Source organism: Oryctolagus cuniculus, chromosome X (genome assembly GCF_964237555.1).
Source record: "Oryctolagus cuniculus chromosome X, mOryCun1.1, whole genome shotgun sequence".
Classification (NCBI taxonomy): Eukaryota; Metazoa; Chordata; class Mammalia; order Lagomorpha; family Leporidae; genus Oryctolagus; species Oryctolagus cuniculus.
This window is the reverse complement of record NC_091453.1, coordinates 34,229,999-34,354,525: the sequence shown is the minus strand read 5'-3', so window position 1 is coordinate 34,354,525 and position 124,527 is coordinate 34,229,999. Positions and strand designations below refer to the sequence as shown.

The window sequence follows — 124,527 nt, the reverse complement described above, 5'->3', positions numbered from 1 at the left end:
CACCTGCCACCTACCTCTCCTGCTCTCTTGTCTCACTGTTCCCTACCTGTCTTCCCACCGGCTGCCCAGCACAGAGCCTGGAACACAGCTATGCTTAGTGATGGTGTGTTGAGTAGCCTTGCTTAGGACATTCACATTTTTCCAAGCGCAAGCATCAGTTCTGCCTTGCCCCGGTACCAGGAGGATTTGTGAGCTATCAGGTCATGGTGAATCTGTGCTGGCTTCATAGGAGAGGAGACCCCCTCCGGAAAGGCTAGGGGGAGGGGAAGGAGTTGCACTTTATGCCATTGTCATCCATGGCTTAACATCTGAGTCTTAACGACTGAATCTCACATCCAGGAAGAAAGCAGCAGGCTGCTCAGAGCTCACGTGAAGTCATTGCAGGCTTAGCCGAGGCTTGGGGTGCCGTAAGCACCTGCTAAGTGTTATAAGTGTTAGCTATTAGTATTTTTGTAACCAGATTCAAATCATGCTGCATATTGGGTATGCTCATGCTTTGCTTGATCAACAGTAACATTTTTGTAGCTCGCTGCACCTTGTTTCAACACCTGATCTTTCACAGCTGTTATTGTTTCAACACCTGATCTTTCACAGCTGTTATGACTATTGAGCCTGTCCTCACATCAGCATGAACTATGGTTGACTGGACAAAGTGCCAAGTGTGGGGCATTTGTGCTGTTCCCATTTTTCCCCGTAAACACATCAGATTGGTTCCTTGGGTTCCTGAAAATGGAGTTGCTGGGGCAAAAAAGGATGTGCATTTTTAACGGTTCTGACCCCTCTGCAAAAATGTCATCCTTTTGTTGTCCGCTCCCTCTACTTGAGCTCATTCTGGGTGGTTATTATCATTTTCTAGTCCTAACAGGTAAGAACAAACATTGCCATATTTTTGAAACTTGATTACTATTACTGTTTATCGGTCACTTGTGCTTTGGGGGTGGAGTGGGGGGGGGTCATCCGGTCATGTCCTTGGTTCTAATAGGGTGTTCATCTTTTTCTTATTGATTTGCCATAGCTCTTTATTTGAAAGACTACTCACCTTCCATTAGCCATATGTATATAGCGAATATTTTCCCCCAATCCATTGGTTGCTTTTTCTATTTGTTCATGGTGCTTTTTGTGATGCTTGTGATGTTTTTACATAGTCAAATGGGTTAGTCTTTTCTTCTGTGGTTTCTATCTCTGGTTTTGTGCTTAGAAAGTCCTTTCCCACTTGAAAATAAGATAAGTGTTCACCTGTGTTGGCTTTTGGTCTCCTTTATGGCTTCATTTTTTCCATTAACTGCAGAGGTTAAGAGTGTGGGTACTGGAGCCAGACTGTCTGGGACAAACCCAGCCTCACCCCAAACCATCTGTGTGATTTTTAGCCAAGCACTCAGTCTCTCCTTATCTCCATTTCCTCATATGTGCCATGTTGATTCTAATAGTACCTACCTCAAAGGGTCTTTGTGAGGATTAAATGTATTAACCACGCTAAGTGTGTAGTGCAGGGCCTGACACATGACAAGAGCCAAGATGAACCTTAGCTATTAAAATGTGCCTCTTTAACGGGTCTGGAATTCATTTTGGGATACGTGACGATGATGACATTTCCAACCGAGCAGTGAGGAATTGTTGAGAAAATGGACTGATTATTCAGTCACCGCCCTCTTCCCCTAATTATCTCAGAAACCTTGGTTAAACAACCCCATCCTCTCCCTTCCTCTCCCTCCAGTTACAAATGCCATATTCATCCCGCTAAACACACATCCATGTCCGAGCTTGCTAACTATTCCGGTCCCCAGTGCCTGTTCTTGTCCCCGGGCCATGCTGCCACGTTGCCTGTTGCTTCGCCGTACAATGCAATACCCAGTCGTGGGGGTTCCTTTGCATGGCGCCCTTCCTCATTATCCATTATGTCAGGAAGCTGCAGTTCCCCCAGGCAGAGACTGGCAACTGTTCTTATCTGGGGTGATTCATCCTCTCTCCCTCTCCCTCTCCCTCTCCCTCTCCCTCCTTCCTTCTCTTCCTCTCCCTCCCTCTTCTCTCCCTCTGTTTCTCCCAATACATCTCACTCACTCTCTCATTCTCCTTGTCTCTTGATCTCTATGCATCTCTCTGTCCCACTTCATGTCTCTCTCTCCATCTCTCACTATATCTCTTGTTCTCTCTATCTCTATCTCTATCTCTATCTCTATCTCTATCTCTATCTCTATCTCTATCTCTATCTTTGTAGATGTGTGTGTATATGTATCTCTGGCTCTCAGCCAGTCTCTGGATCTCTGGATAGAGGAGCAGTTGTCAACTCCAAGTGCCTCCTGACCCCTCCTCTTCCCTGCCCAGCACAGAAGGACAAATTGAGGCCCAAGGCCAGGCAGGAAAGCCTCTCTCAGGGACTCTCAGAGATCTAATGGCAGAGCTAAGGCCACACTGCGATCTCAGGACCCTCAGGGGGACCCTGGCTCTTTCCCCGACTGTGAACTTCAGTTTAGCCCTCAGCACCCTTGAGGGCCAAGGGGGCCTGGGCTGCCATTGCCCCTGCTGCCTTCTCCCAGGTTGGGCCCTGACATGAGCAGCATGCCCTCACGAGCCTAGTGTGGGGTCCGGCAGCACGGGAGCCAGAGGATGGTTTTGATGGAGAGATGGCAGCCAGTCAGTCCATCCATCCGTCTTTGCGTCTCCAGAGTTGACACTGGTCCCTGGGGACCTTGAGCCTGGGGCCCCGCCAGAGAGCCTGGCAAAGCTCAAGCTTTTCCTGCTGTCCCATGAGGCCCAGGTAGAAGGCACGCCAGCCTTAACCTTCTCCTTCCATCCCCATTGCTGGCAGATGGGACTGAGTTTGGGAACCTGGTCCCAGAATGGGCAGGGAGACCGAAGCCCTACAGGTGTCCATTTCCCAACCACTGATATTTCACTAAGCGGCTCACATGCATTTAACTTTGGAGGACAGTTACTGTCACTGGTTGTCCCAATTTACACCGGAGCCTGAAGACAGCAAAAGGCTGGGAGCCACACAGCCCGGCCCAGGCTCGGGGAAGGCAGAGGGACTCTGCCTCCTGTGGGGCTTGGCCCGGAGGCTTAGGCTTGCTGCCATCCCAGGCCTGTGGGCACTGGCCAGACGCTCTGTGAAGTCGGGAGCCTCCAGCCTACAGGCAGCCCCAGTGCATTGTACACCTTGGCCTATACGTACTGAGAAGTTGGACCCACGGACCCCACAGAGGCTATGAATGTGAGATTCGCAGGGGAAGAGGTTCTTTGAGTCTGAGAAATGACGTTCTATGATTTTGTGGTGCTGGGGTCCCAGGATCTATAGACCTGCATGGCATGCCTTGAACTTCCAACATGGGATCTCTCCACAGTCCAGTAAGAGCCAACTCTACAGAGCTCAGGGCTTGTCATGGTGGCCAGATGGACGTCACCCACCACATCCGCCAGCGCCCACGTCACCCCCACGTGGGCCAAGCCGGCTCCAGGATGGGCCAGCCAGTTCTCGGAACGAAACCCGTGGGGTGGGGTGTCTGCCCCCTTCTCTTCCTCCTTGGGGCCAGTGGAGCCCAGTGCATCCGGCCGCCATGACGTCAATGGCAGAAAAATCTGGGGAAGTTGGGGGCTGTGACAGCAGGGCCCAGATGCAGACCCCGATAGGAAAACATATTCTGGGTCCCAGAAACATCCTGCATGCCGCTTCTGAGAAACCCAGTCAGAAAGGGCCGCCCCAACAGACAGTGCAGGAAGCCGGCTGCCCAGCCCTCCAGGTCCCCCACCAGCAGGCAGACCATATCCAGGTCCCCTTTCTGAGAAAGCATCAGTGCTTCCCTGAGTCAGGCCATTCCGCACGTGTCTGGGGGTGGACATTTCTTATAAGCTCTGGCCACGTGTCCAGGCAGCTTCACAAGTGACCACAGGCCAGCCATAGGGGCCGGGCCATACGGAGTACATAGGAAACATCCACTCACTCACCAACACTGGTATTAGTTTGCTCGGGCTGATGTAACAAAGGATGGCTGAGTGGCTTACACAACAGAAACGCATCCCCTGACAGTACTGGGGGCCAAAAGTCCAAGGTGAAGGTGTTTGCAGGGCTGATCCCTTCTGGGGGCCATGTGAGAGAATCTGTCGCATGCCTGTGTCCTAGCTTCTAGTGGTGTGCTGGCCATGTTTGGTGCTCCTCGGCTTGTAGACGCATCACCCCACCTCTGCCTTCATACATTCACCCACCAGGGCTCCCCAGGCCCTAGCTCAGAGCCTGCATAGACCTGACCTCCTGGTTCTCCCACAGTAATACCTTAACCTCCCAAGAGACTAAGCCTTTTATACCTGAATTCTCACATCCATCTGCCTCAGCATCTCAGTCTGACGTCCCCCAGGAGGTGGTGGCAAAGAAAGGAATGAGAAGCTGCTCCCCCAGAACCCTCTTAGACCACCTCACCCCCCAGGGCTGTTCTCAGTAGCTATGTGCCCAACCTAGCGCTGTGGGGGTAGGATGAGGAGTCTGTCCCTCTCTCTCTGTCTCTCTCTCTCTGTCTCTCACACACACCCAGCAGGGGGGCCTGTGAAATGTGCCCATACATTTCCCCAAGAAAGAAGTGCAGGTCTCTGGTTGCCATGGGACTATGGAATTCTGCCCCTGAGCGTCCCCTTTGATAAAATGGGCATCAGATTGGGCACTCCTTTCCAGCTCTGGCTTCCTCTCTAACTGGAATCACAGGGTCCTGAGAAATCGAGGCCCTCCCCCTTGGAGAGTGGGGCTCAACAGAGGGACCTTGAGCCAATTATTGGAGGTGTTTGGGGGATGAGGAAAAGACTAGGCCTTGTCGGGTTTGGATAAGGGAAGAGGAGGACGGTGTTCCAAGCAGGGCAGACCACACAAGCAAAGGCTTGGGGAGCAGAGGTTGCGGTGACCGCTGATGGGGCTGGGTAGGGGAACTCTCACAGGACCTGGCTCAGAAGAGCCATCTCTCCTCCTCTCTGGCACCTGCCGCACCCGCTCCACGCGGGGCAGGAGCCCAGAGCTGGCCAGACTCTGGTGTCCAGCTGCCCACCCAGCATGCCCACTCACATATCTAATGCCAGACTGTCTGCATCCGTGCACCCCTGGATTGTCACTGCCAGCTCTGTCCCCTGTCCTGTGTTCCCTACCACAGGTAATGTCAGCTCCGTCCTTCCAACTGCTCAGGCTAAAATCTAGCCTTCACTTTGGCCTTCCATCTTTCAACCTGATGTCCAAGCTGCCAGCAACTTCTGCACCTTGAAAACAGATTCAGACTCTCCCCACTTCTCACCAGCTTCCCTGCCCCCTTCTCAGCCTGTGCCACCCTCATCACTTGCTCGGATTGCTCAGTAGCCTCCTTTCTAGCCCTGCTGTCAGCTACTTCGAGTCTGTCTCCTTCAGAGCAGTCCCATGAGTCTTTCCAGCACATGCCCAAGGCACAGGGGTTAAAGAATGCCTCCTTCCCTCCCCCCACCCCAGGAAGCCAGAGAGCAGCCCCAGCAGGATCCAGCAAAGGCTGTGTGGCCTTGTGCAGTGTGCAAGGGGACCAGGAGCTGAGGCTTGCAGCCAGGGTTCAAGTCTGGGGGAACTGACCAAGACCTACTGTGGCTGTGGCGCCACAAACCAATCACCCGTCACCTTGGCGGAAGACACATCCACACCACGGCTGTGGCGGCAGGTGCAGGCTGGCCTGGTGCTGGACCTGTGCTCATGGCAGAGGGACAGGGTGGGGTGTGTGTGGATATACATGTGTACCTGTGTTCCTGACGCCAATGTGTGTGTGCACGCGTGCATATGCACATTACCGGAGCTGGGTGCAGCTGTGGGGACATGCCCCAGCCAATGTCTCCTCTGACCAATGGGGATGTCCACGTGCTCCAGGGGTTGGGTATCTTGCCCCACCCCCAGCACATATGTAACTGCTTCCCCCTGTGTCCCTGCAGCCTACCCTCAGGCAAGAACCCAATGCCCAACCCCAGGCCCACCAAGCCTTCGGCCCCTTCTTTGGCCCTCGGCCCATCCCCAGGAGCTTCACCCAGCTGGAAGGCTGCACCCAAGGCCTCAGACCTGCTGGGGACGAGGGGCCCAGGGGGAACCTTCCAGGGCCGGGACCTCCGAGGCGGAGCCCATGCCACCACCACCTCCTCCTTGAACCCCATGCCACCGTCGCAACTGCAGGTGAGGCCCAGGGCTCAGGATGGGACAGGCAGGGTGGGGTACCTGGGCCCACAGGTGCCGACCTTTACTGCGGCACCGAGCGGGAGGCGGGGTGGGGGGGGCTGGCTGGGGCACAGGAAGTGGTTTCTGGGTCCCAGGCAAGTCTGTGACTTATGCAGATGTCTCAGGGCCAAGAAAGTCCCCACTTGTCAGGCCTCAGAGATTCAAGGCTCCCGCCGACTTCCCAATCCCTGTTTCAGCTGAGGAGGGGACCCTATCATGGTGCCTATAGGGCACAGCCAGGGGTGCTCATCCACATGTGACAAGCGGAGAAGGCTGGGGCCTAAGGAGATGAGGTGACAGAGTTGTAGCCAGCTCTGCCACTTATTAGCCATTTGATCTTCAAAAAGTCACTCAATCTCCACGCATGTACTATGGGGCTCCCATAGGGGTGCATGTGGGGCTGTGGTAAGGAGCATACAAATGAGGCACAGAACACAGAAGATGAGGATGGCATCCCACCCGCCTGCCTTCTCCCCTCAGCTGCCCACAGTGCCCCTAGTCATGGTGGCACCCTCTGGGGTGCGGCTGGGCCCTTCGCCCCACTTGCAGGCACTCCTCCAGGACAGGCCACACTTCATGCACCAGGTATGGACCCTGAATGAGCAGGGAGGAGGGAGTAGGTGGGGGCACTGTGGGGAGGGAGCCCGGAGCCAAGCTGAAGCGCCGACCATACGTGCCCCCCCCCCGGCCCCGCTCCATCCCAGCTCTCAGCAGTGGATGCCCACGCCCGGACCTCCGTGCTACAGGTGCGCCCGCTGGAGAGCCCAGCCATGATCAGCCTCCCGCCACCAACTGCCACCACCGGGGTCTTCTCCCTAAAGGCCCGGCCCGGCCTGCCACCTGGTAACACCTCAACCTGGCACCCCACGGCTTCACAGAACCCGACTCCTCAAATCCTTGAACGTGAGCAGTGCAGGCTGTTCTAAATCGCGGCCCCCCGGAGGTCAGAGGAATCAGGGCTCCGAGTCATGGAAACTCTAACCTCCAAAAAAAAAAATGTCAGCTTCAGAACCTTAAAAGTGCAGAATGTCAAAATTGCAGAACCACAGGTCTTGGCAAAGTCAGTCAAAATGTCAGCGCTTGCCAACGGCAGTCTTTGAGCCGCTCTGCCAGAAGCCTTGGATTTGGGGGATGGGGGGATGGGCAGGCAGCAGCACCTCTGGGTGTTGGGCTTTCCAGGTGAGGTAGGGTGAAAAGTTTGAAATGAGAGGCTTGCAGCAGTGTCCTGTCTCCATCCACAGCAATCAACGTGGCCAGCCTGGAGTGGGTGTCCAGGGAGCCAGCACTGCTCTGCACCTTCCCAAGCCCTGGCGTACCCAGGAAGGACAGGTTGGTGGGCAGGACTGGGAAGAACCCTCCCCCTGCCATCCCCGCCTCTGACATCCTCTGCCCACCCCCAGCACCCTTTCGGCCGCGCCGCAGGGCGCCTACCCGCTGCTGGCAAATGGCGTGTGCAAGTGGCCCGGATGCGAGAAGGTCTTTGAGGAGCCAGAGGACTTCCTCAAGTGAGTGGCCGCTCGGGGGTGGGGGTGGGGGCTGCTAGTGGGTAGAGGTCTGGAGTGTAGGTCTCAGCTCAGGCCTTACCCAGACAGGGAGCAAGAGGTGAGAGGTAGAGCCGAGACTGAGGGTTCGAATCCGCCTCCATTTCTCATGGCTGGGCGAACGCTACTTAGCTTCTCTGGGCCTCCGTCTCCTCGTACACATAACAGGGCATATTAACTGTCGGGAGGGGCACAGCTGGCCCCCTCCCGACAATTAACAAAGGTGTATACTGTTGCCTGCCTCCATCTTACAGGCAAGAAAACTGAGGCCGAAGAGTAAATGTCTTGATCAAGCTCCCCCAGTCCCTAAGTGACAAAGCCAGGATTTGAACCCAGTCAACCAAACTCCAGATTCTGTACACCTAACTGCTTTGCCTTGCTGCTTCTTATGTCAACACACCAACCTGATGCTACAGATTCCCGAAGCCCTGGCTCTCCTGTGACTGCTGCTACCTCCTCTCAGCCACATCTCTCTCTCTCTGTCTCTCCCCAACTACTAGCAGCAACTCAGCAAAGCTGCCCCCTCCCACTGAGTGCCTTTCCCGCTCTCACTTGCCCAGCCCACTCCCAACTCACCCTGCTCCCCTTCCAGCAATATCTCCAAAGCCATGGCGAAGTTCAAGTGGCAAGCTCAGGCCTGGCACAAGTGGCATGTGTAGAAGGAATGACAGGTGTGAGAGGGAAAGCGAGGCAGAGAGGGAAGGGGAGCTGAGGCTCTGAGAGACCGCACACAGAATCTGAGCTATCCCCACTTGAACACTGAGCCAGGAGGCCAGGCCTGCTGTGCTCACCCGCATGGCACCTTCCCCTACCCAGGCACTGCCAGGCAGACCATCTCCTGGACGAGAAGGGCAGGGCGCAGTGTCTCCTCCAGAGAGAGGTGGTACAGTCTCTGGAGCAGCAGGTATGCTGGGAGACATGGGGTGGGAGTGGGGGGACAAGGGGATGTCCACCTGTGCCAGGAACAGAGAGCTGGCATGAGGGACAGGGTAGGAGCTGGACGACCAGAGCCCGGGCAAAGATGTGGCAGAGAAAGTCAAGGTTGAGGCCTCACTTTTGTGCCTGTCATCACAGTTGGTGCTGGAGAAAGAGAAGCTGGACGCCATGCAGGCCCACCTGGCCCGGAAAATGTCACTGAGCAAGGATCCATCCGCGGTGAGCAAGCCCAACCTTAGACAGTCCCTGGACTCCACGTGCCCAGACCTAGGAACCTATCCCCCTCCACTCATATACCCTCCGACCCTACAATTCCAGAACACTGTGATCCTGAGTTTGCAAAGCAACAGCAGAGAGCCACTTCCTGGAGGGAGACTATGCCACCGAAGGACCGGCAACATCACTTGCAGGGGCCAGTGCAAAATGAAAGCACGTGGCTCTGTATTCCCACTTCAAGGTGGTGTCCCCAGAGCATTAAACAAAGCTTGGGGGACAGGGATCACACAGCCACGAAGCCACCCCCCTACCCCAGGTGTCAGGTGCTGTTTGGGGGCCTTGGCTGGCGTTAAGTTCTTCAAACCTCATAATGCCACTATGAGGTAGCTACCACTCTCACACCCGATGCATAGAGGAGGACAGCTAAGACCAGGAGGGTTTAGGTGATTTTCCCAAGGTTGTAGTTGAGTGGTAGCAGAGCATGATTCAACCCTGGCCAGACTGAAACTGAGAAGACGGTGCCCTTGCTTTTTTATTTTTTTAAGATTTATTTTTTTATTCGAAAGAGTTACACACAGAGAGAAGGAGAGGCGGCGGGGGCGGGGGGGGGGGTCTTCCCTCCGCTGGTTAACTCCCCGAATGGCTGCAACAGCTGGAGCTGCACCAATCCGAAGCCAGGAGCTTCTTCCAGGTCTCCCATGCAGGTGCAGGGACCCAAGGACTTGGGCCATCTTGTACTGCTTTCCCAGGCCATAGCAGAGAGCTTGATCGGAAGTGGAGCAGCTGGGACTCGAACCAGTGTCCAAATGGGATGCCAGCACTGCAGGCGGTGGCCTTATCTGCTATGCCACAGTGCCGGCCCCACCCTTGCTTTTTAGAAACACTGATTCGAAAATAAAATAGAAGGGAGGCACTGTGGCACAGCAGGTAAAGCTACTGCTTGGGACACCTGCATTCCCATATCTGAGCACCCGTTCAAAGAGCCACCTACTCTACTTCTGATCCAGCTGCCTGCTAATGCACAGTCTGAGAGGCAGCAGGAGATGGCCCAGGTGCGTGAGTCTGCCACCCTTGTGGGAGACCTGGATGGGGTTCCTGGCTCCTGGCTTCAGCCTAGTTCAGACCTGGCTACCATGGCCATTTGGGGAATGAAGCAGAAGATGAGAGATATTCATATTCTCTCTCTTTCTCTCTCCTCTCTCTGCCTTTCAAATAAATAAGTAAATCTTTTAAAAAATAAAGTGGAAGGGTAGGCACTTGCTATAGTGGTTAAGTATTCAGTTGGGACACCTGCATCCCATATTGGAGTCCTTGGGTTTGAGTCCAGGCTCCATTGCCAATTCCAGCTTCCTGCTAATGTGTGCAACCTGGGAAGCAGCAGGTGGGTCCCCCCCATGGCTGGGGGGAGGCATTTGGATGGAGTTCCTGGATTCTGGCTTCAGCCTGGCTTAGCTCCTGCTATGGCGGCCATGTGGGGAATAAACCAATGGATGAGAGATCTGTCTGTTGCTCTCTTAAATTGAAAAGTAAAATAAAAATAAAGTGGAGATGTGAAGCCCGTGAGTCACCAGCCTCTCGCCCTCCCCACAGGCCCCATCGGACAAGAGCTCCTGCTGCATTGTAGCTGCTGGCACCCAGGGCAGTGCTGTGCCGGCCTGGCCCAGCCCCCAGGAAGCCTCAGACAGCCTGTTCGCTGTACGGAGGCACCTGTGGGGCAGTCATGGCAACAGCACATTCCCAGGTAAGACGGGCTGTGCCCTACATGCTGACCTGAATCCTAATCCTGACTAGTACTGGGGCTGTGTGTGGAGGGGGTAGCGGGGGGGGGGGGATACAGTGGAGCTCCAGGCTGCCCCCACCCCCACCAGCCAGCCTTCAGGGATCTGCTTGCCAAAGCTTCCTCTCCACATGACAGGATTTCCCGACAGTCCCCATTCCAGTCTCAGGTGTCCAGCTGTAGCCCTGCCTCTGATGGGACATGGGTTTTGGCTGCTCTGTGCAGCACTTCCATCCCCCACCAAAGCAAATGAGGTAGATTTGCCCAAGCCCACCAACCCCCTGCTGTCTGCCAGGCCTGGGCTACGGGCTTCACAGGGACCAGAGCCCTTGAGTGTCATCCTGACTCTGCCACTTGACCACTTACATGCCTTGGTTCGCAAGTGACATCAACCTCGGCAAGAACCATTTTGGCAGGGGTGGTGCAAAAGGGAAGGCCGCGTCAAGTGCTCAGGAAACAGCACCTGCATGCGACCGTGGCCCTGGTGTTGACCGTGGGGGTAGAGGGAGGCTGGGACAGGGAACTAGGAGTCCCGGGCCGGGGCCTGATTCATCTCCACCCCACTCCCCACCCTCTGACAGAGTTCTTCCACAACATGGACTACTTCAAGTTCCACAACATGCGGCCCCCTTTCACCTACGCCACCCTCATCCGCTGGGTAAGCTGCGCAGCTCAGGCCTGAGCAAGAGGAAGCGATGGGGGGGGGGGGGTTCTGCCTCTCCTCCCTCGAGGAGGCTCCCTGCCTTAACAAGGCCTTGCCCTGAGGTAACCCCAAAGCGTGCGTCAGGTGCCATCCCCAGTGGTCGCTTCACCTCAGACTTGTCCCTAAATCACATCCCCAGGACAAATCATATTCTAACCCGAACCCCACCCCTTTCCAGAGGCCCACCTCAAGCCCAACCTAGCCCTTGCCCTTTCGTGGCCCTACAGTTTAGCTCCCAAACTGACCCCCTCCTCAGCCCCTTGCCCTAAATCCACCCCAGGTATTATTCTAACTCCTTCCCCAGCCATCTTAGCAACCTAACCCCAACCTCCCTCCACCCAGTTCTGATGCATTGCAGTATGTCAGTGCACCCCCACACTGGACCCCAGCCCTCAGCCTTCCTCGGGACATCCATTTTACCCATAACCTCGCCCAACTCTAGCCCCTTTGCCTCGCTCCCAAGTGCCCTCCCAGAACCTTTCCCCTTCAGCTGAGCCCAGCCTGAACCTTCACCTGACCTCCACACACACCATTCAGCCCTCGCTGGGCTCTGAACTGAACCCTGGGCCCAGCCCCCTCCTGACCCTGCACCTCACTGCAGTCACAATCCCATTCCTCAGTCCAAACACATCAGACTCCCTGACCCTCACCCTCACGTCACGCCGCGCCCCACACTGATCTCCCCCTGGACTCTGCACCTAACCACCCCCCTGACAAGGAAAAGACTCACTAACTAGGCCCACCTCTGACTCCTGACCTAATGTCATGTGATCCCAACCCTCATCCCCTGACCCCTAACCCTACCTGGCCCTTTATCCTTTCCAAATCCTTAATTTGACCCCACTCCTGACCCTTCTTCACCTTCCCAAACCCTGAGTCACCCCCACAGAGAACCCCAACTCCAGGTCCATTCCAGACCTGTAACCTCACTCCAGCTCTGACCCTGAACGCAACTTCTCTTCCAGCCTCAGCCCTGATCCCTCACCTAATCCCAAGATGACCACACCCACACCCCACCCCACTGCTAGCCCCACTCTTGATTCCCTGCCTCGCCCCACAGCTCATTCTATCCCTGGTCCTTTGCCCTGCGCCATCTCTCTCTCCCCCCTCTTGCTGCACCCTCCCATCAGGGTAGGCTACCACCCTTCTCAATCGCAACCTTGGGAGGGCTACTCCCCTTATCCCACCCTCCACCACCTCCAGGCCATCCTGGAGGCCCCAGAGAAGCAGCGGACACTCAACGAGATCTACCACTGGTTCACTCGCATGTTCGCCTTCTTCCGAAACCACCCTGCTACCTGGAAGGTGAGTGCTCTGCCCGGGCTGTGGCTGGGGTGGCCCGAGCACTGGGGCAGCTCAGAGTAGGTAGGCCTGGGGCTGGGCTCAGAGGCATGTGGGGAAGGGCAGGAGGCTGGGCGTTGGTGGGGGCTGCTGACCTCAGAGAGCGACGGCCACCTGTCCCTTACTGGCTGCCCCTCCTCCCACAGAACGCCATCCGCCACAACCTGAGCCTGCACAAGTGCTTCGTGAGAGTGGAGAGTGAGAAGGGGGCTGTGTGGACCGTGGATGAGTTTGAGTTCCGCAAGAAAAGGAGCCAGAGGACCAGCAGGTGCTCCAACCCCACACCTGGCCCCTGACCTCAAAGCAAGGAAAGAAGGATGGACAGACCAAAACAGGGAGGGGGGACAGAAGTGACAGGCCCTGGACATGCCTACAGGGACCAGAAAGTGAGGGGTCCACTCTTACTTGCCAGGGCCCCTGTTCCCATCCAGCTAACCTCCTGGATTCCCATCCTCTGCCCCAAGGCTGCATAGGGGGCCCCAGCCCAGCCCCCACCCCCACCCCACCCATGTGAGGGGCTCTCCAGCCCAAGGGTGCCTTCACAACCAGCCACATACAACAGCCTGCCTCAGCCACTTTTACAGACGACCTCAGGACTGGGAAAGTCACAGAGACGGGTCACCCTCCCGGGTCCTGGACTCAACACAACCGCGAAAACACAAAGCCTGCCTCGGTATACTCAGACAGGCTCAGAGCTGGACAGTCCCCCACAGAATCACACACGAGCCAACACCCTGTTGACTCCCATGGCCCATGGCACACAGCCGACAGCCAGTCTCTGGGCCCACACGTCAGTGCCACACTTGGTGTGCCCAGACCCCCTTACAGAGGCAGTGTCAGCACCCTCAGGACCTCACATTCCAGTCGCCTGCAGTTCCCAACACATGTGCTCATTCACAGACACAACCTGTGTATTGTGCATGCCTGTGCACATACATGCACATGCATACACACACACACACGCATGCACAGTGTGCTGACTGCCAATACCTACCCATGTCTCACTGCCACCCGCCCCACTTCCCAGCCCTGAGCCCCAATCCATGCCTCAGCCTAGACTGTACAAGAGCCCCTCATTTATTTTGGGGATCCAAGGCACCCAACCTCCCCACTGCCCCCCACCAATAAACTGCAGCCAAACTCCCACGTACTGGATGGTCGCCCCAGATAAAGGTTATGGTCAAATGGGCAGGGGTTTGGAGTCCAAGGCAGCAGCTGGAGGGACTGACTACGCAGCACACAGAAGAGGCAAGAGGCAAGTGCTGGGCTGTTGCCTCCAGTGCCCCAGATCTCTGCCTAAGGCTGGGGGGTGGGGGGACTTGTGCTGGGAGCTCTTCAGGCTTCCCGCACGCGGCCCAGCAGGCCAGCATTCTCCTGGCGAAGGGCTCGATAGTCCTCTCGGATCTTCTCCAGGTTGCTGAGGGTCTTCTTGCCCATCTCCGTCTCAATCTAAGGCAAGGTGAACACACCCCCTCAGCACACAGGGCCTCTTCTCAGCTCCTGCTGGCCACCCCGCTCCATTCTGACCACGCTGGGCCCCTTGCCCCACCCAACCCAGGCCCTGTTCCAGCACTACCAGGCCTTTGCACCTGCCGCTCCTTCCAGCTAAAGCAATTTTCACTCTGTGGTGGGATTCCCCACCAAGTTGTCAGGCCAAGGCCTCTGCCAATTGGCCTGGCCCGGCTCAATGCACAGTCATGAAGGGTGGGGCTGAACCTCTAGCTGTAGGCTCGGTCTGGCTCCACAGCCCCAGGCCATACTGACCCCACCCCCCAGGCCTCACCTGCTCCTCAAGGTCGCGCACTTCCCGCATGATAGTGCCTGTATCCTCGATGGTCTGGATGAGCTGGCTGCAGTTCTGGGGACAGCGAGAGCACGAAGCTTGCACCCAGGCCGGCCCCGCCCCAGCCAGCCCCCCGGGCACACTGCTCCCCTCACCTCGTGCAGGGCAGCCAGATACTTGTAGGCCTTCCGAGCAGCGTCATCCTTCTTGGCATCCTAACCAGAGGGAATCTCGAACATTTTGGCAGCTGCCCCCCCCACCATCACCTCCTGCATGCCCCGTACAAGGCTACCCTCTCCCCGCCACCTGACTTGACCCTCCACAGAGCAAAGCCAAGCCAGAGCATCAGTGTACCCGCAAGGCTCGGGCAGGGCCCCAGAGCAGTAGCTGGCCCCACCCCAACCCTCACAGCCGACCCTGGGGCCGCCCCACACCTTGAACACGAGCTCATCAGTCACCGCAAACGTGCGGTCCAGCTTCCCGGAGAGGGAGTTGATTTCTTTCTGAAGCTCCTTCGTGTCAGACAGGATCTGGCAGACACCAGAGGGGCCATGAGCCCGTGGGTGGGGCAGAGGGTACGCGTGTATATGCAACCACAGCCGGCCAGGGCCCGTGTCTGTGTCAGGGAGTGGGCTGTGTGTGGCTTTTCTGTGTCGGGGTGTGGCTGGACAGCTTTGCCTCTCCGAGTATGAGGTCCTCACGTGGCCATGCTGCACCTGTCTGCCTGCATAACCCACCCTCGGCCACCATGGTGGTGCACCTTCGTGATCTCTTCTTTCTGCTTCCGGATGTTGCCCACGATCTCCAGGATGCGCTGGGTGTAGGCCAGCCGGGACACATCTCTCGGCAGAGTCTCCAGCTCTGACACCTAGGCGGGGGACACAGCAGGCACTCCACCAGGGCCCCCCAGCCCTCCCCTTCCCCTGGCCCCCAGGGCCCCCGGGGCCCCCGGCACAGGCCTTACCAGCTGTTTGTAGACCTCCTCCTTCCTGCGGGCCTCCTCAGCAGCCGCCCGAACACTCTGGTGCAGCTCCTGGATCTCTGCCAGCCGTCGGGAAGATTCCAGCTGCCAGGAGCCCGTGGGCACAGGGCAGTGAGCACAGCCCAGGGTTGGCCCCCTAGGGAGGGACCCAACCCCCCTCAGCCACAGCCCAGGACACCCACCACCACCACCGCCACCACCACCACCTACCTCTCGGCAATCCTGGAGCTTTCGGAGGTGGCGGTACTCGGCGAGGAGTGGGACCCGGTGCTTCTCCCACTGACCCGCCAGGTGGATGACCCGCTGGGCACTACTCTCCACCACGAGCTGGAAGGGACACGACGTGTCACCCAGGCTGCGCCTTCCAGACCCTGCCCTCCCCCGCCCAGCGCCAGCCCCAGCCCACCTGCAGCTTGGCAAGGTTGGCAGCCCCGTCGGGCAGCAGCTCCACCGCGCGGCTCTTCAGGCGCAGGGCCTGCTCTCGCTCCGCCGTGCTGAGCTCCCTCTGCCGGCACTCGGTCTCCACCTGGCATGCCATCAGCCCGCCCCCGTAGGTGACTGCACGGCCCTCTAGCCCCCTACGCCTATTTGACCCCTCCAGCTGCATACTGGCACCCAAGAGCCCTGAGAAGCCCCTAAACCCCTGCCATACAGAACTGTCTTGCCCCACAGATATCCACAGACTCTTGTACCCCTCCTGCTTCTCCCAGCCACTTCCAAGGCCTGACTGATGCTTACAGGTACCTCTAACCCCTACAGGTCCACCAAGCTCCCCGCCTCTCCCCCACTCTCCCCCACCCATTCTCCTGAACCCTCAAGAGCCTCAAAGATCCCCAGTGTGCCCCCACAAAGCTTTCTGGTATCTGCAGACCTCTACAGAGCACCCCCAGCCCCCTCCAATCCCTTGAACCCCTTTAGGCCCTCACCTGCACCAGGCTGACGCCCAGCGTCTTCATGTCAGCTTCAACCTCTTCGATGTTGCGGTTCACTCCCTCCAGCTGCTCCTGAAGGGACTCTAACTCCTGTTCCTGAGCTGCCCTCGTGTCCTAGGAGGCACAGGCCAGCCAGGGTGGGAGTGTCAGGCCCAGCAGGCAGCCAAGGACCCAGGACATCTCCCACCACTCTGCTCACCTGTTCAGGCCGCCGCGAGGTGGCTGGCGTATCTGACACCTGCGCTGCTTGGACCTGGGGTTCCTAAGGGAGTAGGGAGGGGGGTCCTGGTGAGGGCCCTGACACCTGTCTGCACTGTGCCCATGCTCACTGAACCACTGATGGCTGTCACACAGTGCTGCTAAGAGGGGACCTCAGACTAGAACGTTCGCTCATGGGGAAGCCACTGTGACCCTGCCCAGCTGCTACACACCTGTCCCATCTCTCAAGCCCCAGATGCCCATGAGAAGGATGGGGCCCCTCTAGGTGAGCATCCAAGGACAGGGGATATACCAAGAAGAAACTGCCCAGGGAAGAGACGGGGTTTTGCACCAAGATCACCCCTGCATTCTCACCTGTACCCCCACATCCACCCCTTCTCCACTGAAGGCCCTGGGAAGTTGGGGTCTGACCCTTCTGGGGCTCCACCCCCAGATGGCAGAGGGCCCGCGGGGGAGAACACAGGAAGCCGTGTGGGTAAAAGTGCGGTGTTTATACCCAAAGCAACCCTCGCACCTGCCATGCCCTGTCAGCCAGCCCGTATCCACTAAGGCCCACCCACCAGGTGGAAGGTAAACTTCTCTGAATGTGTGAAGCGGGAGCCCTTGGCGGCACCAGTCTTGGCCCCAGCACCCCAGGCCTGCAGCAGCTCTCCCAGGTCTCGGGCTTGTGTGGGGGCCCCAAGAGGGGCCCAGCTTTGGCGCAGATTCTCAGCCAGTTGCTTCTGCAGCCGCTGCCGCTTGGCCCGGGTATCCTCCTGGGAAGAGAAGGCAGGAGGAAACAGGAGGCTATGGAGGCCTGTCTGCCCGCCCCCTCCCCACACACACACCCCAGACCCTGCCTCCTCCAAGAGGCTACCAACAAAGTGCTATAGACAGGTCATAGCCACCCTCCAACCTTCCTGTGAAGGTGGGCCCCTGCCCTCCTCCTCTACCTCCTACATCTGGGATCGCCCCAGGGTTGGGGGCTCCTCTTCCTCATGGCCACACTCCTCTCTACCCACTCACTCCGCACACTGCAGAAGGATGTGGGAAGGGAGTGAAGTAAGCCTGGAGCCCCCAGATCAGAGAGAGGTATGGAAAGGATGTGTGGGGCCAGAGCAGAGAGAATCAAAGGTACCAGGCAAAAAAGGGGGCAGAGACAAGTTCCCAGACAGCTGGGGAACTCTGACTGTGAACTCAGCATTAGATGCCCTTAAGAGACTGTTGTGGGCCGGCGCCGCGGCTCACTAGGCTAATCCTCCGCCTGCGGTGCCAGCACCCTGGGTTCTACTCCCAGTCAGGGTGCCGGATTCTGTCCCGGTTGCCCCTCTTCCAGGCCAGCTCTCTGCTGTGGCCTAGGAGTGCAGTGGAGGATGGACCAAGTCCTTGGGCCCTGCACCCCATGGGAGACCAGGAGAAGCACCTGGCTCCTGGCTTCAGATCAGCGCGGTGCGCTGGCCACAGCGGCCATTGGAGGGTGAACCAACGGTAAAAGGAAGACCTTTCTCCCTGTCTCTCTCTCTCACTGTCCACTCTGCCTGTCAAAAAAAAAGAGACTTGTGAATTTCATTAGTTGTGAAAATAGTCCAGTAGTTACATTAAAAAAAATAATAATAATAACGTGCTAGGGCTGGCAGTGTGGTACAATGGGTTAAGCCACCACTTATGACACCAGCATCCTATATCAGGGTGCCAGTTCAAGTCTCGACTGCTGCTCTGCATCCAATCCAGCTTCTTGCTAACGTGCACCCTAGAAGGCAGCAGGTGACAACAGCTCAAGAAGTTGGGTCCCTACCACCTACATAGGAGACCCAGATAGAGTTGCCAGCTCCTGGCTTCACCCTGACCCAGCTCCAGCTATTGCAGGCCCTGGGGCAGTAAACCAGCAAATGGGAGATTCTCTCTTTAAAGACAGACTGGCAAAATGGCATGTAGGATTCATTAGAATACTCTCTCTACTTTTATGTCTTGGAAGTCCTAAAAGTTTAAAAGAGAGAGAAAAAGACAAAACAAATGGCAGCCAGGGAGGTAGGGGGACACAGAGAAAGTACAGAGGTGGGCCAAGGAAGAGAGGACAGATAGAGAGATGGGGGGGGACGGAGGCAGATGGAGGGGAAGAAGGGACAGATAAGGAAGCGGACTGAGGGGGAGGAGGGACAGACACAGACACAGAGGAGGACAGGGGAGAAGGAGACCAGTGCAGAGGTGGGCAGAGGGTAAAGGGGACAGAGAGAGGTGGACAGAGGGCCAGAGGGGCAGCGCAGACAAGAGGAAACATTATGATGGGCAATTAGCCCGCAGACTGAGAGAGACAGGAAGAGACAGTGCAGAAACACACAGACAAATGGACATCCGTGACACCTGCAGCAACAGAGGGCACGTGAGGGACCTGGAGGCAGGAGGAGGGCCACAGAAACAGGGATGGAGGCAACGATTACTGACTGCTCCCTTCGTGCACGGCATTCAGTCTAACCTCAACCCTGAGGGGAGAGGCACATCACCGGCCCATTTTTCAGAAGAGAAAACTGAGTTCCTGGGGAGGGATACTGATTTGTCCCAGGTCAGTGCATGTAGATGGGAAACTGGGGACAAGAGGGACAAAGTAGAGAGAGGAGAGAAGCAGAGGGCCACCAGGAGACAAAATGGGAGCGGCAGGGAAGCCGGAGCCCGGGCAGCGCAGCACGGGGCCAAGCACCAGGCTGTACCTGCTGTTGGAGGCGGGGTGCACGGCGCCCCCAGTCCTCGTCCCCTGGGCGGTCTTGGCCTGCATGCTGGCAGAGCTGGATGGCATGGCGTTCGAGGAGTGAGGCCGCCCTCACGGCAGGCTGGGGCACCTGCGTGGGGGCTGGTGGCAGCAGAGGACTCGCCTGGAAGTCCCGCAGCTCTGGAGGCAGGAACAGAGTGGGCCAGGCCCCCACAGGGCCCCGTGGTCAGCTCAGGCTTGCCTCCACCCTACTCCCTAGCCTCCCCCACCCCCCACCCCCCCACACACACAGCCTCGAGCCTCGTCCTCACCACCTACGGAGGTCAGCTCAGGCATGACCAGCCTGCTGGCATGGAATGGTTTCTGGAGGGCTGAGCCCTGGAAGGAGAACAGAGCCATGGCCTCAGGACAGGGGACACAGCGGAAGGGAGCCAACATAGCGGGCAGACAAATGGGGACAGGGAAAGCAAAGCAGGGACAAGTGAAGATTGACAGGAGTCGTGGGGAGGGGGGTTCCCACCTGGAGGCGCTGCAGCTTGGGAGTGCGAAGAAGCGGTGGGACCCAGGGTAGGGCCAGCTGGTCCCGGATTTCACTCCCAATGGCCCGGAGGAGAATAGCTGAGTCACCTGTGGGGGTGGGGGGTGGGGAGGGAGTGTTCACCCGGTGATCATGTGGAAATCTAAAGGTACATACCCCAAGAAACCAGCCTTGGCTCCTGACCCCTCCCTCTGGAGATGCAGGTCTACCCAGCTATCGCTCTCACACTCAGTCATTCAACAGACACTGAGGACCTACCACATCCCAGGTGCTGTTCTAGACACTAAAGCCACCACAGGGAACAAAGTGCTAAAGGTCCCTGCTTTGGGGGCCATTGCTGTGGCACAGCAGATAAAGCCACCGCCTGTGGCACTGGCATCCCATATGGGTGCTGGTTAAATTCCCAGCTGCTCCACTTCCAATCCAGCTCCCTGCTAATGCACCTGGGAAAGCAATGGAAGATGGCCCAAATGCTTGGGCCCCTGCACCCATGTGGGAGCTCCAACAGGGGCTCCTGGCTTCAGTATGGCCAAGCTCCAGCTCTTGCAGCCATTTGGGGAGTGAACCAGGTAGGGGGGAAAAAGGTCCTTGCTCTCCTGGGGTAGGCAGGCAAGCCAGCGAGTAGAGGAGAGGGACCACCAATAGGATGGTGGATTCCACGCAGAGGCAGAGCACAGCCAGGCGGTTCACAGGAAGGCGGACTGTGGGAAGCGCCAGAGGAAGGCCTCCCATCGGTGAGAGCTGAAGGGAAACCTCAGGGGAAACCAGGAGGAGGTGTGGGAGGACTCCCCTACACAATTACCCTGCGGCTGGTGGGCGGAGCAGGCAGTGTGGCTCCACTGGGGTGGGCCCCTCTCCCAGGACCAACTCCCCCGACCTGTGACACCCCAGCCCTCAGCCTCAGATCCCCTCTCTAACCCCAATCCTCTCTTTCTCCTCAGTATCTCAAAGACCCATACCCCACCCCACGCATCTGCCTTTTCGCTTCCTGCAACTTTCTGTCTCTACCGCCCGAGGAAGGCCCACGTCTCCCTACCACCCCCTGCCACGCCCCAGGCCCTGGACCTGCAGGCTGGTCTGCATCGTCGGAGGCATCCGCAGGCAGGCGTTCTGCCAGGAAGAGCAGCAGGTCCCGGAGGTCAGGTTCACTGGGGTATAGGAAGTTCTGATAGCCAAGCTCCAAGGGATAGCCCAGGTCCTGGCGGTGATCAGGTGTGAAATCAGGTGACTAGGCCTCAGCTTGGCAGCCAGGGCCCTCCTGCCCTGGGAGCCCTGGGTTCAGGCTACAAACTTCCCACTGTCTCATCACCATCCACCACCCTCCAAGCCTCCGTCTGGCTCCTCATGGCCTCCAGCCCCCACCCCCACCCCCACCCCCCCAGAGCCACCGCTGAGGGACTAGTCAATGCTGCAGAGAGTAAGAAGTAAGATTGAAGTTCGGGCCTTTCGAAGTGTGACTCAAAATCCAGAGGGAACACTAAAAAGAGAAGGTTGAGTATTTCCGCATGCTTAAAAAGAAACTAAAACACCAAAGGAAAAATGCAATTAGCAATGCCAAGTTGGGAATTGTTGGAGTCCATATCATAGGCAGAGAATCAACGTATTATACAGAATGCCTAAAAAAAATAAACAGGGAAAAATAAAAGACCGGCAACACAAGAGCTCAGAATGAAAGGACTCCTAGGCCTGTGTCGTGGTCCAGTGAGCTAAGCTGTAGCTTGCGACACCAGCATCCCACATTGGGGTTCCGGTTCAAGTCCCGGCTGCTCCGCTTCTGCTCCAGCTCTCTGCTATGGCCTGGGAAAGCAGTGGAAGATGGCCTGGGTGCTTGGGCCCCTGTACCCACTTCGGAGACCCGGATGAAGTTCCTGACTCCTGGCGTCAGCCTGGCCCAACTTCGGCCATGGTACCCATTTTGGGGAGTGATCCAACAGATGGAAGACCTCTTTCTTTCTCTGTCTCTTCCTCTGCCACTCTGCCTTTCAAATAAATAAATCTGTAAAAAGGTGGGTGACAAGGCTGCTGAGAGTTCTGGTAGGGTCTGGGAAACAGGCCTGGAGAGATACAACTTTTTGGGGCCAGTGCTGTGGCACAGCAGATAAAGCCCACCTGCAGTGCCAGCATCCCAAATGGGCGCTGGTTTGAGTCTCAGCTGCTCCACTTCCCATCCAGCTCCCTGCTAATGCTCCTGGAAAGGCAGTGGAGGTCAGCCCAAGTCCTTGGGGCCCCTGCACCCACATGGGAGACCAGAAAGAAGCTCCTGGCTCCTGGCTTCAGATCAGTCCAGCCAGAGGCCTTGTGGCCATTTGGGGAGTGAACCAGCAGATGGAAGACCTCTTTCTCTGTCTCTTTTTCTCTCTCAAAATCCACCTTGCAAATAAATAAAATAAATCTTTGCAAGGAGGAAAGATAGGCTTTTTCTCCTGGACTTGCTGCTTATTTGGAGCAGTGGACTGAAAACAGACCTCCTAGATTCAAACCCAAGCTTTGCCTCCTACCCTCGTAAGCCCTCTGCACCTCACTGTCTTCCTGTGCAGGAAGTGATGGTACCCACCTCAGCAGCTTGTCATGAGGACTCCCTGAGGTTGCACCCTATTGCCCACAGTACCTGGCACACACTCAAAAGCCATCATGACTACATACTTGCCTATGTACGGGCCACACTACAAGATACACGTATTTCTGAGGGTCACGGTCAAAAAAAATGTGTGAAAACCACCAGCTTTTAAGCTACTTTGGGTTTTTTCCAACATCTCTGATCAAAGGCTTGTGACTGATACAGAAACACATTCCAGGAGTGGGTGTGCACAGTGATAGACACGGAAGCATGGAGGTGGCCGAGGCTCAGCAACGGGTAGCAGGGGCAGAGCACGGCACCAAGCCAGCAGAATGCAGCAATGCTGAGCTCAGCGGGGCTCCGGGCATGGCACCCACGGCGTTAGAGACCCTTCCTGCCTGCTGCTGGCGCCAGGCAGCCACATGGACCTCGGGACCACTGAAACAGCCATGTTCTCTGCCCCTTACACTAAAGTCAATGGAAGCCAAAGCTGATGAACACAAAACACAGCACTGAGAGGACAGAGAACTGGGGGATGCCTGACCCCACCACCACCACCACCTCAGAGCCTCCCACCGTGTGCTCTCCCTGCACGAAGGAGGAAGCAACATCACCCCTATAGAGTGTCACTCTTGGAGCGAGCGTTGTGGTGCAGCAAGTTAAGTCGCCACGTGGGAGGCCCATATTCCATATAGGAGCACTGGTTCCAATCCAGGCTCCTCCGCTTTCAATCCAGCGTCCTGCTGACACATCCTGGGAGGCAGGGGGTGATGGCTCAAGCACTTGGGTCCCTGCCACCCATCCACATGGGAGACCCGGATGCAGCTGCAGGCTCCTGACTTCGGCCTGGCCCAGCACGGGCCTTTGCAGCCATTTGGGGAGTGAACCAACAGATGGAAGATCATTCTCTCTCCCTCTGTCTCTCCAGATGGGTAGAGCTAGGGTCTGAACTACTCAGTTGACCCTAGAGCCAGCAGCTGAACACTAAGCCACAAGGGGAGGTGACAGAGAGGAAAGGCCAAAAAAACAAGTTTGAAAGGAACTTGGTTCCTTCGTGAAGGAGGAAGGAAGGAGACGTGTGTGTATGTGAGTGTGTGCTGGGAGGAGGGCACTCACCATGCAGGCCTGAGCCAAGCTCATAGCCAGGCGGAACCGGGCAGACATAGCAAGAGGCAGCAAGGGGCTGAGGCCAGAGCCCACGTCAGGATTGATCACACGCAGGCAGCGAACCACGGCCTCTACAACCAGCTCCGTGGTGAAGGCTCGCAGGGTCTGCACATCTGGAGGAACCGCCCTGAAGAAGGAAAGGGCGGGCTCACTGGGACAGGAGCAGACAGGAAACTGGGAGCAGGCTGGGCCATGCAACCCTCCAGAAGCCCTGCAACCTGGGGGGGGGGGGTGCCCATGTTCAGGCAGATCCTCGGTCTCAGTGGCTGTGAATTCCATTTGGAGAGCTAAAAACTAGTAAAATCCCCAGTTCCTAAAACCTTGGTAGGAGAATGGTGGATGGAAGGGACCCAAGTTCCGAAAATTGCAAATTTCCCAGAGGCTTAAAACCTTCACATCTGGGGGGTCTGGGTGGCATAGTCTCTGGGTTTCTAGGTCCACAGATATCGTATTCTCTGCATGTCAGGGATCCCTAGATACTGAGTGGTTAGGGTTTGGAGAGGAGTTCACGTTGGGAGGCTCGGGTTTTCCGTAGTTCTAATTGCCAGGGTCCCTGAGAGTCAAGATTTCTGGCTACAAGATTCTCTACTTTCAAGTGATACAGGAGTCAGGCTTCCTAGGTGTGGGCAATCCTGGGTTTTTAGGGCCCCTGAATGAGGGAGTCCTTGTGTGTCAGGGTTACCGAGTGCTGACACCACCATATTACAGGGTCCGGGGGTTTTGAAAGCCCAAGGTGTCTGAGGAACTTAAGTCTGAAGGTTCTTAAATATCCTGTCCCGAGGTCTGTGGAGTTCCCCCGACAACCAGGATCCTGACGTTTTCAGTTCCCTAGAGCACAAGTGTCTTAGGGTCTTCAGATATAAGGGTCCATCGCTTCTCGGCCTTTTGGCTAAGATCAAGTGCAGATATAAGGGTCCAGGGGTACTGATGTCAAGATCCGCATATTTCAGGGCCCCAGTTCTTAAGATTCACAAGCTCTATTGTACGTCTGGGTCCCGCAGTTTGGGGTTACTAAATGTTGGAGTCAAGGGGTTTGGAAGGTCTCTGATGTTGAGATGTGTGGGGAAGTCTTGGGATTCTGCAAGTGGAAACCCTGGATGTCAAGGTCCTGAGTTTTAAGGTTCCCGGGTAACGGGGTGTTGGGGGGTGTCCCTGGGTTTTAGAGTCCCGAATGTGGGCTTTTAAGGGTGAGTGGAGGCTAGGTACTTACGTGCCGGCCTGACGCAGCGAATGGATGAGGATTCGGTCCGCCTCCTCCATGGTGGAGCCGCGTCGGAGTCGGGGGCTGGGTCCAGAGCCGAATCCCGAAAGAGTAGGGTGCAACTGCTGAAACCTCGCTCCGCGCTCTCGGTCCACGGAGGGTCACGGGCCGCGCGGGGAGAGCTGGGAAGTGTAGTTCCGTGAACGAGCGAGTGTGGCGCAGGCGAGAATACTTGCGGCCTAGTGTGAGGGCGCACGCGCACGAGCGCGCAGGCTTGAACGCGCAGGCTTGAACGCGCAATGGCTCATGGGAGTTGTAGTTCTTCCACCCACAGTCCCGTGATTGTTTAAGGGTAAAAGGAAAGTGGTGGGGAGAGGAGAAACGAACTTTTTTACTCATTCATTTAAGGTGGCATTCATCTTCTAGGCTATAAAGTTGTAGAAGTTAAGGGAAGCGGTGTAAGCAGCAAGCGACTGCTTCCCCATGTCTTACTTTGCTCATCAGTAAAGCGGGACTATAGGACATGCTTCCTAGGATTAAAACGGAATTTAATTTATGTAAAGCACTTGTACTGTATGCCTGACACAAATACAGTGAGAAGACACTATGTAAGTTATAGTTACTAGCATTCATGCATTCAATAAATGCTCTATTTTTAATATGCTGTACATATTTGTGCATTCCAAGGAATAATCACCTAGCAAATATTTATGTAGCCACCATTTATTGAAAAGCCCATCTTGTCTCTAATATACAGCACTACCAATATTTCTCATAAATCACGTGTACATGTGAGTATGTATATAAGTTTCTGCACTCCGTTTTCTTCTACTCCCCTGTGATTACTATCAAGAAGCCTTGATATAAAACACAGCAAGTCTTCCCATCTTAGCTTTTCCAGGTCCTTTGTAATGTTGATACACATTTCAGAACCAGTTTGTCAAATTCTGCAGAAAAAGCTTCTGGGATTTTGTTTTGGGATCTCAGTGAGCCTCTAGATTGCTTTGGGAAGAATTGACATCCTCACAATGCTGAATATTTCAATCAGTAAACATTGTATAGTTCTCTGGTTATTTAGAACCCAGTTAACATTTGATGATATTTGAACATTTGATGATTTATTTGAAAGGCAGAGATACATTTGATGATATTTGACATTTTTCCTATGGAAATAGTGCACATACATTATACTAGATTTTTCCTACGTACTTCAAATTTCAGATGCCATGATATTCTTCTTATTTTAGTTTCTGACTCTCTGGGAGCAGGTACATGTTTGGCAAACATTTCATCAGTGCCTTTTGTGTTGACAAGCTCTGGCTCATCAATGTCCACTTGCACCCCTTGCTCACCCACCCCTCTGACACTGTTATGGCCCCGCCCTATGACCTTAATCCCTCTAAAGCTGGGGGAAGAGAGGGGGGCTGTGCGCAGATGGCTCTTCAATCTCCAAAGGAGGATGTCGGAATCTGAAGGCGGGAAAGGTGAGAGCAGCTTTGCACCCCTGCAGACCCTTAGAGCAAGCCTGGACTCTGCTCCACCCTCAGCCCCTCTCACCTACCCACTGCCCACCCAGACCCCAGCCGGGGGGAGCCTCCAAGGGAGCAGAGTCACATCACCCTATTCCCATCCCAGCTAGCCCCAAACACAGCCTCTTTACCATCTGAGCCCTGATGGTCAGACTGGCCCAGATACTGCACCCAAGGCCTCCTCTCCCCATCTACTCCCTTAGTTCCCAAATGAAACCCAACCCTCGATCCTGGCCCTGACCCCATCCTAGCACCCACCCCAACCCTAACCCCAAAGCCAGCCTCCAATTGAATCCTAACACAAATGTTAACCACCAGGAAGGCAAATCCCTGTTAGAGTCCAAATCCCACCCTGGATACAGACCTTACCAAGAACTCTAAAGTCGCCTAACCTTAACCTCAACCCCTGAATGTCCATACTCTTAGGGAGTGTGGTCTCTGACTTTCCCAAAAGAGACCCTTAAAAAAAAATAATAAAACTAGAGAGAGGGAGAGTGAAAGAAACACCATGCACTTGGTGTTAGTAAGCTGAATGGGCTGTAGAGTTCGACTGGCTGAGTTTGACTCCCAATTCAACCATTTTTCCAAGTCACCTGACCTTTTGGCCTCAATTTTCTCATCTGCACAATGGGAATAATATTACGTGCCAGGCATTCTTCTGAATGCTGACCTGGGTTGATCCTCACACCACGCCTATCGTGTAGGTGCTCTTGGTACTCTTATTATCATCCCCATTATACAGATAAGGAAATTAAGACTCACCGAGATTATTTCATTTGGCCCACAGCTACCGAGTAGTAGTCAGGATTTAAACTTTGACATTTTCCTCCAGAGCTGGCTAACTTAACCAAGCCAACCTACTGTCCTGCAGAGGCTAAAACTAGATCATGGGAACTAGAGACGGTCTTAGCTGAAAACCCCACTCAAAACTCAACTTCCGCCCTAACCTTGATCCTGGTTCTAATCCCCATTCATTCAAAAGACTTAGTCTTGCCCCTCAACCAAAAGCCAACCACACTCCATTCCTCCCCATATTTAAACCCAATCCCAGCCCAATCTAAAAGTCACCACTCAAGTTTCACCTTAAATTTGCCTCCAGCTAGAAATTTAATCCCACCCCAGGACAATCTAAAGTCTAGCCCGCAGTCTGACATCAGACCCTACTTCACTTGGAAAAGGAATCTCCCCTCCATCCCCTGTAAACTGTTTGTTACTCTACCCACAATCATAATCCCAACACCACTTTTACCTCCCCAATTCTTAATCCAGGTACTCCCAACTCTCCCCAATTTTACATACTTTTCTCTCCTTCTTTCAAACAATGGGATGGGATTGGGCAGGAAGCAGCTTGTTCCCACGCCTTGTTTACTCCCTAACTCAGTTTCTCCACACAGACAGCACCCCAGATCCCAATCCAGCCAATGGAGAAGGCCCTGGTCCCGAATGGGGGCTGTGCTCTGGGCCTCCAGCTGTGGGGGATGAAATTAGCGGATCCTCGGCTCTGGGGACCCCTAGGCGAAGGACCCAGCACAGCAAGCACAAGACAGTGGCAGTGGCCAGCGCCCAGAGGTCACCCCGCGCGCTCTTCTGCCTCACCCTAGCCAATCCCCTGCGGCGGTCTTGCATCAGCATCGTGGAGTGGAAGCATCCTGGAAGGCCAAGGGTGGGGCTCAAGGGGCAAGGATCATCAGGGTACCAAGAGTCAAGGACTGGGTCAAGGCTGAAATGGAGGAGGGCTGAGGTTATGAGGGGTCAACCATCAAGAACTGGATTAGAGGGGCCATTCAGAAAGGTGAAAGTCACTTTGGTCAAGGACTAAATCACAGCAAGAATTGAGGGTGACTAAAGCTTCCACTGGGGTCAAAATCAAGGCCTACGGAGGGGGTGGGGTAGGGGGCAGGGGTCGAGAAGTCAGGATCTGCCACCCTGGAGTCAAGGGCCAGAATCAGGGTGCAAGGGCCCCAAGAGCATGTGGGGATTCTGAGGTGTTCTGTCTGGCTCCTTAACTGTGTCCACGCGAGGCCCTTTGACATCCTCATCCTGCTGACCATCTTTGCCAACTGCGTGGCTCTGGGGGTCTACATCCCCTTCCCGGAAGATGACTCCAACACTGCCAACCACAACCTGGTGAGCACCCCTCCCAGGCCCAGCCCACCCTTCCTCCAACCAGATAGAGCCCCCATAAAGCCGCATCTCAAGGTTCCCATACAGACCCAAAGGGCTCGCTTCTGCCCAGCCCCATCCTGTAGCTAGGCTGTGCTTCCCCCTCCTCTTTCTCCTCCCCCACCGCCACGCCCACATCTAACTTGCCAGCTCCCCTCCCCGCCTGGCTCCACCCGCAGGAACAAGTGGAGTACGTATTCCTGGTGATTTTCACTGTGGAGACCGTGCTCAAGATCGTGGCCTACGGGCTGGTGCTGCACCCCAGCGCCTACATCCGCAATGGCTGGAACCTTCTGGATTTCATCATCGTCGTGGTCGGGTGCGCGGCTGAAGGGGGCACCATACTCTCGTTCGCCATCCCACCCGCTGAATTCTTCACTCAGGGAAGGGACCGCAGTTGCTCGCAGGCGGCTACTGTGCCACAACCCCGGCCCCAGGAAGCCTAGCCTATTTAAAATTTTTTTTGCATTTCTAGTTACAGGGACATGTCTTTGGCTGAGGAAGGGGAGGGACGAGGGTGGAGGGTTCTCATGGCCTGACCCCGCCTCCCTCTCCCTCCCGTGTTCCTGGTCAGGCTGTTCAGCGTGCTGCTGGAGCAGGGTCCCGGCCGGCCCGGGGACGCCCCGCACACCGGGGGGAAGCCCGGGGGCTTCGACGTGAAGGCGTTGCGGGCATTTCGCGTGCTGCGGCCACTGAGGCTGGTGTCTGGGGTTCCGAGTGAGTGGCAAGCCGCTCGGGGTTGTGGAGGGGGGCTGAGCTGACTCTGCCCTACATCACCGGCCCTTCCCTGCCCGCAGGCCTGCACATCGTGCTCAATTCCATCATGAAGGCGCTGGTGCCGCTGCTACACATCGCACTGCTGGTGCTCTTCGTCATCATCATTTACGCCATCATCGGCCTCGAGCTGTTCCTAGGACGCATGCACAAGACCTGTTACTTCCTGGGATCGGGTCAGCCAGCCCACCTGTCCAGGGACAGGACACTTCCCCTCTGCCAGCTCCTAGGCCCCATCCTGTTCCCAAGGAAACTCATTCGGATTCACAAGACTCTGCCCCTAAGCTCAGGCTCCTCCACCCGTATATCCAAGACTCCGCCCTAAATCCGGGACTTAAAACCCCGGTAGCAAATAGAAGCTCCCCTATCCCAAGACTCCACCCACAGACCAACTTCCGGTCGGACATTTAAGGCTGCCATCCTCCGTGACCGAGACCGTGACCGTCACCGCCCATCCAGATCACAGGCCAAACCCTGCCTCTGCTGTTTGCAGGAAACAAATGGTCCCGAATTTCGCAGACTCTGAGTCCCACTCTCTCTAACCCTGTTGGTGGGACCCACAGCTTCCCAGTAGCTCAGAATCCAGACCTCAGAGCGTTCGGCCCTAAAAAAGTGGAGCTAAGGACTTGCCGTTGCCTTAGAAAAAATCCAGGACCCTGAGTCAAGCTGGCTAGGAGGGTGGAGCTCCAGGATGGGAGCTCCTGCAGGTGGGCATTCCCCTGAAGCCCCAAGTTCCACTCTCTTCACAGATGTGGAAGCGGAGGAGGACCCCTCGCCCTGTGCATCTTCTGGCTCGGGGCGTGCATGCACGCTGAACCAGACCGAGTGCCGAGGGCGTTGGCCAGGGCCCAACGGTGGCATCACCAACTTCGACAACTTCTTCTTTGCCATGCTCACAGTGTTCCAGTGCATCACTATGGAAGGCTGGACCGATGTGCTTTACTGGGTGAGGTGGATGGGGAGTGCCCGGCTGCGAGGCTGTGCCCGCCCTTCCTCACTGAGCTCTGAACAAGTGTTGGCATACTCTGACGGATGCATACGCTCACTCCCCAGATGCAGGATGCCATGGGGTATGAGCTGCCCTGGCTGTACTTTGTGAGCCTCGTCATCTTTGGGTCCTTCTTCGTCCTCAACCTTGTGCTTGGTGTCCTGAGTGGGTGAGAGACTTAGCCCACTGCCCAACCCCTAACAACCCCTGTTTCCCTTTTAGTATGTCTGGAAAACTCCTAGGCATCCTTCAAAACCCACCCAAAATACTCCTATATTCAATCATGAGCATCAACTGTGTGTAAGACTTTTTAGGAATGGAACAAGGGACCAAAAAAAAAAAATCCTTGCCTTCCAGAATATTACCTCCTGATGGGAGCAAACAGACAATAGAAACATGCACAATAAATTATGTGTGTGTGATGTATGCACCCACATTTTCATGCACTATGGAAAGAAAGGAAAGATAAAGATAAGTGGGAGCTCTTGCTATTAGAAGTAGGGATGTCAGGACAGAACTGCTCAAAGTGTTACTTGAGTAACAATGTAGGGAGTAGAGGTTAGTGTGGCTGGCAGGGTGATGGAAAGGTAGTGGGACAGCTCTCCCACCCAGCTCTCTCCTCCTCTCCACTCAGGGAGTTCTCCAAGGAGAGGGAGAAAGCAAAAGCCCGTGGGGACTTCCAGAAGCTTCGCGAGAAGCAGCAGCTAGAGGAGGATCTACGGGGCTACCTGGACTGGATCACACAGGCGGAGGAGCTGGACCTCGAGGACCCCTCGGCAGATGGCGCCTCTGGTTCTGTGACTGAAGAGGGCCGGGCTGGCCATCGCAGGCAACCCCGATCTGGCCCACGCCCTTCCCGCTCCACGCATTGGGCCCATGGATTCCATTGTCCTGAGACCCAACCCCCACCTGCAGCAAACCCTGGCCCCGCCCCCAGCCATGGCTCTGGGCACAGAATCTAGAGCCAGCCTCAGACACCAAGTGACATCCCCCACCCTAGACGAGGCCCGACCCTGCCCCCAAACCGTCCCCTGCAACTGTCTTCTGTGACTCCACAGGGCCCCAGCTGGCTGAGCTGACCAGTCGGCGGCGTGGACGTCTGCGCTGGTTCAGTCACTCCACTCGCTCCACGCACTCTACCAGCAGCCATGGTGGGGACCCAGACAGGCTGGGGCGGGGGCGGGGTGGGCAGGCAGAGGCAGGACCCTGGGGCTGCCGGGTCCTGATCTCGATCCCTACTCTGCCTTTAGCCAGTCTCCCAGCCAGTGACACGGGTTCGATGGCAGAGACTGCGGGCGACGAGGACGAGGAGGAGGGGGCTCTGGCCGGTTGTACACGTTGCCTGTGAGGGCCCCTAGCCCTTGATCCCTGACCCAGCCCAGACCCTGAGCCTAGTCCTGACACTGGTGTCAAACCTTGACCAGAGACCCCTGACTTCTGGTCCCAGCCACTCCGGGGTGGGGCGGGTGGGCGGAGCTTATGGCACCCACCTGCCATCCTCCTCTTTTCCAGAAACAAGATCATGAAAACCAAGGTCTGGTGAGTTGAGACACACTCCCACCCACCTCCAAGCCCTCCGTGGCCTCTGGATGCCCCTCCCCAGCGCCCCCCCTCAGGACCCTAGGTAGGTGATCTCAGCCTGAGGGTTCTCCTTTCCCCCAGCCGCCGCCTCCGACGAGTAAACCGGGGCCTCCGGGCGCGCTGCCGGCGGGCTGTGAAGTCCACCGCCTGCTACTGGGCCGTGCTGCTACTTGTCTTCCTCAACACGCTGACCATCGCCTCAGAGCACCACGGGCAGCCCGTGTGGCTCACCCAGACGCAGGGTGCGCCAGCCCTCTTCCCCAGCTCCCATCCCCTTCCTGTGCCCTCCATGCCCTCTCATCCCAAGCCCAAGTACAAGATCTCCTTGGGGACCTCAGGAGCCCAGACACTGCTCTGCCACCCAGAGAAGCGCAGAAACCTTAGCCTGCCTCATCTCGCCTTGTAGCTTGCACTTAGGTAGTGCTTGCTGTGTGCATCAGACTCGGTTCTTGAGACTACATGTACAAGCTCATCAATTGCTTTCCCCCACAACCTTATGTAACTTCAGTACTAAGGCACAGTACTGAACGCCAAGGCGCTGAAGGGTGCAGTGACAAACCCCAGGACTCAGCTAGAGAGTGGCAGGGCCAGAAGCCAGTGCTTAACACCACACTGTCGGGACAAGTTTAACACCTCTGTGCCTGTTTCCCGTGTACAAAATGACGAGAATGATAGTACTTACTTGGTTGGGAGGAGTGAATGCCTTAAAGTGAAAAGCGCTTAGAACATTGCATGGCCCGCTTATAGTGGACACTTACCAGTGCTTACAATCTGACTGGTACTTATTACGGTCTCCATCTCACCCTGAATACTGAGCACACCTCGAACCCTGCTCCCCAAACCAGTCCCAGTCCAATTTAACCCTCGACTAGCTCTGTCCTTGAGTTGGAATCTTCCTGGTCTCACAGAGGTAACTCTAACCCCCACCCCATCCCTAACCCTATCCCTGCCTCCAGACTCGCCCTGGCCTGTTACCCGCTACCCCAAAGCACCCTGTGTCCCTTACCCCCCCACACAGCACCATGGCAACTGGCCAGCATGTCCCTCCCACCCCTCTCCCCACAGAGTACGCCAACAAAGTGTTGCTCTGCCTGTTCACTGTGGAGATGCTTCTCAAGTTGTACGGGCTGGGCCCCTCTGTCTACGTCTCCTCCTTCTTCAACCGCTTCGACTGCTTCGTGGTTTGTGGGGGCATCCTCGAGACCACCTTGGTGGAGGTGGGCGCCATGCAGCCCCTGGGCATCTCTGTGCTCCGATGCGTGCGCCTCCTCAGGATCTTTAAGGTCACCAGGTGCGTGGAGGATGAGAACAATGGGACCCCAAACAGCCCCAACAGCTATACCCCAACTCCAGCGATAACTTCATCCGTGCCACCATTCAGGTTTTTAAAGATTGATTGATTGACTTGAAAGGAAGAGATACAAGGAGAGAGACTGGGGATGTGGGGAGAGAGAGAGAGAGAGATCAAGAGATCTTCCATCTGCTGGTTCACCCCCTAAATGGCCATAATTGTAGAGTCTGGACCAGGCTGAAGCCAGGAGCCCAGAATTCTATCTGGGTCTCCCACATGGGTAGCAGGGACCCAAGCACTGGGGCCATCTGTTGCTGCTGTCACAGGTACATTAGCAGGGAGCTGGATCTGAATTGCAGCAGCCGGGAATTGAACCAGTGCTCATCTGGGATGCCGGCATTGCAAGCAATGCCTTAACCCTCTGTGCCACGATGCTGGCCCCTCACCATTCACTTATTGAATATCCATTGAGTGCCTACTGCATGCTGGGCACTGTTCCAGGCCCAAGGAAAACATCGAGAATCAAAGGTTTCATGGATATTAAAATCCATTTGGTATGGGGCCAGCAGTGTGGTGTTGTGGGCTAAGCCTCCGCCTGAGGCACTAGCATCCCATATGGGCACCAGTTCAAGTCCTGGCTGCTCCTCTTCCAGTCCCGCTCTCTGCTATGGCCTTAGAAAGCAGTAGAAGATGGCCCAGGTCCTTGGGCTCCTGCACCTATGTGGGAGACCCAGAGGAAACTCCTGGCTCCTGGCTTCAGACCAGCCCAGCTCCGGCCATGGCAGCCATTTGGGGAGCAGATGAAAGACCTCTCTCTCTGTCTCTGTCTCTCTCTCTGTATGTCTCTCTGTCTCTCTCTCTGTAACTCTGTCTTACAAATGAATAAAATCTTTTTTTTTTTTTTGACAGGCAAAGTTAGACAGTGAGAGAGAGAGAGACAGAGAGAAAAGTCTTCCTTCCATTGGTTCACCCCACAAATGGCCTCTATGGCCAGCGCACTGTGCCCATCCGAAGCCAGGAGCCAGGTGCTTCCTCCTGGTCTTCCATGTGGGTGCAGGGGCCTAAGCACTTGAGCCATCCTCCACTGCCTTCCCAGGCCACAGCAGAGAGCTGGACTGGAAAAGGAGCAACCGGGACAGAACCGGCGCCCCAACCAGGACTAGAACCCGGTGTGCCGGCGCCACAGGCGGAAGATTAGCCTAGTGAGCCGCGGCGCTGGCTAAATAAAATCTTTTTTTAAAAAATCCATTTGGTAGTCATTACCAAGGCTTTTAGAATGCAGTTTCTCATTTGCTGGGGACAATGGCCATAAATCATTTTGCTGCTAGGATTTTCTACCTGCTATCTTATTCAGCCTAATGGAAACATCTGTATTTTTTTTAAAGTTTTTCTAAAACCCATTTGGGGAGAGTGTCTGCTCCGTTTCCATCCTCTTTCTCAATTTCAACTCCTGCTCTAATATCCCCAACCCCACCTCCAAAAGTCAACTCCCCATACTCATCCCCTTCCCAAACCCCAAGCATAACATCATCCCTAACCCCATCTCCAACCCCAACCACGCATGATCCTAAGATTCAGTCCTAAGCCCAACCCCATCTCCACTTCATCCGTAACCCCCAGCTCCATCCCCACTAATAAGCACTGACTATAACAGCATCCTCATTCCCCAAACACAGCTCGCATGTCCCTAACCCCTAACTGCTACCCTATCTCCAACAACAACCCCGATCCCTGCTCCTGCTTCGAACTCATCCCCATCCATCCCTCTATCCCAAAACTCTAGCACAATCTTATCCCCAAGCCCAGTCCCAGTCCCAGCCTAAAACCCAATTCTAGCTTCACCAACTTCCATTTGAACCTCCACCCTAATCTCCTCTCCCGTTGTTATACCAACCCTAACCCCCAATTCAATTACCCCCTTAACTTCTTTTTTTTTAAGATTTATTCATTTATTTGAAAGTCATAGTTACACAGAGAGAAGAGAGGGGGAAAGAGAGAGCAAGAGCGAGAGCGAGAGAGAGAGAGAGAGGTCTTCCATCCAATTGTTCACTCCCCAGATGGCCACAATGGCCAGAGCTGCAATGATCCGAAGCCAGGAACCAGAAGCTTCCTCCAGGTCTCCCACATGGGTGCAGGGTCCCAAGGACTTGGGCCATCTTCTACTGCTTTCCCAGGTCGTAGCAGAGAGCTGGTTGGAAGTGGAGCAGCCAGGACTGGAACCGGTGCCCATATGGGATGCCAGCGCTTCAGGCCAGGGTGTTAACCCACTGCACCACAGCACCAGCCCCTGTCCCCTTAACTTCTTTCTCTATACCCCAACTCTGAAATCACTTCCAACCTGATGCCAAGACCAGTTTAACCCAGCCTGCTGCTGTGTGTGCCGAGCCGGAGCCCTGCCGAGGTTCCTGGCTTTTCCAGGGGATGCAGCACCAACCCTGCCTTCTTCCATCTCTGCTGCAGACACTGGGCATCTCTGAGCAACCTGGTGGCATCCCTGCTCAATTCGATGAAATCCATCGCATCCTTGCTGCTTCTCCTCTTCCTCTTCATCATCATCTTCTCTCTGCTTGGCATGCAGCTGTTTGGGGGCAAGTTCAACTTCGACCAGACTCACACTAAGCGAAGCACCTTTGACACCTTCCCCCAGGCCCTCCTCACTGTCTTTCAGGTGGGACCTGGACACCCCCGGGGTTTTGTGGGTTGGGAGGGGGCCTGGAATTGGAGGGGATCCCAAGAGCTTCACAGTGACTCCCACCCCCAGATCCTAACAGGCGAGGACTGGAATGTGGTCATGTACGATGGCATTATGGCCTATGGTGGCCCCTTCTTCCCAGGGATGCTGGTGTGCGTCTACTTCATTATCCTCTTCATCTGTGGCAACTGTATCCTTGGACCCATCGGGGGCAGGATGATGGGGGTCTGGGTGGATTAGATGAGCTAGGCAGGCTGCGGGCAGGCTGCTTCTCCGACCTCGGCAGCCTAAGCTCACTCCAGACATCCTGCTGAACGTGTTTCTTGCCATTGCTGTGGACAACCTGGCCAGTGGAGATGCGGGCACTGCCAAGGACAAGGGCAGGTGAGGTCTGGCTCTGCCCCCAAGACAGAATCTCCCTGGCATCCCTTACTGGGAACCTTGCACAGATACCTCTCCCCACCAGAGATGCCTCTGGTCACCCTGATAATCCTCAGCTCCAGATACACCCTGACAATTCGCGTTCAATTAACATGCATTTATTTTTTTAAATATGTATTTATTTATTTATTTGAAAAGAGGAGTTACAGAGGCAGAGAAAGAGAGAGAGAGAGAGAGAGAGAGAGAGGTCTTCCATCTGCTGATTCAAGGAGTCAGGAGCTTCCTCCAGGTCTCCCACATGGGTGCAGGGGCCCAGGACTTGGGCCATCTTCTATTGCTTTCCCAGGCCAGAGCAGAGAGCTGGATCGGGAGTAGAGCAGCCAGAACTAGAACCAGTACCCATATGGGATGCTGGCACCACAGTGCTGGCCCCCATATGCATTTATTGAGCACCTACTTTGTGCAGGGCCCTATTCTAAATGCTGAGGAGATAGCAAGAGTTGAGGCAAACAGAATCCTTGCCTTCGTGCAACTGACATTCTACTTGGAGAAGGCAAGCAAAACACAAACAAGTGAATGTATAATAAAATTTCAATGTATGTTAATAGCATGTAGTGAAATCCTATTGATTAGGGTGGTAAAGAAAGGTCTCAATGAGGAAGTGACAGCTGAGCAGAGATCTGAGTGAACTGAGGGGGTGAGCCATGCAAATCTCTGGAGGAAAAGTATTCGAGGTAAGAGAACAGCAGGTGCAAAGGTCCTGAGGTGGAAGTGTCCATAGTATAGTCTAAAAACACCAGGGAGGCTGGAATGGAGTGAGAAAGGAGGAGAGTGGTAGGAAGTGAGATCAAATGGGGCAGGGGGATAGAGGGATCCTATTGAGGATGTCTTGGGCCAGGGGGAAGACTTTTTTTTCTGAGTGGGAGGAGTCCCAAAGGGAAGGGGTTGTGAGCTGAGGAAAGACGTGCTGAAAAGAATGTAATAGGCTCCCTCCGGCTACTGTAAAAACAGACCCGGGGGTGGGGACAAGGGTTGAAGCACGGAGGGTCTATGGGAACCAAGGAATTTCTGATCTGACTACAGGGACCCCGTTCAGCCTTGCCCGTCCATTGCCATCTGCAGTGATCACCACCTGTTTCCTCACACAGGGAGAAGAGCAGTGAGAGCAACCTCCCACAGGAGAACGGGGTGTTGGTGAGTTAGAAGCCTGGGAACTGTCTACACCTCCCCACCACCACCACCAAAACCTGTGTGTGTGTGCACGTGTGCGCATGCACGTGGCTTTAACCCTCATCCTCCTGCCTGTTCACCTCCCCTCGCCCCCAGCATAGCATCCCTTCCATGCCTCCCCTGCGTCCATCTCCTGGTGTCTCCTCTGCCATCAGTGACCCCCGGCTTCCTGTCCCCAGGTGCCTGGTGGGGAGAAGGAGGAAGAGGAGGGTGCAAAGAGTGAAGGAGCAGGCAAGTGGGCAGGGCCGGTTGCAGGAGGTGTGGGACCTCGGGACAGCTTCTGACCGCTGAGACCCTTCTCTCTGGGGCACGGGCTTTTCCAGGGTCACCGTGAAAATAACAGGCTTCGTGCGTGGCCAGCGACACTGGGGGCCATGGGTGTTAAAGAAGCAAAACAGACATTTCATTCTACTGCAGAAGTTCTCCGAGGCTTTATTATTCAATAGTGTGTATTTACAAGAGGACTGCCGAAAGCTTGTAGGGGAAAAACATATTATGAAAAAAAAAATGCATGGATCTCAAAATTTTTTGCACCAAGTTGAACTTATCTTTTAATTCCATTTTTGAAATCCCCACCTACAACATCCATTCAAATACACGTTTACAGGGGCCGGCGCTGTGGCATAGCAGGTAAAGCCACTGCCTGCAGTTCTGGCATCCCATATGAGCGCTGGTTTGAGTCCTGGCTGCTCCATTTCCCATCCAGCTCTCTGCTGTGGCCTGGGAGAGCAGTGGAGGATGGCCCAAGTCCTTGGGCCCCTGCACCCGCATGGGAGACCTGGAGGAAGCTCCTGGCTTCTGGCTTCCAGTTGGTGCAGCTGCAGCCATTGGGGCCACCTGGGGAGTGAACTAGCGGATGAAAGACCTCTCTCCCCCCTCCCCACCCTTCCTCTGCCTCTCTGTAGCTCTGACTTTGAAATTAAAAAAAAATAAATCTTAAACACACACACACATACACACACACAGTTACAGAGCTCCTGCTGTGTCCCAGGCACTGTTCTAGATGCTGGGGGCATAGCAAAGAACCAACCAGACTAAAATCTCCTCCCTACGGTGCTGACGTTCTAGCAGGGAAATGGGAACCAGTTGCTGTGTGACAAGCATTAGTCCAGGTGCTTTCCATCAGTTTTCTCGATTAATTGTCTCCTTTGCTCTTTTTCTGGTGCCAGGCATGGAAGAGGAGGAAGAAGAGGAGGAAGAGGAAGAAGAGGAAGGAGGTGCAGGGCGTGTGGAACTCCTGCAGGAAGTTGTACCCAAGGAGAAGGTGGTACCCATCCCCGAGGGCAGTGCCTTCTTCTGTCTCAGCCAGACCAACCCGTGAGTGCTGGGAGTGGCAGGGGCTGGGCACAGGGCCTGGTGGCAGGTGGAGCAGCACAGAAGGCCCAAGGCTGGACCAGAGCTGTGGCGCTGGGGCTCACCCTGAGCGCCGGGGCTCTGACCAGGCCCATATCCCCCCTAACCACGCGCCCTCTGCTGCGCAGGCTGAGGAAGGCCTGCCACACCCTCATCCACCACCACATCTTCACCAACCTGATCCTGGTGTTCATCATCCTAAGCAGCGTGTCCCTGGCTGCTGAGGACCCCATCCGAGCACACTCCTTCCGCAACCACGTGAGCCTCTGCTTGGGCTAGGGGGACTCCCCGCCCCGGGGGGCGACCTGCTGGGCGGGGAGAGCATCAGTCTTGGGGCCGGCCCCTCCTGCGTGTACAGCGCACCTGGGAAGCATCAGGGAGAACAAGAGTTAGACTGGGGGAGAAGCTGTGCTCAGAGAGGTTCAACAGTCTGAGGGCACCCAGGTAGCTGGGTTAGGGGTAGAGGAGTCCAGACGCGAGCCCAGAGCTTTCTGATGGCCAAAGCTTTGGGCTTATGGAAAAGTCTTTGATGACGATGATAATGGTGGTGGTGGTGGTGGAGAGGGAGGGAGGGAAGGGCGAGGGGAGAGAGAGAGCACGCGCAAAACTCACATAGAGAGGTGCACACGTGAGCAGGTCCACACCTAGCATCCCCTTAGCCATCCTCAGTGGCTCCTCCCCTTTCTCACTGCCCAGATTCTGGGGTACTTCGATTACGCCTTCACCTCCATTTTCACTGTGGAGATTCTGCTAAAGGTAACGAACAGGCTTCGGTTAACCCAGCACACTCCACGCCCACCCTCAAAGCCTGCTTCCTCCCCCTCCCCGTGGCCCCGGCCAGCCTCCGCCCCTGCTTCCCCTGCACTCCACTGCCCGCCTCTCCTGTCGCCACCCCCTCCTCCCCCCGAGCGTGCCCAGGCCTGCGTGCTCCAGCCTGCTGTCCTGTTCCCCAGATGACCGTGTTTGGGGCCTTCCTGCATCGTGGCTCCTTCTGCCGTAGCTGGTTCAATCTGTTGGATCTGCTGGTGGTCAGCGTGTCCCTCATCTCCTTCGGCATCCAGTGAGTGATGTACACACAGACACACAGACACACACACACACACACACACCTGTCCCGAGTCAAGGCCAGGCCCAGGTCAAGGTCTGAGGCCTGGCCCTTCCTCAGTTCCAGCGCCATCTCAGTGGTGAAGATTCTCCGAGTCCTGCGCGTGCTGCGGCCCCTCCGAGCCATCAACAGGGCCAAAGGACTGAAGGTAAACCTCACCTCGTCCAAACCCACAGGGATCCCTGAGCAAACTGACCGTCTACATCAGTGCGTGGCCCGCAGCCTGGGCCTCACCCCTGGCCATGGCCCCCTACAAGGCACCACACCATTCCTTACCAGTGGCCGCTCTTCTGGGATCCAGGTCCCTGGCACACACCCACATGCCCGTGCCTGGCAAGCAGTTATGCCTGCTTGGTGCGCCCACATTCCTGGCCCATCTCACTGCCCTCTTGACCGCACGTCCCCTGACCCACAACCACAAGCCCTTCAACCCAAGTCCCTGAGCTGTGTCCATCACCAAAGCCCCACGCCCATTGGGCACCATGGCCTGCACTGGTGTCCACGAGCTGTATGCATGGGTGCCTGCAGCACGTGGTGCAGTGTGTGTTCGTGGCCATCCGGACCATTGGGAACATCATGATTGTCACCACGCTCCTGCAATTCATGTTCGCCTGCATCGGCGTGCAGCTCTTCAAGGTGGGAGAAACACTGTGGGCGGGGGGGGGGGGCAGGCAGGGGTCAAGGCCATTGACGCAGAGGCAGGGCGGGGAACCTTCTTGACTGATGTACTCCTTACAGGGGAAATTCTACAGTTGCACTGATGAGGCCAAACACACCCCCAAAGAATGCAAGTGAGTGCCTGAGACCCTACGTGCCTCAGAACCCAGAAGCCCTCCCAAAGGCTCTCGAGACCCCTACACTGCACGTGAAACCCCTAGAGCTGCCCCTCAAGACCTCCAGAACCGCACCCCTCCCACCAAGGCCACCAGATACATCCCCTAGAACTTCCCCGAGAGTACTGCAGGGGCTCTCAGGGTTCACTAAGCCCTTAGAAGCTCCTCGTTCCTACCCCCAAAACCTCTCTCCACAGTCCACCCCCAGCCCCCCTGCCCAGCAATTCCCGAGCCCCCCTCAAGTCCCTGACTTTCACGCAGAGCTTCCCACACAGGCTAGCACTAGTGCTTACAAGCTGGGTCTGCAGAATCCGACACTCCCCGGGTCAGCTCCACTTCAGGAGACTTGGCTACGTTTCTGAGCCTTGCTGAGGCCCATTTTGCTCATCTGAAGAGCGGGGAGAAGAGCATGCCTGTCACACACGGCTCTTGCAGGGAGTTTGTGACTCCCTACATACAAAGGGTCCTCTACAGCGTAAAATCACCACGTGGAAAGGCCAGCGCGGGGCCTGCTGTAGGGTTAGTGCTAATAAATGTTGGCTGCCATGAACATCAGCGGCCCTTCTTCCTGGCTGGTGGTGACGGTGATGATGATGGTGGTGACAGCGGTGGTGGTGGCGATGATTCGGTGCCAACGCTGGGCCAGACACTAGTCTCATTTCTTGACTTATTTAATCCTTATGACAAGCCAGGAAATAGGTTCTGTTATCACCCTTGTTTCCTAGATAGGGATCATGGAAGCACCACCAGGTTCAATGTCAAAGGTCACCCAGCTGGGCTAGGAAAGAACAGGATTTCAACCCAAGCTGTCTAGCTCCACCCACTCTGCCTCCTGAAGCTGGGGACCGCAGCCCCTTTGGCACAGCTCCCATCCCTCTTCACCTGCTAAGCCTGTCTGCACCCCCCTGCAGGGGCTCCTTCTTGGTCTACCCTGACGGAGACGTGTCACGGCCCCTAGTTCGGGAGCGGCTCTGGGTCAACAGCGACTTCAACTTTGACAATGTCCTTTCAGCCATGATGGCCTTGTTCACTGTCTCCACCTTCGAAGGCTGGCCTGCGTGAGGGGCAGGGCCCCCTGGGGGGGGTGTCAGGGCTTTGGGCAGCAGTTGGGCTCTCTAGGGACTAGATGGGTGTGACCCCATTGTGGACGGGTGGTAAAGACCTCACAAGACGGGACCGGGTGTTCTGGGGTCTGGTGCGCTTATTAGAGTTCTGATGGCGTCTCCCAAAAGCTGGCTGGGGTTCTCTGGGGACGTGAGTGATGTCCAGGAGTTGGGTAGAACTCTCTGAGAGTTGGGTGGGATTTAGATGACAGTCTGTGGAGGTCCAGGGTGGGTGGGGTGGGAGGGACTGGCAGAGAGTCTCTGAAGAGACAGAGCAGAGGATTCAGGAGTTTCTAGAGAGCCGCGTGGGTCTTTGGGGTACTGGCTGGAGGTGTCTGTGGGGATGGAGCAGGGGATTCTAATCGATAGGGCACGGGATTCAGAGATCTTTAGGGGCTTGTGGGAGAGTTCCAGAGAGCTGAACACGAGCTCCACGTGGCTGGAGAAGGGGATTGGGAGGTATGTGGGAACATAGGGGGCTTGGGGGTCTTCGAGGGCCTGGCTGGGGAGTCTCTAGAGGGCTATAGGGGGGGTCTGTGGGTCTCTGGAGATCTGGGACAGGAGACTTAGGAGTCTCTGAGGTTGTGGTGGCGAGCGATTCCTTGGTGTGTCTCTGGAGGTTTCGGGTGGCTAACTCAGAGGATTTAGGCATCTTCAGGGTGCCAGGCAGGAGACTCCCAGGTGTCTACAATTAGTGGTCTGGGGGCGTGTCTGAGCGGGCCACCTCCACCTCTACCCCCACACTGCCTCCCACAGGCTGCTGTACAAGGCCATTGATGCGCACGCAGAAGATGAGGGTCCCATCTATAATTACCACGTAGAGATCTCTGTGTTCTTCATCGTCTACATCATCATCATCGCCTTCTTCATGATGAACATCTTCGTGGGCTTCGTCATCATCACCTTCCGAGCCCAGGGCGAGCAGGAGTACCAAAACTGTGAGCTGGACAAGAACCAGGTGACCTCTGACCCCAGCCCCCAATTGCTGCCCCCCTGGCTTTGGGATCCCGCTGCTCACTCATGCCCTGTGCCTGTATGCAGCGCCAGTGTGTGGAGTACGCCCTCAAGGCCCAACCACTCCGCCGCTACATACCCAAGAACCCTCATCAGTACCGCGTGTGGGCCACTGTGAACTCGGCTGCCTTCGAGTACCTCATGTTCCTGCTCATCCTGCTCAACACCGTTGCCCTAGCCATGCAGGTCTGTGCTCCCCTCCCTGACCCCTGTGAGACACCTGCCCCTGTTCTCTCCACACAATCCCTTGGGAAGTGTTAGGAATGCTTTAGGCTGCAAGTAACAAATCCCCCAGCTGACAGAGACTTATTGAGCCATTTGTCACATTTCTTTCAATCTAGGGCCAGTGATTATCAATTGCATCCTGATTTCAGACGTGTAAGAATATGAAAAAATAGGCCGGCGCCGCGGCTCACTAGGCTAATCCTCCGCCTAGCGGCGCCAGCACACCAGGTTCTAGTCCCGGTTGGGGCGCCGGATTCTGTCCCGGTTGCCCCTCTTCCAGGCCAGCTCTCTGCTGTGGCCAGGGAGTGCAGTGGAGGATGGCCCAGGTGCTTGGGCCCTGCACCCCATGGGAGACCAGGAAAAGCACCTGGCTCCTGGCTCCTGCCATCGGATCAGCGCAGTGCGCTGGCCGCAGCGCGCTGGCCGCGGCAGCCATTGGAGGGTGAACCAACGGCAAAGGAAGACCTTTCTCTCTGTCTCTCTCTCTCACTGTCCACTCTGCCTGTCAAAAAAAAAAAAAAAAGAATATGAAAAAATAGCCTAGTAACCATTGTAACTTGCCACTGTTTATCAAATGTGTCTGAATTTCAGAGATTCTAAAGTGTAAAAAGATATGCATCTTAATGTCAAAGAAATATAACAATTGGTCCACATGATGAGAAATGCAGAGGTAGACGTTTTGCTCATTGCTCATCAGAGACCCAGACTCTGTCTATCTTTCTGCTTCGCCATCTTTAGCAAGTTGGCTTTCATTCTCATGGGCTGTAGCTTCGTGGTCACAACATGGTTGCTGCAGCTCCAGACATCAAAATCACATTCAAGGCAGGAAAAAGAAGGGAGAGTTGCACCACAGGTCTCTGTCTTCATTTAAGTCTTCTATTAGAAGGTAAAATGCTTTTCACCAAAACTGCCAGCCAACAGCAGGCTGATGTGTATGTCTTGTTAGTCAGAAATGACTTATCTTGGTTACAAGAAAAGCTGGGGATGAAAAAACTAGGCTTTCTGCTCCCCGTTATGAGAAGCAGACAACGATTTGGCCAAACCATGGTACTACCATAGCTCCAGGGTCAATGCAGCCTGGGCCCAGGACTATTTGCTTGGGGGTAGGGCTCTACCTGAGGCTCTGTCCCTCCTTGCTTTGTTCCCCCAGCACTATGAGCAGACTGCTCCCTTTAACTACGCCATGGACATCCTCAACATGGTCTTCACTGGCCTCTTCACTATTGAGATGGTGCTCAAAATCATCGCCTTCAAACCCAAGGTGACCCCAGCCCTAGGCGCACCTCCTTTGGGTAGAGCCCATTGCCCTCTGCCCTGGGCCTGCTGGCTAGGAAAACACAGAGCACTGCTTTTCTCTTGCCTACAGCATTATTTTACTGACGCCTGGAACACATTTGACGCTCTTATTGTGGTGGGCAGCGTGGTGGACATTGCCGTCACTGAAGTCAACGTAAGGACTGGCCTGTCCACTAGCCCATTCTCCTTCCCTCCGCCCCCAGGGCTCTCTTTCACATGAGTGAGTGGTGTCCCTTCAATCCTCCTCACTCCTGGACACTTAGCACTCCTCATTCTAGCTCTGCCCCCTCTGAGTTCCAGTTGGGCTCAGCCAAAGTCCCCCTTATTGCATTGTGCAATCTATCCACCAGCTACACAGTCTCTAAAATGCTTCTCCCGTTATCTTGTATCTCTTCCACCACTTCTACCTCCCCTTCCATGGGTTCCATCACCTCAACTGACTCCTGCTTTGGCTGCATCATCTCTTCTGACTGCTTCGTTGGCTCCACTTCCTCCAACAACTACATTGTCTCCAACACATCTCCATGCTGGGCTTCTCCATTGGGTCCTCCGTCATCTCCGTCATCTCCGTCATCTCCGTCATCTGACACCACTGGCTCCATTATTTCCTCTGCTGGCTCCAATGTCTCTCTCCCTCTCCTTTACCCTCTCCTCCCCCTCGCACCGCCATTGTCCACTTTTGCCACAACCATCTGAATCCATTACCCACACACACCCTTTCGCATCATCCTCTGCATGATGGCCCTGCCGTCATCCTCTCTATATGCTCCATCATGTCTACTCTTGTTCATCTGGGACTTTGTTCCCATCATATCTTCCATCATCTCTGCCTTTGCCATGTCTCCTTCCAGAATGGTGGCCACCTTGGTGAGGTAGCTCCCTTCACAACAGGGACTATAGACTCCCGCCATCCCTCCCCCTTTCCTCCTTTCCTCCTTCCCTCCTCCCTCCCTCCTTCCCCAAGAGTCCTTAGAAATGCTCCCAAAGCACCCTGGGGCCTGAGTTCTGAGGGATCTGGGGACCAGGAGGGCCGAGGCAGGAGACAGGGAGGTGGCTGGAGCAGATGCGATCTGAGCATGCCCACTGCACCCCCAACCCCAGAGCTCGGAGGACAGCTCCCGCATTTCCATCACCTTCTTCCGGCTCTTCCGAGTCATGCGGCTGGTGAAGCTTCTCAGCAAGGGTGAAGGGATTCGCACGTTGCTCTGGACGTTCATCAAGTCCTTCCAGGTGAACTGCTACCCCTCGCCTCTGATGCCCCCGCTGCAACACCTCTCACTTGCCCCTCTATCAACCCCCAAAATGACATCTCTCAGCATGCCTAAGCCATTTCCAGCATCTCCAGTTTTCTCCCTTTTCTGAGCTCTCAATTCCTCTGGCCCCACTCACCTTACTCTATTCTTTTTAAGGTTTATTTATTTATTCATTTGAAAAGCAGACTTACGGAAGGTGGGGAGACAGAGAGACAGCAGGAGATCTTTCATCCACTGGTTCACTCCCCCAAACAGCCTCAACAGCTGCAGCTGGGCCAGGCCAAAGCCTGGAGCCAGGAACTCCATCCTGGTCTCCCACGTGGGTGGCAGGGGCTCAGGGACTTGGGCCATCTTCTGCTGCATTCCCAGGCACATTAGCAGGGAGCTGGATCAGAAGCAGAGCAGTGGAGACTGGAACCAGCTCTCATATGCGATGCTGGTGTCGCAGACAGCAGCTTAACCCACCACACCACAATGCCTGCCCCATACTTCTGTCCACATTTGGGAGGCACTGGTAGTCCTGGACACCTTGGAAATGGACTCTATCCGCCAGCAGGCCTGGGCCAGGGGGAGCTTGGAACCCTCTGCGTGGACCTGAGCATCTATCCTCCCCTTCCCCCCACCCCCATAGGCCTTACCCTATGTGGCTCTTCTCATCGCTATGATATTCTTCATCTATGCCGTCATCGGCATGCAGGCAAGTGGGATCCCTAGGGAGCATCCCCCAGGCACCCTCTGCTGGGAGGTTGATTGGGTAGGAATAGCCCCAAAGAGGAGGTAGTGGGTGGAAAGGCAGAGAGATGAGTTGGCTGACCCTGGGGCAGTCTGCACATCTGTGAAATAGGATCAGCGGGGCAAGCTTGTCAGGGCTGTGAGCACACTTTAGGCATTAGGAGGTATGAAGTGGGTGGTGACACACGGAGGCATAGGTTCACCTCACTCGACACAGTCCTTGTGTGCCCATAGATGTTTGGCAAGGTGGCTCTTCAGGATGGCACCCAGATCAATCGGAACAACAACTTCCAGACCTTCCCGCAGGCCGTGCTGCTTCTGTTCAGGTGACATCTCCCCCCTGCTCTGCCCTGCCCCCCAAGCCCCTCACATGTGCATGGTGCCCACACTGCCTCTCTGGGCTCCAGACTGCCCAAGCTACAGAAATCATGGGGCACCAGATAGCCCAAGACCTTTCCTGGCTGGGAGTCAAAGAGCCTGGTAGAATATTCTAGCCTTAGCCATTCTTGTTCTAGCTTTCAGATGTAACCCCCCCCCAGCTCTCCATGGTCCACCTGTCAGACATGGACGTGACTGGCATCAACATGGCCACACTCGCTGTCAAAATACTGACATGCCAGCTGTGCCAGACGCTGCCCCTGGTGAAAGTGGGCCTTCTACTCACTCCCCCTCCACACATCCCGTTCCCCTGCAACCCCACTGGCCGTGACTTCACAGCCTCTCCTCCAGGATGCCAGCCCTTTGTGTGTGTGTGTGTGCGCGTGCGCACGTGTGTGTGTCTTCACAGGTGTGCCACTGGGGAGGCATGGCAGGAGATCATGCTTGCCAGCCTTCCTGGGAGTCGATGCGACCCTGAGTCTGACTTTGGCCCTGGCGAGGAGTTTACCTGCGGTAGCAATTTTGCCATCGCTTATTTTATCAGCTTCTTCATGCTCTGTGCCTTCCTGGTGAGGACCGTTTCCCCACAATCACCACCACCGCCAAGGGGGATAACTCTGAGGGGTTCGGGGGGCAGGGGCGGGGGGGTGGTCAAATGAGGTAGGCAGCCCAGATCTCCAGTGTGCTCAGAGGACTGGTCTGACAAGAAGCTAAACACAGGACTCCTAAGCCAATGACCCTATGAGCTCACCGCAGCCTTCCCTCAATCCCCACCCCCACCCCACCCGACCCCACCTGCTGTGACCCTGCTCTGACCTTCGCCTAACCTCCCCGCTCACTGGCCTGCAGATCATAAATCTCTTTGTGGCTGTGATCATGGACAACTTTGATTATCTAACCAGAGACTGGTCCATCCTGGGCCCCCATCACCTTGATGAATTCAAGAGGATCTGGTCTGAATACGACCCTGGGGCCAAGTATGCCCTCTAACCCCTGACCTGCATTGCCAAGGGGGGAAATGCACTGACCCAGATGGTCCCCCAGCCCTAGAACCTCTAACCTAAGCCTCCCACTGCCCAGTCAACAGATGCCCCAGGGTTTCCACTAACCCTGTCCTCTGCCCTCTCCAACTGCCCTCTGGTGCTTCCCCAGCAGGCCTTGGGGTGTTGGGGGTGGGGGGAGGAACAGTGAGCTGGTAGGGCTTTAAGAAAGGACTCCAGGAAGCGTTACCAATCCAGTGGTCCCTCCCCAACTGCCCCAGGGGCCGCATCAAGCACCTGGATGTGGTTGCCCTGCTCAGACGCATCCAGCCCCCGCTGGGATTCGGGAAGCTGTGCCCACACCGAGTGGCCTGCAAGGTGCGTGCACCTGCCCACCGCAGGGCACAGGTGGCCAGGGAGTTGCTCTGGGTGGGGGGGGGGGCATGGAAGATGCTTGGTCATATCCTCAAAGATTTCTGCTCCCCAGACATTTGAGCCTACATACCCAGCATTTTCTCAGAATAAGTTTCTTGTCTGGTATTCGCAGAGACTTGTGGCAATGAACGTGCCCCTCAACGCAGATGGCACAGTGACATTCAATGCCACTCTCTTTGCCCTGGTCCGGACATCCCTGAAGATCAAGACAGAAGGTCTGGGGGAGAGGGGGCGGGAGTCACAGGGTGCCTAGGGAGGGTGCTTCTTCCTATTGTGTCATGCCCCCACTCCCCCCACATTATCCTCCAATGCAGGGAACCTGGAGCAAGCCAACCAGGAGCTGCGGATGGTCATCAAGAAGATCTGGAAGCGGATAAAGCAGAAACTGCTTGATGAAGTCCTGCCCCCTCCGGATGGTGAGCTATCCCCACCCTGAATGTCCAGCCATGGCCCCCATCCCAAAGCCAGCACTGGCCAGGGCCGGGGCCAGGGCAGGGGGTAAGTCCGTGCTACTGAGTAGGAAGGTGGGGACAAGGGACAGGGCCAATGCCCCCTATAACAGCCTTGCCTTCTTCTCGCCCTTGACCTCAGAGGAGGAAGTCACCGTGGGAAAATTCTATGCCACATTCCTGATCCAGGACTATTTCCGCAAATTCCGGCGCAGGAAAGAAAAAGGGCTGCTAGGGGCCGAGGCCCCCTCAAGCACCTCCTCTGTCCTCCAGGTGTGCAGGGAAGGGCCTGGTGCGGGGGTGAAAGCACTGTGCAGAGGCTGGGCTCCAGCCCATCTCCAGGAACCCACATGGCAACTGCGGAAACGCGGAGGCTCGGGGCGGCTGAGGGGCTCTTGCTGCACTCCCGGGTGGGACACAAGGCCCTGGAAGGGAAGTTGAGACCCCCTGGCCTCCTTTTCCACCCCCGCAGGCCGGTCTGAGGAGCCTGCAGGACCTGGGTCCTGAGATCCGGCAGGCCCTCACCTGTGACACGGAGGAGGAGGAGGAGGAAGAGGGACAGGCTGAAGAGGAGGAGGAACCCGAGAAAGACCCAGAAACACACAAAGTGAGTTCCACTAGTGCTCACACCCCGAGAAATTCTTTTGCATTTATTTGTAAAAATATTTTCAAGATTCATTTATTTATTTGAAAGGCAGAGTTACAGGGTATAGGGTTGGGAAATTTTTGGTGCACTGGTTCACTCTCCAAATGGCCGCCATGCCCAGAGCTGGTCCAGGCCTAAGCCAGGAGCCTGGAGCTTCATCTGGGTGTCCCATGTGGGTGGCAAGGGCTATAAGCACTTGGACCACCTTGCGCTGCCTTCCCAGGCATATTAGCAGAGAGCTGAATCAGAAGTGGAGCAGCCAGGAATCGAACCAGTACCCATATGGGATGCCAGCATTGTAGGCAGTGGCTTAACCTGCTACGCCACAGTGCCAGCCCCTATTTTAACCGATTTATACATGTTGACTTTTTTAAACAAATGTGCTCATGTTTAAGTGGTCCCATGTGATATTTCAATAGATGTATCCATGTGTAATGTGCAGTCAGGGTAAACATACCCATCTCTTTAAACATTCAACCCCAAGAACTCTTGATTGTAAAATATTCCCTGAGTCTTGAGTGACTTTGACCCTGCCTCTGGGAAGAAGCCATCTCTGCCATAGAGAAATATTTGCCTGGTGCCTATTTATCTGGCTGTTGGAGGGCAAGGCCCAGATGCAGACCCTGGGGAGTTCATGGACTAGCGGGAGAGACAGACGAAATGAAATGACCAAGCGATGCAGCTGTCACATGGTTGCTACACTCCATCTTGTGACGTTCCACAGGCCCCGGTGGACTCCCAGCCCCCATCTCGCCGGGGATCCAGGATTTCTGTGTCTCTACCTACTGGGGACAGACCTCCAGATTCACTCACCCTTGGGCCCAGCGATGATGATGGCGGGGCTCCCAACACCAGACAGCCCAGTGCGTCCCAGGCTGGATCCCACAGTCACAGGTATGTTCAAGTGCCTTGTCGTGGTAGGGGGCGCTGAGTCTGTGCTGCAGGACCCAGGGGGGAAGGGGGGTCATTTCAGAGGCCTTCAAGTGGAAACCTGGGAAGGATGAAGGTGTTTTGAAATTTTGGTGGGAACAGATGCTGATAAGAGTGACATTGCAGAAGCTCAGTGCGAAATGTGGAAGTCAACTGGTTTAGTTCAAATCCTGGCACTCTCATTTGCTGAGTGAACTTAGTTGTTATGATCCTCAAGTTCCTCACCTGTAAAAGAGAGCTGATGGTGCACGTACTTTGATTTTTTTTTTAAACCTTGGATACTTCTAATGAGACAAACATCTATGAAAAGAAAGCCCATGTTCACCTAAGAAAGATCGATGGTTAGTTTATGTTATGTGAATTTTCCTCAGTTAAAAATAAATAAACAAACAAACCGTAAGTCCCCACATTTCTCTAGGGGATAGGGCATGGAATGAGGAGGATCCCGGGACCCAGGGCCACCTACCAGGGGGATCTGGTCTGCCTAACATGCCTCCTTTTCCCCAGGAGAGACTCTGGGGTGTTCATGTTCACCATCCCAGAAGAAGGGAGTCCTCAGTTCCAGGGAACTAGCAGGCAAGACAAGCAGGATGAGCAAGAAGAAGCCGCCGACCAGTACACCGGTCATACCATGTAGGATGGGCCCAGGAGCCCTGGGCGGGAGGACGGGCCTATGGGGGCCACACCTCCCCGGCCCAGGCCTCACTCCTCTCTGCCCTCCTTCCTGCACAGGCTCTCCTTCGTGGATGAGCAGACGGGGACGCCCCCGCACCCACTCCTTCCGCCGCCTCAGAGACCCCAGCGATATGTGAACGGGCACCATGCACCACGTCGCCGCCTGCTGCCCCCCACGCCTGCAGGTGAGAGCAGGGAGGGGCCCTAAGGGGCTTCCCCGAGGGCCAGCAGGACAGAGAGTCATGGACAGGAACTAACCTTGGTCTTTGCCCTGGCACCCCCTTCCCCCCACCCCCAGCTCGGAAGCCCTCCTTCACCATCCAGTGTCTGCAACGCCAGGGTAGCTGTGAAGATTTACCCATCCCTGGCACCTATCATCGCGGGCGGAACTCGGGGCCCAGCAGGGCACAGGTGAGGCAGTGGAGGAGGTAATGAGGTCTGGAGGGGTGGGGGCGGCCTCTGCTGAACATAGGCAACAAGCTACGTGACAGGCCCTTCCGAAGAACAGGACGCGTGTGAAGGGATGCAAAATCCTCACTCGCTGTACCAGTGAGATGGGTACTTTTCTTATCGCCCACTTTACAGATGAGGAAATGGAGGCTCACAGAGGTTTACCCAAGATCACAAGGCTAGCAGATGGCAGAGCTGCCACTGCACAGAGCACACTTGCCTAAGTTCCTATCTCATTTGCACCCGTTTGGTTTGGCTCCAGTTGCTTGCTGGAGGAAAGGGACAGGACTCACAGGGCTGAGTTCTGGAACCTCCCAAGCCCACCCCTGCATCCGTCACCCTCTGATGTTTACAGGGCTCCTGGGCCACCCCTCCTCAGCGGGGTCGGCTCCTGTATGCCCCACTGCTGCTGGTGGAGGAGGGGGCAGCAGGGGAGGGATACCTGGGCAAAGCCAGCAGGCCACTGCGCACCTTCACTTGCCTGCATGTACCTGGAACCCACTCGAACCCTGGCCATGGCAAGAGAGGCAGTGCCGACAGCCTGGTGGAAGCTGTGAGTCCAGAGGGGGCATAGGCAAGAGGGATGGGGGAGAAGAGAAAGAGGTGGAAAGGGAGCTGCGGGAGGAGGGAAATGAGGTTCCCAGGCTCCGTGTGGTACGCATAGGCATCCCTCGGCTCTATGCCCTCTTCTCAGCATGATGTGCGTACCACTGTTCCCCCGACCCCGACCCCTCTGCACACACTGCAGTCAATCAACCCTGACCCTCCCCCCACCCCGTGCCTCCAGGTGCTCATTTCTGAAGGCCTGGGCCTCTTTGCCCGAGACCCGCGCTTTGTGGCCCTGGCCAAGCAGGAGATTGCGGATGCGTGTCGCCTGACTCTGGATGAAATGGACAGTGCTGCCAGTGACCTGCTGGCACAGGGGAGCAGCTCACTCTACAGTGATGAGGAGTCCATCCTGTCCCGCTTGGATGATGAAGACCTGGGGGATGAAATGGCCTGCATCCACGCCCTCTGAAATCCCACCCCTCCACACACACACACACACACACACTGCTCAATAAACCTTCTGCTTGCTCACCTCAGAGGGACACAGGCATGGATCACAGCCCGGTGTTCAGTGCCTTTGTACTGGGGACTTTGGGCTGCCCATCAGCCCTCATCCTTCCATCCATCCTTCCATCCATCCTTCCATCCATCCATCCTCTGTTCCAGCTCTGAACCACTGCCCACACAGGAGTATTTCCAGAAACCAGGACAACCAGGCCTGATTATTCAGCGTCAGGAAAGGAGGGAGGAGGAGGAGGAGGAGAGGAGGAGAAAGAGACGGCTGCCAAAAAAAGCTGGAGAGAGTGAAGGTGGTGGGGGAGGGGAGAATGCTGGACAGAGACAGTGGAAAGAGGAGAGAGAGGATGTAGGGATGCATGGATGAGGAAGGGAGACAGAGATGCCACAAGGGGCCAGCAGCCAGGTCAGGCTGAGGAAGACTACGGGACCCCAGAGCACAGTCCTGCCTAGAGATTGGAGTCAGCCTGCTGTGTGATGTGTCTCGGGCACAGGGGTCCTCTACTGGCAGCAGGAATTTCAGGGAGGCTAAATTCAGATCACCGGTTGCCGTCTCCCACCTCCTACCTTCTGCCTCAGAAAGAGAAAACCAGAATCCATTGGTAGAAGGCGCACAGGTGACAGCAAAGGGCAGAACTCCCACTCAGCTCTCCCAGCCTAGCTTTCCTGAGACCATCTGAGGGTAACGCACTCTCCTCCCACACAGACCCCAGGTCTGCTTCTTGCCTCACCTCTGGGGACTCATTCATTCACTGAAAGCTTCTCAGGCATTCCGACGTGTCAGGTGCCACCCTGGGTCTTCGTCAGGGCAAACCAAGCTGGATTAGATATGTGACATGGCTGAGCCAGACTGGGAGTCTCAGTCCATCTCCGAAGGAATTGGAGGCAGTATTGGGAGTGGTATGGGGTGGGGCCACCACTGAGCCCTGTGTGAAGTAGGATCTCCAGCCAGCACTCAGAGCAGGAGTTTCTCATTTCTATGAGTTTGTTCTATCAATCAATCAATCCAGGATTGAAATTTAGAGGAAGCAAGAATTATAGAGACTAGGGCTCAGAACATAGACGCACACTGGACCTTGAAGCAAGGGCTTGAAGTGTTTGGGCTGGTGTATAGTGGAGACAGCAGGTCATGTATAGGGCATGGGGGCTGAAGGCAGACTGTTGAGGGATGGGCTAGGAGAAACCACCTGAGGGCCAGATCATGCAGAGCCTTGAATGCCAAACCCCAAACTGTGGGATTTTTTTTTCTTAAAAGCAGTGGCGAGCCATAGGAGGACTTTGAGTAGGGTAGTGACATAGTTAACTTTGCATTTTAAATAGACTCTGACGCTGTGCTGAAAACAGAAGGGAGGGGGAAGAGAGTGGAGAAGCTAAAATTGGCAGGAATGATGGTTGCCTTAGCCAGGCGAGGTGGCAGAGGAGATGGTGAGAAGTGAGTGGATTCCAGAGATGTGAAAGAGGTAAAATGAACCATTTACTGGGCTCTGTGCTGGGGGCATTACAGCGATTATCTTATTTCATCAGTACAACACCCCTATAGGTATCATTTTAAACCATTACATGTTCAAGGTCAAACAGGAGTAAACATTAGAGGTGGAATTCAAATGAAAGCAGTTGAATGCCAAAACCCATGCACTTAACCGCTCCTACATACTGCTTCCCCCAACAAGGCAACAACTAGAAAGCATCCATTACATATTTGTGTGGATTTCCATGCTTAAATCTATATACACATTTCAAAATTCAAAAGGTACAAAATTTTCCCTCCTCTCTGGAGGCAATCAGTGTTGTCAGGTATAGATGTAAAATGATGCACCTGGTACAGGGAGTTAGCCTAGCAGTTAAGACACCCATGTCTTACATCAGAGCGCCTAGGTTTAATACCGGCTCCAGCTCCTGACTCCAACTTCCTGCTAATGCAGAGCCTGGGAGGCAGAAGTAATGGCTCAAGTACTTGGGTTCCTGCCCCCTATGTGGGAGACATGGCTTGCATTCCTGGCTGCTAGATTTGACCTGGCCAGAGTTCCAGCTGTTTGGGGCATTTGGGGAGTAAACCAGCAATTGGAATCTCTCTTTTTCTCTCTCAAATAAATACATTTATTTAAAAAAAAAAAAGATGATGTACTAGCAAGTAAGCACTTAGTAATTTTTATATGCATTTCTTTTTGTGTGAGTGAGGCTGAGCATCTTGAGCCTCAACTGTATTTGATCCATCGGATTTTGCAACATGGCAATCACCATTGACCTTGATGGACCTGGTTTTCGTAGCCAAGGACAGGGAGAGCAGTTAAGAGAGCACTGAGGAGTTAACAGGAGGTAACCTGTAGGGTTGGAGTAGGCAAGTATTTGAGCAAGATGGAGAGAGAAGTGGGAGCAAGGGAGATAGTTGGAGAGAGGGAGAGGTTTTCAAGATGCAGACTTCCCAAAAGGAACGCTGAAGACCTTGAACTATGTTCAAACTACAGGGACTCGGAGCACTGCCAATTATTGGCTGGGTGACCTTGTGTAAGTCACTTAACCTCTCTGGGGATTCATTTTCCCCATCTGTGAAAGCAGGGCTAATAGTCCCTTCCACGCAGGGATTAAATCGGTGAACACATTTAACAAACTCAGAAAAAGGCCCGTCGAAACATCATACGTTAGGATGACTTGGTCCTTTCTGTCCCCAGACCTCTAGTTATGTTTTCAGAGGGAATGATGCGCCCAGCACACTGCTAGCCTGCAGCCCCGGGGCTGGAATGGAGGCCGGGAACAGCCGGCTGTGCGCAGGCGCGCGGCGAGCGGGGTGGGAGCGCAAGGGGCGGGGCTGCAGCCGCCTGGGCTGTTCCGACGATCGCGCGCCGCCCCCGCCGCGCCCCGCGCCCGCCCTTGCTAGCAGGCGCCTCTCGCCCCCTGCATTGCTGATGCTGCTGCTGGCAGACATGGACGTGGTGAATCAGGTACGCGCTCCAGCACCGCGGACAGAGCCCGCCGCTCCCAGCCGCCGAAGCCGGCGGCTCCCTTCAGCCCGCCGACTCTTGAGAGGTGGTGGCCAGGGTCCTGACGGCACAGACCCGGTCCCCGGCGCTGGGGCTGGGGGGTCTGCGGCAGGCGAAGGGAGGAAAGGGGAGGTGGTGGAGAGGTGTGCGCTTTTTGCCGCAGCGAGGGCCATCCTCACTGTCGCAGCGGGAACCACCAGAAGCCCCGCGATTTACTGGCGACCTCGAGGAGAGGAGGAAGGGGCCTAGGGGCTGGGGGATTCTCAGGACTGGGGAAGGGGCGGAGTGGGGGGGTTGGGGGGGAGAGTAGAAGAAAGACTGGGGGCTGCGACTGAGCTAGGAAATAGAGCGACATAAGGTGTGGGGGCGGGGGCGGGAGTGAGGGACAGCTGACACCCGCCCCTCCCAAATAGACTGCACCCCGGTTGACAACCAGGACCCTTTCCCTGAGAGCAGATCCGGGGGCGGGGGGTTGGGGGGGCGCGATCGGCTCTGCCTCCTCAACTACCCCTCATCTCCTCTCCCCCAACACAAACCCAGTGAAGCCGCGTCCCGGCCCTCCCCCACTTTCATGGGTCCAGACCCTCTCCGCCATCTCACTCTTCAGCACCTCCGAACCTCGCCCCTTCCCTAACCAGTACCAAACCCCTCTCCATCCCTGTCGCCTCAGACCCCTCCCCACCATCTGACTCAGCTTTACCATGCAGACCCCTCCCCCACTCTAGCCAACCCGACTCCCGCCCGCCCTGGTGATGACTCACCTTCACCGCTCAAGACCCCCTCCCCCACCCCAGGACCCGACTCCTTCCTCGACCTCTCCACCCGACCCCCTTCCCCTCCTCACTCACAGTTGGCTTCCAGACCTTCCCCTTTCCCCCACTAATCCGGACCCTAACCCCATCTTCCTCATCCCTAACTCCTCTCCCATCTGACTCACCATCACCCCAACCTCTCCGCCAGTCCTGAACCCCGCGATGGGTCTTCTCTCACAGATCCTGGTGCTCATGCCTTCCTCAAGGTGTTACTTTCTCCTTTTTACCCTCTCTCTGAACATCACCTTCCCCCTGCATCCCGCACCGAGGTCACGTGCCCCATCCCCTGGGTGCATCCCCTGAGACCCCTACCCCTGGCCTCCCTCTCTACCTCCAACAACCCCACCCCCTCCCCGCGTTTCTCTCCTCAGCTGGTGGCCGGAGGTCAGTTCCGGGTGGTCAAGGAGCCCCTCGGCTTCGTGAAGGTGCTGCAATGGGTGAGTGAGGTCTGGGCTCCTGGGGTGGGGGTAGGGGATGCAGGGAGAGAAGCTGTGGGGTCTGGAAGAGCAGATGCAGAGTAGAGGGGAAAGTAAGGAATGCATAGGAGGGGTGGAAGGGGATGGGGGGGATTGGGCTCCAGGGTGACATGGGGGGGGGGTTGGGGCCAGAGCAGAGACAGGCTGTGACGTCACAGGGCCAAGAGTACCCCTGTTGAGAAGTGACGTCCTACCTCCTCTCCTGAAGTGAGGGGGGGAGGTGGAGCCTGTAGCCAATTTCTGGGGGACAGACTCAAAACTAAAGAAACCCAGAAACAGCGAAGGACGCAGAGAGAATGAGAGATGGAGAATGATGGAGACAGAGACAAAAATGCTGCAAAAAAAAAAAAAAGAGAGAGAGATACAAAGATGAGTGAGAGAAGCAAAAAGAGACAAAGAAGGGCAGAGGGAGACACACAGAGAACAGAGATGTAGAGAGGAATAGGCACAGGGACACAACCAGGGAAACAAGGTGGGGGAGGGAAAGACGCCCAGAAAAAAGAAAAAAAAACAACACACAGCAAAACAGACAGGAGGGAGACAAGGAGAGAGGCATACAGACACCAGGTGAGAGACAGAGACACGGACAGAAAGCGAGACACACAGAAAGACCTAGGGAAAAAAGAGATACTGAAAGAGGCAGAGATAGTCAGAGACAAAGAGACATCTGAGAAAGGCAAAGACACAGAGAGAGAGAGAGAGAGAGAGAGAGAGAGAGAGAGAAACCAAGAGAAATAGAGATGCAGTGAGCCACGCAGAGAACAGAGACAGACAGGGACAGACTGACGCAGGTGGAGACAGAGACAGAGAAGGAGGGCAGTCAGAGCGTGGAGAGACACCCAGGGAGAGAGAAACAGGAAGAGATAGCCACACCCCTGTAATCAGCTTGTCCTTGGTCCGATGAGCCCTGATTAGGGGGTGGGGGCGGGGAACCTCTCCATCTGCTGCTGCCTCTGCTGGGCCCCCAATCTGTCCAGAGGAGGGCACCCCCCTCCCACGTGCACACAGGCTCACTGTGGCCATCGCCATCCCTGCTACCCAAGGTCTTTGCCATCTTCGCCTTTGCCACATGCGGCAGCTACAGTGGGGAGCTCCGGCTGAGCGTGGAGTGTGCCAACAAGACGGAGAGTGACCTCAGCATCGAGGTTGAATTTGAGTACCCCTTCAGGTGTGACTCCTCTCTGGGATCCCAATTGACATGAGAGAAGCAGGGGTGGGGTGGGATGTGCCAGAACCTCTTCCCCCCAGGGGCCCCTGCCCAGCCCCCACCTCAAGAGGCCGCATCCACTTGGATCACCACTGGTGCACTGAACACCTGCCTTGTACCTGGCACTGCTCTGGATATCTGGGACCATGTAATAAGCAAGACAGGCATATATATATATAATATATATATATATCTTAATACAGCAGGTGCTCAGTTAATGTTAGCCAATATTATTTAATCTCCATTCATGCATGCATTCCATACACATTTTTTGAGAACCTGTTCTATGCCAGGTACTGCGCAAAGTATTAGGGACACAAAGGTGACTCAAACATACCAAACTCCCTACCCTGCATGATAACAAATGCACGAATTAAGAAGATAATTGCAGATCGAGAGAAATTCAAGGAGGGGCTCCTCATGCAGTTTCCTATACAGGGTAACGACAGGGCAGTGGTTAGGTTCAGGAGCTGATGAAAGCCCCCTGGACAACTGTGACGCTCACTGAGCTCACACTGGGTGCTGGGCGCTAGCTGCACGAGAGTGCACACAGGCTGGTGTGACCACTACGTCCCAGGGCACAGAGAGACAGAGCCACAGACAGTTTCAGGAGAGGCATCTAAGGCCCCTCCACTACTTAGCCAAGTCACAGAACTGTACTGGCTCTCAACTTCCTCATCTGTGAAAGGGGCTAATGAGACCCACTTCACAGGGTGGTGGTGAGTATTAAATGAGCTACTAGTTGGCAGGTGTTTGCCACAGGGCCTCGAACAATGACGGCAAGAAGAAAAGGCCTCAGGAAAGTGTGTGCTGTGCTGGAGAGGAGCAGCCAGGGACCCCCACCACCACCACAACCCCCTCCCCAGGTCACAGAAGCCAGCAAGAAAACAGTTTGGAGCAGCATGGGGGCACTGCTTGGGAAGCCACAGAAATCCCCTGGAGACTGCTCCCTCCCCCGTGCCTCCCATGCCTAAGACCCAGGTCCTCAGGCTCTACTGTCTACCCACCCTAGTCCCCCTAATCAGTACCTGCCTCCTGCCTTGCCTCTCATTCCTCCTGGGACAAGCCCTTCTCCCTGCCCAGCCCCCTAGAAACACAGACTCTCAAACCCAGATGCAACTCCTCGCTGCAGCACTTGGCAGCTGTACAGTTTTAGATGGGTAATTTAACCTCACCGAGCCTCTGTTCATCTGTCAAATGGGTGCAATAATGCTCACTTTAGAGAAGCGCTGTGGGGGTGTCATTAAATTAGGCGAACTAAGTAAAGTGTTTAGCATAAGCTCTGCCTCGGGACCTTGGCTACACAAGGCCACAGAGAAACCATTCGCTCCAGCTCAGGATCCGGGCCCCCACCCTAAGGCCAGAGTTCCAGGATCTCTGCTCCAATCCTTTGCCCCCACCCTGCCATATGTTCTCCCTACAACCCTCCCCTCCATCACACCACAGGAAAGGCCTTAGTCTCAAGATACTGTCCCATCTGTTCCTCTACACACACACACACACACACACACACACATCCTGTTCCAAGATCCCTCAACTCTCTTTTCTGTCTCTTCCTAGTGGCTAGGTCCTCCTCTGCTATGCATACATTTTTTTAAGATATTTATTTATTTATTTGAAAGTCAGAATTACGCAGAGAGAGAGAGAGAGGTCTTCCATCTGCTGGTTCACTCTCCAATTGGCCGCAATGACCGGAGCTGAACCGATCTGAAGCCAGGAGCCAGGAGCTTCTTCTGGGTCTCCCATGCAGATGCAGGGGCCAAGGACTTGGGCCATCCTCCACTGCTTTCCCAGGCCACAGCAGAGAGCTGGATCGGAAGTGGAGCAGCCGGGAATTGAAGTACAGTGGCTTTACTTGCTGTGCCATAGCACCGGCCCCTGTGCATATGTTTTTTTCCCCTCTCAAGTACCCGGCGTGGGGTAAAGAGACGAGTCAGCACGATGTAGGGGAGAAAGAGTTCTCAGATCCCAACTCTGCCATTCACCCACCAGCTGTGAACTTTAGGCAAGCCAATACACTGCTCTGAGCCTCTGTTTCTCCTCTGAGCAAACCTTTTTGAGCACCTACATGCCAGCGCTCTTCCAGGCCCTGAGGATACAGCAGTGAACAAAACAGAGCCGGGGTGAAGACCCTACCTTCTTGTAGTTTCAGCCAAAAAATGATAAAGAGAAAGCAGCCGAGGATGATCTGAGTGCTTATGCCCAAGCTTATTGCCACCGACATGGGAGGTCCAGGCTGGAGCAAGGAAAGAGTCTGAGTGACTGACAGTTTAAATCGTGAAGCCAGGGAAGGCTTCACTGGGGAGGTGACAGTTAAAAGCCTGAAGGAGATGAAGGAGTAAGACATGAAGATATCTAGGGGAAGAGCATCCCTAGCCAAGGGACTAACCAGTGCAAAGGTCCTGGGGTGGGAAGGTGCCTGGCGAGACCTAAGAAAACCCAAGACCAGAATGCCTGGTTTGGTGTGAGGGCTGAATAGCACCCATCTCACCAGGGTACGTGGAGCAATGAGGCAATGTGACTGGTACACAGCAGGTGCTCTGTGAGGGGGCATTTCCTCCTTTTCCTGGGACCTCATCAGAATCTGGGAGACTCATGTCTGGCGGCAGGGGAGGAGGATCTTTGGGGCCGGGCCACACCTGCCCACCTGTGTCTGCAGGCTGCACCAAGTGTACTTCGATGCACCCACCTGCCGAGGAGGCACCACCAAGATCTTCCTCGTGGGAGACTACTCATCATCAGCTGAATTCTTTGTCACCGTGGCCGTGTTTGCCTTCCTCTATTCCATGGGGGCTCTGGCCACCTACATCTTCCTGCAGAACAAGTACCGAGAGAACAACAAAGGGCCCATGCTGGTGAGTGTGACCACAAAGATACGGCGCCTGGGGGGCATACAGGCACACAGCCACGCTAACAGCCACCCATGGCGCTGCAGTGGCGCCAGCGGCTGGGTCCACACTGGACATAGCAGGGATCTGGGGTCACAGAGGCCACAGGGACAGACTCACAGCCCACACAGAATCCCAGACAGGCCTACGCTTGTGAGCCTGGCAATTCTCACCCAACCACGCAGTCTAGATCCGAGGAAGAGCAGGCAGAGGTTCACTGGGACAATCAATCACACACATCACCTCCTCCCAGACATACAATGACACCAATTCCCACGGGCGGATGTGAGTGGGAAGACACACCACTTTCCACAAATTCGGAAACCGTCCCACGGGGCTCCTCCCCCGACAGCTGCACCCACATATCGCAATCACATGCCCACACCCCACATCCTCTACGTCGCAAGCTGGCAGGGCCACCTTCAGGTAAAGTCAGGGGAGACACAGGCCTGTTCTGGGGTGGGGCGGGGCAGGGTGGGGTGGGGGGGACCCTCCTCCCAAGAAAGCCTGTGCTGCGAGGAGTGATCAGTGGACAGCTGCCCACTCACACTGCTGCCTTCATCACCCCTGCCTGTTCTAGGACTTTCTGGCCACGGCAGTGTTCGCCTTCATGTGGTTAGTGAGTTCATCGGCGTGGGCCAAGGGTCTGTCAGACGTGAAGATGGCCACGGACCCAGAGAACATCATCAAGGAGATGTCCATGTGCCGCCAGACAGGGAACACGTGCAAGGAGCTGAGAGACCCTGTGACCTCGGGGCTCAACACCTCGGTGGTAAGCCCTGGGAAGCTGGCTGGACTGCCTGGAGGAGGGAAGCTGGGAAAATCGCAGCCTGGCAGGGGGAGTGGGAAAGAGAGAGAAAGAGAGAAAAAGAGAGAGGAAGAGAGAGAGAGAGAGAGAGAGAGAGAGAGAGAGAGAGAATATGAAAGGAGAATCGGGAGATCCAAGGGGACTTCCTGGAGAAGGCATGTCAACACCAGAGCATTGAAGGATGAGACAGCATTTGTTAATCACTGTAACACCACAAACAGGTCCCCCAGGGGAGAACATGAGGCCTTCTCTGTAGACTGGGCTTGGGACACCTGGATCCGAGATCCAGCCTTAGTGGTGTCGTCTCTAGCAACTCAGTAGCCTCTTGCACCTCAGCCTCCTCCTGTGCAACATGAAATAACCTGGACGCCCCCTACTGGCTGGAGTCAGACTCTGCGCTCAGGTCCCCGACTCTGCTCTCTGCAAGTTCTGTGACCTGAAACTAGGCACCCAGCCTTTTTGGGGATTCAGTTTGAAGACCTAATCATGGCCCTGCCTCCAAGTTGAGTATTTAGTAAACAATTAACATACAGCATACGAAGTGCCCAGAAAAGGGCCGGGCACCAGGTAAGTCCTATACAGATGCTCCTGTTTCCTGTCTTACTATGCTGGCAGCTTAGCCTGGCAGGGCCACAGTGTAAGATGGAGACATTAACTCCTGCCTCAAAACTGATTTCAAATGTACAACATGTAAAGTGCCTAGAAGAGAGTGTGGCATAAAAGGCAAAAGGCAAAGAGAGCATTTTGGGTTTTAATAAATATTTTACCTAAGTTCCACATACGGAAATCTTTAGAAGTACTTATATATTTTCTACATGTGCACTTATACATATATTTGTATGTACATATGTGTGTATATGTGTTAGTGATATCTATGTAGTAAAATGTATGTTTAGTTTGCCACATTACAAACTTAAATTTATTATGTTTTATCCATGTATAAACGTGTTATGTAGGTAATACCTATATATGCAAATTACTCGTGTATGTTACACTGTTGGCTCTCAACATCTCCAGGAATCTGAATTCTAACTCGCTCTCCCAAAGATGCTTTTCCTGCACACTGACGTTCACGCTCTGGGACTCAGGGGTCTAAGAACCCTGCGGGAGCCCACGGATTCAGGCGCGACGTGCCCATGACTACGCGCGGGGGGGGGGGGGGGGGGCTCGACGTCCCCTGGGATCGCCCAGCAATGGGCAGGGGACGACAGCCAGCCCTTGTCTCCCTGCAGGTGTTCGGCTTCTTGAACCTGGTGCTTTGGGTCGGCAACCTGTGGTTCGTGTTCAAGGAGACGGGCTGGGCCGCTCCATTCCTGCGCGCGCCTCCCGGCGCCCCTGAGAAGCAACCCGCACCCGGGGATGCCTATGGCGATGCGGGCTACGGGCAGGGCCCCGGCGGGTACGGGCCCCAGGACTCCTACGGGCCCCAGGGCGGATACCAACCCGACTACGGGCAGCCAGCCGGCGGCGGTGGCGGTGGCTACGGGCCTCAGGGCGATTATGGGCAGCAAGGCTACGGCCCACAGGGTGCGCCCACCTCCTTCTCCAATCAGATGTAATCTGGTGAGTGACGGGCGGGCAGTGTGGCCAAGGAGGGTACATGAAAGGAGATGGGCGGGCCAACGAACCAATAAGAGTCAGGGGCCAGCGATATGTAGGACGTTTGCTGGGCAAGTAAAGGCCGGTGTTTGAAGGCGCCGAGAGGCAGGGCTACATGCGAAAAGAGTGAGAAACTAGCCAATGAATGGGGAGAAGGTGAACGGGGCCTGGAGATGGGCAGGATGAAGAACCAATCGGAAGGACGGTAGAAGTGCAGCTCTGCGGAAAGGCGGGGAAGAAGTGGGCAGAGCAACCAATGACAAGAAGGACTAGCGGGGGGACTTGCGCAGTGGAGAATCAGTGGAGCCCCCGCAGGGAAGAGAAGGTGGGTCTTAGAAGTGACGACAAGCCAATAGGGTGGTAAATCCAATAGATGGGGCGGGTAAATGGGCGTGAGCCTTGAAGGTCAGACGAGCTCACCAATCCGGGAGGAGAGGATAGATCTGCCGCCTCTCCCAATCCTTGAGGTGAGGGAGGTGGTGTGGAATTTCAAGAGAGGAAAAGGGGCGCAGCGGGGCCTTGGAATGACTTGCCGGTCCTCGTGGTGGGCCCTAAAAAAGGAGCGATTTCCCTCAGAGAAGGCTAGAACAGGTAGCTTCTGGCCCTGAGACGGAATGGAAAGGGCGGGGGAGGGGGCGGGGTTGTTAAGCATCCCACTTCTAATTCATCAACATATTCTGTTGGCTCTACCTTCAGAATATTTCCATGATCTTCCCACTTCTCCCTGCCATCACCCAGGGACCATTTCGCAGGGTTCCACCCCCACTCCAAGTCTATTCTACTCACAGAGTCCGGAGGGATTCTATTAAATCCGAAATTAGGCCACGGCTCTCCTGTGCTCAGAACTCTGCCGTGACTCCCATCTCACTCAATTAAAAGCCAAAGCTTCACTATGGTCACATTTATTCCCATCCACCAATACACACACACACACACACACACACACACACACCTTTCTCTGAGCTCCCCTCCTACCACCCACTCCCCACTCACTGTGATTCAACCACAGTCCGATGACCTCAGGGCCTTTGGACTCGCTCGCCCTCCGTGGTTTTACACCCACACACACTGATGACTTTACCTAGCCAGCTCCTTTTCCTCCTTTTGGTCACAGACCCTATCTAGAACAAGTCCCCTTGTTATCTCTCTCATGGTACCCTGTGCTTTTCTTTATCACAACCTGTAATTAGTAGTGTACATGTGTATTGATCATCTCTTCCACTAGACCATGACTTAGCCATGCCGCCCAGACATCACTTAGAGCACTCTTAGTGTTAAGAAACTTTTGATTGAGTAAAAGAAACCGATTCCTCTGGGATCCCAGGGCCTGTCTTTCTGACATCCCCTCCCTAGCACTCTCCCCCCTTGCTTATGCCATTTTTTCTTTCCATTTCACTTATTATCACCTTATGTGACACTAGACAGACCCCCCACAAAGGAAGCTCTAAAAAGACAGGGCTCTGTTTTTGTGCAATGTAATTTATCACCACTGGCTAGAACATTCGTTAATTTTTTTTTTCTTGACTGGCGGAGGGAAACCATCATGGTTTTGATACCTGACCCAGTGTGGGCAAGGTCAGGGCTAACTTCGCAGTAGGGTCAGCCGGGATGCAGCTGGCTCTAAGACTATGTGAGAAGAAAGAAAAAGAAAAGAAAAAGCAAGGAGGAGGGCAAAGCCGGGGAGCCCAACCCTTGTCTGAGAGCACCAGCTTCCTGGACCCCCTCTCCTTTCTGTGTCTTTTGTCTCTACAGGTCAGTGCAGCCCGGGAGGACCCCATGGGTGGGCAAGAGCTCAGGAGAAGGCCTGCCCCCCTTCCCAACCCTACACCCTAGGTCTCCAGCCCTCACACCAGGAGACCCTGTCGTTGCTGTTTATATATATATATATATATTATATATATTATATATAAATATCTATTTATCTGTCTGAGCTCTGCCCTCACCCACTGCCCTCATGCACTAAGGGCCCAGTCTTGAGTGGCCCCATTTCTTACCCCTGCCCCTGCATCCTCTGGCCCCTCTCTGTTCCCCCAGCCCTGTCTCCTGAGGCTTGGGGGCTCTAAAGGGGGGGCAGGGAGGGACCAGACCTCGGCTGTGTGGGGAGGGCGGACATGGCTTCAGACTCTCCCCCTCTCTCCTTCCCCTCCTCCCAACTCTGGCCTTGGTTCCTCCAGCAATGACTGAACAGAGGCCATTAGGGGAAATTCAACCCAAGGGTGACTGGGTGGGGGGGGGCTTGAGACGGAGCAGACAGCTTAGGACCCAAGGTGGTCTTGGAGGGGAGCTCTGGAGCGGAGGGGACTAGTCAGCAAGGGAGTTGGGTTCCAGACATACTGGACCTGGAGTCTAAAGACATTCTGGTGGGCTTGGAAGGCAGCAGAGGGCATGGGTCTGGAGAGGGCGGGGCTAGAAGTAGGGCAGAGGGTGGGCTCCAGAGTGGACATCGTTTCTCAGTAGGACAGAGATGTGACTTGGGGTGTGGGGACAAGGCTTGAAAGACCGCGAGGGGCCTGGTTCTAAGGAGCCAGGCTTGAAGCAGGCAGTGGAGAGGCTCCAGGGTGAGCAGGTCTTGGATTAGGACCAGAGTCGATGGAAGGGGCGTGGTTTGGAACATTCAGGCGACTGAGCTTGAAGTGAGATTTAGGAATGGGCCCAAGCTTGGGGTGAGGGCCTGGTCAGGATTCCAGATGGGGCAGGGCTTATAGTGGGGCATGCGTGGTGGCTTTAAAAGGGGTCAGCCCCGCCCCAACGGGGCAGTGAAGGAAACTTCTTAAAGGGACCAGTTTGGGCAGTAGGGCGGGGGTGAGGGGGACATGGTTAGGAGCTGCAGAATGAGTTTGTTAGGGACTGGGAGAATGCCCCTGGCCGAGGGCAGGGATGGTTTGGAGACTGCGGGGTGAGATCCAGAGAAAAGCACCCCCACCCCCTTGCCGAGACAGCTAGGTAATCAGAGGACAGAGCCAATGGGTCCGTGGGGCTGGCCCACCCCTCTCCCCCCTCTCCTGCCCCCTCCCTTCCTCCACACCCCTCCCTGTCCCGTCCTGGGGTGGTTGGAGGCCCGGTCTGGAGCCCCATTCCTGCACCCTCTGCTGTGTCTGTGATGTCGGTAGTGCCTGTGATCGTGTGTTGCCATTTTGTCTGGCTGTGGCCCCTCCCCCCTTCCCTCCAGACCCCCCCCCTTTCCCGCGCCCTGCGGTATTGTTTGAAGACCCCCTCCCTAAGGAAGAACAAATATGATTAATTCTCCTCCCCCAAATAAACTCCTCAACCACCTAGTCCACCCGGCTCTACTTTCGCGGTGTGTCTTTTTTGGGGAGAAGGGAAAGGGTCCAGAGGAGAGATGGGATAGAAGAGACAAGAGAAAGCGCCGCCTGCGACCTGCTGAACAGGGTTCAGGTCGCCGCCGACAGCCGGTGACAGCAAAGAGCCGTATCCTCTTGTGAAGCCTCCCTGCCCGCCGACCCTCCTAAGTCACGCTCGGACGAGCGCTCCTCATCCCGGCTGCCGGCTACCGAATGCCGGGTCTTTCTGGGGTTTGCGTCTAAAAGTCTAGTCCCTTAGCCACGCCCCCTTCCCAGCCCCTGAGACGCCCTCTCAAATCCCCCCCTATTGCTTCGCAGAGAAAGTTCAGCCTACCCCAGCCCCTCGGTGTTACTCAGTCCTGCTGTCCCCATTCCCTCGCTTCCGCCCCAGCAGGATAACCGGGAGGGCTGCTAGGTGCGGGGGACGGGGCGCCAGGGTGACTCCTTAGTTCATTAATGTATTCATTCTCTTTTACCACTCCCCAGCTCCTCCCTGGGGCAAGGAGGGCCGGAAAGTGACCAGGTGGTGTGTAATAGGGGCAGAGGGAGGTCGCTGGCGCACTTGATGAAAGGCCTGGCTAACCGCCGCCGCCTCCGTGCCTAATTAGAGACCCCAGCCCGGCGCCTGAGTTCTGATTGCGGGCGCAGGACCCCCTCCTCCCAGCCCCGAGGCACAGCGCAGCCCAAGAGCGCAAAACAGAGACTCCCGGCTCAGGGACTGAGCTCAGGAAAGGGGCTATCTAATTGGAGAGAGCAAAATGGGGCAGAGGAGGGAAGACTTCGAGATCAATCTACTTTTCTGGTATTAGGGGGCATGAAGGCTGGACCCGTAAGGATGGAGAGGGAGCGTGGAAGAAGGTCTTGGAACCTGTCCAGTGACTTCAGCTCCCTCCCCATAAATCTCAAGTAATCCTGGCCCTCTGTGGATCTAGCTCTTTGGTGGGGGCCAGAGCACCAGCTGGGCCTAAGGGTGAGACTGGGTACCGTACTTGCAGCATTCATGGGGGAGGGGGGGAGGAAGAGACCCTTTGAAACTCACCAGTGCGGAAGACCAAAGAGGTGGCTTTAACCCGTTTCCCAAATAAGCATCCAAGATAAATCCACATGAAGCGTCCAAACACCCCAGTGCGCCACCCCTTCCAAGTCAGGTCTCCACCTCCAAGTCCCCCCGCCCTCCTCCACAACAGAACAGCCAAGCCCTAGAATGTCCCGGGAGAGGCCACGGGGCACACTGGGGTTCAAGAAGCCATGTCTTCCGACGCCCAGCCCTGACGCGGGCCGGGAAGGCAGGGGGCTTTCCTGCAAAGGCGCTCCCCAGCTGCGCGTGGGCTCACCTCTAGGCAGGGGGCGCCTCGGCCGCCGGGAGACACGGATCCAGGGGCGGGCTCTGCGGGGCGCGCTCCTCCCACGCCGGTGTCGGGTTTACGGAACACAGCTCCCAGGCCGGACGCGCGGTGGCCTGACGGCCGCGAGGATTCCATTCGCCCGACCCGGCCCAGCTTGACCCTGCCCGGGCGCGCCATGTTCGCGCGTGGGTCTCGGAGGCGCCGATCGGGGCGTGCGGTGAGCTGGACTCAGGGCAAGGGGTGGGGGTGGGGGGCAGTCAGGGCTCACTGAGGCCCGAACAAGGGGGCAGAACTTAGGAGTAGCGAGTAGGAGTCCCACAGAGGATCTGTGAGCCCTCAGCCCCTGCCTTCCCACACCTGGGCACCAGGGCTGTTGCAGGCATATGGGTGAAGAACTGTGTAGAGCTAGTGGCTCACGCTCCCTAATCCATTCTCCACACGCCAGCACCTAGTGGCTCACTTCTCCTGGGAATTATGGGAGAGGATTCCGGGGGCCAACAGAGTGGGTCCTGGGGTCTTGGGTCGAAAGGGACTTCTTGAACTTCTGAGGGAAGCGGGACCATACCTTGGGGAATGTGGAGTGAGGGATTGGGTCCTGAGGTGCCCCAACGCTTAGGGCTTCGGGGGAACAAGGCTTTCAGGCTTGCACCGGAGCCAAGGGCATTTGATTTCCTAGATAGGAGGGGGCTTCTCTGACCGGGAAAGTGGGGTCTGGGTTTGGTAGTGCAGAGGTGTGGATAGTCCTAGGATATGAGGGGTGAAAGCCAAGGTTTCTTGGGGTGAAGATTCCTAAATGGAGCAGGGGCCTCCTGAGACCCTGGGAGAGGATCCCCAATTCCTTGGGTGTGAGGGGTGAGGCCAGGGTTTGGGGGAAGGGGTCCTGATTTTCCAAAAGAAGGGGGGAGCAGGGGATCCTGAGGAAGAATGGGGGGGGTCTCAGACTCCTGCCTTGTGGACTTGGAGTGCCGCTGGCCTCCTGGCTGGAGAAGGGGCTCAGATGAAACCGGGAAGGAGATGCCAAGATGAGGGACTGTGGGCTCTGGTGGGCAAAGCCCCTGCATTCTGGAGCCTGGAGGAGCCTGTGGCTTGGGGGAGAGAGGTGTCCCAGACAGGCCAGAGGGAGGGGAATTCCCTGAAGGGGGGGCATACAAGGAGGTGGCCTCAGCTGCCCCACCTCTGCTCGATTGTGGCCCCCTCCCCCGCGATCCAGGCGCTGTCCCAGCCTGCCCAGCGCTGCCCTAGTGGGACAGGCCCCAGCGTGCGGTCGCGGGCTTGGGAGTGGAGAGGCAGGCGTTGACTTCTCCCTCCCCGTTCCTGAGCCTCGCCTGGCCCTTCATCTGCACCCCGCCCACTACAGCCTCCAGAGGCAGAAGACCCAGACCGGGGCCAGCCCTGCAACTCCTGCCGAGAGCAGTGCCCCGGCTTCCTGCTGCACGGCTGGAGGTAAGTGACCCCCAACACACACACACATGGCCCCAGGGCCTCAGTCTTTGCCAGAGCCCCACCTTCAAGGGACCCCCTCTCCCCGAAGCTTAGGCCACGCCCCCAGGATTGAGTTCCGCCCACAGACCATTGAGTAGGGCCGCCTCACGCTCAGATTCAGAGTCCCGCCCTCGGACTCATTTCCAAGATCCCAGTTCCCAGGAGCGCGCCACCCTCCGCAGCCCCCGCCCCCAGAACTGTTCTGCCGGAGCCTCTGAGTTCCATTCCTCAGAAGACGCTCCGTCCTAAGCTCTGAGCACCACTCACCGACCTCAGACTCTCTCTTAGGCTCAGAACGCCTCTCCTCCTACTGGAGCCCTGTACCCAGAAAATCTCATGAAATACTACAGACGGAGCCCACAGCCCCAGACTCAGGCCGGACCCACAGGCTCACAGCCCCGCCCACCCACATGTTCAGAGCCCCATCACAGGCTACAGCCCTGCCTATGGGGAAGATTCCCCTGCAAAACGCAGAACTCATCCTGAGAGGAAGCCCTTAGATTTACTCCTCCAAACTCAGTCTCCGAGCCCCACGCCTACCTCGGGGACATCCGGGCTCTCAGCTCCACCCCCAGTTCAGAGTCGCATTCTTTGTCCCCAGTCTTTTTTTTTTTTTTTTAAAGAATATTTATGTGTTTATTTGAAAGTCAGAGTTACAGAGGAGAGGCAGAGGCAGAGAGAGAGGGCCAGGCCGCAGCCAGGAGCTTCTTTTGGGTCTCCCACATGGGTGACAGGGGCCCAACAAATTGGGCCATCTTCAGCTGCTTTTCCCAGGTACATTAGCAGGGAACTGGATTGGAAGTGGAGCAGCCGGGACTCAAACCAGCGCCCATATGGGATGCTGGCACTACCGGTGGTGGCTTTACCCGCTACGCCACAGTGCCGGCGGCCCCTGTCCCCAGTCTTAGCAGCCCTCAGCTGGAATCTGAGCCTTTCACAGCCAACACCATACTCCCCCTTGTCCTGTCCACAGCCAGACCCCGGCTCATAGCTCCACCTCCTGTCAGTCCGGTCCCCTGCCCCAAAGCCCTTAGGAGATGGTGATAATAGGCGAGTCCCCGCCCCTGAGTTGGAAGTGGACTGCTCAGGGGTCAGAGTGGGCAACTCTTTACTAACTGACCCTCACGCTGCCCTCCCCCCCCAGAAAGATCTGCCAGCACTGCAAATGCCCGCGGGAGGAGCACGCAGTGCACGCCGTGCCTGTGGACCTGGAACGCATCATGTGTCGGCTAATCTCTGACTTCCAGCGCCACTCCATCTCGGACGATGACTCAGGCTGTGCATCAGAGGAGTATGCCTGGGTACCCCCGGGCCTGAAGCCTGAGCAGGTGACCAGAGGCCAACTACTACTCTTGCTCTCCTGTGGGTGCATGGGCCTGCAAGTGCGCATGCGCACGCACACACACACACACACACACACTCAGTTGGGAGCCTGTTTCTGCAGCAGTGCTAGCTAGAGTGTGTAGTCACAACTGAGGGTGTCCTTGCTCTGTGATGGGGGGTCGCCCGCCCCCCCCCCGCGCACATACACACCTCACAAGGACCCCTGAGTGGTCCACTAGAGCACTTCCTCAGAGTCTCTTCACCCCACCCTTGTTCTACCCTTTGCCCCAGCACTTCACTGGCCAGTCTTCCTGGATTGATTCCCTCCACCACTAGACAGGCAGCACCTACTGTGTGGCAGTGTTCTAGGCACCAAGGACATGGCAGAGAAGAGAACACAAAATACCATATCCTCCCAGATGGAGGTTGGCTTCCTGGAAGGAGAACCAGCCCATAAACACACCTGCAAAATATACAGGCATCCCTCAGTGTTGTCAAGGGTGTTGATTCCAGGACTCCCACAGATACTAAAATTAGAGAGTGTTCGAAGTCCTTTTTTTTTTTATTTGACAGGTAGAGTTATAGACAGTGAGAGAGAGAGACAGATCTTCCTTCCATTGGTTCACTCCCCCAGTGGCCGCTAAGGCCGGCACTGTGCCGATCCAAAGCCAGGAGCCAGGAGCTTCTTCCTGATCTCTCATGCGGGTGCAAGGCCCAAGCACTTGGGCCATCCTTCACTGCCCTCCCGGGCCACAGCAGAAAGCTGGACTGGAAGAGGGGCAGCCGGGGCTAGAACCTGGAGCCCATATGGGATGCCAGCGGTACAGGCGAAGGATTAACCAAGTGAGCCATGGCGCCAGACCTCCGAAGTCCTTATATACAATGGTGTTGTCTTAGTGAAGAACCTACACATCCTCCCATATGCATAAAGTCATCTCTGGGTCGCTTATAATACCTAATACAGCGTAAATGCTATGTAAGTCGTTGTGATGCTGTAGTGTTTAGGGAATGATGATAAGAAAGCATCTGAATGTGTTAAGTGCTTTCAAATCTCTTTGGTCTGTCATTGGTTGAATCCACACAGGCAGAACCCCTGGATACAGAGGGCCGATTCTGTGTGTCCAATGATGTAAGGACTATGCAATAAAAAGCAGGGAGAGAAGTGGAGAAAGGGAAAGAGAGAGAGAACGAGCAAGCGAGCGAGTGAGCCTAGGTAAGCCTCAGTGAGAATTCAACATTTGAGCTGCCTTAAAGGAGGTGAAGAGGTGAGCCTCACAGGTGTCTGAGGTTAGATCCATCCCAGGCAAGGGACACAGCTGCTGCCAAGGCCCTGAGGCAGGACTGAGCTTGGCCTGTATGTTTGAAAAACAACAAGGAGGCTAGGGCCACTGGTGAGAGTGAGTGCAGGGAGAGCAGTTGGAGGTGAACTTAGGCAGGTGCTAGGGGCCATGAAGAAGACTTTCGCCTTGACTCTGAATGAAGGGGAAGCCACAAGAGGGTTGTGAGCTGAGGAGGGATGTGATTTGTCTTACGGTTTAGCAGGATCCCCCTGGCTGCGGAGCGTGGAGCAGCCTTGGGAGTGGTGGACACAGGGGTGCTAGTGAGGAGGCAACCGCTGCCATTGTCCCATTGGCCAAGGACAGTGTTGGCAGTGGAAATAGTGAGTCCAATCTTGGATACTTTTGGAAAGTAGAGCTGAGCTTAGGTGATTTGCTTGTGAGGGTGAGAGGGAGCGGAGAGAAAGACAACCCCCTAAATGAGAAGCTTCACTGGCATGGGGTCTGGCCAAGGCAGGGGCAAGATTGAAGCATAGGAGCATTAAGTTTGGTTTTGGCCATCTGAAGTTTGAGACACCTAAGTGGCCACGTGGCCTAAAACTCAGGGACAAGGTCAGAGGGCAAGAGGTAGGTGATTGGTGACACCCAAGCCCATAGGTGACATTTACAGCCATGAGAGCAGATGCAATTCCCAAGGGAGTGAATGGAGACATAGGCAAGAGGAGCAAGGATTGAGTCCCAAGACACCGCCCCCCCACCGCCACACACACATACACACGCATTTAGGAGTCAGCTAGTTGAAGAGAAACCAAAAGCACAGAAAAAAGGGAGCCCCCAATAAGGTGGGAGGGAAACTGGGACCAAAGGAAGCCAAAGCCAAAGGAAGAAAGTGTTTCCAGGCAGAGGGCGTGACCAGCAGGTGCTGATGGGTCAAGTCCAACAAGGACCGAACAATTACTTTAACAATGCAGACATCCAGTGACCTTGACAGTTTTGAAGGAAGTTCAGGGGAGGAGGGTGGAGGAAGCTTGCTGGAATAGGCTCAAGAGAGACCGGGAGGTGAGGAAGTGGCGTGCACGTGCGTGCGTGCGTGCTCTCACATTGTTTCTGAGGCTTTGCTATAAAGAGGAGAAAAGCAGAGCCGGGCTGGAGAGGGAAGTGGGGTCCAGGTGTGAGGGAACCCTCGGTGTGTTATGGAGCAGAGAGGAATCATCTGGCCTTTGCAAAGGAGACGTGGGGCAGTCAGGAGAAGTTCCCTTCAAAGGACTTAAAATTTCTTGGAGAGGTCGGGGCCCCACTCACCCCTAATCTCCATTATTCTCTCCCACCCACCATGTCCTCCCAGGTATACCAGTTTTTCAGCTGCCTCCCAGAGGACAAAGTCCCTTATGTCAACAGTCCTGGGGAGAAATACAGGATCAAGCAGCTGCTGCACCAGCTGCCCCCCCACGACAGTGAGGTGAGCAGAGAAGACAGCAAGCGTACACCGGGTACCGGGCACAGCCTGCGCAGGAGCAGAGCAGTGGGAAAGAAGTGGGCAGGCCTCAGAAGAGGAAAGCTGAGCCCAGGTGAGGTGAGAGGCACAGAAAGGCAGGGCCCATCAAGGGACATTCCTTGGCAAAGCCACAGGTGGACCTTGGAAGAAGAGGTAAGAGGGAGAGGGAGGTTCTCAGGCAGGTGAGCCAGCAACACACAGGCCTAGAAGTAAACTTTAAAAAAAAAAGATTTATTTATTTATCTGAGAAACCTAGTGACAGAGTGAGAAAGAGATAGAGATTTTCCATCTGCTGATTCACTCCCCAGATGGATGCAACTGGCCAAAGCCCAGGAGGCTGGAACTCCATCCAGGTCTCCCGCAAGGGTGGCAGGAGCCCAATCACTTGGGCCCTCTTCCTCTACTTTCCCAGGCACATTAGCAGGGAGCTACATAGGAAGCAGAGCAGCTGGAATTCCAACTGGCACTCTGATATGGGATGCCAGCGTGGCAAGCGGCAGTCCCCTGTAGCAGTCAACAATTTGAGTGTGGGTGAATACTGGAAGATGGGCAGAGGCAGGCATCAAGGGGGGGGGGGGCGGGGGAGGAACCTGGAACCGCTGCTCCTGCTCCCCTGCCCCTAACCCAGGCACAGTACTGCACGGCACTGGAGGAGGATGAGAAGAAAGAGCTGAGAGCCTTCAGCCAGCAGCGGAAGCGAGAGAATTTGGGGCGTGGCACCGTGCGCATGTTCCCAGTGACTATCACTGGGGCCATCTGTGAGGAGGTGAGCCATGGAAAACCTCAGTGAGTGAACAGTGCCTTTGTGGCAAGTCCTAGGGGGGGGCAGACCCACCTCCCAGGCCTGGGAAGCTGAGGGCTGCCGCTTAAGCCGATGTGCCTTCTCTATATGCAGTGGAAGGAGGAGGGGGCTGGGGGCTGTCTCTGGTCCTCTCATGGCCAGGGTTTTTCCTTAAGAAGTGATCCATAGTAGCAGAGCCTGGCAGCAGGTGGAATTTGTCTCCAAGGCCCTCTCCATGGTGGGTGGGGCCTGTTAGGTAATTCCTGTTGTTAAGATGCCAGTGAGGGTGGTAACTGTCTCTATGGCTCCCTGGCCAGTCTCTGAATCTCCCCCCCCCCTTAAGGGAGGTTTGCCTGTAAAGCCACCCAGATGGGCAGGGCCTGTCTCTATGGTTTGCCCTATGAGCAGGACCAGTGCCCCCTTCCTTCAGCCTTGGGTATAGGTGGGGCCTGTGTCAAAGGTATCCTGTAGAAAGGGCCCATCCCAAAGGCGTGCCAAGTGCGGTATCCATCGGACCATCTTGGGGACTAGGAACGTCTCTCTGTCATCTGGCAGTGCGGGAAGCAGATTGGAGGCGGCGACATCGCAGTGTTTGCCAGCCGCGCAGGCCTGGGCGCCTGCTGGCACCCGCAGTGCTTCGTGTGCACCACGTGCCGGGAGCTGCTAGTTGACCTCATCTACTTCTATCACGCTGGCAAGGTCTACTGTGGGCGCCACCATGCCGAACGCCTGCGCCCACGCTGCCAGGCCTGCGATGAGGTTTGTGCATTCTCTGCCCAGAGGTAGGAGTGGAGGGCGGGCAGGGGCGGGGGCAGGGGCAGGCCCTTCTGACAGCCACAGGTGGTCTGCACCCTCCAGATCATCTTCTCCCCAGAGTGCACAGAGGCTGAGGGCCGGCACTGGCACATGGGCCACTTTTGCTGCTTTGAATGTGAAACTTCGCTGGGAGGCCAGCGCTATGTCATGCGTCAGAGCCGCCCCCACTGCTGCACCTGCTACGAGGCCCGCCACGCCGAGTACTGTGATGCCTGTGGAGAGCACATTGGTGGGTGACCGTGGTGGGACTGCACAGAGGGGTGCATGGACAGCTGGACCTCAGGCCCCATAATATACCCTTTCTTTTAAGTCTAGCCCCAGCACCACAGGCCTGTACCCTTTCCTGTAAGTCCCACTTCCAAGGCCACTGGCTCTGCCATACCTCCTGAACCTCACCTACACAACAGCTAGACCCAGCCCCGAGAGCACCCTCCAATTCCCAGGCCCTTGGGCTGCCCTCTAAACAGGGCCTTTACTCCCCCCCCCCCCGCCTCCGGAGCAATGCCCTATTCTCTTCTACTCCCCTCCACCAGCCTAGGTTACCTCCTCCCTTCTAGCTACACCCTGCGCTGTAAGACCCACTCCTCTCCCCACACCCTACCTTCTAAGCCCTGCACCCACCACCCAGGCCCTTTCTTCAGGTCCTGCCTTCCACTGCCTCACTCCACACCTGATGTCTGAGCCTGGCCCATGCCTCAGAGTCCCGCGACCACCCCCACCTTCTGCTTTCTCCAGAGAAGGGCCGCATTTGGGAAAAGGGGAGGCCCCCAGAGTACCCTGCCTCAGTTTCCCCCCCTTCGGTTCCCACAGGCCTGGACCAGGGCCAGATGGCTTATGAGGGTCAGCACTGGCACGCCTCAGACCGCTGCTTCTGCTGTAGTCGCTGCGGGCGGCCCCTGCTGGGTCGCCCCTTCCTGCCACGCCGTGGCCTAATCTTCTGCTCGCGAGCCTGCAGCCTTGGGGCCGAGCCTACAGCTCCAGGGCCCGGCCCCCGCAGCTGGAGCGAGGGCACGGTCACTGCACCGCTGGCAGCTGACACAGCCTCTTTCCCGGCTGCTGCGGAGGGGGCGTCTGAGACCTCCTCCAAAGGCACCTGTACCGAGTCGGCGCCTGGTAAGAGCCACACCCAGCCGCAGCCCCGCCCCCCGCCGCAGCCCTGGCCTTTTCCCAGCTGCAACCTGCGCCGCGCCCGCATCTCATCGCCAGCCCCTTCCCCCATGCCCGTGCAGAACTAGTCGCCAGCCCAAACTACACCCACCTGGAGAGCGAGCCCTGATTCAGCCCGGTTTCTATGCACGCCCTGTCCCCTACCTCAGCTTGTCCTTGCTTGAGCCCAATTCCTCCCCCTTTCCTCCAACCCACCACCCTTCACCCTCTGCCCATAGACCCCGCCTTCATTCTCTCGCAACCTGCTGTGGGCTCCAGCCTATGCCCCGCCCCCTCCCCTCCCAAACCGCTTCCCCATTCCCAGGCCACGCCCCAGACACCTATCCCGGCTTGCTCCATCCGTGCAGACTTCCTTCCCTCGCTGCCCCGCAACGTGCACTGGCCTCACGCTGCCCGCACTCCGCGTTCCCTGCCCCTGCTTCGCCACTGCTGCTCGCGGAAAGGCCTTTCCACGGGCGTCCCTGCGGGATGGGCGGCCGGCCGGCCAGCCGACACCCACACAGGTAGTCGGCCCGTCTCTCCTTGTCCAGCTGCAGGCCCGGAGGAGCCGTCCCGCTTTCTGAGAGGGGCCCCTCACCGCCACTCCATGCCGGAGCTGGGGCTTCGCAGCGTCCCCGAGCCACCCTCGGAGTCCCCCGGCCAGCCGGCCCCATGCCCCGAGGACAGCACTTTCGGTCGCCAGAGCACTCCGCGGGTCAGCTTCCGAGACCCTCTGGTGTCTGAGGGAGGTCCGCGACGGACCCTGAGTGCACCTCCCGCCCAGCGCCGCAGGCCACGTAGCCCCCCACCCAGGGCCCCCAGTCGCCGCCGCCGTCGCCACCACCACCACCATCACCACCGCCACCACCACCACCACCCTGGCAGACGTCGCCACCACCAGTGCGACCTGGGCTCGGGGTCGGACTCAGGATCTTGCTCCAGCTCGCCCTCCAGCCCCAGTTCCGAGTCCTCAGAGGAAGATGGCTTCTTCCTAGGGGAGCGCATCCCGCTGCCCCCGCACCTGTGCAGGCCGGTGCCGGCTCAGGACGCTGCCACTGAGACCCCCAATTCCGGATCCCCATCATTTCCCGGGGACTCACGGCCCAGGGTGCCTCGCCAGAGCCGAGACAAGAACTGCATCGTGGCTTGAAGGCTCCATTCTCCAGTGTCCATGACCTCTGCCCTGCACCCCCCCACACACACAATTTAAAGTCAAAAATCCCCTTCCTCTTGCCTCCATGTGTTTGTATCATTGAAGTAATTTAATATTTGTTGTAAAATAGGTCTGGCTTCTTTACCTCCTTATTCCAACTGTCATTTCCCCCCTTCGGCTTAAGATTTACCACCATTTGACTCGAAGGATTAACTTACTCATTATCGTATATTTTAACAATGTTTATTATTTCTGTATCCTTCCACAGAACCACCCCCCCACACACACCCACACCCACATACACATGCACACGGAAGAAGTTACTTGGAGTAGGTTATACCTGGGGCCTGGAAACAGAAATCTGAGGCGCCCTCCTCCCTCAATTTGTGGCTTAGGTGGAGGCACGGGTCCAGGCAGAACTGGTGTTTCTTTTTGGGTACCACAGAAGGGAGGAGGACTCAGGCACACCCAGAAAAGTGGCCACACCCAGGAGGATGGACTGACAAGGTTGGGAGTCCTGGTGGTGGTGGTGGGGTATATCCATGGAGGAGTCGTTTTCTGGTTGCAGAGAGACATGAGGGGAGGTCAACCTACACCGGGCCATCAGTGGGGTCTGCAGGAGGAAAAGAGAGGACGCATTGGCTGGACCCACATGCCCATTTTACAGCCGGGAACGGTGAAACTTACAGTATTTCCGGTACAAGAGCCATAAGTACAATAAGGGACCGGATGGCATTCCTTCCATGGGAAATCCATTTCCTCTCCTCTGCTCTCTCAGTGACCCCTCCCCACCCCTCCTCCATACACACACTTACCAGTGGGGGCTGCTGTATGTCTCTGCTGCCGAAGAGGGAAGGTAAAATAGGCATCATAGCCAAAGAGGCAGGTAGCGAGGAGACCCAGGACCTGGAAGTGCACACAGGACTGAGGACTGACCTAGCTGGTCAGCCAGCCTACTGCCCTTCTTACCTCCCTGTGGTCACCACCTCCAGCGACTCCCATGCAGGGTGGTGACTCAAGCCCCTGCCTGGGAAACCAGGCAGGCCTAGCGAAAGGCCAGGGGGACTGAAATCTATCCCATCTTTCTTCCTAGCTCCTCTCAACACAGGGCAGCCACACCCCACATGGAGGGGATGCGGTTCATACTGGGTTTGCGACAAAGTTCTAGCAGATGGTTGCCTAGTGTGACAAAGCAGCCATCTGTTTATACCTCCCCAAAAGGTCCCTGCGTGGGGCAAGGGACAGCCCTGTATAGCAGATGAACATCTTGGGAAGCAAAGCGGGGAGGTGGGGAGAGGTGAGGCCAGACTTTCCTGCAAGCCCTTAGGGCAAGTATGGTCCGCTGGGGGTAGGGGGAGGGTCACATACTTTCTGCAGGAAGTAGCCACAAAAATGGCCCCTGGATCCTCAAACCCTGTTCTCAGTGCTTTTGAAGTCCTCCCCCCCCTCCCCCCCCCCCCCCGCCGCCTTTACCCCTGCAGCGATTTTCGAGTGGTTCCCTCTCTCAACAAGGACAAAAATGGAAGTGATCAGGTAGAGGATCGCTGCAATGAGAGTCCGGAAGAAATCCTGCGAGGTGCAAGCAGAAGAGGGAAGTCAGCACACAGAGTTCCCGACCACCTCCCCCTGCCCCCCTCCCCAGCCTCGCCCCTGCTGGCCCCCTTCCTCACACTCCAGGGCCAGTTGATGAATGGCGCCCTGGTATGCAGGTCACACATGTAGATGACAAAGAAGACAATAGCCAGGACCATCTCAACCACTGACAGGGAGGAGTACCCCGAAGTCCCGGCGCTGAAGCAGATCAGAATCACCAGGCAGAGTATCTGGAAGGGTAACATGGGCAAAAGACGCCGCGATCAGCTTCCAGGGCTGAGGTGGTTGACTTCAGTCGGCGGCGGGGGGATGTGGGGGTGGGCTCAAACTTAAGCGTGGGCCAGGACTGGGAAAAATGACACTGAATTAAAGCGAAAACACTTTCTGTGTCTTCACTGTGTTCCTAACAAATGCAAATGTACGCAATCATCACACCAACCTGATGAGCTGGGTCCTAGCATAAGTATTTCTGTCTTACATATGAGAAAAATCAGGCTCAGAGAGGTTTAGCAACTGACCCAGGGCCACTCAGCAGATAAGCAATAAAGTTGGGGAGAGGGACTCAGTTTGTCCCCTTCTCCCTTCCAGCATGTGAGCGCCCTGAGGGGAGTGGCTTTACCAGGTGTTCTGTGAGCTTCTCCACCCGCGCCAGCTTCGTGGCCTTGGGGCGGGCGGCGCGGCGGGGGGGGGGGGGTGGCCGGGGACGTGAGGTTCCCCGGGCAACCCCTTTGGGAAGCGGAGTAACACCAGAGAGGCAGGGCTCCGTTAAAGGCGCCATACTGCTTTCACGAGTGACACAAAGGTGGCACCCAATTTGAGGGGGACGGGGAAACTACAGGTTCCCAAACGGCTGGAAGAGCTAAGGACCTCCCGCCGGATCCCAGAAGGGCGAGGAAGAACTGGCGAAGGGTGGAGCGCCCTACCCTTTGGGACTAGCGCGGGGCCGCTCCCCAACAGGCCCCGCCCCTGGGCGCGCTGCCAGCCCGCCAGCCAGTGCCCAGGCCGCGCCACGCCCTGCCACGGGAGGCCCCCACCTCCCGGGACCCCAAGACCCTTTCTATGCCTCCGCGGATGAGTCCATGCGGGCTCCCCCCACGAAACCTCCTATATGCATTACGGGCTACTTGCTATGCCCCGTGGGCCACCAGTTCTCGACCACCTTAGTCAAACCCCACCGGCTCGCCCTGCGCCCCGAGTTGCAGGCCTCTAGCACGATCCCACTCACCTGCGCCCCTCTGCCCAGCGCCCCGACCACATGCCTGCCTTACCCCAGCCCATGCAGTTCCGCGTGGTCCAGTGCCCCCCCCCCGCCCCCGCCACAGCGCCTCCGCCCACCCGCCTGTCCCGGCACGCTCACAATCTCAGCTAACAGGAGAATTCCCTTTCGGGTGCGCGAGAAAGTGGTGCAGGCGGCCCAACAGCCGGGGGCCGAGAAGCGCTCGGAGTCCGCCATGGCGTGGGCCGGAGTCTCTGGGACCGCGGAGAATCTACTAGCTTGCTGGCGGGTTCGAGGACACTGTACACCCAGCCCGTCTTGCCCGCCGTCTGGCCGGGAAGGGGGCCCCCGGGGCGAAGGAGGGAGTGAATCACCCGCACCGAGCAGAAGCGGGCGGGGCCGGAGGGGGCCGGGCCAGGTGGCTGCCGCCCCGGAAGCCCCCTCGCCCCGCCCGTCCCGGACACTATGGGCAGTCGCAGCCCCAGAGGTGCCCCATCTCCGGGGTGCTTGGCAGCTCGGGGCACCTGGCGCAATTATGGGGAGACCCTTCGCACTTTCTGAATGCGAACGCGCCCGGGGCTGCGCCGACTCAGCACCGTGGGAATTTGGATTTGGGACCGAGTGACTCAGTTTCTTTAGCTGAAAAAACGGCCGGGGGCCAGGGTTGAACCTGAAACACACGGCGCTGGGCAGGTTTCTAGAATGGAGAATATTTGGAATTTTAGAAAGTTTTTCCCCGTGCGTATATGGTGTGTTCCTTAACACTCTCATCAGGGGCTGGGACTGCTGACGTTAAAACAACAGCAAAACACGTTAAGAGTTCCTTAAGGGAGAATGTGACTATTCACAAATAATAAGGAGGATTGAAGCCCGTTCCTTGTTAGGATCAGGTCAGGTTTTGTAGCCAAATGGGGCCAGATCAGTGAGGGGAACAGTGGGTTTTCAGAGTTTTTTCCGACCTGGAAATAGCAGATAAAGCATCCCAGGCTGCGGGACTAATCTCTTAGCAGAGATGAGAATGCGATCCTGCTGGGGAACTTCAAACAGCTCAGTAACAGGAGGCGGGCATTGGTCTCGTTTTCTCGTTCTAAGGAGAGGGGTTGTGGACCCAGCTCTTAGATGGCGAATGGGGAAATGGGCATAAGTTTATTGCTGGGAGCTTGCCAAGATCAGGGGATGGCTCCCAGGGTGCATGGCTGAGTGAACGAGCTGATGACAGTTGCAGTGTTCTATCCTGAGCAAGTAATCCCACCCCGACTCGGGCTCAGCCTGAATTTCGGAATTTCTGCATCTGAAACATGAACCTCAATTCTGGGAATAGCTGCAGGGCAAGGAGGGCTCAGCCCAAGGGCCTGCCTGCCCTTCCCCCCTCAAACAAGAGGTCCCCCACAATGAAAGGACTCCTCTCTCTCAGCCCAGGTTGCCAAAGGAGTAATTGAATAGAGGAGGAATGAAACAGACTTTTCCCAGTGCTGAATTTATGCTTTCCAAGCTATGTGAGAATATGCCTGAGTTTCTGGACCAACACAAACTTGGCCACCTCAGGGCCTTTGCACTTGCTCCTCCCACTGCTGTCAAAGTTCTTCCTCCAACTCTTCTTACATGTGGCCTCTGGTCATTCAAGTTCCCCCTCAAATGTCTGTCTTCAAAGAAGTTAGCAGCCCTTATAACCACCAACCTAATTCGCCAACATAATTTCCTTTTGAGGCCTTTGTCACTCTGACATTATATTTTATTTATTCATTTTTTTCTTTCTTGTCTGACATCTGTCTAATCCCATCACAACAGCTGCACAAGGATAGAAATTTTTAGGCCAGCATTGCAGCTTAGTGGGTTAAGCTGCTGCCTGTGACCCCAGCATCCCACATAGGTGCTGACTGGATTCCTGGCTGCTCCACTTCCGATCCAACTCCATGCTAATGCACCTGGGAAAGCAGCAAAAGATGGCCCAAGTGATTGGGTCCCTACCACCCACGTGGAAGACCCAGAAGAAGCTCCTGGCTCCTGGTTTTGGCCTGGCCCAGCCCTGGCTGTTGTGACCATTTGGTAAATGAACCAGAAAATGGAAGAACTCTCTCCTCATTCCCCACCCCCCCAACTCTGCCTTTCAAAATGATCCCTTTAAAAAAAATAAACAGTTATGGCGTGTTCTCTCAGCATCTCCATAGTACCTATGACATTTAACTGCAAGATAACAGCTGTTCAATTAATACTTGCAGAATGCAGGCAAGATTAAGAGAATTGGCTTAGAAATCAGGCCTCCATCAAATCTTGTTTTCAGACTCCCTGTCCCAAGCCATTTTGACTGTCCAGGCCTCAGTTTCCGCCTCTGTGAAATGAACATAGTGTCACTGAATACCTGCGTAACTAGATGAAAATAAGTATTTAAATAAAGCCAGGAACAAAAGGAGGGCTAAGTGAAGTGGTGGCTGGGGTTACTATTATTAGCCCCCTGGGTGTGACTGTGTTTATAGGACTGGGGCTGGAGGTTCTTTTCGTGCCTTTTCCTGCAGAGCCACACCTCTGCCAGGCTGAGTCAGGGGTAGCTGGAAGCCCAGGCGGCACACTCCCCCGCAATGTCTACAGCGCTAATCATGCCAATGTTCACCTCTTCCCCTCTTTATACCCCACCCCTCCCCCCTCGGCTTCGCAGTCCCTCGCTGCTTTCCAGGGCCACACGGGGACCTACATCCTGGTCCTTTAATTACTCTCTGCCCTGTCCATAGGGGCGAAAGTTGCCTGTTCCAGTTTGACCACAGCTTCCCTCCTTGGGGAGGGGAGGGCTCAGTGTTCAAGATATGCTGATAGCTGCGGTAACAGGCCAGGTCTAAGCCCAGCTGGGGGCTACCCCTGCAGGAGTCCTGCTGTGGGGCTGGCTTCCCAGCGTGGAGGAAACTCTGGGGCTTCTCCCTGCGCCGGAGGACGCTGCGTGTGCACAGAAGCGCCCACTACAGTTTTGTCACCATCTATGGACAAGGGGGGTGCGGCCCAAAGGTTTTCTACCAGCCTTTTTTTAGCCTGGCCTGCCAGGACGCTGACTCACACCTTCCCAGCTCCGCCCCCAAAGGGGGCTCCTGGGCCTCTGCTCCAGCCCTTAGGGTGTCAGCAAAAGCTGGCCTGGTAGGCCGGAAGTGGAAGACCGCAAGCTGCTGGTGAAAGAAGCCGCGCTTGCTACCGCCTCTGTGCCAGCCCGGCGACAGCTGAAGGGGCCCGGACGATCCCCAGGCGGGATTGAGGATCTGCGGGGTGGGGAGGAGGGGGCTTTCCTGCCACCACAACAGGACCACCTCGGCATCCCCCTCCGCCACGCCACACGCAGGAATTCTGTGTGAGCCCCCTGGTCACCCCCAAGAAAATGAATGAATGGGAGAGAAGCAGGAGTTGGCGAAGAGGAAAGGAGTGGAGAAAACGCGCCAGGCTGACGATTGCTAGAAGATATGAAAGCAACAGCACGAAGTTTGTCACTCGTTACAAAAAAAAAAAAAAAAGCCTTCCTCGAAACCGGATCGACCCATCCCTCCTTTACACGGTGGACTGGACGGCCCCACCCCGCCTGGAGCACCTGGCAAGTCGAGACTAGATAGAAGCATTTTATTAGCTCCCCCGCCTGGAACCAGAAGCGCGGGGCTGGGGAGGGCCGTACCACTGGCGCCGCCAGGGGAGTGCGGGACGGTCGACTGTAGCATGGGAGGGGACCAGATATCCAGAGGAAGCTCTCTAGTACCCGGCTGTCGGGGCACACGCCAGATCCAGACTGGGCACTACCAAGCTGAGCACCGAGCCGTCTGCTGCATGCTCAGTGCCTCCGCCTTCCAGCTGCCACCTCCTGAGCGAGCTGTCCCGGCGCTGGGACCCCTAGGGCCCGCGAGAGGCGCTCCTGACTGGGCACCAGCCAGGGCCCTGGGGAACCCGGGATGTGGTCCTCTGGGTCTTCCGTGCGGCGTTCGGGAGGAGGAAGCGTCACCTCTGGACTAGGCTCCGAGCTGCTGCTCCAAGTCTTAGGCGTGGTGGAGAATGGAGGGGGCTGAACTGGGGAAGCGCTGGTGCAGCCGCGGGACTTTATCACTTCTGGTCCCCCAGGATCTGGGCTGCAATCTGAAGATAATGCAACTGCAGTTAAATTGGGTAATGGAGTGGAGGAGAGGAAATCAAGGCCCTTGGCCAAGTGTACTGGAAAGATATCAAGGGCTCCAGGAGATGGAGACCTCATCTGTTAGGAAAAACACCCTTCAAGCCCTGGAGATGCCCTTCCAGACCAGGATGCCCCACACAACCCCAGACACCTCCTTTCCCGACACCCCTCCCTCCTAGATCCAGGACATGCCCCTCAAATAATTTCTCACGGCCTGCAATGTAATTTGGAACCCAACCTTGACCTTAGGAGAAGCAACCTCTTCCATGTAGGACCTCCGGCTTGCCCTCTTATCCTACCATCATTCACTCCCAATTCTTACCTTTGTGGATCCTTTGTCTTTCAGCACTAGACCCCTAGATCTCCATCCCGTATCCTCCCGGCTGAGACCCATGCTGCCTTTCCCCCAAGAACTAGGTCTTACTTCGGCCCATGCACTGTCCCCTCCCCAACCCCCCAGATCCCTTACCTCCCAGTACTTTCCCAGTACTTCTAATGCCCCCCCCCCGGAATTTCCTATCCTAGGACTTGCCCTCACATTTGAGAATACCATGACCCACCCCATCCCCCAACCAAGACGCCAAATCCCTGATGTTCACCAGGGAGGCCACCAAATCCTTTCCACCCAAGATCCCAGCCTCTCCACTCTGCAAATCCTCCCAGGTCCCTGGCCCTGGGAAACCTACCATGGCCTTTCTGGGACTTCCCCATCCCCTCAACCTTTCGAGGTTGGCTCTCAAGAGGGCGGCAGAGCACGAGGCGGAGCCGTGGGCCTCCAGCACGGATCCGCTCCACCACCTGGGCATGCGTGAGGCCCTGCGTTGACTCTCGGTTGACATAGAGCACGAGGTCCCCGGCCTGCAAGAGCATGGGGGCAGTGATGTAGAAATGGCAGAGCTGGAAGCACCTGATGCAGGTAGAGATAACACCTAGGAATGTAGGATGCCCTAGGGCTCACCTGCAAACGCCCAGAGCGATGTGCTGGCCCGTCCTTGAGCAAGCCGCGCACCACAAGTGGAGCGTCCCCTCCTACATCTCGGCCCCCACTTAGGGTGAGGCCAAAGCCTGCAGAACCGCGCACCAGCTCCACAGAGAAGCGATCAGAGGCCTGGGGTGCCTTCGAGGTACCACGTCCTTCACCCTGAGTCACTAGGGGTGGCGCTGTCCCCGTAGTGAGAGTCTCTGATCGACGCTGCTGGAATAAGGACACAGATATATATTGATTGCCGGTACCAAGTTAGATGGCTTCCAAATAGAGGGCTAAGGTGGTACCTGAGGCCGGTGTTCCGTGTTAGTGACATGAGGCAGACGACTGTCTGTGACTTCTATGTCGGCAGAATTCAAAGCGCTATCGGCTGAGAGATGAAAGAGGGCAAGGGAAACACGCCATGAAAATAACCAAGGACCAACTCCTAGAGTTAACATTCTAGCCTAAGCTCTTTGCCTCACCAAGCTGCACACACACACACACTCGGCTATCATTTAGTTATCTAGGCTCCAAGCTCAAGTTCTCATAAAGGTTCAGACCGCACGAGTAACTGTTCTAACCCTGTTCTTAACAAATGACCCTGGGCCAGTGATTTGAGTAATCCTTGACACCTTCCTTTGCCCGCTACTAACACTCAGACCCCGCCCTTCAAATAACACCTTTAGCTCCACCCCGGAGGGTGCTGCTCCGGGACTGGGCTCCTCAAACTTCCAGGCCCCGCCTCTAAACTACCTACCATTCCAGGCCCGCCCCTCCTCTGAGGACCCGCCCTAAGCACTCTCTAGACCCCGCCTCCTCGGAAAAGACGTGCCAAGTCCTGATGACCAGAAAAAAAATCCAGCAGCCCACCCTCAGAGCCCTTCTGGAAAAAAAAAAGAAGCAAAAAAACAAAAGACAAAAAAAAAAAAGCACTCTTTGGCCCCGCCCAGAAGCGTCACTAACCGCCCGCGGGGCCCGCCACCTCAGAACAGAGCTGCTCTCCGACCCCGCCCCCTAAGGCCCCGCCCCCGAGGCCCCACTCCCACACGCACCCTCCTTGGGACGCAGGCGCAATGTGGCTCCGGCCCTGCGTACCAGCGCTGACACGTCGGCCGCAGCTCGCGCCGCCAGGGGGCGCGCGTCCAGCCGAGCCAGGAGCTGCCGGGCGCTGGGAGCTGCGGGTAGGGGAAAGCTGCGGCCTGCAGGGGGGAAAGGGGGACAGGTCAGCGCCGACCCCCAGCCTCGACGACCCATCACGCTTCCAGACGTCCCAAGACCTCGAAATGCCCCTTAAGATACCCAGAGACACCCACCGCGCTCACTCCCTTGATAGTGCAGAAAGTCACCGAATGCCCTCCCCCCCCCAACCCCCGAGCACGGCGGGTCAGCCCGCGGATCCCCGCCTGCCCTCGTCGCGTCCGTGGACCGTGGACCGAGCCACTGCATTGTATTCGTCCTGGGTGTCTCCGAGCATCCTAGGAATTTCTCTGGAGCTCCCCGACTGCCTCTCCCGACCCTGGATGCCACATTCCTCCCCCCCGCCCCCCGTTTCTCCCGGGGGTCCCCCGTTCGCCCCGATTTCCCGAGAAAACACGGCCTCCGCCTTATAGCCCTGGCACCCCGGCCTCCCTCTAAATAGCCTAGACAAGCCCTGTGGGCTGCCTGAGTGCCCTCTCTCAGAGGTCCCGTTTCCCCACATGGCCCAGGCACCTCCAGGGTCCCCCTGCACAGATGTCCAGAGGCCCCCAGCTCCGCCTCCCGATTCACCATGGACTCTGAGTGCCCAGGTGTCCTAGTGACCACAGACGGGCAGACGCCTCCCCGCTCCTCGGTCGCTCCCGCACTTCTGAGAGCGCCCCTCCCCTCCCCTCCCATGGTCTGGTGTATCGCCCCTTGGCTGGGGTGCAGGCACGGGTGTGGGTAGGGGGGCCCTGGGTCCCAGTCTCTGTCGCTCGGTCCCTACCCGCTGCCACCGCCGCTTGGGCGCCAGAGCTGCAGTGTTTACCACCTGTCACAAGGAAAGAGTGTGGAGCAAACAAGGCGGGGCCAGGTTGCAAGAAAAGTGCTCCTTCCCCCAACCCCCTCCACCCCGCCGCGTACCTCCTTTGCTCCCCTTAGGTTCCGCGGCGCCCCCCGCACGCGGCTCCATGGCCAGTGGTCAGCCAAGTGGACTCACGGCCGCCAGCGACGTGTTTTGAGCCTAGGAGCACGCTCACCTGGCCGCCCGCCCAGGTCGGAACGTGGCTGAAGCCGGCCGGTCCGGTGCCAGACCCGCCAAGTGACCTACCTAGCCGCCGGCAAGGAGGTCTGCTGTAGGAATCCTGGCCTCTCCGTCTCAGGCGCTGCTGTTTTTACTAACTGAGGACCCTGGCTAACATTTGAGTCTGACTATACCAATTGCTGTGGACGATATAGAAGAAATGGAAGTCTAATACATGCCTACTGGAGGTGCAAAGTGGTGAAGCAACTTTAGGAAACAGTTTGGCAGTGTCTTAAGACATTAAAAGTATACATATCATCTGGCCATTTCACTCCTGAGTATTGACCTGCAAGAAAACATACACCTACACAAAGGCTAGTATGCAAGTGTTCATGGCGGCTTTATTCTGGTCTTAGTCATCTTGGGCTGCCATAACAAAATACCACAATCCAGCTGGTTTATACAAAGTAAACTGATGTCTCACCGTTCAAGTCCAAGATCAAGACTCCGGTCAATTTGGTTCCTGGTAGGGGCTCTCTTCTTGGCCTTTACATGGCTGCCTTATGGGTGTATCCCCACATGGGGACAGAGGAAGAGGAGGAAGAGAAAGAGGGAGGGAGGGAAGAGAGGGAGAGAGGGAGAGAGGGAGAGGGAGAGAGAGAGAGGGAGAGAGAACTGAGTTCTCATCCTCTTCTTATAAGGCCACAGTCCTATCTGATTAGGGCCCCACCCTGATGACACTACACCGTAATTACTTCCTAAAAACCTGATTTCCAGATATAGTCACAGTGGCAGTTAAGGCTTTAACATGAATTTAGGGACAGATACAATTTCGTCCACAGCATTTGTGAATAGCCAAAAACTGGAAACACTCCAAACGTCCCCTAGGAGGTAAATGAATGAACAAACTGGTATATATATGCATATAGTGCACAACTCAACAAGTAAACAGGAATGAACAATTGAAATGGATCTCAAAATAATCATGCTATGTAACAGATGCCAGACCCAGTCTCATAAGGGTACCTGATACATGATTCCTTTTATACAAAAAGCTAGTAAGATGTAAATTGATGTGTAGTGACCAAAGGCAAGATCAGTGATTGCCTAAGTGGATGGGATTAGGTAGGAGGGCAGGAAGAAAGGGTTACAAAGGTTCAGGAGAAAACTTTTGGCAGGGACGGTTAGGAATCACTATCTTAATTGTAGCGATAGTTTCACAGATGCAAACTTATTGCATACAAAATCTATTAGGGGGCAGGTGCTTGGCTCAGGCACAGTTCAGGATGCCCTCATCCTGTACCCAAGTGCCTGGTTGGAGTCTGGCATACGCCATTGCCAATCCAGCTTCCTGCTAATGTGTACATCGGGAGGCAGCAGATGATGGTACTTGAGTCCCTGCCACCCACGTGGAGACCTAAACTTCTGACTCTGGCTTCTGATTTCTTTCTGGGCTTCTGACTTTGACCTGACCCAGGCTTGGCTGTCGGGGGGGCATTTGGGGAGTGAAACAGCAGATGAAAGATTCCTCTCTCTCTGTCTCTCTGCCTTTCAGATAACATGAAAACCAATAAAATTAAAAACAAAACCTTCAAATTGTGTGTCAATTGTAACTCAGTCCATTAATACAGTAAAGCTTGGGGGGCTGGTGCTGTGGCATAGCAGGTAAAGCCGCCACCTGCAATGCTGGCATCCTATATGGGCACCGATTCGAGTCCCGGCTGCTCCACTTCTGATCCAGCTCTCTGCTATGGCCTGGAAAAGCAGTAGAAGATGGCCAAGTCCTTGGGGCCCTGCACACACATGGGAGACCGGAAAGAAGCTCCTGGCTCCTGTCTTCAGATCGCCGCAGCTCCAGCCATTGAGGCCAATTAGGGAGTGAACCAGCAGATGGAAGATCTCTCTCTCTCTCTCTCTCTCTCTCTGTGCCTCTCCCTCTGTGGAACTCTGACTTTCAAATAAATAAATAAAAATAAAATCTTTTTTTAAAAAGCTTGATAAAATTCATGAATTCTGTGACGCTGTGGGAGTGATGGATTTAGACTCACGAACGAGATGAAGTGTAAGGGATCACTTAGTATATATTTATGAATGATAGATGCTAAGAGGGGCTTTGATTAAATTCACAAATACAAAAAAAGGGCAGTTGGCCCAGCTCAGTGTGATCGTAATCAATATTAATTAATTAATATTAATGCACCAGGTCCAGCACTGTGGCACACCACCAGCAGCAGCTGACAACAGAGTCCCAGCTACTCTGCTTGCAATCTAGCTTCGTGCTAATGCACCTAGGAATCAGCAGATGATGGCCCAAGGGCTTGGGTCCCTGCCACCCAAGTGGGAGATCTGGATGGAATTCTGGGATCCTGACTTTGGCCTAGCCCAGACCTGACTGTTGCAGCCATTTGGCCATTTGAAGAGTGAACCAATGGATGGAAGTTCTCTCCCTCTCTCTCTCTCTCTCTTCCCTCTCTGTCACTTTGCCTTTCAAATGAATAAATAAATTTTTAGAAAACAATAAAGATAAGCACCATTACTGCTACCAAATAGCTTAGCTGGGTATAAGGCAGGCAATCAGAAGCGTCATTCTTTGTGTGTATGTATGTATATGTGTGTGTGTTTAAAGATATATTTTATTTATTTGAAAGAGTTACAGAGAGAGGTAGAGACACACACACAGAGAGAGAGAGAGAGAGAGAGGGAGAGAGAGAGAGAGAGAATCTTCCATTTGCTGGTTCACTTCCCAAAATGGCCACAACAGCGGAGCTGAGCCGATTCAACGCCAGGAGCCAGGAGCTTTTTCCGGGTCTCCCACATGGGTGCAGCTACAGCACCCGCCCCTGGAAGGCTCATCCTTAATTCCCTTGGCAACTTGACCGCACACACGTCATCACTCCCATTTTCTGCAGGGGTATGTTGAGACTCCAGACATTGCAGTAGCTAGGGTTCCACCCTCCTGTTCACATTCTTCCTGAATCCCCAACCCTGCTAGCAGCTTCAGTGACGTAAGCACCACTTCTCAGCCCCAATCCTTGTGCTTGCCCCCAGAATTGTGACCCTGCTGCTGTCAGCTCTCCCAGTGAACCCCCACACAGCATCCTGGGACCCCAGTCCCTGTAATTCATCCCTGGACCCTTCCTTCCTTCACAATCCCCCAAGCCTGAGTATCTCCCAGTCTGGAAGCAATTCCCCATCCCAGATCTTTAAGCCTCCCATTCAGTTAGCACCCTCCCTGACCTAGCTCCAGCACTGATGCCACCTGTGCTTGGAAATACCCCTCACCATCCTCAGCCCTTAGACAGCCTGCCAGTAGGCAAGCCTCTCCCATCCATGGAGCTACTGAGCCTCGAGGGTCTCCCTTCCTCAAACTGTAAGCACTCTTCCCACCCACCCCCATCCACATACAGGTTCCTGAAATGCTGAGCCTCAGAGAGAAAACTGTCCTCTTCCATGTTGTGGTACTAGAAGGCTCAACAAAAACTGGATAGTTGCGGTGGCATGGTGGTGCAGTGGGTTACATCACCATTTGGGACACTCACATCCCATAACGGTACTGATTTGCATCCCCGCTACCCGACTTCCAATTAAACTGCGCCTACTACCTACATAGGAGACCCAGGTGGAGTTCCAGGCTTCTAGCTTCAGCCAGCTTGATCCAGCCTTGGCTGTTGCAGGTGTTTGGAAAGCAAACTAGCTGATGAAAGACCTCTCTCTCTCACTGAGAGAGGTCTTGTGTGTCCCCGTTCAGACCACATTCACCTATGACAACACTCGAGGTGACAGGTGGAGCAGGGGGGTAGCCCAGTCCACCAGAATGGATGTCAGGGCACAGTGTGTCGACAGCCCATAGTGAAGTGGTCACCAACCACATGTGTTGGGGGTGAATTGACACTGGCATTGGTTGCTGGCTGTCGGGCCCTGGGCAGGTCTTTCATGCCCTCTGTTTCCTTGGCAAAGTGGTGAGTCACATGTCCTCTCACACTACCACCCCATACATCTTATAGTGAAACTGCACCCAAGGACTGCACGCCCCCCCCCCCTTGGAGACTATCCCTATACACCCCTTTTCAAACTTGGAATGCAACTCTTTCCTCCACTGACATTGGCTGCTCTCAATGTTATCTCATCTCAGCACTTTCAGAGCCTCCTCATTCTCCAGGGGCCCAGCCTTTATCCCACTTCATGAGTACTCCAATACTGTGATGCTCAGGGTCCCAAACCCAACTGTGGACCCAAAAGCTCCAAGAGAGCCCCCTCCCTGGCCCCACCATACTTTTCTTTATGATTTTATTAAAGATTTATTTGTTTGTTTGAAAGGCAGAGTTGGGGCAGGCGCTGTGGCGCAGTAGGTTAATCCTCTGCCTGCAGCACCAGCATCCCATATGGGTGCCGGTTCTAGTCCCGGCTGCTCCTCTTCCAATCCAGCTCTCTGCTTTGGCCTGGGAAAGCAGTAGAAGATGGCCCAAGTGCTTGGGCCCCTGCACCCACATGGGAGACCAGGAAGAAGCACCTGGCTCCTGGCTTGGGATCAGCACAGCTCCGGCCATTGCAGCTAGATGGGGAGTGAACCAATGAATGGAAGACCTTTCTCTCTGTCCCTCTCACTGTCTGTAACTCTACCTCTCAAATAAATAAATAAAATCTTGAGAGAGAGAGAGAGAGAGAGAGAGAGAGAGAGAGAGAAATAAAAATCTTCCATTTAGTGGTTCAATTCTCAAATGGCCGAAATAGCTGGGGAGGGGCCAATCTGAAGCCAGGAGCGAGGAGCTTCCTCTGGGTTCCCTCATGGGTGCAGGGACTCAAGCGCTTGGGCCATCTTCCACTGCCTTCCCAGGCCATAGCAGAGAACCAGATCAGAAGTGGAGCAAATGGGACTCGATCCAGAGCCCACAAGGGAGGCCAGCACTGCAGGTGGAGATTTGGCTTACTGCGCCAGAGCAGCAGCCCCTCCACCATTCATTTCTATGTTTGTACCTGATAAGGACTGTCCTGGGCAAACTTACTGAATGCCTACTAGATATACACAAAGTTGAGTTGGGAGTTTGCAGAATTCTCTGGGAGTCTTGGGCTCCAGTTTCTAGCTGGTTTTTGTTTTGTTTTGTTTTGTTTTGTTTTGTTTTTTAGCTGTCAGAGCTCCAATTGTACCCTAACTCCTTGGGTCTCAGATGTTTGGAATGACAACATCCCTTGGGTGGAAAGAGAGAAGCCTAACCCAGTGTGGTCAGTTAACAGAGCAACACTTGAGGGAGAGCTATGCCAAAAGCTCTGGCTGACTCCCAGAACCGGGCCTCCTTGTTTGTTGCCAGGTAGGTCACCCTGCGATTGGGACCATGGGACAAGGACAGGCCAGCCTCAGCCATGTCCAGACCTGGGCAGACTGCCAGGTAGGCATGACCAGATGACCAAAACACATATCTGGTGACCCTAAGTCCACCAGGATGACTACTGGGCTTGGAGCCACGGGGGCACAGGGGCACCACTGACACTGGGGGCGTGGAGCAGTGAAGAGGCAGGGAGAAGCTGCAGGTCTCCGGCCACCCAGGCCCTGCCTTGTCTGCTCCACACCCTTTCCTTGTGACAGGTGGTAAACACTGCAGCTCTGGCACCCAAGCGGCAGTGGCAGCGGGCAGGGACCGAGCGACAGAGACTGGGACCCAGGGCCCCCCTACCCACACCCGTGCCTGCACCCCAGCCAAGGGGCGATACACCAGACCATGGGAGGGGAGGGGAGGGGCGCTCTCAGAAGTGCGGGAGCGACCGAGGAGCGGGGAGGCGTCTGCCCGTCTGTGGTCACTAGGACACCTGGGCACTCAGAGTCCATGGTGAATCGGGAGGCGGAGCTGGGGGCCTCTGGACATCTGTGCAGGGGGACCCTGGAGGTGCCTGGGCCATGTGGGGAAACGGGACCTCTGAGAGAGGGCACTCAGGCAGCCCACAGGGCTTGTCTAGGCTATTTAGAGGGAGGCCGGGGTGCCAGGGCTATAAGGCGGAGGCCGTGTTTTCTCGGGAAATCGGGGCGAACGGGGGACCCCCGGGAGAAACGGGGGGCGGGGGGGAGGAATGTGGCATCCAGGGTCGGGAGAGGCAGTCGGGGAGCTCCAGAGAAATTCCTAGGATGCTCGGAGACACCCAGGACGAATACAATGCAGTGGCTCGGTCCACGGTCCACGGACGCGACGAGGGCAGGCGGGGATCCGCGGGCTGACCCGCCGTGCTCGGGGGTTGGGGGGGGGAGGGCATTCGGTGACTTTCTGCACTATCAAGGGAGTGAGCGCGGTGGGTGTCTCTGGGTATCTTAAGGGGCATTTCGAGGTCTTGGGACGTCTGGAAGCGTGATGGGTCGTCGAGGCTGGGGGTCGGCGCTGACCTGTCCCCCTTTCCCCCCTGCAGGCCGCAGCTTTCCCCTACCCGCAGCTCCCGGCTCTCGACAACTCTGGGATCCGCCGGACGCGCGAACCCTGGTGGCAGAAGCTGCTGTCAACAGGTGATACCCGGTGTGCAGGACCTGTACCACACTGCGCATGCGTCTCAATGGTGGGGGGGGGGGACTACGTGTAGGGGAAGGGGCCTAAAGGGGCGGGGCCGGAAAGCAGCTGCGTTCTGAGGCGGTGTCTTAAAGCCATTAATGACGCACTTGGGCGTGGCCAATAGGTGTGTTTCAGTGGAGGCGGGGACCCAGAGAGTGCGGTCAGCGGCGGGGCCTTGGGGTCATCCTCTAATCTTCTTTAAAGGTTACCGCAGGAGGCGAGTGCTAAATTAGTTTTGGGTGGGCGGCTAGATGTTTTTTCTGGTCATCAGGGCTTGGCATGTCTTTTCTGAGGAGGCGGGGTCTAGAGAGTGCTTAGGGCGGGTCCTCAGAGGAGGGGCGGGCCTGGAATGGTTGGTAGTTCAGAGGCGGGGCCTGGAAGTTTGAGGAGCCCAGTCCTGGAGCAGCACCCTCCAGGGTGGAGCTAAAGGTGTTATTTGAGGGGCGGGGGTCTGTGTGTTAGTAGCAGGCAGAAGGAAGGTGTCAGGGATTATTCAATTATCCGGGCCCAGGATTTTTTTTTTAATGTTGACCCTCAGTAGTATGACGTTTGAGACTCCATGCACACCTCACAGTGCTGCCTGCCTCCTTCCTTGCTTTCCTTTCTTTCTGCAGTTACAGAGAGACAGAGAGAGAGGTCTTCCATCTGCTGGTTCACTCCCCAAATGGCCACAATGGCCAGGGCTGGGCCAAGCTGAAGCCAGGAACCAAGAGCTTCCTCCAGGTGTCCCAAGCGGATTCACAGGCCCAGGGACTTGGGCCATCCTCTGCTGTCTCCCAGGCACATTAGTAGGGAGCTGGATTGGAAATGGTGCAGCTGGGACTCCAATGGGCGCCCCTCTGGGATGCCAGAGTAGCAGGGTGTGGATTAACCCACTACAACACCACCACCACCCCCAGGATCATTTTTATTTAAGGCGGAGCCTTGAGCCCTGCGTTGTTACTCCAGCATCCCAAATCAGAGCAAGGATTTGAGTCCTGGCTGTGTTGCTTCTGATCCAGCTCCCTGGTGATGCGCCTGGGAAAACAGAGGAACATGGCCCAATTATTTGGTCCCCTGTCAGCCACATAGGAAATCCAGATGGAGTTCCAGGTTCCAGGCTTCCTCCTGGGCCGGCCTTGGCTGTTGCAGGCCATTTCTGAAGTGAACCAGGAAATGGAAGATCTGTCTCTCTCATTCTGTCACTGCATTTCAAATCAAGAAAGTTTAAATTTAAAAAAAAATGGTTATTTGAAGAACTGTGGCAACAGTTACATAGTTGCAGAGGCCAGAATATGAATTCAAAGAGCTGGGGGCTAGAATGTTAACTTGGGGCAAGGCCTAGGAAGTTTCCATGAAGAATCTCTAATGGCTTTCTCATTGCCTCCACTCCCTAGTCAGTATTATGGAAGACCCTGAAGACAACAATAAGGAGGACACTCATCTGCCCCAAGACCCCCCTGCCTCCCCTGAAGAGGTCATCCCATGGTAAATACAGTAAGGCGTGAAAACCTGGGGTCTTTGTGGGATCTGTGATCGGTCCATGGTGCTGGAGATGGCTTTATTAAACCTTGGGGAGGCTACTGGAGGGCAATAAGGTTGGTGGAGTATAGTGGGAGGTGGAGAGCAGTGAACAGAGCCAAGCTGAGAATCCAGCAGAAGCCCTGAGGCAGTATTCACAATTTGGTAAGATGCTAAACTCTGGAGCTAGGCAACCCGGATTCAAATCTGACTCCGCTGTGACCAGCTTCATCACCTTGGGTATCTCATCCAATCTCTTTGTGAAAATGAACTACTCAAATGTAAAAGTAATATATGAGGGTACTTCCAACAGTTCATATGGGAATGTAAAGATAAATTGACTTGGGGTATGGAAATTTAGAAATCTATGCATAGTTTGTTCATAATATGCATTTCCACGAACTTTTTGAAGTACCCTTCTATTTTAAGAATCAGAAACAGAGGCCGCTCTTGTGGCACAGTGGATAAAGCCACTGCTTACAATGCTGGCATCCCATATGGCTGCCAGTTCGAGTCCTGGCAGCTCCACTTCCGATCCATGTGCCTGGGAAAGCAGCTGAGAATGGCCCAAGTGCTTGGGCCCCAAACCCACATGGGAAACCTGGGTGGAGTTCCAGGCTTCTGGTTTCAGCCTGGACCAGCACTGGCTGTTGTAGCCACTTGGAGAGTAAACCAGGTCTCAAACCGGTGCCTATGTGGGATGCCAGCCCTGCAGGCGGTGGCTTTACCTGCTATGCCACCGCTGGCCCCTCTCTTTTCTTTCCAATAAATAAACAAATTAAAAAAAATTCCTAAGCCTCCAATTCCCTGCCATCCATGATCCAGTCCCTACATATCAATCTTGCTTCGTTTCCTGCCATCTACCAGAACACCTGTTCAGTTTTCAGCACCCCTCCCACTACCAGAAGTAGTTCTGGGCACAATTAATCTCCTTTCTGCCTCCTCAACCACTGTATGTGTGCATTCTTAATCATACGTGTAACCCCTGGCATTTCCAGTATCCCATATGGTTACCTTGGGGGCAAGGTACTGCAACAGAACAGGTACTCAATGGTTACTGAATGAACAACACAATAAATGGTTAATTTTGCAAAACTTGAATACAGGGGCTGGTGCTGTGGTGTAAAGGGTTAAGATACCTCCTACCATGCCAGCATCCCACATGGGTGCTAAGTCCCAGCTGCTCCACTGGGGATCCAGCTCCCTGCTAATGCAGTTGAGAAGCAATGAAAGATGGCCCAAGTTCTTGGGCCCCTGCACCCATGTGGGCAACCCATATGAAGCTCCTGGCTGTGGCCTGGCTGGACCCCAGCCATTGCAGCCATTTGGGAAGTGAACCAGCATATGGAGGATTCTCTATGTCTCTCTCCCTCTTTCTAACTCTTGCCTTTCAAATAAATAAATAAATCTTTTAAAAAAAACTTGAATATAATCTTTCTTAACTGTATGGCAAGCAAACACTTTTCAATGTTTGTTACTCCTGATTTTGTATTCAGGATTAAGGAAAGACAGAAAAAATGTCTTTCCTCCCCTTATATTTTCACTACACAGTTTTGTATCAGGACCAGAGTAGGCTGACATGATCTCATTGGTACCTGTTAGGAGTGATTAGAGACCAGGTGTGAATCAGCTGTAAAGGTAAGACTCTCAGGCACCTGTGGCCCTGACCTGAGTAAAACCTGTATTGTGCACACTGCCTCATATGGCTGCCTCAAGAAATGGGTATCATTTCAGCCATGGACAGTTTGCCCTGCAGGCAATACAGCAGTGGAGAAAACGGGCAGGCTCTACCTTAACCAAGTGTATTAGTCAGCTTTTCATAACTATAAGTATATACCCAAGACAGCTTAACTTTATAAAGAAAAGAGATTTACTTTGGCTTATAACTCTGGAGGGTCACAGTCTATGATCATGCAGGCCCTGTTGGTTCAGCCCCTAGTGATGGCCTTCTTGCTGGCTGAGTCCCAAGGTAGCACAGGGCATCGCATGGCAAGAGAGAAAGGAAGTAAACTACTCTGTGTCTCTATTCTCATAAAGCCATCAGGATTTAGTCATGGAGGCTCCATCTCAAATGACCTCATGCAGTGTAATCGTTTCCCAAAAGCCTCACCTGGAAAAACCATAATGGTACTGTTTCCACCCACTCAGAACCATTAGCATAAGTCTTTCAGGACTTGGAGCTGGCATCATGGCCTTGTTAAGTCACTGCCTGCAGCATCAGCATCCCATATGGGTGCCTGTTCCAGTCCCAGCTGCTCTACCTGCAGTCTAGCTCCCTGCTAATGCTCCTGAGAAAGCAGCCAAGGATAGTCTGAGTGCTTATGCCCCTGCCACCAACATGGGAGGCCCAGATGGAGTTCCAGCCTCCTGGCTTCAGCCTGGCCCAACCCCAGCCATTGAGACCATCTGGGGAGTCAATCAGCAGATGGAAGAGCTCTCTCTGATTCTCCCTGTCTCACTGTAAAAAAAAAAATTTAAAAAATAAATAAATCCTTTTAAAAACAAATAAATACATCATTAAAAAAATCCTTTCAGGACTAAACTCCTGAGTGAAGAGAGATAAATATTCAAACTATAGCACCATGTGATCCATGCTCACTTCATTTGTAATAAGACATATCAACATCACAAATCCCCTAGTATGATATAGTTAGAAGGGCACATCATTTCTGCATCATTTTTTGCCAAACATTCATAACCTCAGTCCAACAATGAGAAATCATCAGACAAACCTATCTGAGGAAGGTTCTACAAAAAAATGAACTGTACTTTGCAAGAGTTAGAAGTCAAGAAAGACTGAGAAGCTGCCACAAGACTGAAGAAGAGAAAGGAGGCATTGCAATTATATTGCAATATGTGATCTTAGGTTTAATTCTGAATTCTGGAACAGAAAATTGTCTACAGCTAATAGTATTGCATCATTCTGATTTTGATAATTATACTATTGTTATATAAAAAGCTTAAGAGTATCTGGATAAAAGATATAAAAGAACACTACTTGGGGCTGGCACTGTGGTGCAGTGGGTTAACGCCCTGGCCTGAAGTGCCGGCATCCCATATGAGCACCGGTTCGAGACCTGGCTGCTCCACTTCCTGTGTAGCTCTCTGGTATGGCCCGGGAAAGCAGTAGAAGATGGCCCAAGTCCTTGGGTCCCTGCACCCACGTGGGAGACTGGGAAGAGGCTCCTGGCTCCTGGCTTCGGATCGGCACAGCTCTGGCCATTGTGGCCATCTGGGGAGTGAACAATTGGATGGAAGACCTCTCTCTCTCTCTCTCTCTCTCTCTCTCTCTGCCTCTCCTCTCTCTGTGTAACTCTGACTTTCAAATAAATAAATCTTTTTTTAAAAAAAAAGAACAGTATTACTTCGCGACATGTAAGTCTAAAAGTATTGCTGAATAAAGATTTTTTAAAAATTTATTGCTCTGTTTTGAAAGTTACTGTAGCTGTTCCTTTGGGAGTTCAGGGCCCATCCCAAGATGCCCAGGGTTTCTAAACTGGAAACATAGCCATGAGATTGTTAGAATAATGGAATACCTGTTTTCAAGACCATTCTCTAAAACAAGAAGAAACGAACTCCTGGGAAGAAGGAATCTACCTTCTACCGCTACCGCCTCTTGGCGGAACTACAGTTCCCGGTATACTTGGCGCAGGCGCATTCCTGTGAAATTCAGACGCGCTACAATAACTTCCTACGGCTAGTTGTTTGGTTTCGTCGGCCGACGCCGCAATGCTTTTTGGGAAATGTAGTTCTTGCGCTTGTCTGACTGCCGCTAGCGAATTGAACCCAAACTAAACTTCCCAGCAAGCAGCGCACCAGCCTGGGAACTGGGGCAAGATGGCAGACGCCGAAGATGGTGTTTTGCAGCCGACTGCACCTTCTACTGCCCCAATTTCATTCGCCTTTACTCGTACGTCCTCTCGGAGGCGGCTGGTGGCCCTAAGTGATGGCGCAGAGTCCGCCCCAGAGGAGAAGGATTTCTTGAAGACCGTGGAAGGGAGGCAGCTACAAAGGTGAAGCGCCGGGTCTTTCGCCCCTTGTAAATCGGTGCCGTGGGTGCGAGCGGGAGGACTCGAGTAGTTTGCTTTGATGACAGTGGCCTGGAAAGCCTGAACCACGGCCTCAGGAAATCCGTGGAGGAGAGAAGGCAGGAGCTTGTGGGAGAAGTAGGGAAGTTGCTTTTCATGGCCGTGTGGACTGAGAAGATGTATAAGGATACTTCAGAAAGTTCGTGGGAAATGCGCATTATTTCAGTATTCATTTCCATGGACTTTTTGAAATGCCCTCACATTCATGACAGGGAATACCTTTATGATGCTGGGACACTCTGGTGTGTGCGTTCAGATAAGTGGGAAAGAGGGAATAATTACAGGACCCTGTTGTCTCAGCTAAAGTGAATGGGGGCGACTCTAATACGGGGAACGAGATGGAGCTGCAGATTCAGGTTGAGGGAGGCCGCATCAGCATCTTTAGGAAAGAAGAGGCTGAAGTGCCTGAGGGAGGGACTCGCAGAAGAGAAGCAACCGCCTAGGAGGCTGTTCTGGAGCTGGGAAGAGTCTGGCTGCAAATGGTCATCTGTAGTTCTTGGGATGAACAGACGGCCTGGCAATGATTCCTGGAAGATACTGTCATTTAAGGGCTGGAGGGACAATGACGTGCAATCAGAGGCATGGTCCATGGAGCTAGGAGGGGGCTTGGCTCTTGTGTTTCTCTGCATAGGGGGGGTGTAGCTGGAACCCACGGACCCTGCTTCTCTCCTCACCTTACCTTTCTTTGTCCACATCAGTGTGAAGCCCTCAGAGGTCCCCAAGGAACCTGTCATTCCCTTGATTCAGAATGGCTATCACAGGCAGCCCCTGGTCCAGCCCTCTGGGCTATCCACAGACACCAAGACCTTGATGGATGAGGTGCTGTCCCAGGCTGTGAAGGAACTGATTGAGGGTAAGTGGGCCCCCTCTCCCCACCCTGCTCCAGTGAAGAAAGACAAGGAAGAAGGTGGAAGATACATGGGGTGGGACCTCATTGCTCCCTCCCATTCTTCCTTAGAAACCGAGAAGTCCCTGGAAGAAAGAAAGAATGCAAATGCCGACTCCATGCTCACTATCCCCATGATCCAGAAAGGATACACCTCCAACAAGGAAGGGGTAGACAGCGAACACTCAGCTGAAACTGTGAGTTGGCCCCTTACCCCCTTGCTCCCTTGGTTTCTCCTTGCCCTGTCTGCCATGCATGCCTTCTTACACACAGCAAAGAAAGTCTGTGTGTACACTGGAGGCCTACTGCCTAGCTCTTCCTCCTTCCAGCCTTTTTGGGAACATTAACACATGAATCCAGATATTGGAATATGAAGTTGGATCCTAGGATTGTCTGAATGGGGTGAGAGGCAGAGGGAAGAGGAAATATAATAGCCATGAGGGTGGACACTGCCTGGAGTGTTTGACAAACACCAAGGAGACCAACGCGGCTGGACTGGAATTAGTAAGAGAAGTCAGGTGGCAGTGGAGGGGGTGCGGCGAGACCAGGCAGGGCTTTGTGGGTCATGATGAGAACTTTGGCTTTTACCCTGAATGAAATGATAGCCATGGGTGGGCCCTAGGCAGAGAAAGGATGCGACTTATGATTCAACAGAATCTACTGTGAACACAACAGACTAGTAAGTGAAGGTAGAAGCAGGGAGCCCAGCAGTCTAGACCAGAGATGGTAAGGACTCAGATCCAAGTGGCGTGAGAGAAGGCGAGGTAGGGTTTAGCGAGAGAGGCAAGAGCAGGGTGAGTATTCCTAATGGTAGCAGCTGCCCGAGCAGGCCATGGCAGGAAGGCTGTGTGGTGTGTCTGTTAGTGAGACAACTTGTGTGTCTGGAATGAGTGAATGAAAGGATTGAAGGAGTAACGACGGGAAGCGACCACAGGAAAGGGTAGCGGCAGGGCCATGGAAGTAAGCAAGTCTGTCCATATCTTGGACTCGACTTCTCACCTGTTCATTCATAAGTATTTTGCACTGCTTCCTCAGGGCCTACTTCTCCTATGGCCACAGAGCATCGACCATCCTGGCTTTAACTGGGGTGATTAGAAGTGAACTCATCCACCTTCATTTGTGCTCTGGTGTCTTTCATTAAAAAACAAACAAAGACCCTCCATTTACTCTTCATCCTGTTCCAGCTCTGGCCTTGTTTCTCATTTTCCCTCTGACAAGCCCCCTCCAGCAGCCTTCCACCTGTCAATTGATCACACTTCCATAGTCCTTCCTCTCCCTCAGCTCCAAACCTTGCCGTCATCTTTGCCCCTCCCTCTCTCTGTCATACCCCCACGTATGATCTGTCAACGCCGTCTTTGCCTTTTTTCTAAATGCATCCAGAATTTCACTTCTCATCACCACCAGCACCGCACATCTGGACGACTGCAGTGACTTTCTCGCTGGCCCCTCATGTGACCTCCACCTGCCTGCAGGTTGTCTGCCTCCTGCACCCAGCTCTCCTGATTGACCCCTTACCCATGCTCCTCTGCCCCCATGTCCCTGTTCCAGTCATGTTGATTTTCATAATACTCTTCACACACACCGAGTTTTGTTTGGCCTCAGAGCCTTTGCTCTTACTGTCCTCTCTGCTCACAACACTCTTTCCTTCTCATCTCCTCATGGCTCCCCCTGTCATCTCCTGGTCTCTGTGTCAGTGTCAACTCTAGCAATCCCTCTGCATCCTCATGTCCCACGTGGGAGTGCCTGAGTTCCAAACCCAGCTCTGTCTCCTGATTCCAGAGCTTTCTGCTCAGGTGCACCCCGGAAGGCTGTGGTGATGGCCCAAGTAGTTGGGTAGTTGGGTTCTTGCCTATCAAGTGGGTTGATTTCCTGGCTCCTGGCTTCAGCCCAGCCTAGTTGCAGCTGGGAGCTCTCATACTCTTTCTCTCTCTCTCTCTCTCTCTCTCTCTGTGTGTGTGTGCATGTGCACGCGCGCGTCTGCCTCTCAGATGCACATACTCACACGCATAGAAAGCCAGTGTTTGCAAAATCTGACGCTCCTTCCTCTTCCTGAACCCATTAGGTACCAAAAGAAGCTGATTATGAGGCAGTCTCTGTGGAGGCCTATGGACTGGCCATGCTGCGGGGTATGGGCTGGAAACCTGGTGATGGCATTGGACGCACTTTCAGTCAGTGAGTTTTGGGCTAAGGGTGACGGGGTGGACGGATGGAGCTGTGAACAAGCGCCCCCCCCCGCCCCCTGCCGCCACCACCCCATGGTGACTGCCAACCCAGAACCCTTCAGGCAGGGAGAGAGGATACATTATTCCCCTAATTCAGTAGCCTCTTCCACTCCTGTTTCCAATTCCTCATTTGAAAAGTGGGGGTAACAGGATGGACTTCACAGGCCTCTCGTGAGAGTTTGATGAGATGATACCCATAAAGCACATTGAATAGGCCCCCACCCCAAGTAAGCACAGGCTAAGTATCTGCTTTTATCACACGGACTTACAATCCCTTCTCCACAATTGGAAACTCCAATGAATTTCGAAAAGCAGACAATTTTTCACAAACCATGTGGCAGCCGAACATGATCTGCATTGGCATTGAGCGTTCTTATAGCCTGTTTCTCCTGTCTGGCCTGACCGGGCATATGATTTCTGCTGTGGAAATAGAAGGTTACAAGGAAATGCTTGGTTATGAGGGCCTGCCTCAGATGCCACCGTAGATACTGTATAATATGTAGTGTATGCAGCATGGTGTTAAGTTGAAACAAATGAAGTTCCATTTCTGTAGGTCCAAAACAATCCGAAGTGAGAGATTGGAAAGGGCATTCTTGAACATTCGATGGGGTAGGATTTAGCAGGGGAGAGAGGAAGCCACTGAAGGTGCTTGTATCCCGTCCCCAGTAAATCCATATTCCTTCACGCAGAATAGTGAAGCCCCGTGTCAACTCATTGAGGCCCAAGGGGTTAGGGCTGGGCGCCAACCTGGCTGAGATGAAGGCCTTGACCTCCACCAGTTCCAGCTGCCTTCCAAGAACAAATGTGGACCAAGATCAGGATGACGGGCAGGATACGACAAGGCAGCCCGAAGGGCTGAAGACGGGGACAGCTGTGACGGTCGTTTCTGGCCATTACCGAGGCCGCTACGGGAAGGTAAGGAGCCAGGGTGTCCCTGGAGACCAAGGAAGATGGATTTGAGGGTCGGAGGCAGGAAGCATCGGGTTTGGGGTAAAAGGGCTGGAAGTCCAGGTCTTTTAGGCCTGCCTGGCACACTGCTTCACTAGGTAACACGGCAGGGCCACTTGCTAGGTTTTTCTGAGCTTCAGGTGCCAATGAAAAGGGAGCAGGGCAGGTGTTTGGTGCAGTAATTAAGACGCCACTTGGCATGCCCATATGGAAGTGCCTGGGTTTGAGGCTTGGCTCCATTCCTGATTCCAGCTTCCTGCTGGTGCCCACCCTGGCGAGTGGCAGCTAATGGCTCAGTTACCTGGGGCCCTGCTCCCATGTGGAAGCACCGGATTGAGTTCCCAGCTCTTGGCTTTGACCTGGCCCCCAGCTCCAACTGTTGTGGGCATTTGGAAAGTTAACCAGCAAATGGGATAGCTCTCTGTCTTTCAAATAAATTAAAAAGCTAATTTACAAAAGGGAGTTAGGGGGCTGGCCCTGTGGCATAGTGGGTAAAGCCGCCACCTGCAGTGCCAGCATCTCATATGGCCATTGGTTCGAGGCCTGGATGCTCCACTTCTGATCACGTTCTCTGCTATGACCTGGGAAAGCAGTGGAAAATGGCTCAAGTCCTTGGGCCCCTGTACCCGCGTGGGAGACCTGGAGGAAGCTCCTGGCTCCTGGCTTCGGCTCAGGGCAGCTTTGGCTGTTGTGGCCAAATGGGGAGTGAACCAGCAGATGGAAGACTTCTCTCTCTCTCTCTCTCTTTCTTTCTCTCTCTTCTTGTCCTTCTTTATGTGCAACTCTAACTTTCAAATAAATAAATAAATCTTAAAAAAAAGGGGGGGGGAAGATTCGGGCTGTAGCACTGGGTGTTAAAGCCCTGGCATGCAGCATTGGCATCCCATAAGGGCACCAGTTCCAGTCCTAGCTGCTCCATTTCCCATCTAGCTCCCTGCTAATGTGCCTAGGAAAGCAGCAGAAGGTGCCCCAAGACCTTGGGCCCCTGTACCCACGTGGGGGACCTGATGAAGCTGCTGGCTCCTGGCTTCAGCCTGGCCCAACCCTGGTCATTGCAGCCATTTGGGGAGTGAACCAGTGGGTGGAAAATCTGTCTTCTCCTCTCTCTCTCTCTCTCTTCCAAATAATCTTTTTTTAAAAATGAAAAAAGGAGTGAATAGCAATCATCACGAGTCTCTGAGGATTAAATACATAAAAAATGTCTGTACCCCACCCAAGAACCAGACCCGGTCCCAGCTTTTAGGGGGTCACAAGTCGGTGGGTGAAACAGGGGTCAGGTGTGTTGGAGGTAAGAGATGGACAGCTTGGTCCTAGGAATGTGGGTGGAGTCCACTTAACCTCGCTAACTTCTTCCTCTTGACGTGGTAGGTTGAAGGCCTTGACCCTGACAATGCTCGGGCCATGGTGCGTCTGACAGGGGAGAACTCTGTGGTGACTGTTAGTGAGTACTGCCTGCGCCCTGTCTCCCAGCAGGAGCATGATGAGAACTCCATGGATCTCAGTGAGTGGGCCTCCTGAATCCCCGGAGGGGAGGCAGAGAAGGGAGAAGTGCTCTGGGGCAGGAGGGGCAGGGCCTGTGTCTTGCAATGGGTTTTCCATCTGCAGAGGGGAGGGTAGCCATCTGCCTGGTGGCTGGGATTTCCTGCCAGAGGTCAGGAGGCAAAAAGAGATCTGAGTGGTTTATTTCAGTGGGGGAAGAAAAAAAAAAGTCGATCTAGTATCCCTGGGTTTTTAGCCTTTCTCAGAAGGAAAAGAAACAGGTGGGATTTTTTGGGGTGCTGAGCCCTTCTTTTGCTCTAGGGAGTGACAGGCACTAGGATTAGGGTGTGGCCAAGCAGGAGGCAGGCAGAGCAGCCCAGGGGCAGGCACTTCAGTGGGACAAGATGCTGTGGCAGGTGGATGCAGACGGTTCTCTGGGCCCCTGCGGGCTATGCGCGGTGGCTGCAGTGTCCGTGTGAGCTGGGTGGTCGGGAAAGGGCTTCCTGAAGGAGGCTGAGATGATGCAGAGTAAGGGCAGAAGCATTGTAGTAGCTGTGGTAAAGGTGTCATGATGACGAGGGGTGCTTTGGGAGGCAGCAGAGGGCCCTGGGCTCAGGCACGGCTTCAGGCAGCAGGGCCAGTGAGACACTGAGGCCCGTTCCTCTTTCCCGCCATGCACCCTTCTACAGATCAGGAGAACACAACTCCCACGGGGCGACCGACCGACCCAGCCTTGTCACAGAAGACCCTCCAAGATCAGGGTGCCCATGCCCATCTGGACTCAACGAGGAAGCGGAAACACCCCGTAGACCAGTGAGACTGTGGGCCGAGGGACGAGGGATGAGGGCAGGCATGTGGGTGAGCTCGGGCCGTCGAGGGGAGGCAGTCCATGGAAGGAACTAGGATTGACCCAATGGGTGGGTTTCCCAGCAGCGGCAAAGGTAGGGAGACTGGAATGGGCATGTGATGATGACCTGAGCCTGGTGCTGGCTCCCTCTCCACAGACAAGAAGGGCCTGTGGCCAAAAGCGAGAAGACAGCTTCCAGAAGTCCACACTGGATACACAGAGACCTGCGCGTACGCTTTGTGAACAAGCTCTACAAGAATGGCCAGTACTACAACACCAAGGTGCACACCCTGCAGCAGGGCTCACCTCCCTCCCCCAGGGAGTGGGCCTCCTTAAGCCTCTAACATCTCCCATCCCCCGGCCCCTCTCCCTAGATGACGATTGAAGATCTCCTGAGCCCAGACACCTGTGTATGTCGAACTGATGAAGGCCGAGTGTTAGAAGGTGAGGCTGAGCTGCAGCTGGGAGGCGGGGCAGAGTCCACATTCCTTGCAGGAACCAGCATGCTCTTACAGAACATGAGACCCTTCCGTGATGGTCCTTACCTGAGCCCCACTCCCCCTGACTGTCCACTTAGCATGGTGTCACCATTTCTCCTGCTTGTGACTCGTGACGGGCGCCTTTAAGGCAAGGGGTTGAGGAGGGGAGCACAGGGTGCTAGTTGTGTGTTGAGCTCCTGGTAAAGGCAGGGCCTGCAGCTTGTCCACAGTAAGTAGTAGTGTCTGTTACCACCACTGCTCCCTCCATCACAGTTATTTCTTTTCTGTTTTTTTAAGAAGATTTTATTTGTTTGAGAGGTAGTTACAGATAGTGAGAGGAAGAGACAGAGAGAAAGGTCTTCCTTCCATTGGTTCACTCCCCAAATGGCTGCAACCACTGGAGCAGTACCAATCCGAAGCCAGGAGCCAGGACCTTCTTCCAGGTCTCCCATATGGGTGCAGGGGCCCAAGGACTTGGGCCATCTTCTACTGCTTTCCCAGGCCACAGCAGAGAGCTGGATTGGAAGAGGAGCAACTGGGACTAGAACTGACACCCATATGGGATGCCGCCGGTGCTGCAGGCGGAGGATTAACCTGTGCCATGGTGCCGGCCCCTCTTTTCTATTTTTTTTTAAAGACTTACTTATTTTTGAAAGGTAGAGTTAGAGACAGAGAGAGAGAGAGAGAGAAGAGAGAGATCTTCCATCCAATGCTTCTGTCTCCAGATGGCCAGGGCTGGGCCAGGACAAAGCAAGCAGCCTGGAGCTCCATCCAGGTCTCCCATGTGGATGGAAGGGCTCAAGCACTTGGGCCATCCTCTACTGCCTTTCCAGGAACAGGAGCGGGGAACTGGATCAGAAGTGGTGCAGCCAGGACTCAAACCTACACTCATATGGGATGGCAGTATTGCAGGCAGTGGCTTGACACACTGTACCACAGCACTGGCTCCATCTCAGTTAGCTGTATGAACGGCTGCTTAGTTTTCTTCATCTTTGAAATGCGTGGAATGTGGTTCGAGGGAATACAGCAAAGGCCCCACAACCAGACCCTGGCTGGGCTGTAGGTCTCACCACCCCTCTTGCTCATCTGCAGGTGTAAAGGAGGACATGTTGGAGACACTGGTTCCCAAGACAGAAGGTGAACGCGTGATGGTGGTGCTGGGACCACAGGCCGGAAGGGTGAGTGCCAGACGTGGAGATGGGGGATTGGGGTTCACCAGGGGATGTCCTAAGGGGGCTGGGCTGGCCTTGCTAACTCTGGTCCACCCTTGCTCCAGGTAGGCCAGCTGCTGCGCCGTGACACAGCGCGAAGCAGGGCTTTGGTACAGCTGCACAGAGATGATCAGCTGGTGGAGCTGCATTATGACGCCGTGTGCCAGTACATGGGCCCCAGTGACTCCGATGAAGACTGACGGGCTCCGCTCCCATTCCCCAGGCGGCTACCAGTTCTGTGCAGTGGGAAAGAGCAGGGAAAAGCTTGCAGGCACAGACAGGGAAATGAGTAACCGGACCAAAAGGGAGACTGAAAACAAACCTGGTAGCTAGCCAAGTGGAATGGGCAATAAAAACCATTTGAAACACTTAGCAGAAGGATGGAATCCTAAGTGGTGTGCTCAGTGGCGAGGGGAGGTGAGAACTGAGACACCAGAGGTGGGAACCAGTTCATCTGTTTAGCCTCACCTCGGCACCCAGGGTGCAAGACAAGTGAATGGACCTTATTGGTCATGAGTTGAATTCAGGGTCTCGAAGCAATGGAATTTGTCCCCTGAGCAGACGTGATGGGACCCGGAAGGCCACATTTCTGAACAACTTCCTGGGTGAGAACTCCAGCAGCGGGGTCCTGCTTTTGCTCTTGGGCCAGAGCCAGCCCCCAGAGAACGTGCTGAGATGGTGATACAAGTTAACAGGAAGCAAGGCTTCCGCTTTACCAATGGGATGTGTCGGCTCTGATTGCCAGTGCAGGTGGAGCCAGTTCATTCCTGGGCCCTGTCTCGGTCCCAAAACTTTGGCTTAGAGGGAAAAAGCATGTGTGTCACTTCTCTGGTGGTTCCACCTAATTGTATGCCCAGAAAGGTATTGTCAGAGAGTCCCCCACCTTTCTCCTGTGCAGCGGGCTGAGTGAGGTACACAGTCAGTGAGGGAAGTCAGAGCTTCGCGCCTGCTCTTTGGGAATCATCCCTAGTCACTAAGCCGTCAGTGCAACCAGTGGCATTTGAGTTAGAGCTCAGCCACTGGTAGAAACTCCCAGCAGCTCAGAATAGGGGCACAGCGCTGGAGAACTGAAATGCTTACCCTAGGGCAGGATCCAACAAGGTCAAGTGCTGGCCCCGCGTAGCAAAGGCAGACAACTGTTGAGAGCCGAAATCTAGAGTATTAGAAAAAAACAGGAGTTGCACAGAACAGTGGTCGTGTGCCCAGCAAGGGATGACACAGGAAAGCTCCGCAATATAGAATCATGGCTTGAAGAACAGATGCCACACACCTGTTTAATTTACCATCCCGAGTGAACTGCAGAATTGGCATGTTCTTAAGACTGGCCAAACAGGGTTGTTCGGGCAGACAGCGGGGAGCAGAACGCCCGCCCCAGTTCCCCCATGCTCTGTCCTAGCTGGGATTACCCTGCACCACAGCGCTGGCCCCAGCCCCTCATACTTTTTCATTCTGGTTTTCCACATACCCGTGTATGTGCTAAACCCAGTTGAGAAGGCCGCCTCCTTTCTGCAGATGGTAGTAAGGCAGTCTTGGCCATCCCCGTGAGAAACTGGGGCTGGCTGTGCTTCCCCCAGAAGAGGCCCTCCTGATTGCTCCTTTGGAGGACAGGGCTTCGTACAGAGACGTGCAGGCAGGATAAGGAGGCTCTCCCCATCTGCCCCTGGTGAGCAGCACACACACACACACATACACACACGCACGTTTCTAGAGACCGTCGGGAAGGGCGTGCATGCAGCAGTTACTGCAGCAACAGCTCCTGGGAGGCCACCAGTTCCCCACAGGCCACTCAACAGCCGGGTACCATAACCTGCGCAATCTTCCCAGGCTGGACACCACAGAGATTGAGCAAGATGTGGGTACAAAAGCATCTGCCTCTTGTGCCAAGTCTAGAAGTTTCCCTGGCAGGGTGCCGCCTCTGTCAAACCCCATCCAGGCTCCAAGCCAGCAGACTCTATACACAGGTTCTCTGCCTTGCTGAGAGAAGGGAGTTACCTGCTTGACAGGGGCTACTGCCAGGGCTAAATGTGGTTTGTTCATTTTCAAACAGCTCATTAAGCACTCACTGTGCCGCCGGCTTTGTGGCGCAGCCGGGTAAGCCAATGCCTGTGATACCGGCATCCCATATGATCGCGGGTTTGAGTCCCGGCTGCTCCACTTCTGAGCTGGTTTCCTGCTAATGCATCTGGGAAACCAGCAGAAGATGGCCTGAATACTTGGGCCCCTGTTCACCCACTTGAGAGACCCAGATCAAGTTCCAGGCTCCTGACTTCGGCCTGGCCCAGCCCCAGTCATGGACAAGTGCAGAGTGAGCCAGCTGATAGAAGACCTCTCTGCCTCTCTCCTTCTAACTCTGCCTTTCAAATAATATTTTTGTTAAAAAAAAAAGCACTGTGTGCTAAGCATATCACTATTAAAGGAATGAATGTGGAATTAATGTCTAATTCCATTTGGTGTTTCTGAGACTTCCAAGTATATTATTAACATGTGCTATTAACTCATTCACACGCACAGATGACCCCCATGAGGCAAGTGTAACTATTGTCCTCACTTTCCTGAGGAAAGCCAAGGCCCAGACCAGCTTAGGTAACTTGTCCAAGGTCACGCAGCTTATGAGTGCTGGGGTTGAGGCCAATTACATGAGGAATGGTTCCTAAACTGTTGGGTGCCACGTGGGAGCCAAGATGAAAGACTCCTGTTCCTCTTCTCTTCTTTTTTAAGATTTATTTTATGGGGCCAGTGTAGCAGGTAAAGTTATTGCCTGCAGCTCTGGCATCCCATATGGGTGCCAGTTAAAGTCGTGGCTGCTCCACTTCTGATCCAGCTCCCTGTTAAATGCCCTGGGGAAGCAGCAGCAGATGGCCCAAGTGCTTGAATCCCTACACCCACATGGGAGACCCAGAAGAAGCTCCTAATCCTGGCTTCAGCCTAGACCTGGCCGTTGCAGCCAGGTCTCCTCTCTGTCACTCTGAGCGACAGAGAGTGAGGGAGAGACAGATCTGCCATCCACTGTTTCACTCCCCAAATGGTTGCAACAGCTGGGGCTGGGCCAGTTCAGAGCCTTGAGCCAGGAGCTCCATCCAGATTTCTCATGTGGGTGGCAGGGGCCCAAGTACTTAGATCATCATCCACTGCTTTCCCAGTCTCATTAGCAGGGAGCTGGATCAGAAGCGGTATTGTGATGCCAATGTCGCAAGCAGTGGCTTAACCTTCTGCCTCACAATGCTGGCCACATCCTCCGCTCCCTCGTTTCCTCTCTTCCTGCTCCCCCTCTCTCTCTCTGCCCCTAGGTCTGTCCCCTTTAACTCTCCATCAGGAAACCTAAACCGCTACATTTGCTGATTGCTTTTTAAATTAGCATTTACAAGTTGTGTGTTTCCTGTTCTTATTTTTAAGGAGTAGATTTAAAAGCTACATTTTTTTTTCTAAAAACAAACAAAACACCTAAATCAGGAGCATGTAGTTGGTGCAGTGGCTAAGACACTGGTAGGATGCCTACATCCCAGATCAGAGTGCCTGGGTTTGCGTACTGCTTCTGCTGCTGATTCCCGATTCCTGCTAAATGTGCACCCTGGAAGAAAGCCAGCAGTGATGGCTCAAGCGGTTCAGTCCCTGCCACCCACATGGGAGACCCAGAGCCAGTTCTGGGTCCTATTTTCAACCTAGCCTAGTCCAGGCTGTAGGAGGCAGAAGATATCTCCCTTTCTCTGCCTTCCAAATAAATTTTTTAAAAATCTAAAACCTAGATCATTTTTTTTTCTATTTTGCTCCAAAAGTTTTCCCATTCTGCAATATACTGACTTATAAAGCATTTTTCAAAACATATTCTGTCTACCTGCACCAATGATGTGGAGCTGGTTTATTTGGTTTTGTTTTTGTGTCCCCATCAATTCTTGCTTTGCTGTCCTGGGACATCAATACGTGCTGAGGTGATGACCTCAAAGGTAGTCTGGTCTCCTGCTCCTTCAGACAAAGCCACCTCTGTACCCCTGCCTGAGGGGTGCTCCCTGGGACAACCTCAGCAGGTGCCCTCTCCCAACCCTCAGACTCCGTGCTCCCTTTTCAATAGGAAGCATTGAGGAGACTTCCTTTCACCCCCTGAAATGACACGCGTGTAAGTCACAAGCCTTGGCGCAGTGGGGCTGTGCCCTCCCCCCCCCCCGCCCCCAGCATCTCAACCTTTGCCCTTTGAATGTTGAAGCCCCCCTCTCTCCCTAGGGGCAGAGAGGGGGGGAGCAGGAAGAGAGGAAAGGAGGGAGCGGAGGATGTGGCCGGGACAACCAGACTCTGCCCACCAGGAGCTCCCAAAACACCCCCAGGGCAGGTGGGAAGTGCACCAGTGTCTGTCTGGTTCGTTGCGGTATCCCCACAACCTAGCACAAGCCCCACGTGCAACAGGACAGTGATCAGCCCAGACAGCGACCCTGTAACCTACTGCCCTCTTCCCTCAAGCCTTCCCTGTCCTCCCATCACGCCCCTGCCTGGGGAGAGAAAGAAAAAGAACTGAGTTCGAAAGGCCAGTCCCCTCCCACGCACTGCTCTCTGACGCACTGCTCTCTGACGCTTGGAGCACTGACGCTAGGGGCAAATGCGTGCCATGGGAGCCCTCAGGCCGGGTGGGGTGGAGTGAGCACAGAGACAGGGGCACTGACGCTAGGCTAGGGGCATGTGTGCCATGGGAGCCCTCGGGCCGGGTGGGGTGAGCACAGGGACAGGGGCACTGACGCTAGGCTAGGGGCATGCGTGCCATGGGAGCCCTTGGGCCGGGTGGGGTGGGGTGAGCACAGACAGAGGGGCACTGACACTAGGCTGGGGCATGCGTGCCATGGGAGCTAGGCTAGGGGCATGCGTGCCATGGGAGCCCTTGGGCCGGGTGGGGTGGGGTGAGCACAGAGACAGGGGCACTGACGCTAGGCTAGGGGCATGCGTGCCATGGGAGCCCTGGGGCCGGGTGGGGTGGGGTGAGCACAGAGACAGGGGCACTGACGCTAGGCTAGGGGCATGCGTGCCATGGGAGCTAGGCTAGGGGCATGTGTGCCTTGGGAGCCCTCGGGTCGGGTGGGGTGGGGTGAGCACAGCGACACCTGGAGGGCCGGGAATGGCTCAGTGCTTAGAGCCTCAGGCTCTGGCCCGCCCGTCTCAGCAATGTGCCTTCTGGTACCTTCTCAGAGCCTCAGTCCTCTCGTCCACAAGAGAAGATAACAGCAGTTCAGGTTGTTTGTGAAGGCTCAGTGAGGTAACTCATGCAGGGTGATTAGGACAGGTCTGGGCACGTTGTGACCGCGTTACTGTCGTTTTATGAAATAGCTGAGTAACCAATGATCTCCCTTCCGCCAGTATCCGCCCCTCCCCAAGCCCTTCCTCATCTTCCTCCATCAGATGTGCGGGTACCACCACCACTGGCAATGGTCAAGCACCGAGCACCCAGGACCACGCTCCCACTGCCCTTTCTCTACTTTTCCCTGCGGCAAAGCGCCTCTCACGGAGCCATCCCGTGAGACCCTGCTCCACCAGGTGTGTCACAAGCTCCAGGAGCCCTCCCCGCCAACCCGGGATCCCACCCACCACATGGGTCCCGCCCTACTGCCCCACCTGCACAGGAAAATACCGGCTCTGCGAGCTCCACCTCGGACCAGCCGGGGAAGCAGGGGTCCCACCGAGCCCCTGCACTGCCTACGCCCTCACTCCCCACCAGCGCTCCTTGCACCCCAATCTTTGCAATCCCAGGAGTATCCACACCTCAGTCTGTGCGCTCACATCAGTGCCCACAGCCGAGTGTGTGGCTCCAGGCGTGCCCACTCCCCTGCCTGTGGGACCCCCAAAACGATAATGGGACAGCCTGGACTGGACCACATGGGCATGGGGGCGGGACACAGAAATGGAACAGTCCACCCGGATGCGTACCCCTGCGGAGGGAGGGGCACCTTGGAATGTGCCATTGTACTTCCGGGGGGGAGAAATATGGAATTGAGGTGACAGAACCTTATCCCGGACCGGGGTCCATACGCTCTTTCGAACCATCACGTTCCATCCTCTTGACTCCCAGCCATCTTAGGCGACCCTCACTCTTCGGCCGGGCCTCGGTGTCTCTCACATCCGCCATGTTAACCTTTACATCCCCGCAATTCCTCAATTTTGAATCAGGTCTCAACGCACTCTACAGCAGGCATTTGGTTGTCGAGGGTTTTGATTGGTCTACCTAGTTATGGTCCTCGCTATTTGCCGTAGCTTCCGGTTGTCGGAATGACGTCCCGCCTTTGCTCCTCCGCGTTCGTCTTCCATTGGCCACTTCTTTGGCGAGCATGCGCAATGGTGTCTGGACGGTGCTGGGGCTCCGCGGGTGTGGGCTGTGGGGATTTAGAATGATGAGTTCCAGTACAGGCGTAGAGTTTAGAGTTGGTCACCTATAAAGGGGCAGAAAAGTTTGGTTACGGTTAGAGGTTAGTGAGATTACACAGCGTGGCGCTTCCACCGTAATCTCTAACAAACCCAATAGGACTTTCCTGCCCTCACTCAGTCGTTCTTAAAATCATTTATTCTGGGGCCGGCGGGTTAACTTCCTGGCCTGAAGCGCCGGCATCCTGTATGGGCGCTGGTTCTAGTCCCGGCTGCCCCACTTCCTATCCAGCTCTCTGCTGTGGCCTGGGAAAGCAGTAGAAGATGGCCCAAGTGTTTGGGCCCCTGCACCCATGTGTGAGACCTGGAAGAAGCTCCTGACTCCTGGCTTCAGATCTGCGCAGCTCCGGCCGTTGTGGCCACCTGGGGAGTGAACCAGCGGATGGAAGACCTCTCTCTCTCTCTCTTCCTGTGTAACACTTTCAAATAAATAAATCGTTTTTAAAAACTCTGTGTTTCTCAAAACAAAAAGCTTTGATCTGAATTTGAATCTGGAGTGGGACAGGTACGGTGGGTGTCTGGTTCTCCCAACACTGAAAAAGCTCAGTGAACAGTGTCAGCTTCGCGTAGAATGTAGTAGTTATATTAATTTAACTCCTGACAAAATGGGTACAAAGATTACAGCAATTACAAAGCCCTACCTCAGCCCCGGCTGCTGGGGTCATTTGGAGAGTGAAGCAGTGGATGGAAGATAGCTCTCTGTAATTCTGCCTTTGTCATTGTGCTCTTCAAACAAATAAATCTTTCAAAGCAAATACGCTCCCTGGCGGGGCCTTTGACAAAGCATGTTTGGAAGAATAGACTCCCAGGTCTCCATGCAGAGTGATGATTTTGGAGCCTCAAGCCTGGCTGAGTAGGAAAGGATTGCTGATTGCCACGTGTTAATTCATACACATTGTAGGTGATGTAGCCTGTTAATTAATTTCTTTGCAATTTTTACATTCATTATATATATGTAAATTATGCTGTGAGTATATACTCCATGCCCCGGGTAAGTAACATACTTAGGGGGAAATACTCGTTGATAACTTGTGGCCCAATATTTCAAAAAAATTCAGAGCCCTCAGCCTCCTGGCTTCATCAGGTGGGGCAAATTTCCCTAAATTAGCTTGCAATCTCCGCGTCTGTACCCAGTGCCGCTCCGCCTCTGGAAACAACTTGGCCTCTATCAGCTCTGATTCCAAGGAAGATTTTTTTTTCCTTAAAACTGGAAATTTAAACTCTGGTTTCATATGGATCTTTCATTGACGAGGGTGGAGAGGGCATGGTACAAAAGTCTAGGAATAGCACAAACAACAAGATAAGGATTTGTTTAAAAGCATAAAGACAGAGCGCAAGAGAAACACTCCCACCTAGTGGTTCACTCCTCCAAATGCCTGCAACAGCTGTCCAAGCCTGGTGCTGGGAACTCAATCCGGATCTCTCACAGGGATGGCAGAACCTCAAGTACTTGAGCCATCACTGCTGCCTCCCAGGGCACTCCTTAGCAGGGAGCTAGAATGGAGAAGAGAGCGAGGACTTGAACCCAGACACTGGGATACAGAATGTGGGTGGCCCAACCAGCAACTTAACAAGTAGGGCAAATGTCCATCCCTGAAGGTTGTTATCTGAAGTGTATGTTTAGAGGTTTGGGGTTCAGTTAGGCACTTTTTTAAAAAAGATTTATTTATTTTGAAAGAATTACACAGCGAGAAGAGAGGCAGAGAGAGGGGTCTTCCATCTGATGGCTCACTCCCCAGTTGGCTGCAATGGCTGGAGCTGCGCTGATCTGAAGCCAGGAGTCAGGAGCTTCTTCCAGGTCTCCCATGCAGGTGCAGGGACCCAAGCACTTGGGCCATCTTCCACTACATTCCCAGGCCGTAGCAGAGAGCTGGATGGGAAGTGGAGCAGCCGGGTCTCGAACTGGCACCCATATGGAATACCGGTGCTTCAGGCCAGGGCGTTAACCTGCTGCGCCACAGTGCTGGCACCAGTTAGGCACTTTTTCATCACTGGTTGTTTCTGAGAGCAACTGGGTTTTTCTCCACTCACGTGGCAATAGGAAGTAAGGTATGCATTTGCTTTCAGTCTGGGGTCATGCCTTAATGGTTACAGTGTAGTCTAATCAGACATACAATGAGCTATGCCCTCTCTTTTAGAGAAACACACCCAAAAACAACACAACTGAAGAAGACAACGGGGAACTTTTAATTTTTTAATATTTATTTATTTGAAAGAGCTACAGAGAGGCAGAGAGAGAGAGAGAGAGTTCTTCCATCTGCTGGTTCACTCCCCAGTTGGTCGCAATGGCCGGAGCTGCGCCGATCCAAAGCCAGGAGCCAAGTCTTCTTCTGGGTCTCCCACACCAGTACAGGGGCCTAAGGACTTGGGCCATCTTCTACTGCTTTCCCAGACAACAGCAGAGAGCTGGATCAGAAGTGAAGCATTTTTTAAAGACTCATAACTATCAGAAGTCACCCTTTGGGGCTGGCACTCTGTCACAGCAAGTTAAAGCCCCAACCTGCGGCACCAGAATCCCATATGGGCGCTGATTCAAGTCCCAGATGCTCCATTTCCCACACAGCTTCCTGGTAAAGTACCTGGAAAAGCAGTGGAGGATGGCCCAAGTCCTTGGGCCCCTGTGCCCATGTGGGAGACCTGGAAGAAGCTTCTGGCTTCGGAACGGCTCAGTTCTGGCCATTGCAGCTATTTGGGGAGTGAACCAGCTGATGGAAGACCTCTCTCTCTCTCTCTCTCTCTCTCTCTCTCTCTCTCTCTCTCCCTGTCTCTGTAACTCTGTCTTTCAAATAAATAAAAATAAAATCTTAAAAAAAGAAGTCACTTTTTGGAGCTGACGCTGTGGCATAGGAGGCCTCCACTTACGGCATCTCATATGGACACTGGTTCATGTTCCAGCTGCTCCACTTCCGACCTACCTTCCTGATCATCACCTGGGAAAGCAGTAGAAGATGGCCCAAGTGCTTGGCCCCCTGCACTTGCATGGAGGAAGCTCCTGGCTCCTGGATTCAGCCTGGCCTAACCCCGGCCATTGCAGCCATTTGGGGAGTGAACCAATGGATGGAAAACATCTCTCTCTCTCTCTCTCTCTCTCTCTCTCTCTCTCTGCCTCTCCTTCTCTCTGTAACTTTGCTACCTTCCCAGGCACATCAGCAGGGAGCCGGATCGGAAATGGAGCAGCAGTATAGGATGCCTGTGCCACAAGCAGTAGTTTTACCATCTATGCCACAGTGCCAGTCCCAATAAATAAATCTTTAAAAAAAAAATCAGTGCCTGACCATTGGCCATCTAATGCCCTTGTGATCTGAGCTGCCTATCATGAGTTCATATGTGATCCATCAAGCCATCAAATTTTTCATGCACAGCAGTATCCATCATCAAATGAAAATGGTCCATTCAGGGCCGGCTGAGCAGGTCCTGAAGGCACAAGTAGTTACCTGAAGAAGTCACCTAGAGACAGAAGATTGGTGTAGAAATTAGCATGTTGCTTGGGAGGCCCCCATCCCACACCAGAGTGCCTGGGTTCAATACTCAGCAGTTGACTCCAGCTTCCTGTTAATGCAGGCCCTGGGGAGCAGTGGTGATGGCTCAAGTGGTTGGGTCCTTGCCACTCATGTGGGAAACCTGGATTGAGTTCCTGGCTCCCAGTTTTAGCCTAGATCTTCCCTGGAAGTGGCGGACATTTGGAGAATGAATCCGCAGAAAAAAGTGCTCTGTGTCTGTCTTTTTGCCAAATAAATAAATAAATAAAACACACACAGAAAAGAAGTAATCAGGGGTGGATGTTGTGGCAAAGTGAGTTAAGCCAGTGCTTGGGATACCCAAGCCTGGTTTCTTTTTCTTTTCTTTTTTTTTTTTTTTAAGATTTTATGTATTTATTTGAAAGTCAGAGTTACACAGAGAGAGAGGAGAGGCAGAGAGAGAGAGGTCTTCCATCCGCTGGTTCACTCCCCAACTAGTCGCAACTGCTGGAGCTACGCCGATCCGAAGCCAGGTCTCCCACGTAGGTGCAGGGGCCCAAGGACTTGGGCCATCTTCCTCTGCTTTCCCAGGCCATAGCAGAGAGCTGGATAGGAAGTGGAGCAGCTGGGACTAGAACCGGTGCCCATATGGGATGCAGGCACTTCAGGCCAGGGCACTAACCCACTGTGCCACAGCGCTGGCCTCAGGAGTGCCTGGTTTGAGTTGTGGCTACTTCACAGTTCTGATCCAGCTTTCTGCAAAATGTGCTTCGGAGGCAGAGGATGATGGCTCAAGGACCCACATGGGAGAGCAGGGAGAGCAGGATGGAGCTCCTGGCTCTTGGATTCAGCCTGGCCCAGCTGTGCCTGTCGTGGGCATTTGGAGAGTGAACCAGCAGATAGATCTGTCTCTCTGTCTGTGTCTCTCTCTGTCTTTGTCACTCTGCCTTTCAAATACTCATTTAAAATAAATAAATGTTTTTTTTTTTTAAAGAAGTAGCCCAAATGCCTATGATGCCCATTCCTGCCACACTGCCTTCTCTCTCCCAGCCTGCCTCTATGGCCTCCCAGGGTGTTCCCTCTGAGCAGTAGACAGGGAGAGAAGACTCAGCCTGAGTTACAGATGGTCCTGCAGAATCTGCGGATGCAATTGAGAGGGGACAGCAGTAGCACTGGGCCCCACTCTAGGACAACCCTGAAGAACAGTGGTGGAGGGAAATCTCAACGAGTAGATCTTCAGGTGGTGCAACCTAGTCGTGCACGTTCTGTGGACAGAGGGATTGCCAGATGCGTGCCTATGTACTGACTGGCCGTATACTGACTACCTACTGGCTGGAGCCAATAGTTTGGCAGAATGATCAGGGACTTGGGAGGGACATGATTGGAAAATTGGTGGCAAAGACATTTGGGGGAGAGGTATGTGGAGCGATCTCTGAGTGGCAAAAAATGTGAAGCTATGTGTATCTCATATGAATGCTCATCAAAGCATGACCTCAGTAGAAGAAGGTTTTAAGGATCAGACAGATGGGCTGATCTGTTCTCTGCACTCCAATCAGCCTCTTTCTCCAGCCACCGCTGTTCTACCCCATGGGCTCCTGGTGGCAGGAATGAAGCTTACGCATGGGCTCAGGGACACAGACTTCCACTCACCAAGGCCAACCTGGCTACAGCCACTGAGTGCTCAATCCGCCAGCAGCAGAGACTGACACCAAGCCACCGATATGGCACCATTCCCCAGAGTGCTCAAGCACCCACCTGCTGGCAGGTTAATTACATTGGACCCCTTCCATTGTGGACGGGGAAGCCTTTTGTCCCTTCTGTGGTAGACTCTTAGTCTGAATACAGATTTGCCTTCCTTGCATGCAGTGCTTCTGCCAAAACTGCCATCTGTGGACTCACCGAATGCCTCGCCCACCGCCATGGCATTCCACACAGCATTGCTTCCGACCAAGAAACTCACTTTACAGCCAAGGAAGTGTGGCAGTGAGCTCGTGCTCACCGAATTCACTGGACTTACTACATCTCCCAGCACCCAGAAGTGGCTGGCTTGGTAGAACAATGGAATGGCCCTCTGGAGTCACAGACACAGCACAGGTGACAGGACCTGGGGACACAGGGGACAAGGCTCTCCAGAAGGCTGCGTATGCTCTGGGTCAGTGTCCAACATACGGTGCTGTTTCTCCCACAGCCAGGACTCGGGGTCCAGGAGTCAAAGGGTGGACAATGGCAGCAGCCCCACTCACCATTGCCCCTAGATCGCTAAGTATTATCATGCCCCATGAGGAAAGTCCGTGAGAAACTACAAAGCAATCCAAGTAAGACTTCAGAAGGCCCTGACTCTTTAGGAATGAAGATTTGGGTCACACTTCCAGGTAAAGAACCATGCCTGTGGCTGGTGGAGTGGTAGAATGGGTTAAGCTGCCTCTTGCAACACTGGGAGCACTGTTTCAAGTCCCTGCTGCTCTGCTTCCAATTCAGCTCCCTGCTAATGGGCCTGGAAAAGCAGCGGAAATATGGTCCAGGTGCTTGGGCCTCTGCCACCCACATGGGAGACCTGGATGGAGTTCTGGGCTCTGGCTTCAGCCTGACTCAGTACTTGCTGTTGCAACCATCTGGTGAGGGAAGCAGAACATGGAAGAATTCTCTCTCTTCTCTCTCTTCTCTCTCTCTCTCTGGCTTTTGGTTTGCCTTTAAAATAAATAAATCTTTTTAAAATATTTATTTATTTATTTATTTGAAACTCAGAGTTACACAAGAGAGGAGAGGCAAAGAGAGAGAGAGAGATATCTTCCATCTGATGGTTCAATCCCCAATTGGCTGCAACGGCGGGAGCTGTGCCGATTTGAAACCAGGAGCCAGGAGCTTCTTCCCGTTATCTCACATGGGTGCAGGGGCCCAAGGACTTGGGCTATCTTCTACTGCTTTCCCAGGCCACAGCAGAGAGCTGGATGGGAAGTGGAGCAGCCGGGACTCGAACCGGTGCCCATATGGGATGCTGGCATTTCAGGCCAGGGTGTTAACCCACTGCGCCACAGTGCCGGCCCCTCAAATAAATAAATCTTAAAAGAAAAGCCCACAACTGACCAAGGTGCTTGGTGAAGGCAAAGGAAATACCAACTATGGCCACGTGATCAATTACAGGCTCGGGAGCTACAGTTGTCATGAGTATTTCCTTTCTGTTTATTTTTTCTTCTTTCTGCTTTTTTAAAAATACGTTTGTGTATACTTGCATTCAAAAAGCAATACCCTTATTTGCATTCCCCTCTTATTCCTCTATCATGTACCATGAGTTATATTGACTTTCTGTCGGCCCTACAGTATTGTTCACCGAACACCATACTATTGAAGTCATGGGATCTCAGAAAATGGGAAAACATTGCCCAGGGACTTTCCTTCTTCTTCCGGGAAAGGGATTTGGGTGCAGGATAGTTGCACCATGTTAGGTGAAATGATATTCTGTAGTTTAAGGAGATGCATATGGCGGCCAACCTACCAAAAGGGTGAATTTGTGATGGTTAATGTTATCTTGTCAACTTGACCTCATGAAGGAATTCCTAGTAAAACATTATTTTGGGTGTGTCTGGGAAGGTGTTTCCAAATGAGATTAGCATGTGAGTTTGAGTGGACTTGGGTGGGAAAACCTTGTGTTAAGGTGGGTGGGCATCATCAGTTGGCTTGGCGAGTGGTCAAGAGGGAATAAATACCAAAGGTGACTTTGTGTCTCTGTGAGGTGGGACCCGCTTGCCTGCTGCCTCAGAAGTCAGATGTCCAGAGTTGCTGGCCTTTTGGAGTCTGGGACTGGCACCAGTGTTCCTACCTCACTGGCACTCAGGCTTTGGAGCACCAATTGAGAGTTACACTCTTAGCTTCTCTGCTGCTCAGGCCCTTGGACTTGGACTGAGCCACACCACCAGCCTGGCAGTGTCTCTGGCCTGTGGACGTTCTGTCCCAGGACTTCTCAGCCGCCCTAATCACATAAGCCAATATTGCTAATGAGTCCTCCTTGATGTATCTGTAGAGAGAGACTTCCTATCCACTGGTTCACTCCCCAAATGGCTGCAACAGCCAGGGCTGATCCTGGCTGAAGCCAGGAACTAGGAGCTTCTTCCGGGTCTCCCATGCAGGGGCCCAAGCATTTGGACCATCTTCTACTGCTTTTCCAGGGAGCTGGATCGGAAGTGGAGCATCCAGGACTCGAACTGCTGCCCATAAGGGATGCCAGCACTACAGGAGGCGGCTTAGCCCACTGGGCCACACACTGGCCCTATCTCAGACCTTATTTATTTATTCATTTATTTATTTGAAAGAAAAATAGCTTTCTTAGAAAGACTAAAGTATTTTTTTTTTTTTTTGACAGACAGAGTGGATAGTGAGAGAGAGAGAGAGACAGAGAGAAAGGTCTTCCTTTGCTGTTGGCTCACCCTCCACTGGGCGCCACGGTGCACCGCGCTGATCTGAAGGCAGGAGCCAGGTGCTTCTCCTGGTCTCCCATAGGGTGCGGGGCCCAAGCACTTGGGTCATCCTCCACTGCACTCCCGGGCCACAGCAGAGAGCTGGCCTGGAAGAGGGGCAACCGGGAAAGAATCCGGCGCCCTGACCGGGACTAGAACCCGGTGTGCCGGCGCCGCTAGGTGGAGGATTAGCCTGTTGAGCCGCGGCGCCGGCCACTAAAGTATATCTTTCAACAGCCTGGTTTTGCAATAAAGGACCTAAAAACTCCCTTTCTGGCATCCTGCAAGGCTTGTATTCCATTTATATGCACCTTGTCCTGTCCTTAGGCCTCTAACTTCTGCCTGGAGTTGCATACAACTGTGGATTCTAGTTTCTCTTAAATCAGTCCTGGGCTCCAAACAGGGTGCTACATCTTTGAATCAACAACCAGGTTACTGGCCATCCACCCAGCTACTCACAAGATTTTCTTTGTATCACTGATTTTTTTTAAGCTTTTGTCTTATTTTATTGAATATATTTGAAATAATCATTCACAAATTTAAGCTATCCTTAAAAATAGCCACTACTCACTCATTTAGTGTGATCCCATTTATGTACAAAACAAACCCTTTACATATTCACACTTAGGTAAGTGCACAAAACCCATGGATGAGCATGTTAAACTCACACTGCTAACCTCTTGAAGGGTAATGAAGGGCAGTCTTTTTTTTTTTTTTTTTTTTTTTTTTTTTTACTTTTTATTTTTTTGACAGGCAGAGTGGACAGTGAGAGAGAGAGACAGAGAGAAAGGTCTTCCTTTGCTGTTGGTTCACCCTCCAATGGCCACCACGGCTGGTCCGCTGCAGCCGGCGCACCGCGATGATCCGAAGGCAGGAGCCAGGTGCTTCTCCTGGTCTCCCATGGGGTGCAGGGCCCAAGCACTTGGGCCATCCTCCACTGCACTCCCAGGCCACAGCAGAGAGCTGGCCTGGAAGAGGGGCAACCGGGAAAGAATCCGGCGCCCTGACCGGGACTAGAACCCGGTGTGCCAGTGCCGCAAGGCGGAGGATTAGCCTATTGAGCCGCGTTGCCGGCCGGGCGGTCATTTTTTATTCTGTATATTTCTGTAGATTTGAATCTTTCACAAGTATTTGTGGATTATTAACATCAATTTTGTTTAGAATGTCTATTCAGTTAAGCCATACTTTCCATCCATTTTTACATATTAAGGCTGCTTTTATCAAAGAGTTCTAAAATTCTGTCTTTTCCATACTTCCTCTCTATTTTGCTTGCCCCATTAATATGTTTAGTAAAACCTTCCTTACTCATAGGTTAATTCCAGTTCTGTGCTTTAGTTGCAAATACAATTAAAAGTGGTTTCGGCCCCAAGTATCCTGCTGTTCAGACTCAGGAACTTCAAATGTTTGTATCACTGAATCTTAGCAATTGGATTACAATGTATCTGTGTTGGATCCTTCCTGTTTCTTGTGCTACAGTTCTTAGATGAGTGGGTTTCTTTTTTTTTAAACTAGCATGGGATGTTGTAACAGTATTCCTTCACATACTTTTTCTGTAGGTACCCACAGCCTTTCCTTGGAGGGACTCGATTTACCTGTATGTTGTGTTAGGTCAAATGAAATTGTTCAACAGCTCCTTGATGCTTTTTTTCCGGGATTCTTTTTCACTGTTTCATTTGGTTAGAGTATTCATTATCCTCAGGCCACTGATTTGTTTCTTCTGAGGTGTCAGAAGAAGTGTGGGTGCCAGTGCTGTGGCGCAGAGGGTTAATGCCCTGGCCTAAAGTGCCAGCATCCCATATGGGCGCTGGCTCTAGTCCCGGCTACTCCACTTCCGATCCAGCTCTCTGCTTTGGCCTGCCAAAGCAGTAGAAGATGGCTCAAGTCCTTGGGCCCCTGCACCCGCGTGGGAGACCTGGAAGAAGCTCCTGCTTCAGATAGCGCAGCTCCAGCCGTTGCGGCTGTCTAGGGAGTGAGCAATTGGATGGAAGACCTCTCTCTCTCTCTCTCTCTCTCTCTCTCTCTGCCTCTCCTCTCTCTGTGTAACTCTGACTTTCAAATAAATAAGTCTTAAAAAAAAAAGAAGTATGGTTTTCATCTGACACTGTTTTTCATCTTTGGAAATTAAATTCTTTTTATATCTCCCATGTCTGTTTAACTTTTTTTAAGATTTTTTTATTTGAAAGGCAGTTACAGAGAGAGATGGAGAGATGAGAGAGAGAGAGAGAGAGAGAGAGAGAGAGAATCTTCCATCTGCTGGTTCACTCCCCAAATGGCCACAACAGCTGGAGTTCGGTCAGACTGAAGCCAGGAGCTAGGAGTTTCTTCCAGGTTTCCCAGGTGGGTGCAGAGGCCAAGGGACTTGGACCATCTTCCACTGCTTTCCTAAGTGCACTGGATTGGAAGTGGAGCAGCTAGGACTTGAACCATCGACCATATGGGATGCCAGCACTGCAGACGGTGGCTTAACCTGCTACACCACAGCGCCGGCCCCTCCATTGATTTATTGTCATGTTTTCCTGCTTTAAAAAAGTTTTATTTTGATATAAGCCACAAATCACACAATTTAGCCTTGAAAGTGAACAATAAACTGTATTTTAATATATTCAGTGTTGTATACCCATTGCCACAAAAAATTTTTAGAACATTTTCTTCCCTCCAAGGAAACCCTAGAACCCTTAGCTGTTACTATGTTATAAATTTACTCCTTGTCTTAGAATTTGTCTA

General features: G+C 54.6%; 8 protein-coding genes, 1 long non-coding RNA gene and 1 other non-coding gene across 24 annotated transcripts; 6 read left to right on the top strand and 4 right to left on the bottom strand.

Annotated features, from left to right (window-relative positions):
- The first annotated feature begins 4,959 nt into the window (after positions 1 to 4,959).
- FOXP3 (forkhead box P3) lies at positions 4,960 to 14,050 on the top strand. Of its 4 annotated transcripts, none has more exons than XM_002719910.5 (11): positions 4,960 to 6,148; positions 6,671 to 6,775; positions 6,895 to 7,033; positions 7,432 to 7,519; positions 7,591 to 7,695; positions 8,548 to 8,635; positions 8,806 to 8,886; positions 10,474 to 10,624; positions 11,242 to 11,318; positions 12,567 to 12,668; positions 12,851 to 14,050. In XM_002719910.5, the coding sequence occupies exons 1-11, from the start codon at positions 5,765 to 5,767 to the stop codon at positions 12,998 to 13,000; spliced, it is 1,470 nt and encodes a 489-aa protein (XP_002719956.2). In that variant the 5' UTR covers positions 4,960 to 5,764; the 3' UTR covers positions 13,001 to 14,050. The 4 variants fall into 4 exon arrangements, with proteins under 4 accessions (XP_002719956.2, XP_069923159.1, XP_051683068.1 ...); XM_070067058.1 differs by having other exon boundaries at positions 6,895 to 7,093; XM_051827108.2 differs by lacking the exon at positions 6,671 to 6,775.
- Positions 13,761 to 24,999, bottom strand: CCDC22 (coiled-coil domain containing 22). The gene is made up of 17 exons (XM_070067057.1): positions 24,776 to 24,999; positions 23,515 to 23,692; positions 20,907 to 21,039; positions 19,824 to 19,930; positions 19,615 to 19,681; positions 19,305 to 19,483; positions 17,181 to 17,375; positions 16,601 to 16,663; positions 16,396 to 16,515; positions 15,876 to 15,995; positions 15,680 to 15,796; positions 15,452 to 15,553; positions 15,248 to 15,355; positions 14,922 to 15,017; positions 14,643 to 14,702; positions 14,488 to 14,562; positions 13,761 to 14,153 (listed from the first exon to the last, which is right to left on the bottom strand). The coding sequence occupies exons 1-17, from the start codon at positions 24,823 to 24,825 to the stop codon at positions 14,040 to 14,042; spliced, it is 1,884 nt and encodes a 627-aa protein (XP_069923158.1). The 5' UTR covers positions 24,826 to 24,999; the 3' UTR covers positions 13,761 to 14,039.
- Positions 25,000 to 26,175: 1,176 nt separating this feature from the next.
- On the top strand, positions 26,176 to 52,315 carry CACNA1F (calcium voltage-gated channel subunit alpha1 F). Of its 4 annotated transcripts, XM_070067048.1 has the most exons (48): positions 26,176 to 26,250; positions 27,690 to 27,939; positions 28,317 to 28,422; positions 28,638 to 28,777; positions 29,033 to 29,175; positions 29,256 to 29,408; positions 29,982 to 30,178; positions 30,286 to 30,389; positions 30,855 to 31,012; positions 31,279 to 31,371; positions 31,471 to 31,564; positions 31,733 to 31,759; positions 31,883 to 32,043; positions 32,867 to 33,092; positions 35,553 to 35,760; positions 35,854 to 35,974; positions 36,087 to 36,168; positions 37,314 to 37,359; positions 37,575 to 37,626; positions 38,565 to 38,712; positions 38,877 to 39,006; positions 39,445 to 39,504; positions 39,702 to 39,808; positions 39,914 to 40,001; positions 40,382 to 40,489; positions 40,592 to 40,644; positions 41,598 to 41,744; positions 42,546 to 42,747; positions 42,831 to 42,989; positions 44,179 to 44,289; positions 44,395 to 44,478; positions 45,176 to 45,196; positions 45,426 to 45,554; positions 46,209 to 46,274; positions 46,544 to 46,635; positions 47,097 to 47,256; positions 47,537 to 47,664; positions 47,949 to 48,045; positions 48,215 to 48,317; positions 48,417 to 48,518; positions 48,694 to 48,824; positions 49,024 to 49,158; positions 49,922 to 50,091; positions 50,635 to 50,760; positions 50,860 to 50,987; positions 51,101 to 51,213; positions 51,608 to 51,805; positions 52,040 to 52,315. In XM_070067048.1, exons 1-48 carry the CDS (start codon positions 26,226 to 26,228, stop codon positions 52,268 to 52,270), a joined length of 5,913 nt encoding a protein of 1,970 aa, XP_069923149.1. In that variant the 5' UTR covers positions 26,176 to 26,225; the 3' UTR covers positions 52,271 to 52,315. The 4 variants fall into 4 exon arrangements, with proteins under 4 accessions (XP_069923149.1, XP_069923150.1, XP_069923148.1 ...); XM_070067049.1 differs by lacking the exon at positions 45,176 to 45,196; XM_070067047.1 differs by lacking the exon at positions 45,176 to 45,196 and having other exon boundaries at positions 44,179 to 44,478.
- On the top strand, positions 34,346 to 34,462 carry LOC127485048 (small nucleolar RNA SNORA32). The gene has a single exon (XR_007912248.1). It is a non-coding gene; the product is annotated as a small nucleolar RNA SNORA32 (small nucleolar RNA).
- On the bottom strand, positions 37,657 to 48,338 carry LOC138847660 (uncharacterized). The gene is made up of 3 exons (XR_011385573.1): positions 48,173 to 48,338; positions 39,361 to 45,962; positions 37,657 to 39,111 (listed from the first exon to the last, which is right to left on the bottom strand). It is a non-coding gene; the product is annotated as an uncharacterized lncRNA (long non-coding RNA).
- Positions 52,316 to 55,110: 2,795 nt separating the features above from the next.
- Positions 55,111 to 66,363, top strand: SYP (synaptophysin). The gene is made up of 7 exons (XM_070067052.1): positions 55,111 to 55,256; positions 56,479 to 56,544; positions 57,627 to 57,751; positions 60,450 to 60,645; positions 61,259 to 61,450; positions 62,719 to 63,049; positions 64,838 to 66,363. The coding sequence occupies exons 1-6, from the start codon at positions 55,221 to 55,223 to the stop codon at positions 63,043 to 63,045; spliced, it is 942 nt and encodes a 313-aa protein (XP_069923153.1). The 5' UTR covers positions 55,111 to 55,220; the 3' UTR covers positions 63,046 to 63,049; positions 64,838 to 66,363.
- A 1,210-nt stretch (positions 66,364 to 67,573) lies between these two features.
- PRICKLE3 (prickle planar cell polarity protein 3) lies at positions 67,574 to 77,333 on the top strand. The gene is made up of 9 exons (XM_070067051.1): positions 67,574 to 67,950; positions 69,091 to 69,176; positions 70,360 to 70,543; positions 73,161 to 73,274; positions 73,939 to 74,076; positions 74,647 to 74,850; positions 74,950 to 75,136; positions 75,718 to 76,020; positions 76,605 to 77,333. Exons 1-9 carry the CDS (start codon positions 67,909 to 67,911, stop codon positions 77,201 to 77,203), a joined length of 1,857 nt encoding a protein of 618 aa, XP_069923152.1. The 5' UTR covers positions 67,574 to 67,908; the 3' UTR covers positions 77,204 to 77,333.
- Positions 77,334 to 77,518: 185 nt separating this feature from the next.
- On the bottom strand, positions 77,519 to 80,314 carry PLP2 (proteolipid protein 2; the record flags this gene model as incomplete). Its single annotated transcript, NM_001082097.1, is given in 5 exon segments — positions 77,519 to 77,819; positions 78,022 to 78,112; positions 78,680 to 78,775; positions 78,877 to 79,029; positions 80,157 to 80,314. Coding segments are annotated over 5 exon segments (459 nt in total). The 5' UTR covers positions 80,253 to 80,314.
- A 3,278-nt stretch (positions 80,315 to 83,592) lies between these two features.
- MAGIX (MAGI family member, X-linked) lies at positions 83,593 to 93,846 on the bottom strand. 7 transcript variants are annotated; one of them, XM_070067054.1, is made up of 7 exons: positions 87,215 to 87,345; positions 87,078 to 87,122; positions 86,167 to 86,313; positions 85,420 to 85,502; positions 85,106 to 85,339; positions 84,834 to 85,005; positions 83,593 to 84,110 (listed from the first exon to the last, which is right to left on the bottom strand). In XM_070067054.1, the coding sequence occupies exons 1-7, from the start codon at positions 87,261 to 87,263 to the stop codon at positions 83,812 to 83,814; spliced, it is 1,029 nt and encodes a 342-aa protein (XP_069923155.1). In that variant the 5' UTR covers positions 87,264 to 87,345; the 3' UTR covers positions 83,593 to 83,811. The 7 variants fall into 7 exon arrangements, with proteins under 7 accessions (XP_069923155.1, XP_051683065.1, XP_051683063.1 ...); XM_051827105.2 differs by having other exon boundaries at positions 85,106 to 85,342; positions 87,215 to 87,342; XM_051827103.1 differs by lacking the exons at positions 87,078 to 87,122; positions 87,215 to 87,345 and adding an exon at positions 93,723 to 93,846 and having other exon boundaries at positions 85,106 to 85,342.
- Positions 93,847 to 93,934: 88 nt separating this feature from the next.
- GPKOW (G-patch domain and KOW motifs) lies at positions 93,935 to 107,873 on the top strand. Of its 3 annotated transcripts, XM_008272608.3 has the most exons (12): positions 93,935 to 94,058; positions 95,218 to 95,308; positions 100,128 to 100,282; positions 100,388 to 100,512; positions 102,378 to 102,487; positions 103,227 to 103,452; positions 104,854 to 104,986; positions 105,654 to 105,777; positions 105,969 to 106,092; positions 106,186 to 106,255; positions 107,383 to 107,468; positions 107,567 to 107,873. In XM_008272608.3, exons 2-12 carry the CDS (start codon positions 95,226 to 95,228, stop codon positions 107,699 to 107,701), a joined length of 1,371 nt encoding a protein of 456 aa, XP_008270830.1. In that variant the 5' UTR covers positions 93,935 to 94,058; positions 95,218 to 95,225; the 3' UTR covers positions 107,702 to 107,873. The 3 variants fall into 3 exon arrangements, with proteins under 3 accessions (XP_008270830.1, XP_017205245.1, XP_002719917.1); XM_017349756.2 differs by lacking the exons at positions 93,935 to 94,058; positions 95,218 to 95,308 and adding an exon at positions 99,144 to 99,354 and having other exon boundaries at positions 103,317 to 103,452; XM_002719871.4 differs by lacking the exons at positions 93,935 to 94,058; positions 95,218 to 95,308 and adding an exon at positions 99,145 to 99,354.
- Positions 107,874 to 124,527: the final 16,654 nt, after the last annotated feature.

Bases quoted from the DNA above. Each gene is read 5' to 3' on its own strand.
- FOXP3 (XM_070067058.1), top strand. From the start codon at position 5,765: ATGCACATTACCGGAGCTGGGTGCAGCTGTGGGGACATGCCCCAGCCA. The intron at 6,149-6,670 runs GTGAGGCCCAGG...TTCTCCCCTCAG, and splicing joins TGCCACCGTCGCAACTGCAG to CTGCCCACAGTGCCCCTAGT. The intron at 7,520-7,590 runs GTTGGTGGGCAG...GCCCACCCCCAG, and splicing joins GGCGTACCCAGGAAGGACAG to CACCCTTTCGGCCGCGCCGC.
- CCDC22 (XM_070067057.1), bottom strand. From the start codon at position 24,825: ATGGAGGAGGCGGACCGAATCCTCATCCATTCGCTGCGTCAGGCCGGC. The intron at 19,931-20,906 runs GTCCAGGGCCTG...CCACCCCCACAG, and splicing joins CGATGCAGACCAGCCTGCAG to GTGACTCAGCTATTCTCCTC. The intron at 16,516-16,600 runs GTGAGCAGAGTG...TGTGCCTCCTAG, and splicing joins CCTCGCGGCGGCCTGAACAG to GACACGAGGGCAGCTCAGGA.
- CACNA1F (XM_070067047.1), top strand. From the start codon at position 26,226: ATGTCGGAATCTGAAGGCGGGAAAG. The intron at 31,013-31,278 runs GTTCTGTGACTG...GTGACTCCACAG, and splicing joins CTCGGCAGATGGCGCCTCTG to GGCCCCAGCTGGCTGAGCTG. The intron at 46,275-46,543 runs GCAAGTGGGATC...GTGTGCCCATAG, and splicing joins ATGCCGTCATCGGCATGCAG to ATGTTTGGCAAGGTGGCTCT.
- SYP (XM_070067052.1), top strand. From the start codon at position 55,221: ATGCTGCTGCTGGCAGACATGGACGTGGTGAATCAG. The intron at 56,545-57,626 runs GTGAGTGAGGTC...CTGCTACCCAAG, and splicing joins TCGTGAAGGTGCTGCAATGG to GTCTTTGCCATCTTCGCCTT. The intron at 57,752-60,449 runs GTGTGACTCCTC...CTGTGTCTGCAG, and splicing joins GAATTTGAGTACCCCTTCAG to GCTGCACCAAGTGTACTTCG.
- PRICKLE3 (XM_070067051.1), top strand. From the start codon at position 67,909: ATGTTCGCGCGTGGGTCTCGGAGGCGCCGATCGGGGCGTGCG. The intron at 70,544-73,160 runs GTGACCAGAGGC...ATGTCCTCCCAG, and splicing joins CGGGCCTGAAGCCTGAGCAG to GTATACCAGTTTTTCAGCTG. The intron at 73,275-73,938 runs GTGAGCAGAGAA...CCCCTAACCCAG, and splicing joins TGCCCCCCCACGACAGTGAG to GCACAGTACTGCACGGCACT.
- MAGIX (XM_051827103.1), bottom strand. From the start codon at position 93,837: ATGCGCAGTGTGGTACAGGTCCTGCACACCGGGTATCACCTGTTGACA. The intron at 86,314-93,722 runs GTAGGGGAAAGC...TCCCCCCTGCAG, and splicing joins TCGAGAGCCGGGAGCTGCGG to GCCGCAGCTTTCCCCTACCC. The intron at 84,111-84,833 runs GTAGGTTTCCCA...CATTATCTTCAG, and splicing joins GAAGTCCCAGAAAGGCCATG to ATTGCAGCCCAGATCCTGGG.
- GPKOW (XM_002719871.4), top strand. From the start codon at position 99,179: ATGGCAGACGCCGAAGATGGTGTTTTGCAGCCGACTGCACCTTCTACT. The intron at 103,453-104,853 runs GTAAGGAGCCAG...TTGACGTGGTAG, and splicing joins ACCGAGGCCGCTACGGGAAG to GTTGAAGGCCTTGACCCTGA. The intron at 106,093-106,185 runs GTGCACACCCTG...CCCTCTCCCTAG, and splicing joins GCCAGTACTACAACACCAAG to ATGACGATTGAAGATCTCCT.